General features: G+C 39.3%; 2 protein-coding genes across 9 annotated transcripts in view; both read left to right on the forward strand.

Moving 5' to 3' along the window:
• The window catches only part of LOC136831295 (retinol dehydrogenase 13-like), a 19176-nt gene extending 11271 nt beyond the window's left edge, over positions 1–7905 (forward strand). For all 5 annotated transcript variants that reach the window (XM_067091420.1, XM_067091416.1, XM_067091419.1 and 2 more), the window contains exons 6-10: positions 1004–1092; positions 3042–3150; positions 5252–5364; positions 5955–6044; positions 7491–7905. In XM_067091420.1, coding sequence (XP_066947521.1) covers positions 1004–1092; positions 3042–3150; positions 5252–5364; positions 5955–6044; positions 7491–7598 — 509 coding nt within the window. In that variant the 3' untranslated portion in view covers positions 7599–7905. The remainder of the gene's footprint in view (positions 1–1003; positions 1093–3041; positions 3151–5251; positions 5365–5954; positions 6045–7490) is intronic.
• Positions 7906–18394: 10489 nt separating this feature from the next.
• LOC136831296 (uncharacterized) lies at positions 18395–121559 on the forward strand. Of its 4 annotated transcripts, none has more exons than XM_067091424.1 (8): positions 18395–18433; positions 18838–18938; positions 19119–19220; positions 107531–107628; positions 108093–108175; positions 112790–112922; positions 116600–118027; positions 119588–121559. In XM_067091424.1, the coding sequence occupies exons 4-8, from the start codon at positions 107532–107534 to the stop codon at positions 119701–119703; spliced, it is 1857 nt and encodes a 618-aa protein (XP_066947525.1). In that variant the 5' UTR covers positions 18395–18433; positions 18838–18938; positions 19119–19220; position 107531; the 3' UTR covers positions 119704–121559. The 4 variants fall into 4 exon arrangements, with proteins under 4 accessions (XP_066947525.1, XP_066947524.1, XP_066947523.1 ...); XM_067091422.1 differs by lacking the exon at positions 18395–18433 and adding an exon at positions 79059–79148 and having other exon boundaries at positions 18811–18938; XM_067091423.1 differs by lacking the exon at positions 18395–18433 and having other exon boundaries at positions 18775–18938.
• Positions 121560–143764: the final 22205 nt, after the last annotated feature.

Here is a 143764-nt window from a genome sequence, read left to right on the forward strand (position 1 = left end):
AGAGGATCCAGAAAAATTTCATGGGGCACCAATTTTCATATTATACATATATATGGATGTGTGTGCATGTATACATATACACATATACATATGTACACATACATATATAATTGTTATACTTTTTACTAAAAATTTTATTATTTATATAATAGATTTTTCTTTTTCCTCGTTTTTATATTTCTCATTTATGTTATCATCATCAAACTCTTCAGTTTTATTAATTTGTCATTATTTTTCATGGGGGACACACGTCCCCAGCTTCCCCCCCCCCCCCGTGAATCCACTAGTGATACAAAGACTACTTAAAATAATTCTTTATAAGGATTCTCTTTAATGCTGTACTTTTTTTCATGATCACTTTTCATAATCCCTCCAGTTTCTAGTAACCCCAAAAGGTTAAGGTGAAATTACGAAGCTAATTTTTCAGAGAATATTAACAAGTAATTTCTGATTTACTTTTTACAGCCCCAACTCCTTTTACTTTTCCTGTTACTTAGGTAGTGCAATGTTACTGGCTTTGACATTCCTTCTGCTTTACTTCTTCTCCTTCCAGTGACGTGACTCCTTTCAGTTTTATGTAAAAGAAACCTACTGTGCAGGTTTTGTCTGTCCGTCCGCACTTTATTCTGTCCGCCCTCAGATCTTAAAAACTACTGAGGCTAGAGGGCTGTAAATTGGTATGTTGATCACCCACCCTCCAATCATCAAACGTACCAAATTGCAGCCCTCTAGCCTCAGTAGTTTTTTATTTTATTTAAGGTTAAAGTTAGCCATAACAGTGCTTCTGGCAACGATATAGGATAGGCCACCACAGGGCCGTCGTTAAGGTTTCATGGGCCGGGGCTCATACAGCATTATACCGAAACCACCGAAAGATAGATCTCTTTTCGGTGTCCTTGATTGTACGCTGTAGCGGCTGTACAGAAAACTCGATTACGCCGAAGAAACTTCGGCTCATTTTTTACCTGTTTACATTTATTCTTTATTTCTTCGTCTTCTTCAGGTCTCATAAAGAAGAGCAGACCCAGTCGCATAGTCGTAGTGGCTTCTACTGCACTAACTACTAACTTGAGGATAGACATGAGGGTTGACGTAAGTGAAAGTTCATCAGTTCTCCTAAAATATTATTGTAGACCTTTTTTGCCAAAATTAAGGCTTCTAGTGTGTGTGGTGTCCAATGCTCCTTGCTCTGTCTGTCCATGGATGAGTGAAATGCTGGTATATGACCCTCTAGGTCATGTGTTTGGGCCAAAATCATACAAGGGCGATCAGTACAGTCTCCACTAGGAATGATGTGGTTAAGAATAAGGGGAAGAAGAGTGAAAAGACATTGAAATTCAAAAGGGTGATAAAACAAGGGAAAGAGACATGAGAACACAGTCGCTGGGAAAAGTTCGTTTCAAAGCATATTGCACTTTATAATTCACTTTGGTAATCTCGATTTTTCCTCTCTTATTCAAACTCGTTTGAAGAGCAGACAGAGACTGGGCAAAAGCGAAAGCCACGAACAACATATTTTAAATTGAATATAGAAATTAGGCTAAAGGCCAAGCACTGGGACCTATAAGATCATTCAGCGCTGAAAAGGAAATTGACAGTAAAAGATTTTAAAGGTGTAACAGGAGGAAAACCTCAAAGCAGTTCCACTATGAATCATTAGGATTGGGTGAAAAGTAAGATGGAAGAAAGAGAATATGAACGGAGGAGGTACAGTAAAAGGAACGAAATGGGTTGCAGCTAGGGGCAAAAGACACGCTGCAAAGAACCTTAAGTGATGCCTACAGTGCACCTCACGAGGTGCACTGACGGCACTACCCCCCTACGGGGTTAAGGAAACGAAGCCATGGAGCAACGAATCGAAAAGGCATCAGCTACCAGGTCCTCCCTTAGGATGTGGTGCAAATAGAACCTCGAAAGCTCAAGCCAAGATGCTGTGCATTACTGCCCTAAAACATTTCACCTTGTATTTTAATCATTTATATGTATTCTTATCTAATTATTTGTTAATTTATCTTTTTTTTTCTTTTCCAATGACTGATCTCTTCTTTCTGCATTTCATATTACCTTCTGTTACTTGTTTTAAATGAACACCATATTCTCTGGAAGCTTAAATTTCATGTCAATGTCCCTAGTGGGCTCGTTCAATTTGAATAAGGTTTTAGCTTCTGAATAATAATAATAATAATAATAATAATAATAATAATAATAATAATAATAATAATAATAATAATAATGATAATAATTATAATAATAATAATATTCTGGTAGGAGACTCTCTTTTAAGGTAGTGTTATCAAAATCATTTGCTGTTTCAGCGGCATTTGGCTTTTAGAGAGTAGAGAAGAATCTACAAGCTAAATGTCTTTGAAACAGCAATTGTTTTTAATAATAATAATAATAATAATAATAATAATAATAATAATAATAATAATAATAATAATAATAATAATCCATAAAAATCTCACAATAGCATGAGTCACTAAAATGGTGAAGAAATCCACAGTGGTGTAAGCGCAAATATATGTATTAGAAATATATACAGAACGAAAGCTTTCGAGAATCGAGTAGGTTCTCGAAAGCTCTCGTTTGTATATATATTTCTAATATACAGTTACATGTAGGCCTACACCACTGTGGATTTCTTCACCAATAATAATAATAATAATAATAATAATAATAATAATAATAATAATAATAATAATAATAATAATAATAATAACGGAGAAACAAATCTACAGTTCTGTATGTATATATATTTAAAGATAAATCTGTACAGATAGCTTTCGGGAACTTGTTCGGTTCCCCTTCTCAAAAGGAGAACCGAACAAGTTCCTGAAAGCTATCTGTACAGATTTATCTTTAAATACATGTACATCTACACAACTGTGGATTTGCTTCTCTATTTTAAGACTCATGCTACTATGAGTATTTTTTTTAATAATAATAATAATAATAATAATAATAATAATAATAATAATAATAATAATAATAATAATAATAGCGAAGAGGACATTCATGAACGTTTGTTTTTCGTTTTTTAGAATCTGAACTTCGAGAAAGGAGGCTTCTGGTCCTTCAAATCCTACGCCCAGTCCAAGTCGTGCAACGTTCTCTTCACACGTCGACTGGCCGACCTGACCAGAGGCGAAGGTAAGAATAAATGGATTCTCTTTTCGTTTCTTTGGATGAAATACGAGTAAACGATGAGATTTGGCGGTAAGATTGAACCCGCAACCGGAATACCTTCAGCTTCTGATATTCCGGAGGTGGGTAAGAATCTCGCCCGGAAGCAAATTCCTGAGATGTATACTAGTATTGCACCAGCCCCGGTTTTTTTGCCATGCCCCTAGGTTAGGTTAGTTTAGGTTGGGTTAGGGTGAATAGGAATTCAAATTAATTTGGGTGTGGGAAACATAATCAAATTATTTTCAAGAAAATTCTATGGTTGGTTTTTAAGATATGGCGTCCCGCTTTTTTTCCAGGGAGAGGTCTCGGTACTCGGTTACATCTCGGGAAAATCTCGCCCGGAAGTCAGACTTTCATCATTTCGTTCTCCATTTGTGTTTTGGGGTTCGTAGTGACAAGAGTATCCAGAATTTAAAGAATCGAGGTCAAGATTGTATTGTTAAGGGGTCCTGCTTCTTCTCTCAATTTAAAAACACCAAGATAATCCAATTATTCTAAGGGTAATTTCCGCTACATATTGAGTAAATTTTTCACAACCACTGAAAGATGTATAATTATCACATCGAAACGTTAATTCATTTATTTTCCTTCCGGCAGGTGAAACGCTAATTCATTCATTTTCCTTCCAGCAGCTGAAATGCTAATTCATTCATTTTCCTTCCGGCAGGTGAAACGCTAATTCATTCATTTTCCTTCTGGCAGGTGAAACGTTAATTCATTCATTTTCCTTCTGGCAGGTGAAACATTAATTCATTCATTTTCCTTCCGGCAGGTGAAAAGCTAATTCAGTCATTTTCCTTCCGGCTGGTGAAACCCTAATTTATTAATTTTCCTTCCGGCAGGTGAAACGTTAATGCATTCATTTTCCTTCGGGCAGGTGAAACGTTAATTTATTCACTTTCCTTCCAGCAAGTGAAACGCTAATTCATTTATTTTCCTTCCTGCAAATGAAACACTAATTCATTCATTTTCCTTCCAGCAAGTGAAATGCTAATTCGTTCATTTTCCTTCCAGCAAGTGAAATGCTAATTCATTCATTTTCCTTCCAGCAAGTGAAACATTAATTCATTCATTTTCCTTCCAACAAGTGAAACGCTAATTCATTCATTCTCTTTCCGGCAGGTGAAGTGCTAACTCATTCATTTTCCTTCCAGCAAGTGAAACGCTAATTCATTCATATTCCTTCTAGCAAGTGAAACACTAATTCATTCATTTTCCTTCGGGCAGGTGAAACGTTAATTCATTCATTTTTCTTTCTGCAAGTGAAATGTTAATTCATTCATTCTCCTTCCAGCAAGTGAAATGCTAATTCATTCATTCTCCTTCCGGCAGGTGAAGCGCTAATTCATTCATTTTCCTTCCAGCAAGTGAAATGCTAATTCATTCATTTTCCTTCTAGCAAGTGAAACGTTAATTCATTCATTTTCCTTCCAGCAAGTGAAACATTAATTCATTCATTTTCCTTCAGCAAGTGAAACACTCATTCATTCATACTTCTTCCGGCAGGTGAAGCGCTAATTCATTCATTTTCCTTCCAGCAAGTGAAACGCTAATTCATTCATTTTCCTTCCACAAGTGAAATGCTAATTTATTCATTTTCCTTCCAGAAAGTGAAATGCTAATTCATTCATTTCCCTTCAGCCAGGTGAAATGTTATTTCATTCATTTTTCTTCCAGCAAGTGAAACGTTAATTCATTCATTTTCCTTCAGGCAGGTGAAACGTTAATTCATTCATTTTCCTTCCAGCAAGTGGAGCACTAATTCATTCATTTTCCTTCCAGCAAGTGGAACACTCATTCATTCATTCTCCTTCCGTCAGGTGAAATGTTAATTCATTCATTTTCCTTCCAGCAGGTGAAACGTTAATTCATTAATTTTCCCTCCAGCAGGTAATACGTTAACTCATTCATTTTCCTTCCAGCAGGTTAAACGTTAATTCTTTCATTCTCCTTCCGGCAGGTGAAACGTTAATTCATCCATTTTCCTTCCGTCAGGTGAAACGTTAATTCATTCACTTTCCTTCCGGCAGGTGAAACGTTAATTCATTCATTCTCCTTCCGGCAGGTGTCGTCGTGAATTCTCTTGATCCGGGATTAGTGCACACCGAAATCTTTGACAAGTCTGGAGGGCTAATGGTTGGGAAGGTCGTCAGGCTGGGTGTTCCTTTCGCGGGAAGAGTAAGTCCAGTGTTTTGTTTCGTCTGCTGACCTCAAGTTTTCTCACCTCACATTTTCTGATCTCACATTTTCTGATCTCACATTTTCTGACCTCATTTCCTGACCTCACGTTTTCTGACCTCTTCAAGGGAAGGTACGAACTTCACAGCTCCATTCCTGGGTCTGCCTCCTTCACTTGGTGGTGCGTGGTCCACTGTAGGCAGTAGCCTACTAAAGGTCCCTTGCTGCTGTGCCCACTTTCGTTTAGCCTTTTACTGTACCTCCATTCCCACTTCTTTTCTTCATTCTTGTTTTTCTCCCAGTTCCACCGTCTAGATCCTTATACTCGTACTTTATCTCTACGTTTTGGAACATTTTGTACATCACAGTTTTTATATATTTTGTATTAGGGGAATTCTCATGTTTAAGTGAGACACTTACTTTTTCAATTGATCTCTTTATTTTGCTGTCCAACCACTCCAACTCCTTTTCGCTGCCTTAAACACTGAATAGCCGCAAGTATCCCCCAGTGCTTGGCTTGACAGCCTGAAATTCATAACCTAATCACTCCAAAGTCTCCAATTCATTTGATCAACATTTCTCCCAAACAGACTGAGGTCCAAGGGGCGCAGACTGTGGTATACGTGGCTGCTTCCGAGGAAGGTGGGAGCACCACTGGAAAGTACTTCGAAGAGTGTAAGGTTCGTTACAATCTAAAACTAGTAAAAGATGTGCCGAAGTTTCTTCGTCGCAATCGGGTTTTCTGTACAGCCACTAAAGAGTACAGTATAATCAAGGCCACCGAAAATAGATCTGTCTTGTGGTTGTCTCGGTATAACGCTGTATGAGCCGCGCCCCATGAAACTTTAATCACGGGCCGATGGCGGCTTATCCTATATCGTTGCCAGAAGCACGGTTATGGCCAGCTTTAACCTTAAATGAAGTAAAAACTACTGAGGCTAGTGGGCTGCAATTTGGTATGTTTGATGATTGGAGGGTGGATGATCAACATACCAATTTGCAGCTCTCTAGCCTCAGTGGTTTTAAAGATCTGAGGGCGGGCAGAAAAAAGTGCTGACAAAATAAAGTGCGGATGGACAGACAAAAACAGAGCAATAGTTTTCTTTTACAGGAAACCAAAACGAAACGTATTAGCGTAAGAAATGAACGGACAAGGAAACATACATTTTCAAATATGGCTACCTCCCGGGGACATGATTAGACTTCTAGATTTAGTATCATCACTGTGAAAACAAAACAGACACGAAACACGCGAGTGTGATATTATTTCCTGACGCGACATACCTCCGGACGAGTTTTCAAACTGTTTTAGCAGAAAGCTGCGCTGCTTTCCTTGCACTCTAAGGAGAAGTAAGCGATCCTGATGGGAAAAAAGGCGCCTTACAGTTCGATTTTGACTGAGTGCATAATTATCAAGACAAATTCTCATTATTTACCAAATAATCATCGCAGGTAGAGAGGAGATACTTTTCTTTGTAAGAGTCAGTTAGAAGCTAAATACAACCCTTAATAAAAATCTCATTCTTATGGATGGTCTTAATGATAGTCTACTGACCTAAAACAAATTCCATTCTTGATGATAATATACGGACCTAACACAGATCTGTTTGAATGATAGTATTCGGACCTAAAACATAAATTATATTTTGTTGAGATATGTCTCGCAATTGAAAGTTGGTTCGTTAGATTTCTCTGAAAAGTAAAGCAAATGAAATGAATGGATAAGGAAACAAAATGTTGGCTAATTAGTAGTTAGGTAAAGGAAATGTCTGCAGTAAAAGATGAAGTGAATTATGTCATATCATCTCCGAGCTCTTGGAAAGGTTGCACGCGATGACATATTAGGGAAAGCTCAATTGTCATGACACATTCAAATGATAATTATGTCGTGTTCACTAAAAGATACACATTCAGTTGATGGACCGTCTTTTTCGTTTTTAATCTTTCCGATAAGCATATAATTCTGAATTTTGTGACGAGGAAAACACGACTATCAAAGAGCGAGAAACATGACGAAAGTCTTGAAGTGATGAGAAATGATAGTAAAACGGCCAGAAGAGCGTCACATTTCTTGACATGTACACCATTATTATTCGTCTACAGGCATTCCTTATATTTATTTCCAGATATCTTCTACGGCAGACGGCCTTCTCAACGACGAAGAGTTGGCAAAGCAAGTTTGGGAAGCCAGTGAGAGACTGGTGGGCCTACAACCAAATGAGAAGCACTACTAATCGCCAAAATGGTAAGCCTACGGACAGAGGGGAAGCACGACTAAAACATCAAAGTCTGGATTTTGAAAGTCAATACTGTCAGGTTTTGTGATCACTGGAAAGAGATTTTAAGGCTTTCATGTAATATAAAGAGTGATTATTTGTTATAAAACTGCCTGTTTTACATATTGTTAAAGGGTTTTATACTCGAGAGATATATATAGAATATGTGAGACATATTCAGTTATTTCGCTGTGACGATAAAGTCATTATAAGAGTGCCTGATCTTTTGTGGTTCATAGATTGAAAATAAACTTTACCAGATACAGTTTATTATTATTATTATTATTATTATTATTATTATTATTATTATTATTATTATTGGAAAGACATCCAATCCCTAAATCCCAAAAAGCTATCACAGAGAGTAGGAGAAGCCGTCAATGACGAGGCAATCGCAAGAATGTGGGGCGATCATTTCAGCACTATCCTGAATTGCATAAACGATCAAGACTCCCGAAGGGATGTAGATAATCTCCTTACTGATAACATTCAGTTTCATATCGCTGATCGTATTACTTTCACTTTGTTCACTTTGTTTGGTTTTATGTAGAGCCCTCCACAGGGATAATTCCCTCTCTGGCGGGCCCTTGTACGTTCTCAAAATAAGGTGCTTCTTATATTTTGTAATTGTTTTTCAGTGTTTTCTCGTCAGTATCGTAGCTCCTGCAAAATAGGAGTCTTTAGTTCCTTTTTAAATTTGCCGCCTTCTTGTATGCTCTTCATTTCAGGCGGTATTTTGTTGTATAGTCTTGGTGCGCAGTGTACAAATGCTCTCTCGCCTGACTTACAATTTGTTCTAGGTTCAAATAGCCTATATGCTTTACTTGCATGCCTAATTACAATATTCATTTCGGGCCTAAAGAAGCTTAAGCAGTTTCTCAGATATGTTGGTTCATCATATTTTAGTGCTTTAAGGACTGTAAGTAGTACTTTATATTCTATTCTAGCTTTTACTGGGAGCCAAGGTAGCTCAATTAGTGCTGGGGTTATTCTGTCAGGGGAACGTAGTTCTTTTATTAACCTGGCGGCTCTATTTTGTACTCCTTGTAATTTTCTTAGTAGGTAGTTAAGGAGACCATAGTATATAACGTTGCAGTAGTCAAGCCTGGAAAGTATTTGGTTGCAATTTGCTGTTTTCAGAGTATCTTCGTTTAGGTATTTTCTAATAAATGCAATGTTTCTAATATGATAATTACAGGTTTTTGTAATGTGCAATATATGGTTCTTCATCAACATTTTATTATCAATAAGTACTCCTAAGTTCCTCACTGCTGCTACAATATTTATTGCTGACGAACCAATAGTTATTCTTTTGAAGTGTTCATATTTTCGTAGTGCATCGTCAGATCCAAATAGCATACAATCAGTTTTGTGCTCATTAAGTTTCAATTTCTTCGCCGACATCCATCTTTTGATGTCTTTCATAATTGCATCAATTTTCTAATTGTGTCTTCTACCGTTTCAACAAGAAAACAGAACTGGGTATCATCAGCATACAGTTTATGCTTAACCTTGTGCTTATTTAGAATTCTACATAATTCAGTTGTGTAAATGCTAAATAGCAGTGGACCCAGAACGCTGCCTTGGATTGGGGCACTCCTTTTGTTAGGCCTTTCTTTTCTGATTTCACATTTGATGTGACCACTGTAACCTTCCTGTTTTCTAAGTAGCTTTTGTACCATTTGTGTACGTTATCTTCGATGCATACTGCTCTCAGGTCTTCACGTAATTCACTGTGAAACCATTTGGCATTTTCTTTAACTATTATTTGCCTTGTTACTTCTGGACATTTATCATTGTAGCGTGACGCCAATATACTTTTGCTATAGAGTGTAAAACAGCTTACACTTACTCGGTCACCTGTCCAGGTATTCCTCAAATTACACCTGCACTCCTGGCTTGTTTCTCTTGTTTTCTTTATGCTCTCAACAATAAATTCATCAGCTTTAAAGTTGGTTTTGTTTCTGTAAGTGATAGTTTTTTTTTTTCAGTGTACAACCTTTCCAGATATTCATACTAAATATAACTAGCTTATGTATAGGAGATATCACGCATTCAGGCTCAACTTGTATGTCACTCACAATCTCGCTGTTTTTGTTTTGTATCACTAGGTCAGTGGTATGGTTCAACAATGATGTCGGTTTTTTCACAACATTTACGAGGTCGTGGCTTTCAAGCAACTATAAATTCTTTGACATATTTGTCATCGTTATAATCCAGATGTAGCCTGAAGTCACCACAAACTAGTATATTTTTGTTATCAGCTAGCAAGTCGAAGAAGTCACTAAATTCATCTAGGGATGATCTCTTACTTGTGCTTGGTGGTTTATAAACTGTTATGATTTGTATGTGTTTGTTTGTGTGTAATTTTGGTGTTGATGTATTCAAATGTACTGAACACATTTTGGTTCAGTATAGATACTTTGTACACTTTTTTGACAAAGATTCACACTCCACCACCTTTTTTTCTCGGTACATGGTAAAAGTTGTGAGACCCTGGCGTCATTTCGTTTATTTTAGAATAACCACTTACATTATTGCTTAGCCAAATCTCCGTTAGCATGCATATAACTAGATTGTGATCATTTATAAGATTTCTAATAGTGTTAGTTTTATTTCGTATGGACTTTATGTTTATTAAATTGCATAGAAGATTATTAGTCAAAGCCATGATCCGTATTATTTTTCACCTTTGACACATATTCTTTATATACTGTGTACTTATTGCCATCATATGTTTATGTTTAGTATCATTATGGCCTTTCTTTACACAATTTTTACACTTGAAGATGCTGCTAGCACATTCATTTGATTTGTGATTTTCACCACATCTAGGGCAAGCTTGGTCATTTCTGCAATTTTTTGTGCTATGACCAAGTTCCTGACATTTATAGCAGTGACAGGCACGTAATAGTCGTGTACTTTGCAACGGCTATACAGTGTAAACAATTTGTCACCTCTATCATAGATAGCCTTTCGCATTTGTGGTGTGCATTTGATGATATAGTGTTTATATTTGTCATCTTTGGCTGTCATTTCCTTTACAATTTTTAGGTCGTCATTTTCAGAAATGGGGTTACCTATCCATGGATTTTTCTTTGCAATGTTATCGACAATGTCATCTTCATCCTTCGGGACATAGACTACTTTTATTTTTGGTTTTTAAGTTTACCCTTCTCATTTACTGATATATTATTGATATTCTGAATCTCCATTTTTGCCTTTTCTAAGTTTTTCCTGTCTGGAAATCTTACAAATAAGTGTCCATCTCTTGTTGTTTTAACCTGTTCAACTGGCGCCGTTGTTTTACCCATAATTTGTCTCTTTTCATTTGCTGTTGTGCTCTCTTCGTTTGTAGATTTGATCAGAAGCACTTTTTTAGTGATTCAGCATAAGTTTTATCCATGTTTGCCATGGTCTTTACATCTTTATCAACACTGTCAATTTTGTTTTGGATTTCATCTGTGTTGATCATAACGTCACTAGTTTTCTGAGCCGAATCCTTAATCAACTTTGTTAATAACTCTGTGTTTTCTGTTATTTCTTCAAGTTCATCTTCAATGACTGTTTTTGTGTGTTCTTTGTTCAGGCCTCTTGCAATTATTACAGATGCACAACATGTTACCACTACGAAGTATGGGTGTGTATCTGACCTCTATGCCCGAGCATTCATAATGAAACCATGTGTCACACATTTCATAGCAAGTTCCTTCATCATCAACTTCTCCAGAGCAATGACCGCAGGTTGCTGACTCTCTCGATTTAGGTTGACTCATCCTTCTCCAGTATTTTCTTTAGAGTTCCATCTTTACGTGCTGCTTGGATAATTATGTGATAGTTTGATCTTCCCTTTACTTGATTTAATTTCTACAGTATTCATTTTCTCTTTTTCCTTCCTCTTCTTCGTATTCACTTTGAACATCGCGCAAATCGGGCACTTTTACACAGAGCACTTCACAGACAAGGCCTACCCGCACGATCGCCACTATTACCAACATCAGCGATGCCATAAACAACCTACCTAATAATAAATCGTCCGGCTGCGATGGTCTACCTGCTGAAGCTTTCAAATTCTGCATCCGATAATTTACATTTTACTTACTGCTCTGTTCAATGCATGCATAATTCACCAGTTTCTCCCAGTCTCCCTACTCTTAGTTCACCTAATACCATTAATAAAAAACAAGGTAAAGGATTCAGCTGACCCTGGCAATTATCGCCCGATTGCAATTACTACAGTTGCATCGAAGATACTTGAGTCCGTTCTTCTAGTGAGACTTCTCCCCTTTCTACACACTACTGACAACCAGTTCGGCTTGAAAGCAAACACTCAACCGCCACCTGCATCTACACCCTGAAGGAATTGCTGAACTATTAACCATCATCAACCTCTCCTGTTTTCCTATGTTTTGTAGATGTGAGAAAAGCTCTTCCTGAAGCTGCACAAATGAGGCACACCTCTATATCTCCTGTAATTGGCATTTTATGCTGTTGGTTCTCCACACAGCAATTCTGTCTATCTTACACCTTCGGCTGCCTAAACGGGCTCCGGCAAGGGGGGGATTCTCTCTCCATACCTGTTTAACACGTACACAGATACCCTGAATGTCAAACTGAACTCACTCCCAATCGGATGCACTATCAACGAAACAACAATAAACAACCTCTGTTGCGCCGACGATATGGTTCTGATTTCCTCATCAGTGCAAGGTCTCCAGCGACTCATCGACGATTGCCGCCAAGATGCAGAGGAATTTGATATCCTATACAACGAAACCAAGACCCAGTGTATGTCGCTGCTCCCGAGATCGCTTTAGCAGATTGCAGAAACACAAATTTTCCTCTGAAATCATCGCCTGGAATTCGTGCATGTATTTCCGTATTTGGGACACATTATCAAGGACGACCTAAAAGATACGGCAGACATAGAACAGAGGCATCGTAAACTATGTGCAACTAGTAACATGATTGCAAGGAGGTTTACCTTCTGTCACCGAGACACGAAATTGCTGCTCTTCCGCTCGTACTGCTACGGAATATATGGGTGTTCCCTTTGGACGAACTATACCCGAGAGACCATGAGACGTATCACTGTTGTTCACCATGACATTCTGAGACACCCCACAAGCACTCCTCGCTGTCACTCCGCCGAGCACATGTTCATAGAAAACCGCCTGGATGATTTAAAAATCATTTTTAGCTGAACAATGTCCAGTCTGATCACCCGACTGAGAAACAACAGCAGTTCGCTCATACAAAGCATCCTAAGCAGTGAGGCAAGATCTAAATTATGGGAAAGATGGGATGAAGAGGCGTCTGCTCTTTGAACGACTTATTCTCTACTTTTGCGATTATGAAGTGCCATCTCCAGATTCTGTCATTATTATTATTATTATTATTATTATTATTATTATTATTATTATTATTATTATTATTATTATTATTGTTGTTGTATTTGTTGTATTTACGTTTCTTGTTATTATTAGTATTTTCCTTTTTTATTATTACTGTGATTAATATCACTGAGGAGTTTTGCTATTTTCAATTTTCGTATTTAGCCTTCTGGACCTGACGTCTGTAACCAACTAAGGTCCCTAGCTTTAAATTAATAGTCTGCAATCTGTATATTTAATTATTATCTTAGATATTTTTGTTACTATTATTCTCCATATAAGTACTGTCATTACCCTTATTATGAAATATATTTTTTCTACTTCTTCAGCAACTGTGTGGATACTGCCGATGATTATTCTTATGTTATCTTATGTATCTAGATTGTATGTATTGTATTTGTATATTACATGTATATGGCCCTGAGCTGAAATACAGGGTATTATTATTATTATTATTATTATTATTATTATTATTATTATTATTATTATTATTATTATTATTATTATTAGGAAGAAGTAAGAGGAAGTAAAGGGATCTTTTGAACATTTCTCTTGTTAAAACTATTGTACTATTGTACAATGGTATCTGTCATGGCTGAGGCATCTGTAGCTTGACCTACCTTAAGCCAAGGACATAGCAGCTTAGCAATCTCGAAGTCATAAACAATATGTTGGTAAAGCAGGAGTAACTAGGGTTCAGGAGTATTGATTGTTTCCCTAGCTATCAGCTTACCTGCAGAATAGTGGCTTACCACCTCCACTAACTGCTTGATGTCACAGGGGTCTACTGTAACATTCCACAGGAATGCTGATTCTTATATTGGTGTTACCCTGCACAGGGGTTCAGGCCACAGGTGGTGAGATCCATACTAGTTGCCACTGTCATCCTTAGGTGCAGATGGCTGACAAGCCCCTGAGGTAATGCCCCAGGGAGCAGCATTATATCCCCTAGGGGGTTGTTGGTAGTCCGTGCAGTATAGTAGTATGACCAGACCAGCCAAGCCTGGGCACAAGCTGAACAATACCAGGTGGGGAGTTTATACTTTCAACACTTGCATCTTGGCACACCCAATCCCTATGTTCCTCATTTATACGTGATTTAAATGATGATTTTCCGTGACATTTGAAATAATTGACTTGCATCTGACCTTTATTTTTTCATCATGATATATTTTCCAGCACCTGTAGTTTTGGTTACTGACTTTTCTCCATAATTTTTTTAGTCTTCAGTGCTTCAATTTTTAAAAAACTATACGAGAATTGAATAATCTTCCACCATCTTTGTACACCTTCAGAATAATCGAATAAGAGAAGTCTTCTTGTTTTACTCTAAGTACTTTCAGCAATGAACCTGCAGAAGGTAAAGCAGAACTTACCCCAATGCGAAATGATATAGCCTAAACCTTCCCTTAATGAGCTGATGAAGATCTGGCTCCTCTATGTACCTACTAGTCCTATGCAGTTCATTTCGAAGTATGTGACAGCGATTAAAATGGGAAAACTCCCATTACAAACTATGTTACAAAATGAATGTACATAATGGCAGATAAATAATAAAAGTTAATTATATGCTAGACAAGGTCTGCCTGGAATGTCAATTGTGAAGGGTCAACTCAATGTTTCAGACCCCATGAATACCAACTCCTTTTAAAACAGCATTCTAGGCAAGAGACCTTTTGATTATAGCGTTTTCCAACATCAGGTTAATTCACACTTAACGAAAGGCTTAATTAGTTATTGATCAAAATACAATGACTACTTTGGATATTATGCAAAAAACAAAATCCTACGAATTTTACCTGGCAGTTCCATAGTATTTTCATGTTCAGTGTTTTATTGCATTAACGTCTGTCAAATTTTCCAGTGTTCATTACTATTAACAATAGACAAAAGCTCAAATGACTCCAGAATTCACAGCGTTGTATTGTTAAACTGCCACGGATTAAAGTTCTCCCTTAATAGTGTCAGCTACATACGGACCTTCAAATCACAACAGAGGTACAGGATTCGGACGATTCAGTCACATCATCCCAGCCAGAGGACTGCTGCTTATTCCATTTACCTTCGATCGCTCAGTAATAAGGGGGGTCAGGTTGTAGGATGCAACAACAGTAATGAAGGTGAATTAACATGGTATATACCCTTTGACAAATATGATGGATACTGAGGGCGTGCATATGGTATTGAGATGCTGTGGGAGTCTTTTATTAATAATGGTCTTTATACCTCTGGTCTATCAGGCAACGAATGGCAGAAAGGGCACCTTCACGAGGAACAACAGCTGTTTATTTACCATCGGGAACCAGTTGATATCCTGTTTAGAGCATTTTACATGAAAGACCTTTACCTGCCTCACTTTCACAGACTGATTTTGTGAACAAATCAGAGGCATAGGATGAATAACTGCGTAAAATATACACAGTACGTCAAGCTTAATATTCAGAACGAAATCTGAATTAAAGCTTGAATAGAACTGGGTTTACAACAGTGTTCCTGACCCTGTGTAAATTTATTAATCTATTCCTATCATAAGGCTCATACATTTATAGAAGAACTATATATAAAATCTTCAGTAAGGTCAATGTTTACGGCAAAAATGATTTATGCATATTTTACTAAACTTAAGTATTTTTTGCTATCGTGTCGAACTTTGACTTATCGACAGATTAGTGGCTCTTTTCTTCTTAAGGACTATCCAACCAAATAAAGACCTTGTGAGAGGTGCTAAAGAAAGAGCAGGAAGACAAGCACTGCTAGTTTATTGATGTTGTTTGTTTTAGATTTAGCTGGCCTTGTGCCAGCGCGGGCTCTTGCTCCTAGGTGGGGGGCACGTGCCTGGGCGCCGACCTTAGGGAGGCGCCAAAATGAGCCTGGGGAACAATTTATGGCTTACAGGAGCTGTGAGAAAAAAAAAGTATTTTGTATCACTATCATATATATATATATATATATATATATATATATATATATATATATATTCAAAGAGTTGCTAGTATTTGTATTCTTCACACACACACAAAGCATTTGTGTGTGTATTTGTATATATATAATAATATATTTATATATATATATATATATATATATATATATATATATATATATATATATATATATATATATATATATACGTATATACTGGCATAATATACTGTGCGAAAACAGAAAATATTAGCATATTGAAATAACTGAAATGAGAGAGAGAGAGAGAGAATGATGGTCCAGTCAGCTGTTGCACCGGATTCTTACCTTTCATTTCCTTGCATTACTTTTCTTTTGGAATCTTATATTATAAAAAATAGACCGCATTCAAAAGAGACTTCAAGACCATCAAGTAAACTTCCACAATGCTGCCAAAGACTTAAAGGCACTTGAAATGTATTTCAATGAAAACAGAGAAGCAATCTGCAATGAGTCGCGTAGTGCAGCATTAGAACTATATGAGAATTACGATGTTATGGTAGAGCTGAGGACCAGAATAAAGAAAAGGATACCAGGAGAAGCAGCTACTGATGCAGGCCTCAATGCAAAACAAGAGATCATGCGTCTAATGAAAGGTACAATAGATAGACTGCTTACTGAAACGAAACAACGTAGCACAAGACTTGAAGATCTAGACAAGTTTGGGTTTCTGCTAGATGCAGAAAAAATTCTTAAAGGTAAAAGTTCAGGATTACTGGATGACGAGAGAATATAGGAACACTGTTTACATATTGGCGAATTCTACAGTAGTGATTTGGATGGTAATGAACTTTATGAGGAAATCTTAGACTGCAGAATGCTGTTGGCAAGTAGAACGGATGTTCAGATTTCCACTCCAGAGAAGCTCATCCAATTCATTAACAATATGGTGATGAAAATGTTCAGATTTCTTATGCCCACAGTAGCGACTGCCAGCTGGATGCGTTCAGTAAACTGAAATTGATTATGGCTTATCTCAGAGCCTCATTGGGACAGGATTGACTTAACGCCCTGGCATTTCTTAGTACTGGCATCAGTTTGATGATGTTATTGGCAATTTTGCTTCAGCAAAGTCTCGCAGAGTCCAAATATAATTGCCATCAACTTTTATTTTTTGTAATCTCTTTACAATCAATGTTGCATTTTAAATGTTAAATCTAAGCAGTCTCAGAAGCTGACAAATTAGTTTTCATTTTTTTTATTCAGTTTTAATGAAAGTTCTTTGATTGGTAAGGGCTATTAGAGAAATACCAGTCAAATCATTAACTAACAAGTTTGCAACACTACTGTAAAGCTTGAGTGCATTTAAAAATTTGATCTAATACTGTTTTTGTCAATGCTAATTTCCACAGTTTTTCAGTTCAGAACTTCAGGATTATGTATTGCTTTTTGAGTGTTTTTTTTTTTTTAAATACATCCTTATTTCTTTTTTTTTGTGCAGAATAGTGTCGGTAAAACATTTGTATCTTCCCTCAATAATGTTGGTAACACTAAACTCCAGGATTATACCTTCTGGTAATAAATAATGTTAACTTGTACTAGTAAACTCAATATACCTTCTGGCAGTAAATAATGATAGCTTGTTCTTCATGTTGTCAACTGAATCATTGTGGTACAGATCCAGAATCCTTAAGATTTATTCCATGACAAAGGGCGCCATTTTCTGTGCTTGCCCTGGGCGCCAGTAGCCATAGTTACGCCTCTGCTGTGGTCACCCAAATTGTAGGATATTAAGGTAGGATCCACTATCTTCGAAAGTACTCATTTGTTAACAAAACTTACCAGAAACGTTCAAAGTACACAGTAAAACAGGAAAATATTTTCAAGTCCAAAATGCAAAAATGGTTAAAAATAAGATAATATCTTTTGTACTTTAAACCATTATTACATTTTGGACTTGGAAATATTATTTCCCTATGTTTAATGTGCTTTAATGTGTGCTTTGAACGTTTCTAACTTTCATTTCATTAGCAGATGAGTAAAGTACTTTTAAGAGACAGTTGACCCCACACTTACTGTATATCCCAACAATTTGGGGGACCACATTGGGAAAGTGGATTTTTGGATGGGGGGAAAGCACATGTGAAATACAATATTGTTAAGCTCATTGATAGTTCTTTAAGCTACTACTCAAGGTCAGACTTTTTGTGTTGTGGTCTTAAGTCTCCCGATGAAAAACGAGTATCATTTTGAGGATGAACTTTGGCATAGAATTGATCAATACTGTACAATCAAAATTACCCACGGACCAAAGGCACAGCTGGACCGCAAACTGATGCCAAATTATTCAAGGAATGCCTAGTTTCCAAAATCCTACATAACTTATGAAACTTAAAACACAATAACCAATCACGTTTCTGCATTTTACCACAGACCCACGGTTCCAAGAGAAGTTCCTTATCCACAATGCACTTGGGCAGCCAATACCAATAGAGAGCTCCAGTCAGTGACAGTGTTATTATTATTATTATTATTATTATTATTATTATTATTATTATTATTATTATTATTATTATTATTCAGAAGATGAAGATGATAAAGTACTTAGAAAATATCCAAGTCATTAACATCCACTAAATAAAAAGGATGATCGTAGGCTATCCTTCTCAAATTTACCGTTACCAAAATTTCTTCTGATGAATTGTCAATGACTTGGATTTTTTCTAAGTACTTTATCATCTTCATCATCTGAATAATAATAATAATAATAATAATAATAATAATAATAATAATAATAATAATAATAATAATAATAATAATAATAATTAATAATACTGTCACAGACTGGAGCTCTCTATTGGTATTGGCTGCCCAAGTGAAAACGTGATTGGTTATTGTGTTTTAAGTTTCATAAGTTATGTTGGATTTTGGAAACTAGGCATTCCTTGAATAATTTGGCGTCAGTTTGCGGTTCAGCTGTGCCTTTGGTCCGTGGATGATCTCGATTGTACGTTATTGATCAGTTCTATGCCAAAGTTCATCCTCAAAATAATAGGCTACTCGTTTTTCATCGGAAACATGTTTTACCCCTTTCTGGGGTCCCAAATGCAATTCTTTCAGAAATTAGAGTGAATAACACGTTACACCACCTTTCACCATGGAAGTTAATTTTGTTAATGAACCACAGGTTAACAGTCCACAATCATAATCCAGCGGCTTTCAGTATCGAAGGAATATCCTGACCAGTGTGAAGATGTCTGTTCTACCAATAGTCCCGATTTTGATGAAGGTAAGTTTATGGATTTTTTTTCCATCTAATAACATGCACTGTGGCAAGGACCTGGTCCCCTAGGCTAGGTTAGGTATGGTTGGTTAGGTATCACTGTTATTAATAGTCATTTGTAGCGCCTAGGTTAGGTTAGGTGAGTGTCTAGGAGATGAGGCCCACCTTGGCTAGGTAAGGACATGGCACCCCTGTGGTCTAGGTAAGGACCTGGCATTCTGGGTTAGGTTAGGTTGGGGGAATTCATGGGGAAGAACATCTCCTCCCCCCAGCAAATTAAGGCTGCAGATCCATAGGTTAAGTTAAATTGATCTCTGTGTTTTCCTAGTTTTGTGTTTTTCCCCACCGGAAAACCCCACTTTCCCATTTTGGCCCTCGAATTGTATGATAAGGGTGGGGTCCACTAGCTATATAACTACTGTTAATGAAATGAATGCCAGAAGTGTTCAAAGCAAACTGTAAGATAGAAAAATGACATTTTCATGTCCAGAATGCAGCAATGGTTTGAGGTAAAATTTTACCTTAAAGATTTTACCTGATATCATGCATACTTCAATAAGGGCCTAATGCCGTAGGTTAGGTTAGGTGAGGTTATAGGCCTGATTTAAGGATCCCCAGTCAGCATTGTAGATGTACTGTAATGGGCACATTGAAACACCACCGTATCAAGCACCTTGTGTATAAGGCAATACATTTACTAGAATATTTGGTTGAACTAAGTAGTAGCTCCGTGGCGGCGACGGCCTTCTAACCTGACTTTTTCTACAGTTTTTTGGTTGCTAATTATGGATTTACCTTTAAATTTTGTCGCACGAATGTAATTAACCTGTAATTAACCCCTAAAGTTCATCCAACAAGGTAGGGGACCCGATGGAATGCGGGGTTATGGGTGTGGTATACCTCCGGGACAGTGTTATTTGGGTATGTAACGGCTCACCCGCTTGTTACTACCCTACAGTTTAGGGGACCCCTAGGGAAAGTGGGTTTATGGGTGGGGTAGATGATGAGGCTTGAGAAACCGGCCAAAATTTACTTTTTATGGCACCGCAGACATGAGAAACCATTAAATAAACAGAGAACAAAAAAGAATATTAAATGAGCCGACACAAAGGCAACCCCTCCCATTACTACTGTTCCCCCAAACATTTATTGGGGAGCCATTGGTTCATCCCTCACTCCCTTACTGAGGAAACTTGGAGATTGGGGGCTAACCCCCCCCAACACTTATCTAACAGATAACGTTGCGCTGTTAGCCCCCCTTTTGAGGAAAACCCCTTGAACGTTACCACTCAAAGTTGCTAACACGCCTCTTACTTTGGGGGGGCTGTGTCTGGTTTCTGGGGTTCACATACATGTCCTGCACATGACAGGGCATGGGTACGTCTGTTTTGAATGGTTCATATCCTGTCCGGCAAGTGCAATAACTTGTTAATGTGTTTTCCCTACGCATGAAACTAACACACCCTGCATGCAGTCCTCCCAAACTATAAGTTAACGCAGCAAAGAAGAAAACACATACATTTTTTAGTTTATTCTTGTAAGTTTCAACGTTCTTGGTTGCACTTACTCGCACTTGTTGCAACACAGGTAACCCCCCGTACCAGTACTGAACGTGGCGCAGGGAGATTGGAGATTATATCCCCCTGAAGCTACTACTAAACACGGCGAAATGCACTTACCCCACCAGCCCAGTACTAAACTCGGCGAAACACTTTTCCTACACACAGTTTTCACACGGCAGTATCGTTTCTTTACTTCCTTCTCATAACCAGCGGGATTCCATTTCCCTGAACCCGTTACTAAACACGGCAGAATGCATTTAACCCGCCAACCCAGTACTAAACTCGGCGAAAGTGTATCTGTACCCCAAAAAAACACTTTGCCTACACACATTTTTCACACGGCAGTATCGTTTCTCTACTTCCTACTCATAACCAGCTGGATTCCGTTTCCCTGAACCCATTACTAAACACGGCAAAATGCATTTAACCCACCAACCCAGTACTAAACACGGCGAAAGCGTATCTGTACCCCAAAAAACACATTTTGCCCAGCCACATTTTTCTCACCCAATTTTGGTTTTTTTGCTCTACTGTACTGTCATAACCAACATGAAGCTTTTTCAACAAAACCATCCTGTTACTGCCACATAAGTTTCCCCCTTACCCCCCAAGGCCCTCATGCAAACCCTTCCCCCCAACACCCAATTGCATCAAAACCCCACATCCCACCCCCCCCCCCTTTGACCCACCACAACCCTTATCTGCTACCCAGGCCTACCCCATAAAACATACACAATTTGCACTTTCTTGTTCAGTACAGTGACTGAATCCCTTCCGTCCACATTGCGTTCGTCTGAGCCGTTAACTCGGCACACTCTTCTAGTGTCTTGCGCTAACTGCTATCTCAATTACCACAACATTTCTGCATATTAGGCAATTATGAACGCTTAATCAGGCTTTGCCAAGATCACGGCCTGCTAAAAACACAGTGCTTTTGTCTGCACTGCAACACCAGGTTCCATGCATTTTTGAAAGCAGCAGCTGATCTCTACCCTCCCGGTCCCTAAGGTAAGGCCAGTTAGTTCTGTTGGTGTCAACTTTTTTTTTTTCTGCAAATTATTTTTCCTGCCTGGTTGCTCCTTCCAGCCAGCACTAAGTGCCTTCCTGCTCTTGTTTTTGCCTTGGAAACTGGTTTTTTCTCCACTTTTATGGCTAATGGTAAAGTTGGTGAGGTTTGTTTTTTGTCGGCCATACTGTTTGTCCCCATTCCCGTTACCGGGCAGTGTTACCTCTCTCCCCCAACCCCCAGTGTTACGCTTCTACCAGCATTCGTTCCCAGCGCGTTTCCCGCTTGTGCAACCTACCTCCCACCCCCTTCTTGCACCGCTTCTAACTTACCCCTGCTTTTGGGGCACGTGAGGAAATTTCTCCCTCCCTGCCGTGTTACCCCCCACCCTTTAAGCCGCTTCCTCTGTTTTGCATATGGCTCCCTCTCGTTTTCCCCTCCAGCCAGCGCCCCCGTAACATAAACATGTCTGCTCCACTTCCCTGTTTTCCCCCACCCAGAACCCCGGATTCCCACAGTCCCCCTTTACTGTTGAGTAGAGTTATGGGGCAAATGACACTTGGCCGCCAACAAAAAAACTCGCCTCTGTTATCAGAAGCCGTAAAAGTGGAGAAAAAACCAGTTTCCAAGGTAAAAACAGGCGCAGAGATAATACTTAGAATTACTGAATATTTCCCCATAAGATCAACAGTTGAAGAGGAATGTTGAAAAACAAGACTAAAGTTCCTGCTATAGGATGCTGGATAAGAGTAGAGTCATATTAGGGGTCAAGATCACACCCATGAAGATAAACTCCTGCAGGAACTTGGCCTGCAAGCCTAGAGGATGAGGAGGAGCATTGTACATCATGAGTAGGGCCTCCAGAGGCAGTTACTTCTGCATTAGGTATTTCTTGACCCTAGGTCCAACCACTTCATTCAAATTTTTGCAGTGGCACTACCATTGCTTGTTTAGGTGACAGGGTCCCGCCCACTTTTGGGACTGACAGGGACAACTCAGCAGAGAGGATCAATTAGTTTTCTGCCGGCTCCCAATTAACATCGCTAGTCTTGTACAGTCGCTGCATCATTTTTGGATTTTGTCCTGTATTTCTGGTGAAGTATACCCTCCCACTTTTTTGTGGTGGCTTTTTCTATCTTAGTAATATTGTTAGTTAACTTAGTCAATTATGTCTGACTCTAGCTCCTCAAGCATTTGTTATTGTATTGAGGGGTGTAAAACTACACTTATGAAGGTGACTTATGATTTGCACACTAAGTGTGTCAAGTGTAGGGGCAGAAATGTAGTGGAGAGCTTACTTGTCTAGAATGTCAGGATTGGGAAGGTAGTAAATGGAAGTCCTTGAAGTCTCGTCTGGACAAATTAGACTGAGATAGGAAAAGGAAGGTGGCCCTTAGAGCCGAAAGTAGAACTAGTCAGGAGATTCCTTCTTTACCTAATGTGCTAGAAGATAGCTCTGTTTCTTCTCCTTTGATTCATGCTATGTCTCCCATCCTTATCCCTCCTACACCTTTACCCCAGACTCCTTTACCAGGTTCCCGTGCTTCCGTCCCAACACTGTTGCCAGTCTTGAAGCAAAATTTGATAAAAAAATTTGAATTCTTGTTCAATACTGTTATGGAATTAGGTTCCTCCTTCAGGGATTTTGTGTTGAAATTGGCGCTGAGTGTCAGTATTGCTCCTAGTGATGGTGTTGTGAGTGTTGAGGGGGTGGCTGCCTGTCCCACTGATGCTCCTAGACGAAGGTCACTGTCTCGCTCCCCTGCACTGGGGAGAAGACATACCAGATGTCCGAGGGAGGTCAGTGGGGTTTGCCCATGGTCAGTCACCCCCTCCATGGAGCCTGTTGCACGGTCCCAGGCTACATCAGAGTACCATTGGAAAGGTGTCTTGTTCAGTGCTTCTCATCTGTTGCTGGATTCGGAAGACACTTTGCTGGACGCTAGGCGTCAGCGGCGTCAGTCTTCTGTCTCTCAGCCTTTGAAGAGGCACTCCGATGTGGCAGACAGCTCCCCTCCTGTCAAGAGATATAAAGAGGCTAGTGTTAGTCCTTACCCCTCCTGCAGTTTCACCATTCCTCATGCTTCCGCTTCTTTTGCTCATCATCAGTCTTCTTGGGATAGTCCGGAACCTTTTTTGAGTCACGAGTGCCCTATTTTGGTCTCAAAGCAACTTGATTCTTTGAGTAAGCCCCCTTCACCGCCTGCTAGGCGCTCTCTCAGCTCGGAGCACCCCTCTCCTTTGACTCGCTTGGCACCTGCTTCACCTCTTCAATCTTCTGCACCCGACCGCTCGGCGCCAACATTTGGGCGCTTGGCACCTCTTCCCTCTTCATCAGCTCAGAAAGGTACTGCCTTAGCCCCGATTCATTTCCAAGAACAAGGACACCTCCTTATTCCCAGTCTCTTCTGATGAAGACAAACCAGAACAAGATACTGCTCCTTCGTCTGCTTATTTGTCATTGCTGAGATTCTTTCTGAAGAATTTTCCTGACTTCTTCAAGCCTGCTGCTCCTGAATCCCCAGCCTTGACATTCCTTATGAGAAAACGGAGTATGATGGCGTTTGCCTCCCCAAGCTAGTGCTTTCCTCTTCCTCGAAGAAAGTTCTTCAAGAAGTGGATGAGTGGCTGGCCATGAAGAGGGACCAAGGTAAAGCAACCTTTGCCTTCCCTCCTTCCAATCTTCTCAAGAAAAAGTATCGATTCTAAGCCACTGGGGAAGCTCCCGCCTTGGGAGTGTCTGCCTCCTCCCAGGGGGATTTCTCCAGTTTGGTTAAAGCCACACGTTCTGCATTCTCTACAGCCAAGATTTCCTTCTCATCAGCTGAACTGGACCATCTGGTAAAGAACCTATTCAAGGTATTAGAAATTTTTAGCTTCCTTGATTGGACGGTGGGGGCTTTAGGTAGAAAAATCGAGGATTATCCAGTCTTGGCTGAAGATTTCTCTTCTGACTGGTTTGGAGTATTGTCTTGCACAGGCAAGGCAGTCAGGAATGGCTCTTACGAGCTCGCCTCCCTGTTTTTGATGGAAATCTTGAAGAAGCGAGAGCTGTGGTGCTCCTTTGCCACTAAAGGAGTCACTGCAATACAGAAGTCAGCCCTCTTGTTCTCTCCATTAGACAGATCCCATCTCTTCCCCCAAGACACTGTTAAGGAGATCCTATCTCACCCTCAGAAAAAATCTACAACTGATGATCTGGCTCAATCTTCCAAGCGGCCTAAGGATGCTCCCGCAACAACCAAGTCCTTCTCTCCTCTACAGCAGCCCTTTCAAGGAGGAAAGTCTAGATCTCAACCTAGACCTCGGACCAATCTGCTCCCCCCCGTCTAGATGGATCAAGAAGTCTTCATTTAAACCAGCTGCTAAGAAATGAGAACTCAGTCCTTCTCGTCCCTGGTCAGAGCCAGGCTACACCTCTTTTGGGAGGAATGGAGCCACAGAAAGGCAGAACCTTGGGTAGTCCAAGTGTTGAGGGAAGCACATTCCATCCCTTTCCAAGAGAAACCTCCCTTATCCAAGTCGCTGATCAACTTGGCTGCCTACTTGGCTCACTCCGAGAAGCTTGCCCCCCTTTCCCAAAAAGTAGAGTCCCTTCTTTGCAAAGGGCCAATAGAGGAGGTTTTGAATCTCAACTTGGAGGGATTTTACAACTGTCTCTTTGTGGTCCCCACGTCATCAGGGAGCTGGAGACTAGTTCAGCGCCTTGAATTTCAGGGCAAAGTTCTCCAGTTTTGAGCCTTGTGCTTCGGCCTGTCCACCACCCCACAAGTGTTCATTCGAACCCTCGCTACTCTTGGGAAATGGCTTCACCTTCTCAATGCCAACATTGTCTCTATCTCGATGATTGGCTGCTCCGCTCTCCTTCAGAGGAGAAGTGCGCGGAGGACTTAAACAAGACTCTTCGCCTGACGCAGGAGTTGGGCATTTTGGTCAACTTTCACAAGTTGCAATTAGTTTTGACACAGAAGATAGCGTATTTAGGGATGATTCTGAACTCTCAGACTTTTCAGGTTTTTCTCTTTCCCAAATGGAGCAACTCCTGTTTGTAGACTGTCTGTGAGTTCCTAGACCTCAGGACTTGCTCAGCACTTCAGTTAATGAGTCTGCTGGGGACCTTGGCCTCAGTAGAACCGTTCGTAAAGCTGAGCAGACTTCACATGAGGCCTCTTCAGTTATATCTAAAAGCATGCTGGAGCAGGAAAACCCAACCAGACTCCTTCAGAGATCAAGACAGACCTTCAGTGGTGGTTGTCTGCATAAAGACTTCGGGAAGGGGAGTCTCTTTTACCGTTGCACCCCAGCCTAGAATTTTATTCCGACGCTTCAGATCTAGGCTGGGGAGCCCTTGAAGGGAGTCGGAAGATTTCAGGGATGTAGTGTGTAGATCAGAGAGCTCTCCACATCAGTGTGAAGGAACTAAAGGCCATTCATCTGGGTCTCCAGGCCTTCTCTCTTCTAGTTTCCGGCAAAGTAGTGGCGGTTTACATGGACAACACCACGGCGCTGTCGTATGTCTGCAGACAAGGGGGCACCCACCCCTTCACTCTCTACGAGATGGCAAAAGACCTTCCTCTCTGAGCAGAGCAGTACCAGGTGAAGATTATTGCTTGCTTCATGCAGGGGAAAAATGAACGTCCTCGCAGACAAATTGGGTCACTGCAATCAGGTTTTGCCAACGGAGTGGACTCTGGACTCCCTTGTATGAGATGGGACTCCCTTGTATGCGATATCTCTGGAAACTTTGGGGCAAACCAGCTGTGGACCTCTTCGCAACATCGAGAAATCATCGTCTGCCTCTCTTTTGCTCCTCAGCCCTGGACCCTCTCGCATGGGCGACAGAGGCCATGCTGTTGGACTGGACGTGCCTGGATGTCTATGCCTTCCCACCATTTGGATTGATCAGGGAGGTGATCGACAGGTTCTCCTCCCACCAGAACGTCTCAATGACCCTGATTGCTCAGTTCTGGTCCAGGAAGGAATGGTTTCTGGATATGCTATATCTGTTAGTGAACTTCCCAGGACAGTCGCTGCTCAAACAGCCCCAAGTATCCACCTTGATTTTAATTGGTCTGTTAATGAAGATTTAAATGGAAATGACCACTACCCGATCCATTTGAAATATGCTCTAAATGCTCCATCTGAAGTTTTACCTAAGTGGAAGGTAGAGGACGCAGACTGGGATAAATTCAGTAAGGGTGTCAATCTAGACAGGGAGTTTGAGTCCTTTCATTCTCATCTAGATGCCTATGATTACTTTATTGAATCTACTTTGAAGAGTGCTGAAGGCTCGATTCCAAAAACAAAAGGCAAACTTTGTAGCCCTGCAGTTCCCTGTGGAATAAGACATGTGGTATTCTGAGGAAAGTGACTAGGAAGTGCTACAGGCGTTACAAAACTAGTGGCTCCCCTCAGTCTAAATTAATCTACAAACGTGCTTTTGCCAAGCAGCAGCGCTTTTATAAGAAAGCCAAAAGAGAATGTTGGCTTTACTATATCAATGGAATAAACTCCAAGACCCCACTAAGAGTGGTGTGGTGCAAAATAAGGAAATTGAGTGTAAAATTTGTTGCGTCACCATTACCCTCATTAAAAATAAATGACGCTCTAATCACAGAGCCCACTGAAGTTGAAAATGAGCTAGGAAAACACTTTTCCAAAGTTTCCAGCCCTAACAGTTATTCTCCAGAATTTCAAAGAATTAGGAATTCTGGAATGACTGAAATTTGATTTGGGAAAATCTGAACCATACAACTACAAATTTTCCCTAAGAGAATTTCGTGAGGTGCTCTCCTCAAGTGAATCCACAGCTCCAGGTGAGGATACAACCATATATGAAATGCTGAAACGCCTCCCAGATGATGCCAAAAAATATTTACTCAAGATTATAAACAAAATATGGGAAACAGGAATTTTACCCAAGGACTGGAAAACATCCATAATTGTTCCTATTAAAAAGCCTAATAAAGATGCTTCCTTAGCCACCAGCTATAGACCAATAACTCTTACCAGCTGTGTGCGTAAGCTGACGGAGAAAATTATAAATACTAGACTAGTTCGGCACCTGGAAACCAAAGGATTATTATTGCCATTTCAATTTGGTTTCAGGAAAAACCGTTTCACCCTTGATCCCTTGCTGAGACTGACCAACCAAATCCAGCAAGGATTCGCCAAACAATGTCAGACCACCGTCATATTTTTTGACTTAGAAAAAGCATATGACACTACCTGGAGAATTGGCATCATGAAACAATTGCACAAGATGGGCATATGTGGAAGAATGATCAGGTTTATATATTCCTTTTTAACAGACAGATTTTTTAAGGTAAGAGTGGGAAACTCCCTCTCCCAACCTTTTATGCAGGAGGAAGGAGTTACGCTTCCTCCCCAAGGAAGCGTTTTAAATGTAACACTCTTTTCAGTGGCAATAAATAGTGTGGTTGAAAAAATCTTTCCCCCTGTTAAATGCTCGCTTTTTGCCGATGACCTTGCAATATACTGCACAGGATGTGATTCCTTGTCTGTAGGTAAACATTTGAAAAGGTCTATTAATGCTATTACTTAGTGGGCTGATGAGAATGGTTTTAAAGTCTCCTCTTCCTAAATAGTTGCAGTAAGATTTACCAGGTGCCGGTGTGTGGAAGAGGTTCCCACACTTAGTCTAAAAGGGTCTATCCTTCCTTATGAAAATGAAGTAAAATTTCTGGGGATGACTATAGACCATAAATTAACATGGGCCAGCCACATAAATGCCTTAAAGATTAATGTTAAACAGTCTTTGAATATTTTGAAGGTTGTTTCTGGATTTAGTTGGGGGGCTGATAAGAAACCCCTTCTGAGGCTATATGACTCTCTGTGTCGAGCTAAGCTAGACTATGGGTGTCACATTTATTCCTCAGCTTGTAAAACCAAGCTAAAGGAACTAGATGTTGTACACAACATGGGGTTGAGAATATGCTCAGGGGCTTTTAGAACTTTGCCTGTTGAAAGCATATACGCTGATACAGATCGTTTTCCCCTTGATCTAAGAAGGCAAGAGCTAAGGTTGCGATACGTGGCTAGAATAAAAAGTGCTCCCAAAAATCCCTCCTTTCAAGTACTAAAGGAAACAGACTCGAAGTTTTTCTTGTACAAGAGCTTCTAACCATTCCAAATTCGACTGAATGAGGATGTTAAGAATAATCATCTTAAATCCCAGAAAGTCCTGGAAGTAGAATATCCTGTAAATCCTCCATGGCTTATTCCAGAAGCATTAGTATGTAAGAAATTGTTTAACAAAAAGGACTGCACTGAGGAAGAGATTAGGGGAAAATTCGTAGAGCACGACATTACCCATGCTAATTATACAAAGAACTATGCAGATGGATCAAAGTCAGATAGTGGTGTTGGTTACGCTGTTATCCTTGGTGATACAGTGTACACAGCTAAATTATCTGACTATGCATCAGCATTTACTGCCGAATTAACAGCCAGTCTCTACCCTAGATTTAGCTTTTCAAAGTACTGACACTAATTTTGTCATATACTCAGCTTCTAAAAGAACTTTAGAAGCCATTAAAAAAATAATAGCTTTCATCCATTAATTCAGAAAGTTCAGGAGAGGCTTTTTCGTATCTGTTGTCGGCGTAAATCAGTCTCTTTCTGTTAGGTCCCTTCTCACGTGGGGATTCGTGGAAACGAGATGGCAGACAGGGAAGCGAAAGCTGCTACTACTTTATCAGAAACCTCTTTCAGAAAAGTGCCTCATACAGACCTAAAAGGTCCTAGTAGATCTTATGTTTTAAGTAAATGGCAACAAAGGTGTACTTCTCCTCTTCTTGCCAATAATAAAAAATATAGAAAGATTAGAGATAATATACTGCCATGGTCTTCGTCATTCCAGCTTGACAGAAGAACAGAGGTCATTTTAACCAGATTAAGGATTGGGCACACTCATTTAAACCATCAGTTTATTTTAGAAGGAAGCAGCCCTCCAGAGTGTGCTTACTGTGACGAGACACTAACAGTGGAGCACATTCTGGTGGTCTGCCCCAGATATTTTAAGAGATATTTCCAGGGTAAATCCTTCTCTGATATTTTGGGAGATGAAGCAGATATTTCTGCTATCATCTCTTTTTTTAAAGTGTATAAAAATTTTAATGATATTTAATTTTTTTACTAATATATTTATTACATCACAAAATTTTAATGACATTAAATTTTTCATTAGGCATATATCACATCATTCATTAAACTTCATATCTTTATTTATTGGTCACATCGTTTCTTTAATTCGTAAAGTCATTTACCTCAACATAATTTATTTTCTCTTCATTAGGGCGCTGAATGGCCTTCTTGGTCCCAGTGCCTGGGCTTTTGCCCTAAATATCATACATCCATCCATCCATGTAAGGTTTTATCTTCACAGAACAAAGAGGATTCGTGGTCCTTCAAATGCCTTATGGTGTTCTGTTAAGAATCCTTCTCGGCCACTTTCAAAGAATGCCCTGGCATTCGTCCTTAGAGACCTCATCTCGGAAGTGCATTCTTCTGTTGAAGATGAGTTTTTTCCATTGTGTAAAGTGAGAGCTCATGAAATTAGGGCTGTAGCCACTTCGTTGGCATTCAAGCATAATATGTCTGTCTCCTCGATATTGCAAGCGACTTTTTGGAAATGTAAGTCAGTCTTTGCAACTCATTATTTGAAGGAAATTGAAACAGTTTATGATAATTGCAGCACTTTGGGTCTGTTTTCGGTGGCTGGTGTGGTGTTGGGGGAAGAAGCATAGGAAGCACTCCTTCCTTCCTTTCTTCGCCTTGATTTGAGGTGGTTGAGTTTTTAAGGGAGCCTGGGGGTACAGTGTACGAGATTGCCCTCCAGTCCTTTGTAGTTGGGCAGTGGTTTTTAACTTTTTATGGTATTAGGTGACGTTTATTTCATTGTCGTTTTTTCTGTACTGTGCCCTGGGCAGGGGCAACATTATTACCTTTGTCAGCAACTGGAATCATCCTTGCTACAAGGTACCCGCTAATATAAATTTAGTAGGCAAGCCTCGGCTATACCGCCGTGCCACTATATGATAAGGCAGTGATTCTTAAACTAGGGGGGCGCCCCCCTAAGGGAGTGCCAGAAGCTTACGGGGGTGGGGGGCGCAAGCAGGGTTGCCAGATGGTGCCTATTTTTTTTTATTTGTGATATTAATTGCAAAATTGCCAAAAACATTATCACTGCTTCCATCTGTTTTCTAATTATTACCTCAAAACTTGCCAAAAATTCAAAATATAAGTCAATTTTCATTTCAGGTCTTATTTATGAATTGAAATACAGAACAGCGCATACTTATAAAAAACTTAACACCAATAAAACAAAAATCTATCATTCATCCATATATTCATATAAGCAAATAGGCAACATATTGTTTACAGTTTATAGTTGGCAAAAATTTCAGGGGTTGGGGGCCGTGGGATCTATACACAATGCAGAGGGCAAAAAAGTTTAAGAACCACTGTGATAAGGAGAGCGCCAGTAGAGGCAGTACCTTCCTGCAGCGGCTCCCTTATCAGGTAAGGAAACAACAGGCATTTTTTTAATGCTAGCAATCCTTTCTATTCTCATATTCATTACCCTTATTAATGTTTTGGGGTAGATTTGTTTACGCATCCCACCTCCTGTCAATGTGGGAATCAGCAATGTAATTACTTGGTAAGTTACTTATATAAAAATGACATTTTTATAATAAAATAAAGTTTTATATATACTTACCAAGTAATTACATGATTGGAGCCCTCCCGCCTCCCCTCACATGAACATTATGGCACAAACAAATTGAATACTTTTGCTAGTTGTTCCTCTCTTACCTAGCCAAACAAAATAGCGCAACCGGCGAATTTCAAAATTTTTAGCTGCTGGTTAATAGAAACTATAGCAATGTAATTACTTGGTAAGTATATATAAAACTTTATTTTATTTTAAAAATGTCATTTTTATATAACTTACCAAGTAATTGCATAGCTACGAGTATAAGTTTCTAATTAACTCACCAGCAGCTAGAATTTTGAAATTCGTGTAGCATTACTTTGGTTTAGGCTAGGCGACTGACCCCGTCCACTTTCGGGGTAAGAGAGGAACCAGCTCAGCAGATGAGATCAATATGTTTCTGCCGGCTGATGACTGTGGTTACATTGATTAGCAGCAGCGGTTTTTTGGAATTTTGCTTCTCAGTTGATCTTATTTGGGATCATTTGGGGATGTATTCTCACTTTTGGTATCCTTTTCGGCACAATTAGATAGTGTCGTGTTATTTCAGACAGAATTACCGATTTTGACTTTTTTTTTTGCTGAACTTGGACTAATTTAGGCTTTTTTGACTCGTGACGTGTCGGCTATGTCCGATTCTGGCTCTCAGAGTTTTAGGTATTGCAGCAAAGGCTGCAATACCTGTCTAATTAAAGCCTGTTGTGACCCGCATACACTCAGCACAACTTGTAGGGGTCAAATATGTTCTCATGACTTGACTTGTGAAGAATGTGTCTCGTGGGATGTTAAAATGAAGACTTTGAATAGCCGTTTGAACAGGTTAGACAGAGACAAAAAGAGGAAGGCAGCTGTTAGAGCTAGTAGTAAGAAAACTTTAGCTAGTCAGATATCTGCTAAGTCCTTTAATGATGACATATCTGATTCTGTGCTGTTTTGCCACCTGATCCCATTTCTCAGTCTGTACCAACCACTCCCCCCTCGATTTGAGACCACCTTAATGTGGTGAGGGGGCTCTTGAACCCCAGAAATCTGTTCCCGGGTTTTTGAGTCCAAGAGTCCCATGCGCCATTATATATTTCTATGAATAAATTTTTGTGGAATTTTCTCCTTTTGCTAAAATTTATTGGACCTGATAAATAGGAAAAGATATCATAACGAGAATTGGGTTTTTATCCGAAGCTAAATAGTGGGAACTGTGGTAGGACCATCAACTGTTCAATAATGTTCGGACGTGAGCGATATTAGGCGGAACTATTCTTTAGGGCTGGACCATGGATTCCAGAGGGGGGTGGGGTCTGGTTCTGGGGATAGGACTCTCGGCATTCTATCCAGTTTGCCCATAACATGATTGGAGTGGGGATGATAGTATAGTCATAATACTGCACGTATAGGGCGCCTTTCTTCTAAAATCACTAGCTCTTCACTTTGTTCACTTTGTTCACTTTGGTTTTATGTACGGCCCTCCACAGGGATGATTCCCCCTCTGGCGGGCCCTTGTACGTCTTCAGAAAAGGTGCTTATATTTTATATTTGTCTTTTAGTGTTTCTCGTCAGTATCGTAGCTCCTGCAGAATAGGAGAGTCTTTAGTTCTTTTTTAAATTTGCTTTCTTCTTGTATGATCTTCAGTTCAGGCGGTATTTTGTTGTATAGTCTTTGTGCGCAGTGTACAAATGCTCTCTCGCCTGACTTACAACTTGTTCTAGGTTCAAATAGCCTATATGCTTCGCCTGCATGTGTGATTACAATATTCATTTCAGGTCTATAGAAGCTTAAGCAGTTTCTCAGATATGTTGGTTCACCATGTTTTATGCTTTAAAGACTGTAAGAAGAATTTTATATTCTCTTCTAGCTTTTACTGGGAGCCAATGTAACTCAATTAGTGCTGGGGTTGTTCTGTCAGGGAAACGTAGTTCTTTTATTAACCTGGCGGCTCTATTTTGTACTCCTTGCAATTTTCTTAGTAGGTAGTTAGGGAGACCATAGTGTATAACGTTGCAGTAGTCAAGCCTCGAAAGTATTTGGTTGCAAATTGCTGTTTTCAGAGTATCTTTGCTTAGGTATTTTCTAATAAATGCAATGTTTCGAATATGATAGTTACAGGTTTTTGTAATATGCAATATATGGTTCTTCATCGACAATTTATTATCAATAAATACTCCTAAGTTCCTCACTGCTGCTACATTAATTATTGTTGACGAACCAATAGCCTAGTTATTCTTTTGAAGTGTTCATATTTTCGTAGTGCATTGTCAGATCCAAATAGCATACACTCAGTTTGTGTTCATTAAGTTTCAATTTCTTCGCCGACATCCATTTTTTGTTATCTTTCATTATTGAGTTGTTTCAAATGTTTCCACGTTTGTTTGTGAACTTCCGTTTCTGTAAGTTTTGATAAGTACTATAGGTTCGATATTGGTCTATAGAAGCTTAGATTTTCTTTATCGCCTTTTCTTTTATAGGCCGGCTTTATACAAGCAAGCTTTTCACTATTTGGGAAGGATGTCTGTGCTAAGCACACTCATTTTGACAAAATAAAAATATAGCTCCCGGGACTGATCAAAGTTTTTGCCTCTTTTAATTCACATAAATGGGAAACGGGTCATTTTCACAGTAGGTGTTTTTGACAGCTTCTTTCAATTTTTTCTTCAAAGTAGTTCACGATGTTATCGGCCAGGTTTTTGTAGCCACTGGTTACATCAGGTAGAACTTTTTCTTTCTCGAGTCGGAATATTCCGGCTAAATTGTCATGGATTTTTTGGGGATTTTTTTCTACACTAAACATTTTATTGCAGTATATTTTCTTGGTATTCATAATCAAGTTGTTCTACTGATTTCTGGCTGTTTTATACAGTGACCACTTTTCACTATTTCTTGATTCTTTCGATCTTTTCCATAGATCGTCCATTTTTCTTTTCTTTTTCTTAGCTTCTCGAAATTCACTGTTAAACCATTTGGCATTTTCTTTAACTATTATTTGCCTTGTTACTTCTGGACATTTATCGTTGTCTCTTGACGCCAATATACTTTTGCTATAGAATGTAAAACAGGTTACACATACTTGGTCGCCTGTCAAGGTATTCCTCAAATTATACCTGCGCTCCTGGCTTGTTTCACTTATTTTCTTTATGCTCTCACCAATAAATTCACCAGCTTTAAGGTTGGTTTTGTTTCTGTAAGTGATAGTTTTTTTTCAGTGCATGGCCTTTCCAGATATTTATACTAAATGTAACAAGTTTATGTACTGGAGATATCACGCATTCAGGCTCAACTTGTATGTCACAATCTCGTTTTTGTTTTGTATCACTAGGTCAGTGGTATGGTTCAATAGTGATGTCGGTTTTTTCACAGCATTTACGAGGTCGTGGCTTTCAAGTAACTCTATCAATTCTTTGACATATTTGTCATCGTTATCATCCAGATGTAGGTTGAAGTCATCACAAATCTGCTAGCACACTCATTTGATTTGTGATTTTCACCACTTCTAGGGCAAACTTGGTCATTTTTACAATGTGTTGCGCTATGACCAAATTCCTGTCATTTATAGCATTAATAATGCATGTAACAGCGTATACTTTGTAACGGCTGTACAGTGCAAACAATTTGTCACCTGTATCATAGATGGCTTTTCATATTTGTGGTGTGCATTTGATGATATAGCCTGGTGCTTATATTTGTCATCTTTGGCTTTCATTTCCTTTACAATTTTCTGATCGTCATTTTCAGAAATGATATTACCTGTCCATGGATTTTTCTTTACAATGTTATTGACAATTTCATCTTCATCCTTCGGAACATAATACTTTTATTTTTAGTTCAAGTTTACCCTTATTTACTGATATATTGCTGATTTCCTGAATCTCCTGTTTTGCCTTTTCTAAAGTTTTTCCTGTCTGGAAATCTTACAAATAAGAGTCCATCTCTTGTTGTTTTAACCTGCTCAACTGGCGCCGTTATTTTACTCATAATTTGTCTCTTTTCATTTGCTGCTGTGCTCTCTTCGTTTGTAGATTTGATCAGAAGCACTTTTTTTGTCTTTAGTGATTCAGCATAAGTTTTGTCCATGTTTATCATGATCTTTACATCTTTATCAACATTGTCAATTTTGTTTTGAATTTCATTTATGTTTATCATTATGTCACTAGTTTTCTGAGCCGAATCCTAAATCAACTTGGTAATATCTGTTTACTTTTATTTCTTCTAGTTCATCTTCAATGAGTTGTTTGTGTGTTCTTTGTTCAGGCCTCTTGCAATTATTACAGATGTACAGTATGTTGCCACTCCGAAGTATGTATTAGGGTCAGCCACTGCCGCAGTGTGGGGCCCGTGGTGAGGGGTTGGGGTTGGGGGAACCTGGCTGACGGTCGCGGGAGCACAAGGCGGTGGAGAACCGAAACCAAGTAACTTAAATTTTAAAATGTGTAATGTCGTCCCAGTAGGCTTTCACACATCTCCAGTTTATGGTATCAAAAGAAACCATTCCGTTAAGCAAGTCACGATTTCCCGTCATCGAAAAAACGACCAGTAACCCAAAACAAAACGTAGAGTGAATCTGATTGGTTTTCACTGGTAAAAATAAAAATAATAATAGTGCTGTGTTTGTTTTCGTGTGTTGTAGACGATAGTGAAGGTTGAAAATACAGGTGCTTCATTACGCTACACTTCGACTTTTGTTGGTATTGCGAAACACCAGCGTGAAGCGTTTATGTTAAGTGTTTGTGTGAATGATTACAATAAAAATCACATTAAACTGATGGAAGCCATATAAAACAAAACTGGTAATGAATCAAATCGATCATGCGATTCATTTTGACATTTACAAGAGGATTTTATTGCGATCAAATAAATTTAGACAGGTTAATTTGCCCCTTGGGCTGACATTTGTATAGCCAGTAATGTCAAGTTAATCAATCGATTGCAAATTCCTGTTCTTAATTGAAGACTCCCGTTGAAAAAGAGATTAGTGTGCGTCGTGCTGTTAATGCTTTTACGAGGTCACGACGGATGGTGGCCGTGAGGTGAGCTTGGGTCATTATGCTGATGAGCTCCTCAACATTATTTCCGTTGTTTATGTCCCAACTGTTTTCTTGGTTATTTGTAACTTAGAAACGGAAGCTAACTCTTCTGAAAGATTACTGAAAGATTAGAGAGAGAGAGAGAGAGAGAGAGAGAGAGAGATGGTTTACTGCCTTATTTTTTGTTCTTTTCTTTTTATCATTATAAATGTTTGGATTTTTATATATTCTTGTATTTTCTCTTTTTCTCGTATGGGACTTTATTTTTTGGAAGATTACTTGGCATATTAATTTGTCTGTTTGTTCGTTGCACATGAATGCATGCATGGATCATAGCAAGACTTCACTGAATATTGGTTTTGTATCAGGTTTGGGGGTAGGTAAGTCAGCTTGTTAGTACCTTGGTGACCTCTACGATGAGCACTCAATTGCAGTGACATTAGTGATAAAAGTATTGGTTGCATTGGTGTTGCTGGTTATTGATTTTATATATGAAGGCTGATGGGGTGGGCAAGTAAAAGTTGAGCAACATCAGGCCTGGCCTATACCTGGAGTAGTGTAACTTTAAGAGAACACTGGGTTATATCAGCACTGGGATAATTGACCCCGTACGCATATTGGTTTCGCCAGTTCATGGACAAGTGATGAAAGAGCAATTTGGGGTCATAAATCTTAGTAACAGCCTCAGCACAGTAGGAAGCCATAGTAATGATCCAGTCAATGGTGACTATGAAAGCGAAACATTTTCTTGTACTTTGGACGCCCACACACACACAAAAGTGAAACCAAAATTCCTTACAAATTACGCTTCTAATCATTTTCAGCGTGGGCGTCGCAAGCTGTAAAGCACTTTATGTTGGCCTTCGGCCTCATGACTAGTAGTGTGCACAGGCCCGCTACGACTTCTCGGAAGGTCTGGTGTTTATATAAGACGGACGTTATTAACTGTGCGCCAAATTTGCATAATTTATCTGAGCTTGGGAATTGGCATCAGCACTTATTTTATAGGTTCCAAATATTACTATAGTGCAATATCAAGATTATATATATATATATATATATATATATATATATATATATATATATATATATATATATATATATATATGTATATATATATATATTATTTATTTTTTTAGGTTGTTACTCTGACTGACTTACTTTATTCCTGGCTTAGGGATCTTCTTCTAGGATCCAGTTGCTGGACAGGGAAATTACCATAAAAATTATATGTTCTGACTTCAATTGCTAGGTCAGGTAATAACTGATAAAGAAAACCAGTTGGCTGAGGGACGTACTTCAACAAGGGAATGTTGCAGATAAACACTTACGTTACTTTAAATGGAATATATTTACATTAAAACACTTAAATCAGAAGAATGGGGAATGATAGGTAGATAAAACGAAGTTCTGCCGTGTGATCAGTTGCTCAAACACTGGAGTTCTAGGGTTATCCTCTTGAAAGGGACACTGTGGATTTGTTTGCAGTGGCAAGGAGCGCAAGACAAAACAGTTCTTTCCACAGCTGACAACACCATCTGCAATTGAGAATGCAAGCGGTTACATAGGGAAATATCGCGATTTTGGACGAATCGAGTGTTGCACATATGGCTCCAAGGTAACTCGATTCGGGTGCAAGATGCTTACGTTAAAATTACACACTGAAATAACCAAGTCAGGTCTTATGAGAAATCGCACTTAGGAAAAGAAAATGAAATTCAGCAAAAGATCAAAAGATACTTGACTGTCGAAAGAACCTCGAATCAGGACTTTACCTTAGAAGGAGTGATGCAGGGGCCTTGTTGAAATTCATCAGAATTGGAGGGATGAGTTTAATGGGAATGCACAGGTAAGTTATGGGGGGGGCGCGGGGCGGGCGGCAAGATGGCCACGTGGGCTCGGCTCAAGACAGAGCAAGCAAGGGGCAATGTGTATTGGATATGCTGCCGAGAGGGGTCTAGGGTTTCTGATAACGAGGCTGTTGGCACTCTGCTTTTTATAACCTCATTGGCTTATTTTTCCTTTCATCTCAGATGGTGTTAGGAGAACTGGCATCTGCCCTCAGGGTTCAAGATGGTGACTCGTTCACATGTGTCATGACCTCTGTTTTCTGTGTCAAGGCCTTGTGTGAGCCTTCCAATCTCGGTGACCTCTGGCAACCCCATGTTTGCCAGTTGCTCTGGGAGACTTAGCTTTTCTCCTGGAATCCATCCCAGAGCTGGTTCGTCCATGAGGCAGGGTTCTCGTCTCCATTCACCTTCACTCGAAAGGAGGTTTATCAAGCAGTCACTAGGTCTAGGAAAGATTAGGATAGTGTATCAAAGGGAAGCATGGCGAGCATTTATGAAGGGGCTGATTTACTTATGCCCTTCCTCAGTTAGTTATCAGTATAAACAATACTAAGTTTTACTTTATAAGACAGTTTGGAGGGTGAGTTGGCTTCTTAAGTGGTTTCCCACGTTATAACTCCCCCATAAAGTTGACAATTGCACCTTGGATTGGGTGGAAATGTCAAAACTAAGTTAACTCAACTGAACAGTCTAATCTTTTTCTATACTTCCCTTTTGTGGTAATATTACATTCTAGAAAATTCATCAATTCTGCAAGTTCATCAGATACAAAGTACATTTCACTGAACTTTAAGCTTTACATTAATGTAGATACATTACGCTGCAAGTAAGTTTCTTATACCTCTCATGTTTTTACTTTAAAGCAGCATTATAGCAAATTCAAAGTTAAGGTAATGTGTGAACTCATAGATGAATCTAGGTAACAACATGGAAAATAATAATTGAATTAATGTGGCATTAAAACCTAAGGTTAGTCATGCACTTAATTAATAAGGTTACTTGGACAGTTCAAAGTCATGCTATTAGTGTGCCTTGAGGAGGCATTCTAATGAAAGATTCGTGGGCTTATGTTAGGTGATGCCATGATACTTTTACACGGTGGCATTGTCTCAGACATGGCACTGACGACAACGGGTGCCTTGGGGCACATAGCTAAGTACATGATATACAACTAGGTGCATAATTGCACATATTTTGTGAGTTGGAGACTCAAGATTTACAGTACAAGGGAAATAAATGACAGATCACAGGTAAGTAATGGGTGTTAAAGGAAGTTATGATCAATGTACCAGAATTATATTCCTTGGCTTATGTAAAATGGCTAGGTTCGTTCTTCAGCCCCAAAGGGTATCAAATGGCAGTCAGAGGGCGCACCTCCTCTGGCAGGAGCATCTGCCAATGTTGATGGTAATGGCACTGTGCCAGGGGTGGCACTCATGTGGTCAGGCCTAGTGGCTCTGTTATATTCACTTTAAAAATGTACCATCCCTTTCTAGGCATAAAAAGGAAGGCAAAGGACTTAGAGTATCAAAGAGTCTGGCAATTGCACTCTGCATTGGCAGAATGGGAAGCAAAGTAAAAGTGAGGAGCCATTATAAAGCTTTTTGTACAAAGGGATTCATGAATGGGCAATGTTACCAAGAAAATATTAAATATTAAATTCAGGAAATATTACAAGAAAAAATTAAATCACAAAGTTATGAGGAAAATAAACAGTGGAAGGAACCTGACATCCACTTCTGGATAGAGGTGTCAAAGTTCTTCATAAGATAAATTTGAGGCACTGTGCCAGAGGGCACTAGTGCAAGGAGAGCTCAATGGCTCTCTTTTGGGGTAACTGGAATCTTTTTGCCCATGATCCTCCCTCCGTGGACCTCTTTTAGGTCGATGGTTGGACTTGGTAGGGGGGACTCATGGAACCGAGTCCAAGGAAGACTTTGAAGTGCCACCTGTACCAGCATCTTTAATAGACAAAGCAGGGACATTCATTTCAAGCTGTACTACTAGTCGTCACAGTTCCTTGAGTTCATTGGCCAGTTGAGACTGGCAGAATCCTTACTCATAGTCGTGTCTGCAGGAGACTGGGAAAGAGAGGAGGAGGTCGTGGTGGGCGTGAGAGGCTTGCAGGTCACCATGACCAGCTCAGGCATGGGTTGCGAGGCTGCACCTTTGGGTGAGCTTCCGCTGTGGTCAGAGGAATCAGGACGGGACCCAAGCACTGTGGATTGGCTCCCACACCGGCACTGGTAGTGGTGCCAAGCCACAGGGCAAGAGGCAATCCGGACTGGGATTCCTCAGAGGAAGATCTGTGGCATGCTCTGTCACTGGCACAAGGGCAGGCCCAGGCACAGGAATTAAATTGTTAATTTCTTTGACGTCCGCGATGGGTGGAATGTGACAATGTCCAGGACACTCAGGTGGCACTGATAGAATTTGCGTCAAGTTTGGGATCTCCAGAAGGGAGATGCATGGTGTGCCTTGGCACTGGCACTGGGGCAGGGCCTGTCACGGGAATGAGATGTGTTAAAGGCTCGTAGTTTGAGTTGGATGGAACTTGGCACTCCTCAGGGCATGCAAGTGGCACTGGCAGTGGATTTAAGGCAAGATCGGGATCTCCAGAAGGGAAATCTGTGGTGTGCCCAGGCACTGGCATTAGGGCACGGCCTGGCACAGGAATTGGACTTGTCAGGGGCTCGACGGTTGAGATGTTCGGAGCCTTGCACTGCTCAGGGCATGCAACTGGCACTGGCAGTGGGTTTAAAGCAGGTCTTTGAGGACTCTCATTGCTCAGTTTAGTTTTGGAGGGGTTAGGACCCCTGGAGCTTTGTAAATTGGGAGGGGACTGGGAGTCCTGTCCCAGGAGGAGGTCATAGCCTCCAGGAAGGTAAGCAGCTACTGCAGGAGTGCAGATTTTAGATATGTGAGGTCTTGTGACCCTTAATTTGATGGTGGGGAGAATCATCTTCATCTGATTGATACCCTCCATTGTGATAAGTTTATGTCTGTCAGTGGTGGCCCCACAGTGACCTTATCTTCCCTTGTGAGTGAGATTTGCGCACCAGTGTTATCGAATGCTGTGATCTGGCAGGCAGGGTAGCTACCTTGGGGAGGTGCCACAGATATGGGACCTTTGGCTGGAGGGCCTGAGGTTTTAGGATTTGTAACTGCCAAAGTAGTGGTGGGTGATTTTGTTTCACTAGGGCATTTTGCCCATAGGGCGGAGAGCCCCTGAACCTTAGATGCGGTGCAATAATATTTGCAGTGATCTTTGCTTTGCACTGTCCTAGTGGAGTTAGCAGGCCCTTTGTTGTTCACCCCAGAGCCAGATGTGGCTCTGTTTGGAGTGGTCTCATTTGGGGACCTAACGGGCACTGTTCAATGGAGTGCCCTGATCTTATACAATAGTCGCACATGGGCTTCTTTTGAGGGTGCCCATTCTTGGACAGAGGCTGACCGGAGGTAGGAGAAGAGGGCCAAACCTCACACCCCTAGGAAATGGCTGCAAGATGATGAGTGTCCCAGTGATCTGCCAAACAGCGGCACTCATTTAGTGTCAGAGGGCTCTTATCACAGAGATAGGTGGCGAGGGCTGGGGGCCGTGTAGTGTAGGAGGTCCTTGAGCTGGAAAGTTTCTGTTATTTCTTTGGCAGAGGTGGCATTGCAGGAATCTAACCTCTTCTAGAGAGCTCGGGACTTATGGCATGCCCAGTTGGCCCATGTTTGACCCGCCCCCTTCGGGTGTCCTCTCCAGCGTTTTCTCCATCTTTCGGGGGTAAGCTCATAGGCCTTAATTATAGCCTTTCAGACCTCTGCAAGGCTTCCATGGTCTAGTAATGGGACAGAGCAGAAAGCAACAAGGCCCTTTCCCTCCAGGCATTTTGGCAGGAGCATAGAGATCTCTGCTGGCTGGGGCTTGAAGTTCCTGAAGACCTCTTCCACTTAGTTGAGCCAGGCCTCAGGCTCTGGGTCATTCCATTTGGGCATCATAGAGCTGGCGGTCGTGATAGAGGCCTGGGGAGGTGTGGTTGCAGGGTTGTGGACCCCTTGGGCGGCCATGGTGAGCACATGGGCGCAATCTTTCTCCTCCTTATCTACTCTTTCCTTCCTCTCTCGCCCCTCCCTAGCTAGCTTTCTTGCCTGTCTCGTTCCTCCTTGTCTTCTCTTTCCTTTTTCTCACTTTCTTCCTTGGCTTTTCTGCCTTTACTTTCTCTTGCCTCCCTGGCCTCTGTCCTTTCTCTCTCTTTCGTTTCTGGCTTCTCTTTCCTCCGTGTCCTTTCACTCGTTCTCCCTTCATTCTTCAACGGCCCAATCTAGCAACTTTTGTCCCTTGAGCCCCAGGGATATCCCAGCAGCAGCAAGGGTTTGGATTTCATCTGTAAAGGAAGCCATGTTGCTGAGGTGTTGAGAGAAGTTTTATTACAGAAAGAGGGCCATATTATCCTGAATGAACATAATTAGCAGGTTCGAAGGACGGTCTTTATCCAAGTTGTTCGGAGGACTTGCTCTTAAATGAACGTATCTAGTAGCTCAATGAGCTTGGTTTTTTTTGGGTGAACGTAATTAATAGGGTGTTCAAAGAGCATGCTCTTAGATGAACGTATCTAGTAGCTCGAAGAGCGTGGGGAGTTCTTAGGTGAACGTAATTAATAGATTGTTCAAAGAGCATGCTCTTAGATGAACGTGTCTAGTAGCTTGAAGAGCATGATGGGTTCTCAGGTGAGTGTAATTAATAGATTGTTTGAAGAACATGCTCCCAGCATGCCACGTAGCCTATTAATTTTCCTAACATATTCACAGTCACAAGTTTTATTCACACTTAAGATAAGCTAAAAATAGTAACACTAGGCAGATAAAACGAAGTTCTGCCGTGTGATCAGTTGCTCAAACACTGGTGTTCTAGGGTTATCCTCCTGAAAGGGACACTGTAGATTTGTTTGCAGTGGCAAGGAGCACAAGACAAAACAGTTGTTTCCATAGTTGACAACACCGTCTGCAATTGAGAATGCAAGCGGTTACATAGGGAAATATCGCGATTTTGGGCGAATCAAGTGTTTCACATAAGGTGCCAAGATAATTCGATTCTGGTGCGAGATGCTTACGTTAAAATTGCACACTGAAATAACTTAAGTCAGGTCTTATGAAAAATCACACTTAGGAAAAGAAAATGAAATTCAGCAAAAGCTCAAAAGATACTTGACTGTTGAAAGAACCTCAATCAGGACTTTACCTTAGAGGGAGTGATGTAGGGTCTCATCGAAATTCATCAGAATTGGAGGGATGAGTTTAATGGGGATGCACAGTTAAGTTACTGGGGGGCAGCCACAAGATGGCCACATGGGGGGTCAGCTCAAGACAGAGCAAGCAAGGGGCAATGTGTGTTGGATATGCTCCAAGAGGGGTCTAGGGTTTCTGAGAACGAGGCTGTTGGCGCCCTGCTTTTTATAACCTCAGTGGCTTATTTTTTCTCTCCTCTCAGATGGCGTTAAGAGCGCTGGCATCTGCCCTCAGGGTTCAAGAAGGTGAACCGGTCACATGTGTCGTGACCTCCGTTTTCTGTGACAAGGCCTCGTTTAAGCCTTCCAATCTCGGTGACCTCTGACAACCCCATGTTCGCCAGTTGCTAGTGGGAATCGATCCCAAAACTGGTTCCGTCCATGAGGCAGGGTTCTCATCCCCCCCCCTCAATGTGGGACCACCTTGACGTGGTGAGGGGGCTCTTGAACCCCAGGAATTTGTTCCTAGGTTTGAGTCCAAGAGTCTCATATGTGATTATATATTTGCTTGGATTAATTTTTGTGGAATTTTCCACTTTTGCTAAAATTTATTGGCCCTGTTAAATAGGAAAAGATATCATTGCTGGGATTGGGTTTATATCCGAAGCTAAATAGTGGGAACTGTGGTAGGACCATCAACTTCCTGATAATGTTTGGCCTGAGAGTTATCAGATTGATAGCTCAAAGGCGGAACTATTCTTTAGGGCTGACCACAGATTCAGGGGGTTTGGTTCTGGGGATAGGACTCTTGGCATTCTGTCCGGTTTGCCCATAACATGATTAGGGTGGAGAGGATTGTATTCTTGTAATACTATCAGTCCTAGCAAGTGGGTTTGGCTCACACTTAGGCCACTTTAATCATGTTGTGTCATCCCCTGAGGGGTAGGGTAGGGGGCGGACGTTTGGGAGTCAGATGATATCTTTTTAAGGTTTTCATGTTTATTTATTCATTTTTTTATACTTAAATCTTTATGTCTAGTAGTTTTAAAGATCCAAGTACCCCTGGGCCCTTTGATGGTAGTGACTTGGCACAGTTGACAACCGCTGGAACCTCCTCTGACAACCTTTCTCTGGAAAAATCAAATAAAAATCCTAATGTAATTACACTGGAACCCTATGCTCCAGTACAAAGCAAACCAAAAAAAAAGCAAATATCTTGACCCAACCTTGACTCGCTTCGACTTCCTCATTGGAAATGGAAGTTGGTCAAGATTCCTGAGCTCAGAAACAGAGAAGAAAATATCAGCATTGAAGTTAGAAAACTTCCTGTTGAATCGACATTCAACTACTGAAATATCATTCAGACAAATAACAGATCAGATGTGGTTAATAGAAACCACAACAAAAAATCAATCAGAAAATTTCTTAACTATAAAAATTATTAATAATATAAAAGTACATATAAAAAACATGGCAATATGAACAGTGTACAGGGTACCATAGTACTCCCTGATAACGATGAAGAACCAATAGAAAAGAATATATTGCTGGATTCCCTTAAAAAATAAGGTACAACAATGTACAAGATTGCGAAATATACAACATAGCCAGTAGACGGAGTAATGGAAAAACACTGAGAAAAGCAAAGATAAAATTTGAAGGCCATGAATTACCCTTAAAAATTAAAACCATGGTCCAAAGCAGAGAACTGAGACCGTATGTTCCAAAACCACTACAGTGCCAAAACTGTAGTATGTATGGACAGACAAGGAAAAATTGCCGTAATAAATCTATATGTGCGTATTGTGGATCTGACAAACATACCACACATTGGAGGTGTGGTGAACCGAAATGCGTGAACTGTGGACAGAACCACCATGAAAGATCTAAGGAGTGTATGTATTATATATACAATACAGAATTAAAATTACTTCAGGAAAGAACGGGAATGCCTATAAAATAAGCCAAATTGGAATTAAAAGTTAGAGGAATGCATGATCCCTTTAGGAAACGAAAGTTTTCTACTATAATAAGATCAAACAATGAAACAAAATGGAAATAGGTAAGAGTAACAAAACTCTGACACAAATCCCAAGAAAAATAACTACTTTGCAAGAAGAAACTAATATAGCAAAAAACCAAGAAACGTATACAAATATTTGTTCAAATTCATTTGAAATATTAAGAGAAATGGAAGCACAAGTAGATAATACAAGTACCACAGAAATATTAGAAGACAGTTATGATGAATTAGAAGCTAAAGAAAAAAAGAGGCCTTTAGAGAGAACCCCACCCAAGACCAACAAAAAACCGACTATTATTAGAGATACATTAATTAAACTAAAGTCAGAAGGCCCGAAGAAAGAACATAAACCGAAAAAATTATAATATACCTTTTCTCCTGAAATAATAATAAAACCAATGAAACAGATACCCAGAACATCACAGAAACAGTAGAGGGACAAGCCATTGACAAGTTGATTATGTGATTGGAGAAGAGATTACTCCATCACCATTAATTGGCGCATCAAGAGTAAACGGAAAAACGACACATGAAAACACGTGGCTGTAATGAATGTTTCATTGAACTGTGCAACAAAAACAAAAGCATAACAAAAGATAGTTTAACGAACACTATACGAAATTTTATAGGATACAGCAGTAAAGAAAACACTAGTTTAGACACTCACGAAAAGGGCTGTATGTGCATTGACACATAATATCTTGTAAAGAAAAACAAATAAATGTCGTAAATAAAATTTTAGAAAAAATGCAAACTGATGATCCATAAAAAGAAAATAACACTTGAACACAGTAATGTAATATTTTCTTTAATTATATTGTACAATGGAATGTAAATGGTCTACAGACCAGATTACATTTGGGAGAAATACAATGATTACCAAGGGAATATGAACCAATGATATTATGTTTACAACATGTCAACAAAACAATATCTACAATAGGTAAATATACCTTAGTATCTACATCTAGAGACGAAGAAGGAAATTTTAGGTACTGCTATATATGTACATAACAAAATATGTTATGACAAGAGTACCTTGAAACTTTACTGACTTGGAAATATCAAGTATTAAAATACGAATAAAAAACGATAATTGTGTAAGTTATAATTTATACAACCAACCTAATAAAAATTACGACATTGATAAAATTAAAGGTTTACTTAACAATACCAAGTAACTTACAGTAATAGTAGGTGATTTTAATGTTCACAGTCCGATGGGAATGTAATTGTACAAACTCAAATAGAGCAGGAAGTAAAATAGAGTTCATGGATTCAAACTACATGTGCTGTATAAATGATGACGAAATTAGTACATATTTTTTTTCAAAAACACATGGAACATTTTCCCCAGTAGACTAACTCTATGTACAACAAGTATAGTTGACAGATTAGATTAGAATATAGTTGATGACTTACACACCAGTGACCATTTCCCATTATTAATTTCCTTATTACAAAATAATCCTGCAAAACATGTTCCTCACTATAACATTTATAAAGCAGATTAGGAGCAATATGAAATGCACACTAGAAATATCCCACCATCTGACTATTTAAAAAGCCATAATGAAACTAATAAATTTCTTGTTGATTTTATTAAAAATGCTGCTGATAAAGCAATGCCAAAGTCAAAACCCCATCCAACAAAACACAAAGTTCGATGGTGCTCCGATAAGCTAACAGAATTAGTAAATATAAAACACTCAATAGGGAGAGGATTAGATAATTTGAACAGAAAGTTTAGTAAAATAAATAAAACCTTACCATATTAGAAGGAACTTTACAATAAATGACTGTATTATTACTAGAAATTGATACATTAAAACCTCTGTACAACAAAATATCTGCAAAATTCAAAAAGGAATTAATTCAAGGAAGAATCGTTTCATGGAGGAAATACGTTTCAGATCTAATACAAAAAATATGGGAAAAATGCAGTCAGATAAATGGTACCCATTTTAAACCACCTAGACATGCCATGTTAAAAGATGGGAAAAGAATACTTGATCCAAAAGAATTAAGTAATGTATTAGGAGAAAACTTAGCAAATGTAAGTAGTGACAAAAATTTAGATGAATGCTTTCGCACAAAGAAAAATAATGTAGAATTGATAACAATAAATTTCAAAACAATTGAAGATATATATTATAATAGAAAACTTAATTGGAAGAGTTGGAATATGCTCTCTCGAACAGCAATAAATCTGCTCCTGGAGGTGACAATATTTGTTTTGAGATGATCTGCCACTTAGCACCTTTGGCAAAGTCATACTTATTGCAGTTTTATAATCATTCATGGCTTAGAAATTTATTTCCAGAAGAATGGCATAAAGCTATAATAATTCTTATCCCCAAACCTGGAAAGGATCCCAATAATGTAAATAATTACAGACCAATTTCTTTAATAAGCTGCTTGTGCAATTTGTTAGAGAAAATGGTAAATGCTTGACTAACATGACACATTTGAGAAAATAAAATTTTGACTCCCACTCAGTTCGGGTCAAAATGTAACAGATCTACATTAGGTTCTCTCTCTAACTTAGAAGGCCATATAGCCTACATGGAGGTTTTGAACAAAAACAAATTACTGTAGCTGTCTTTTTTGACATTGAAAAAGCATACGATACTACATGGAGGTATGCTATATTAAAATCTTTACAAAACAACAACATCCATGGACATTTACCTAGGTTTATCAAAACTTTTTTTGACAAATCGCAGTTTTCAGGTGAGAATTTATGATGCTCTGTCCAGAACATTTCCACTTGAAAATGGTGTTCCACGAGGAAGCGTCCTTAGTGGCACACTGTTTACTTAAGCAATTAATGATATCGGTAATAATCTACCTATTGGAATTAAAAGTAACCTGTATATGGATGATTTTGCCATATAATATTCAGCATCTTGAATAAAACATGCAGAACGAATCGTCAATAAAATCATAGTGAAAATAGATGAATGGGCCTCATCTGTAGGCTTTAAATTTTCCAATAATAAAACTCAAGCAATCATGTTTTATAAAAATAAAAATGGAAAAAAATAGATTTAAAAATCAGAAACTTTAGTATACCAATTGGCCAAACAGCAAAATTTTTGGGATTAGTATTCAATACTCACTTGAACTGGAAAGTCCACATAAGATACATAAATCAGAATGTAAAAGAGCATTAAATTTAATTAAAAAAAAACTATCGAACACTATTTGGGGAGCCAATAGACATACCCTTACTGTTCTGTATAAAGCAACAGTGCTGTCAATCATTGATTATGGAAGCAAAGTATATGGCTCAGCATCGGACGCAGCGCTGAAAATGTTAGACCCTGTTCACAATGAAGGCCTTAGAATATGCTCATGGGCTTTTAAATCATCACCAAAATCATCTTTACAAGTTGAATGTGGTGAACTACCTCTCTCTCTCCATAGAGAGCTAGTAACAATGAAAAGAGCTCGAAGAATTCAGACGAGTGGTTCTCCAACAAAAAAATTATTTGAATTGAGAGATGTATTTATAAATAACCATCCTCCGTCTTTCCCAATTAGAGTTAGAAGATTGTTTGAGTTGCTGAATATAAATATTCAATTACCTAATAGTAAAATCACCTCCTCCTTGGACAATGAATAAAATGAGAATTTGTGCACACCTGAAGTATTTATCAAAAATTTACTCATATACACCATGAACACCATAGACAACATATAATAGAGTATATAAGCCGAAAAGGTCCACATTACGCAATACAGATGGACCTAAATCAGAGCACGGAATGGGATATGCTGCAGTGTCCCAAGACAAAACTTATAAGTTCTCTCTACCTAGTAATGCGTCTGTATTCACAGCAGAATTGTGTGCAATTGCATCAGCTATAAAAATAATTAAAGAAACATCATCCAATAATTCTGTGATTTTTAGTGGCTCGAGAAGCGCTATAGAAGCTATTCAGAGTTGCAAATCAAAAAATAATATTGTACAACAAATTAAATTATTTCTCCATAAGTTATATGTATTTCTACATTTTCCCATTATAATGGGAAAATGTAGAAAGATGTGGATTCCTGCCCATGTAGGGATCAAAGGAAATGAAGAGGCAGTAAAGCAGCCAAAGAAGCACCCCACATGACAAGATCAAATGTGAATATCCCTGTTACTGATTATGTAACACACACAAAGGTGGTTATCATAAATAAATGGCAATATATATGGAATTAAGAACTTGAAAATGATAAACTAAAACAAATAAAATGTTAAAAAATGGAGTTCATCATATCAGAGAGAGAGAGGCATGCCCAAGTAATTCTAACACGTCCCAGAATAGGCCATACTCGTCTGATACACGGACACTTAATGAGCAGCTCACGTGGCCCGGCTCCCGAGTGCTCGGAGTACAAGATGATAATAACGTTCAGACATGTTTTATGTGTGTGTCCAAAGTATGACCAACAGTGACTGTCAACTTTTGGAAATAAATCAGTGAAGGAAATTTTGTCAATCTTTTACATTTTCAGTCGTTCCGATTTTGATGTTCATGAGGAACTGTGATTTATTTAATTAATAAAATATAAAAATAAGTAAGTAATATAAGCACGAAAACCCTTACAGCATTTGTCAAATTTAAAAAAAACAAAATTTTAAAACATTACTTAACTTATTCTGAATTTTGATAAACCTTTTTAGTATGTATGTATGGAAGCATGAGTAAATGTATTTATTGTGTGTGTGTGTGTTCCAGTATGAGAGCATGTGCCTATGCACAGTTTTTCATTTCATTTTAATTCGTTTATCATCATACTGGATGACCTATTCGACCTCACCTGATTTTCAGCTTTCATAGGGTCTAGCCTGAAGGATTAGAACAAAATACCAGGTCTAGACCTCAGGCCAAGCACTGGGACCCAATAGGTCATTCAGTATGATGATGAATGAATTAAAATGAAATAAAAAAAACTGCACATAGGCACATGCTCTCATACTGGAACACACTTACACGATAAATACATTTACTCATGCTTCCTTACATACACACTAAAGAGGTATATCAAAATTCAGAATAAGTTAAGTAATGTTTTAAAATTTTGTTTCTTTTAAATTCGACAAATGCTATAAAGGTTTTCGTGCTTTTATTATTTACTTATTTTTATATTTTATTGATTAAATCACAGTTCCTCATGAACATCAAAATTGGAATGACTGAAAATGTAAAAGATTCTGACAGAATTTCCTTCATTGATTTATTTCCAAAAGTTGACATTTGCTGTTGGTCATACTTTGGACACTCACAGGTCTGGTTAAACTACTTTAATAATAATAAAAAATGATTCTCATCTCCATTCACCTTCACCTGAAAGGTGGTTTTCCAAGTAGTCACTAGGTCTAGGAAAGATTAATAGAATGTATCAAAGGGAAGCGTGGAGAGCATTTATGAAAGGGCTGATTTACTCACGCCATTCCTCACTAAGTTCTCAGTATGAACAATACTAAGTTTTACTTTATGAGACAGTTTGGAGGTTGAGTTGGCTTCTAAGTGGTTTCCCATATTACAATATATATATATATATATATATATATATATATATATATATATATATATATATATATATATATATATATATATATATAAACAAACCATTTCCTCTAGAAGGGTTGGATCCAGAGAAGATTATCACAGTACGCACTGCCACAGTCATAATTTAACTTCTGAATTATGGATAAACCCCCTTTGTAGAAAACTACCACAGTAATCGCTTCATACGTCAAAGGGAAAGCTTATCAGCGTGTCATGCCCTTTACACACATTGTATCATTCCTAAATATTAACACCCTTCCTTTCAAATACCTCTTTCACCCCATCTATCTACAAATTTCGAGGTCTTACTGGCTGCCTTCCTGCTAAGAGTTCAGAATTATAAGCTCTTGTCATCACCCTCCATGTATTAAACCATCCTAAAGCATTCTAATCCATACATTTACCTAAAGGGATTTTTACCACTTCTACATTTCCTCACTATTTCAATCTTTCTTGTGCCTCATATACTAAACTTCCATAGAGGAGAGTTGGCTCAAAAATTCCTTCATACATTCCCACCGTGGCTCTCATAGACAATTCGAGTATTTTCCAAAACTTTGTGCACAACCTGTGATCCTTTATTTTGTGACTCGCCTCCTCTTCCATCCTGTGATCATCCATTATTTACTTCCAGATACTTGTAGGAAACCATTGCCTCCATTGTCCCACCATCACTATTAACTTTCATTGCTCCATCATTTACCTTCATAGCCTTACTGTTGCTCAATGCTGCTCTCAACTTTCTCTTTCCCGCAAACACTTTCACTGTCTCCATAGTAACAGTGCTTCCCATGTTTCTGTGACTCAGCTTATCCTTGCCTTGATGGTATCCGGCGCCATGCGGTGTTTAGTTTAAAACAGAGATTGGGAAATCAGATCATGTTTTGATACGATTGTTAAAAAGCAGTGATGCGTCTTTATTATTTACACATTGCATGATGAATGGCACAGAATATTCTACTAATATGTAAAACTGTTTCCTTGTTTTTTATGTTCTGTATCTGGAATCATATGTGCAGTTGTTTATTATGTTGTTGGAGGATAATATAGTTTTTATTGAGCCTGTTTACGCTTGTTTTTTAGGTCTAGTTGTATGATTTTTTTTTTTTAGGATTTTACTGTTGACTGGTAAGATACACAGAGAGTTGCATTCCCACTTCGGATTTTATAGTTGTATTTGTTTCCAATTTGTTTGCTTAATAATAAATAAAAATTGTAGCCTCCTGCCCCACTTTCTTTTGTAAAATATTGTATATGAATTCATATTCGAAATAAAGTATTATTATTATTATTATTATTATTATTATTATTATTATTATTATTATTATTATTATTATTATTATTATTGTTGTTGTTGTTATTCAGTGCACCAAGTTTCGCAAATATCAACGATTCCACACTCCATTCAGGACTCTTCTTATCCCACAACTTTGCACCTACTTCTCTGTCCTTTTTATGGTTTCTTTCATCACCCCGTTCTTGAAGATATTGAGCCCTTTGAACACGTAAAACACCCGTTTATCAGACCTGTTTTTATACTATGCCAGTCACTACCCCGTGTACATTTTCTAAAGCACACTGCACTGCCATCATAAAGACTTTTAATGACTCTCAACAACTTTTCTTCAGTGGTATCCATTCATAACACTGTCCTCATTTCCTCTCAGTTGTTTCTTTTATAACCTTTTTTCTGTGTTCATGTATGCCATTTACAGGGTTTTCCTTTATTTTCATAAGTAACACTTGATCTATGCTCCATCTTCTTTATCTAAATCCGCACCACTCTTTCCCTAAAGGGAGTGGCCTAAAAAAAAACAAACAATGCTGAATTATGGATGAACCCCCTTCAGCAGGAAATAGTATTAGAGGTTGATCATTAGTGCAATGAACCTCTCCATACACTTTGTGCCATTCACTTACCTTGTATGCACTCCTCTGTCTCCTCTCCTGAAAATGAATTAAAGGCCCTTCTTTTCCAATACATGTATCTTTTTCTCCATTGACATAGTGTTGTCAGTACACCTCTCGTGGTGCATTGTAGTCATTCCTAAAGGTTGCCTACGGCTTCCCTTCGGCCTCTAGCTTTACCGACTTTTTAGCCTTTTACTTGACCACTGTTCCCCTTCCTTTCTTTCATATAGCTGTCCAACCTCTCAAGACTTTCTTTTCACTGTTTTGAGCACTGAATGGCCGAAGCTTATCCCAGCGTTTGACTTAATAGCCAAATTTTCATAAATATAATCCTGTTGCCTCTAGGTCTTACTTTTATTTTATACAGTTTTTTTAAAACTGTCGTCTTCCATTCTTTCCACAAGACCAAACCATCCAACGGAGCTAAACTTTTGTACACTATGTATATTCAGCTTTCTTACCTGTTCAAATCTTACAGCACATATACTACACTAAGATCTCGTCTTAAAAACTTCAGCATTTTTATATTTATCTTTATTTTTATTTTTATTTGCATTCAGCATCCATACTTAACTCCCATAAAGGACTTCTTCCAATCACCTGTTTGATTCGAATTAGCAGCTTCCACTCTGCAACCATCTAGAGCCATGTTAGCTTTCAATACTTTATCTCCATTTACCCACGTAATCTTCTCTTCTCTTGCATTTACTCTCTTGAGTTTCTGGTCTTGCAAACAATTCTAATTTTTCTATTCTGATTTCTGTAGTTTATTTTAGCTATCCCCAATCAGACTGAATCAAACATCAACCATTCCAAACTCCTTTCACATTTCCTTTTCTTATCTCACAACTTTGCTGTTCCATCTGATTATCTTTTCTCTTATTTTTAGCTTCTCTCCATCAGTAAAGATATTAACCAGCCATTGAAACAGAATACACCCATGTCTCAGATCCACTTCTACACCAACCCAGACACTCTCTCGTCTATTTATCCTAACAAAGTTACCTTCCAATATTAAAACTTTTAGTTGCTTTCAACAACTTACCAGCCACTATGGCTTTTTAGTCTTCTGTAAAAGAAAACTATTGAGATGGCTATTTGTTTGTCCGTCCGCACTTTTTTTTCTGCACTCAGATCTTTAAAACTACTGAGGCTAGAGGGCTGCAAATTGGTATGTTGATCATCCACCCTTCAATCATCAAACATAGCAAATTGCAGGCCTGTAGCCTCAGCAGTTTTTATTTTATTTAAGGTTAAAGTTAGCCATGATCGTGCATCTGGCACCATTATAGGTACCAACAACACAGGCCACCACTACCTGGCTGTGGCTGAAATTTCCCCATGGCTGAGAGTTTCATGATCCGTGGCCAAATTGCATATGGCAGCTGGAGCTGACAGAAAACTGGATTGGGGATAATTTTGTGCATTTTGAACTGATATTATAAGATATAGCATTAAAACATTGAAATGTTTTGGGAAATAAAGAAGAAATTCTTCCCAGGTGGGATTTGAACCTACTTTGTTAGAAGATGAAGGGTAGAGCTTTTAACAGTTATATTACAAATAAATGCACTTCTATAGATATATACATATACATATACATATACACACACACATATATATATATATATATATATATTATATATTATATATATTATATATATATATATATATATATATATATATATTCTCATATAATTATTCCATTTGTCCCTTCAGCCCATTAGCTAGGAAATCAAATTTAATGGCGGCTGGAGGAGACGGCTGAACTTATGTAGGTCAATCATTTTGGGGAAAACATACTGACCTCCATCATATATGTTTGTTTGGGGTCAGAAAGACGTTAGGGACAAAAGACCAGTTAGGATCATGTGGGCTGCTAGTAACCTTAAAAGACTTAGCTATAAGAACGGCACAGATTGCTGATTGCATTTCAGATTAGCCAGTGTCCTGTGCCCAACCCAAAAAATCGAATGAGACGCCCTGCAACCTAGCCGATCCCATGCACAGAAGAAATAAGGTATGTCTGGAAGTAGCAGTCTAATGCCAGTTCTGTCTTTTCTCATGAATTTCTATCCATTTTCAATATTTCTAACTTTTCATTCTCATAAACAAAGCCCCCTTTGTTCAGTCAGCCTTAGCAAACCCATTTGCCCCTCATGACTTGTCCCAAGCTCAAATTAAATTAAGTTCAGTAATAACAATCAGAGCATTCCCACCATAGTGTTACCATGTGCCAGTTAAATCTAATTGATCAATTCCTCCATCGTGCATATGTAATTTCATGTGAGAGAAAGTCATTGGACTTGAATGGTAACCTGGAATTCTCTTCCAGAATCCTCTTCTGGTTATGCAGTACCGGGGCACTAGACAGTTCCCCACCTTAGTGAACCAGTTGCATTAACAACCAAAAATCGTTTAACCAGTCTGCAGTAAAGTCAGTAGAGTGTCGAACTATTTTAGGGCGGTAGCCTTTTCAGATTCAATGATTTGCTACCCAGTGTCTACCTTTTATTGCACCTTGCATGCCCTTGCTTGCTACTCAGTCAGCCCATTCATATTAATTTCCTGATTGCTTTATTTGTAAGTAAATTCAGTTTAAAGCATTTACTGATTATAATTTACCAAGGCAACCTCCCATTATCTGTTTACTTAGATGTGATATCAAGGGAAGTCAGTTTATTCATTACATTTATCGCTTACATTCTGAGCGCTTTGTGTTGGCCTTCAAGGCAGTTAATTAAAAAATCCATTTTCATTCTTCAAACCATCTTCAGAATGTAACATTGGCGATCTTGCCAACGATCTTAGTCGACTAGTAACACTAGCTTCACTATTAATAGACTAGGAAGGAAATGAACCGAGGAATGATATAATTCGTAAATAATTTAATTCCTTTATTCACAAAGGCAAAAATACAAGGGTGACAGAACCGAAGCTAAAGATAACAAGGTAAGGGTTATTATTATTATTGTTGTAAAATTAAGGATACGTTAGGAACAGATAGGGAAGAAGTGTTTTAAAAAAGAAGTGATTATAGTGGGGCAGATAAGAGTAATTTTTTAGAAGAATTGTGCAAATGATGATACAAACATCAAATTTGGCACAATTGTTCCCCAAGGGATACCAATCAAATCTGCCTGAGTGGCCAATTGAAAATCCAAAATGGCGGCCATTTTTCAAGATGGCCGTCAAAATAGCCACTCGAAGTTGATGTTTTGCTTAGAAATATTTGTAGTTGTCCGAATTGAATGATCTAAGTGTGGATTCCTGTGTTTTTAAGCCTGCTGATGTATATTTTCTAGTTTATAACATGGTTAAGGCACTGTATTAAAGGAGTGATTGTCAGGCACTACCAAGGCACATTGGTGACATCACTGCTGTGAAACTCAGCATGGGGTTCAGTGTCAGCTAAGTAGGAAATTTATGTTGGCATCATACTGCAACAACCTACTAGTATCCCAAATGCTGCCTAATCAACCCCAAATCAGTTAGGCAGTCGCACCTGAATAGACAGGACGTGCCAGCGTGGGAGAGCCGAACCAAGGATAACAGGGTTTTAGTTATCTGGATGGTGTACAGATCGCATGGGACTTATGACACTGGATGGATGATTGGACTAGGTGTATGGCACACTGCAAGAACCTAGTTGTATCCCATACAGGAAAGCGCCTATTGTATATTACAGGACATAAGAGGCCTATTATACTATTCCATGTATAGGGTGGTAAAAGGATAAACCCTCGACCCTGAACGTCATCGTAATCATGGATGTGAACTCTACTGGATGATCATGGAAAACAGACTGGACCAAGTGTTACCTATGTCAGGAGGTTAAGAAAGAAGATCTAAAAATCTCCCAGGCCAATCCTGCCAGAAGAGGATGATGGATATACGAACCTGGCAAAGAATATTTCTCTGTTTCACTCACTCAATGTTTGCTACCATTCAAGCTAGACCCTGCAAGACTTGATGAAAGTTCTGGGATAGTGGAAATGTTGAGAAAAAATAAGGCACCATATCATGAGAGTTGCAGGCTTCTGTTCAACAACACAAAATTACACCGAGCTGAAAAAAGAGCAAGTCATGTAGGTACTAGTGATGAGGGTAGTAGAAGTAAGATTCCACAAAGCTCCAGGAAACTAAAACAAAAGAATGCTCCTTCTGCGAAACTGAAGGAGGGGAGCTTAGAGAAGCAATGACAATGCAAGTGAATAGGAGAATAAATGAATGTGCCAAAACACTCAGTGATACAAAACTTCTCGCCAAACTTAACTGCAGGAGATGTTGTTGCCCAAGAAGTGAAATATCACCCTGGCTGTTTGGTGGCATTGTATAACCGAGAACGGGCATACCTAAAGGTGCGGGAGCAAGAAAAAGCACAGGAACACTGGAAGGATGCATATCCAGTTGCTTTCTCTGAACTAGTCACCTACATCTGCAAGATGAAAAATGCCAGTGAGAGGCCACCGATATTCAAGCTTGCTGATTTGACCAAGCTTTACAAGCAGAGGCTGGAACAGCTTGGTGTTGACTCGCCTGATGTTCTACTCAACTCAAGGATCAGCTGCTTTTGCACATTCCACAGCTGCAAGCTAATCGCCAAGGACGAGAAGTTCTGTTGGCTGTTGAAACTGATGTAGGTTCAATCCTATCAGAAGCATTCCATTATGGTGAAGCAATCCATCTAGCAAAAGCCACTGGGATAATAAGACAAGACATGCTCCGTCGGAAGTCGAATTTCAGCAGCTATTTTCATGACAAAGACTTAGAACAGGCTGTGCCACCACCACTGTTTCAGTTTGTATGCATGATCGAACATAGTGCAGACATCAAGTCCCAACTCCATCATGGAGCATCGAAATCAGACTTTGCTATGTCACAACTTCTACAGTACAACTGCTTCACCAAATACAAGGAAGGAACGGATGTCCACAGGCATTCCAAGGACCGGGAGCCTCATTTTGCAGTCTACATGGGCCTGTATGTGTTTGCCAAGACGAGGAAGAGACAGATTATTGAAATGCTCCATGAGAATGGGCTCAGCATATCATATGACCGAGTCATAGAAATCTCAGCACAGTTAGAAGCAGTTGTTGCACAGGTAGTTTCTGCAATTGGACTTGAGAAAGCTAGGGGGATCCCCTACTTTCATGCATTCACTGGATGTGACGTGTCTGCCTTCCGTGGGAAAGCGAAGAAATCTGCATGGCAGACTTGGAATGTATTTGATGATATTAATGAAACATTCATCAGTCTCAGCCATCACCCAACATTGATTCGTGATCTTGACATGCAGAGACTGGAAAGATTTGTTGTCCTCATGTACGACAGATCTAGCGCAGCCACTGGTGTGGACGAAGCAAGACTAGATCTGTTTGCCCGCAAGCAGAGGCCGTACAACTCAATTCCACCAACACAGGCAGCCCTCAGAGAAGATGCAAAGCGTGCAGCTTACCAGGCTGGGATCATCTGGGGCTAGGCATCCCACTGTAATCCACACATGAACAGTCCAGCTGAATGGGGGTGGACACAGAAAGGAGAAGCATGGCAGATACACTGGACAGCACCACCACCGATTGCAGCAAGCTGCCAAGAACTGACAAAGTGCTCCTGTAAGAAGGTTTGCAAAGGAAGATGCAAGTGCTCTCAGGCAGAGCTTCCCTGCACATCACTCTGCAGCTGCATATGTGAACAGTAGCAGATTGAGAAACAGCAACACAGTATGCATAACTTTGAAAATGTACTAGCTGGGACAAAACTTATGTAAAGAAAGACAAACATCTTGGTGGTCATCTTGAGAAATATGTCTCAGAGTGCTTTTTAACCAGGAAAAGTTCAGGAGGCTTCAAAACATAGGAATCCACACTTAGATCATGCAAATCAGACAACTACAAATATTTCTAAGCAAAAATATCTATCAGGTGGTTATTTTGGGAGCCATCTTGAAAATGGCCGCCATCTTGGATTTTCAATTGGCCAATTGGGCAGATTTGATTAGTATACCTTGAAGGACACTTGTGCCAAATCTGATGCTTGCATCATCATTTGCACGATTTTTCTTTTATCTGCCCCACTATTAGCAGCAAATCTCTTAAAATATCATATAGGATAAAGGCGAGAGCGCAAATGTTCTTAAGTTAGCGATGCAGAATAACTGCCCGCGAAATTTCGTATCATAAGAAGAATAGCAGCTGTGTTGTGATGCCAGAAGACTGATCGTTAAGAATTAGGAAGTGCTTTGCCAGGGATTTATTGCAGGTGTTAGCCTTGAACAGTTAGCTAAGAGTGTTGTTCGAAAACAGTTACAGCAGAGGAAGTGTGCAGTTCTTGTGTTAGCGAAGTGTAGTTCGAAAATTCGTTTGTTAAAATATGTGTGACGACCTCTAGCAGTTCGGCGCTGTACCAGCTCGGTGCATGTGCCTTCCCAGCGTCTCACTCCCACAATTCAAAGACCATCATATCCAGTTCAAATTTACATTTAATGTTTCAAGTAAAGTAAAGGCATTAGTGATGTTTCAAGTTAAATAATTCGATTCTGCATATCAGCACAGTCAGAAAAGTTGAGTGTTCTTTTTCTTAAATTTTAAATCATCCTTTGTTATGTCACTCGATAGACGACACCAGTAGACATCAGCTGTTTCTCTCCTGCGCACCCAGTCCCATTTCTCATCATTCACTCGCCGAACGAAATTCAATTTCTTTTCACCCCCTAACACAAAACATAACGAAATACCTTGATAGTAATTTGAAAACCCTTTCCACCATATAACTTGTCATGACGGGAGCTAGCAATTAAATTACGTAAATACCAAAATTATATTTTTAGAAAAAAACGTAACTTAGCATAATTTTCATAATGTAATTTATCATAAGAAGAAATTAGAGTAAATTAAATCACACAACGAATACGTTCCCATACAAATACGCTCTCAGAGAGAGAGAGAGAGAGAGAGAGAGAGAGACTGAGAGACCTCTAATATTCTTCCATTATAGCAAGGAGAATACTAAAATTGAATAAATGAGTATTGGAAAATGAACCCACTAATTAATAAAGCCAAGTACAATATTTTTTTCTTTTCATTTTTTACACCAGACTTTGATCTTTTAAGATCCCCCTTCAATTCTTCCTTTTACTCATTCGCACATAGTGCGCGAATTTACATATGCGCCTGTGTTCATTGAATTGTCTCCCATATCTATTTTCACATTAAGTGCTTCAGCCAGCAGAGTGAATGCTTGTGCGTTTCACAAAACATACATACAACCATTTAATAACAGTTATCAACTGTCGTGCACGAGTGGGTTCCCATTATCCAAGACTTGCTTATACCTCAAGCACCAAATCACATATTAAGTACAAACCCCAAAACCTTCCTTTTCTCATGTCAGGAAGAAGGCTTCCTTTCCTCATGTCAGGGAGCTGCCACTAGTTCTTAGGGCTAGCCACCCACGAGTGCAAACCCAAGGGTTTCCCCTTCCACAGTGCCACTAATCTGTGGCACTGCTAACAACTTGAAGTTACTGAAGCACTTACCTTTCCACTTTCTCTTTTACTCCTTACTCACAATCTGCCTCGGACAGAGTGCCATTTCCTTCAGTGAGTTTGGTTGCACTGCCTTTTAGTGTTGTTCCCCGGAACACACTGGCACCCCAGTGCCACCAAGACATAGTACTCACACATAAGCTGCTGCACCTGTACCTGAGATACAGAGTGCCATTGACAGTGTATCCGCCCATAAGGACCTTTGCTCCTTCAGGATCACTTCCCCTTTACAAGCGTATCTGCCCATAAGGATCATTATTCCTTCAGGATCGCTCCATCAGTGTGACCTTCACACAGCACACTCTACCACAGTGCCACCTTATTGAAAAGGTGCCACCCCACTGAAGTGCCACTGAATTACGGGACACTTCCCCACTGTCACAGACCATTTCCCCAAGTACGTCCAATCAACCCAATTAGATGCCCTTACCTACCAGAAACATGGTGGAAGACAATTACAGAGCCCTCATGGATCTGGGGAGGGAGGCAGGTCTCACAGGACCAGAACTCACCAAGTGGGCCAAGGAACAGCTGGATGACTTGGCCAAGAGATAGAAGGAAGAAAGACTGGAATGGCGGAATTATGAAGCCGAACAGAGGAGGTATGAAGAAGAAAGAGAGGAACGGAGAAGACATCAAGAATAAACTCTCAAAGAAAGGGAGCTCCAGCTGGAGAAGGCATAGAAGGAAAGTGTTGAAGCTATGGCAATCCAACAAGCCTCCAACCCCACACCTACTGCACATAATGCTCCTCTCTCAAGCATTAATTCCCTAGTCCCCAAGTGGACTGAGGAAGAGCTGAAAGCATGGTTGGAGGAGATACAGGCGCTCTTTGAGAATTACAATGCCACCGAGACAGAGAGGGCCTTAGTGCTTACTAAGCACATGGAAGGAAAAGCTAAGGCAGCCCTCCGCTCACTGGAGAAGAGTCAAAGAAGCGACATGCTTGAAGTTTGTAGGGTCATCACAAAAGCATACAAAATAACCCCAGAGAAATGGAGACAACTGTTCTTAGGTCTTGCCAAGGAAGTCGGCTGGTCCTGGACGGAATGGGCCTGTCACAAAGACCCAGTCTGGTACCCGCTGGTTCGACTCCCTGTTTTGCAACACCTTCGAAGACTTATTCAATTGGACTATGCTGGAGGATCTTTTCAATGTGTGTTTGGGCCCCTTGCTGTGTATCTCAGTGATAAGCAGCCCACCACACTTATGGAAGCCTGCTGTATGGCTGACTCATGGGAAACTTACAACCAGTCCCACAGCACATCTCACTGCTGCATAGTGCCACCTGGGTACCTCTCAGGCTCAACTTCCCCAAAGAATGGACTGCCTAGCAAGCCTACTTGCACCCACTGTAAGAAGTTTGGGCACACTAAATCTGATTGCTGCTACAAGTTGGGCAACAATAGGCAGCCTACTACCAACAACCAAAACTCCTTTCCCTCTACGTCCACTCAGTCTTCTCCACTGACAGTCACCATAGGGAAATCAGCTCATTCAAAGGGACCCTGCTGAGACTGTGGAACTCCTGGGCACTATACTGCCGGATATCCTGGTTGCCCAAAGCATATCTCCTCTAGCAAGCATGTCAACCTGATTAGTGCCATGACCTCCTCGGCTGTGCTGCCAAATATGTCTCACCCTGAGCGGGCATGGACTCAGTCCGTTTAAGTGGCACCATTGGATGGCTCTAGCTTACCAGTGAACCTGCTGGCTATGGTAGACACTGGCTCAGATATTAGCCTGATTGACTGGGCGCAGGTGCCAGCCAGTGCCACTGTTGATGAAAAGACCAGGTGGAGGATGACTTGGATAAAGGAGCAAATCAAGACCATTCCCACAGTTGAACTTCAGGTAACCACCCCTTGGGGCACGCAACCTCACCGCCTTGGCGTGGTGAATAAAATCAGGCATGGAGTGGATTTCCTGTTGGGATGAGACCTCCTCTGGGGATGTCCTTCCCCAATGCCACTCTGTTGCCTAGCTAACTCCACCAGGGAGCCTTTAACGCCAAACCCACCTGACTGGGGCACCGCCACTGTGACAGGCGCGCCACCATCGGCCCTACCTTCCACTCACCAAGATACTTGATGGAAGGAGCACTCTTCGTGCAACTCCAGGCCAAGTCCCCGATCCTCACAAAAGGACAGCCACCCAAAGCTTCCTCCCTCATCATGAAGGGAAATCGCCAGGTACCGCTGCAAGACCTGTAATGTAACAGGGCATTCAGCAAATTGGGCGAGGTGCCCTAGCAAGCAAAATGCAGCAGACAGCACACCCAGAACCATTTCAAGAGGGTCTGCCCTCCACCTAAGACAGGAATCTCTGTCTCACACTACTTCAGGTACATCGAGTGGTTTTGCGCCCCCAGGTCCCTCGTCAGCCACGCCTGACTCCAATTCTCTGCCAGTGCCACTTGACAGCCCTGACCAGTGCCAGGCTCCATCTACCTCGGATGTAGCACCTCCACTAACCTTAATCTCTGTGTCTGGCCCCAAGTTAGTGCCAGTGCCGGATCCAAATCATGTCATTGATCCTCCTACGGGAGATCCTCCAACCCTCACTGAACTGATCATCTCCAGTTGTGAGCCTCCAACCCCTGATGTTTCTTCTTCTCAATCATTTTCATCTGCTGAGGATGAACCTTCTGTGGTTGACCAGGAACTGTCCAGCTGGGATGCAGACGCTGGGTGTAGCCTTATGACGATTGCCGCAGCAGCCGAAGTAGGGAGCCTGCCTGTAGCTACTAGGGCTACCTTTGATCCTGCTCCTGACAGCACTTCTGGCCTTTCCCCAGAGTTAGTGCCCGCATCACCTCCTAGCAGTGGCATAGCCAGACCTTGGAGGGACCAGAAGAAGAATGGGCGGAAGAGATACAACCCCCTTAGTTTGCCCTAGGCTTCCTGGGTGATGTTTCTCTGACGGTCTGGGATAATAGGTCGAGTGCACGCTGCACTCTCTCGGTCACGGGCATAGAGTAAGTTTGCATGAGTTTATCCTTCAAGGCCGTGCATGTGACCTTGTCCAGCTGCGCATCGAGCCAGGGGGAGATTCTGTTGAGCACCTCTTCTGGGAGCGCCGTCATGGTGACGTCGGATTTGATAGCATCGTCTGAGATCACGCGCCCACGCCAATTTTTCCTGCGGCGCAGGAACCAAGATGCTGTGTTCTGCCGCAAAAACGGAGGAAGTTTGATCACGTCTGTCTTTGTTGGCAAGAGGGGGCATACAGATCGATGCTCGCAGGTTCACATTGAAGTTCAGCTTCCGACATCTTTACTACTCATGCACCAAAACGCGGGAAAAATGCGCGTATTGAGTCCGTTAATGGTGCTGATTGTTCAAGTTGTCGAACGAAGTGCCAAAACGTGCCCTTTTTGGGTAAGCCGTATTTAGTCTGTTAATGGCCCGGTTTCCACCAGGGAGGAAGCTATCAGAGACCTAAACTTTGATGCCGTAATTAGTCTGCTAAAGGCTCTCTGATGGTAGGCTGCGGCCATTTTTAGTCGGTTAATGGCTGGGCCAAAACCGTGCTACCTGTCACTCCGGGGTCACCAGTGTAAGGTTCAAGAAATGTCGGAAGTGAAAGATGGATTCTTTATTATTCTTGACAGGTGGTTATGATGCGGAAAGCGGATGGAAAGGTAGCGGGCGACCTGAGGCCCCCTGCTGCGTCCATACAGAAATTGTGTTTGTTAACAGACATAAGAAGACATATATAATGCGTTACAGAACATGTAAAAGGCAGATATATATATCGGTGGAAAGGCCATACAGTGATGCATACAATGAGACATATAAAGAATCTGAAATAATAACAAGTAACATATATGACGTGATTAATGTACGTATGAAGAAAGAAACACAAGAATGGAGAGACGATTTGATGCCCTTACACCCCCCAAAAAATCCTAAGTAACAGAACTTTATTCTGAAACTCTGATATTGCGTCAGACGACTACTACACATCATAACATTCTTACATAATAACACACGGGCCTAACCTTACTATGAAATTGGCCCATGCCACGACTCCCAAAGTCATGTGAATGCAAGACTTCAGCTTAAAAACAAAAGAAAGATACCCGATCTTGAAATGGGAAAGAGAAAAAACAAAGAAATTCATATATCTATAAAACTCTGTGGTATTTTGCACTTAATTTTAACTAAGTATTGCAACACATAAGAGCAAAAACTGAACTCGGACAATTAAAGATTTGTATAACTCTGCGGACCAACGTCCTCCCCAGTTAAAAACAACCACAAGTTGCACCCATTTAAAACCCATAAAAAACAAAGTGAGAGAGAAAAAAGAAAGAGAAAAAGAGAGAGAGAGAGAGAAAAAATTATCATAACCACAGTACAACCCAGGAATTAACCCATAAGATTCCCATTAACCCGTCTTTTTAATTTTAGATATGTGTCAACCAAGACACATGTGTTCTCATCTAGAACAACAAATCTATTCCCTTTCTTTACTTCTACAACAAGAAAAGGACCTTCAAATTTAGGACCTAGCCTATAGTTCAACTGACTCCTGACATTTATTTTCACAAAAACCCCATCTCCCATGGCAACTTCAACTCTACCATGTCTTGCGTTTTCTTTTCAAGATTCCGAGCATATCTCTCTTTAGCCGTGGAAACAAGCACTTTGATGGAAAAGGGAACAAATTGAACGCACCCCGCGCTGGGTAGCCAAACAGAGCCTCACTGGGAGACATTCCAGTGGTATTGTAAAGTCACCACATCGGCGCCAGGATAGTGTTTCGGCGGCGCCATTAATTAAGTCTCCGCTGAGCTTGTTTTCTTTGGTGACTTCCCATTTTCTTCAAGCTCAATTAGTCACGCCTAAAACGTGCCAGGTCACGCATTTTAATCATTTTTACTTTATGGTATTTATACGAATGTCACACATTGTGTATCACATGTTTCTTCATTCACAGGCATCAAGACTGTATCCATATTGTAGCTCTGTATGTTTTGTATTGTAATTTGTACTCGTTCACTGCATATTATTGTTTATTGTTTCGACCTCAGGTCACAGTCAATTCCATTGTCTCTCACGGCCCGGCGTCAGTCGGCCGCAATATAAGCTGCCTGGATCTGTAATAAAGTAGCAGTAACTTTTACCTGCTCGTTTCTTTGACACCTTACAGTGGTGACCCCGGAGTATCCGGGCCATTAGCGGACTCACACGCGACTCAGTCTTGGCTCCAGGATTTCTCCAAAACGCTCTTAGCGGCCTAAACACGGCGCTGTAACCAGCGTTTGAGCGTGCTGACTCTGAACGGCGTACCCCACCAGCGTCACTAGCGGAACCACACGGCGCACGAAAGTGCGTACTGACGCGATACCCCACTCCAGTAAGGGGTCATAGGAGCGAGCATGGACGCGGATATCCCCTCCTTCATGCAGTTAAACGCGGACCCCGCGGACTCCGAGGTTTACCTACCTCCCATCACAGCCGCGCCCGCCCCGCGCCGGAGGCCCTCCCGCAACTCCACACCAGCGCCCGAACACCGATGGCGGGCAACACAATCGCGGGCCGCCCTCACCGTAAAGCTGCCGCCCGTTTAGCAGGGAACCCATCGATGTGGCTGCGCGGGGTGGAGAGCCACTTCAGAATCGCGGACCTCACGGACGAAATCCTACAGGCCGACACAGTGCTCAACGCCCTTCCGGAGGACGTGTACAGAAAACTCATCTCGCGAGTACCCGGAAACACACACCTCACATACAGCACCACAAAAAGTTCCTCCTCGAAGCTTGCTCCCTGCCCATCGCCGAGCGGGCCGCCCGTGCTATCGACCTTGCCAATAATCCACGCCACGACCTCAATCCAAGAGACGCTAGGGCATGGTCGTCAGATCTCCTGTCAATACCAGACTTGGGTGGCACAAACAAGCGGCAGGAGATAAGCTTCATACGGGAAATCTACCTTCGCCAACTCCTCCCGGAGGTAAGCAACCAGATCGCTCACCCCTACACCATGCCTGTCGAGGACCTCAGAGAGGCGGCACAACACCTCACAGACTCCGTCAAGGCTTCAGCGGCTAAAACCGGCCACACAGCCGGTCAGCTCCGTCCAGCCTGAAGAGGGCGTGGAGCAGCCCGTCAACGCCATCGCCAACAGACGTCCACCGAACCACAGCAGACGGAGGTCCCCGGGCTTCTGTCGCTACCACAAGTGGTTCGGAAAGGACGCCCGAAACTGCCTGCCGCCCTGCTCGTTCAACCGTTCAAAAACGCGGGGTGGCGGCAGCCAGCAGGACAGGCCGCCATGGCAGCCGAAGAAACCCAGGGCCTCAAAAAACAATAGGTTTTTACGTCCGCGACACCGTCTCCGGCAGGATGATGCTGGTCGACACAGGAGCCTTTAAGTCGGTCTTCCCTAGCATCCAGAGAGGACCGCAACCAGACACCAGACCGGCCGCTTTCTGACGGCCGCCAACGGAACCCCCATCCTCTCCTACGGCACCAGGCTCCTGTCGATCTCCATCCTTGGCCAGAGTTACTCCTGGGACTTCATCGTCGCGGACGTAGGAACCCCACTCCTGGGGCCGATTTTCTGGCGCACTTCGGCCTGCTAGTTGACGTGGGGCGCAGCGCCTCCTCGATACCGACTCCTGCCGGTCTCTCCTGTTAACATCGGGACCCAGACCCACCATCAGCGCCGCCGCCCCCACCAGTATGCACACCTACTGTCGGAGTTCCCTGAGGTATTTAAGCCCGAAGCCGCTAAGTCCCGGGGCCCCAGCCAAGCACGGCATATACCACCATATAGTGACTAAAGGGCCCCGACACATGCGAGTTCCGCAGGCTTCCCCTCAGCGCCTTCAGGAGGCGAAAAAAGCATTCGGAGATGGAACAGATGGGCATCTGCAGGAAAGCCTCCAGTCCATGGGCCTCCCCCTCACATGGTGCAGAAACCGGACGGCTCCTGGAGACCCTGCGGCGACTACAGGCGGCTCAACATTGCAACAGAGCCCGACCACTACCCTCTACCCAACATGCAAGACCTCACGGCCTCCTTTCACGGGGCCAAAATATTCACTAAATTGGACCTTCTTAAATCTTATTTCCAGGTACCTGTTGCGCCAGAGGACATACCAAAGACAGCCATCATCACGCCCTTCGGGTCCTATGTGTTCGCCTTCTCCACCTTCGGGCTGAGGAACGCCGGGCCACCTTCCAGCGGCTCATGGACAGCATCCTGGGGACCTAAAATTCTGCGTCTGCTACATCGACGACATTCTCATATTTTCCAGGTCTCACAGCGAACACCAGAGACACATCAAAGCAGTCCTCCAGCGCCTCCAAGAAAACGGCCTGTCGTCCGTTTCGACAAGTGTACCTTCGGCGTCCCAGAAAGCAGAATTCCTGGGTCACGAGGTGTCTCCGACAGGCGTCCGCCCTCTTACATCGAAAAGTGGCAGCCGTAGCCAAGTTCCCGACACCCACCTCCATCAAGGCCGTCCAGGAGTTCCTTGGGATGGTAAACTTCTACAGGCGGTTCATCACCGGGATCGCGACACCACGGCCCCCTGACGGAAGTCCTAAAAGGTCAACCGAAGTCCCTGTCTTGGGGACCCAGCCAGCAGCAGGCCTTTTCCTGACGAAGGCCGCCCTCACCAAGGCAACCGCCTTGGCACACCAGATCCCAAGGCTCCTCCAGCTGACGACAGACGCCAGTAACGTTGCCTGCGGTGCTGTTCTGAGCAAATCATCAACGGCGCCCCAGCCCGCCGCCTTCTTCAGCAAGAAGTTCAGTCCCGCAGAGACCCGCTACAGCACCTTCGACAGGGAACTCTGCGCGATGTACGCGCAGTTCGGCACTTCAAGTTCCTCCTGGAGGGGACGCCCTTCACAATCTTCACAGACCACCAGCCACTGGTTCACGCCTTCACGAAGCAGGGGGCGCATGGTCTTCCAGACAGCAGCGCCACCTCTCAGCCATAGCCGAATTTACCTGTTCCGTCAGGTACCTCCCGGCAAGAAAAATCCGTAGCAGACGCCCTCTCCAGAGTCGAGTTGAACGCGGTGCAGCTTGGTGTAGATTACCAGGACCTTGCCAGAGAACAGGCCGCTGACCCAGAAACCCCAGCATACCGCACCGCCATCACATCCCTCAAGTGGCGGGACGTGCCCCTCGCCCGGAGGCCCCAGCCTGCTCTGTGACATCAGCACAGGCCAGCCCCACCCTTTGGTTCCAGCCTCACGCCGCGCCAGGTATTCGACATCATTCACGGCCTCACCACCCCTCCGGCAGGACCACGGCCAAACTGCTTTCAAAAAGTTCGTCTGGCACGGGTGCAAAAGGACGCCACAGCCTGGGCAAAACAGTGCCTGCAGTGCCAGACCAGTAAAGTGGTCGTCTGCACGCAGTCGGGGTAGGCGAGTTCCCACAGCCAGGGCGCGCCGCCATATATCATCCACATCGACGTCGTCGGGCCCCTTCCCCATCAGGCGGATCCAGATACCTCCTGGCGGTGGTAGACCGTTCGACGAGGTGGCCCAAGCCACACCCATGCAAGAAGCCACCGCCAGCGCGTGCGCTGAGGCCCTGCTCTCCAGTTGGGTTAGCCGCACAAGCGCCCCGGACCACATCACAACCAACAGGGGCCCGCTTTCCTCTCCGAGTTGTGGTCTGCCCTGGCTCAACTGCTGGGAACCACGCACCACACCACCACAGCGTACAACCCAGCGGCCAACGGCCTGGTTGAACAGTTCCACAGGTCCTTAAAGTCATCCCTCATGGCCCGCTGCACCGCCGAGGACTGGAAACATCAGCTGCCGTGGGTCCTCCTCGGGTTGAGGACCGCCCCAGAGCCGACGGCACCCCATCCGCAGCTGAACAAACCTGGGGAACCCCTCGTGGTGCCGGGAGAGCTCGTGACGGATGAACGCCACTCCCCATCACTGCAGAGGCTCCGCGACGTGGCGGCAAGTTCGCCCCTTGCAGGCGCTCATACATCGACAAAGCAACCACCTTCATGCCGCCACAGCTGTCATCCGCCACCCACGTCTTCGTCAGAGTCGACGCCGTCCGTCCACCACTAACTAAGCCCTACAGGGGACCCTTCTGCATGCTGGAGCGGAACAGCAAGGCGTTCCAGCTGGCACTCCCAGGCAAGAACGACTGGGTTTCCATAGACCAGCTAAAGCCCGCCTTCCTGTCGGAGAGTCCCGGCAGCGACGCAGCACCCCTTCCGCCCAAACGCACTCCAGCTCGCCCTCACCCCGCAGGCGCGGCCTTCCCCCCAAGGAACCGCCCAAACAGCAGCCTCACAGGCGGGAGGCCCCTCAGTTATCTTCAAGAGCCGCGGCACCCTTCAGCGTCCCGGCAGATACAGGGGATTAATCAGACGCGTCCCTCGTCTTGGGGAGTATTTTTGTAAAGTCACCACATCGGCACCAGGATAGTGTTTGTCAACGCCATTAATTAAGTCTCCGCTGAGCTTGTTTTCTTTGGTGACTTCCCATTTTCTTCAAGCTCAATTAGTCACGCCTAAAACGTGCCAGGTCACGCATTTTAATCATTTTTACTTTATGGTATTTATACGAATGTCACACATTGTGTATCATGTTTCTTCATTCACAGGCATCAAGACTGTATCCATATTGTAGCTCTGTATGTTTTGTATTGTAATTTGTACTCGTTCACTGCATATTATTGTTTATTGTTTCGACCTCAGGTCACAGTCAATTCCATTGTCTCTCACGGCCCGGCGTCAGTCGGCCGCAATATAAGCTGCCTGGATCTGTAATAAAGTAGCAGTAACTTTTACCTGCTCGTTTCTTTGACACCTTACAGTATCACTAACCATAATATTAATGCTATGCTGGAACTGTGGAATATATCGATCCCAATTCACATCATTTCCCCCGGGTCATTCAAAGAGCTTCAATGACCTTCCTATTTGCCTGTTCACACAGCCATTAGCTTCTGGTCTATAGGGAATAATAGTGACCTTCCGAAAGCCCATTATTTCTGCAAGACACTGTAATGTCTTGTTCACAAATTCCCTCCCATGATCTGTAATCAGAACCTCAGGAACTCCATAACGACAAATATGCCCATTAAAGAATGCGATTGCCACCTCTTCCACTGTTTTATGCTCCAACGGAAAAATCTCTACAAACCTAGTTAATTCATCAACAACCAACAACAGGTGCCTATGGCCATAAATAGAGTCACAGAAATTGCTCAAGAGGTCCATATGGACCATTGAGAATGGCCGACTCGGAACAGGAAGTGAACCCAATTTACAAGGAACGACCCTTGATGGCTCACATGCATTACAAACTGAACAGCTTCTCACAAAGTCTTCCACTGATGTGAGCATATTCTTCCAAAAGGATTGTCCCCGTATATTCTGATACGTTTTCTCAATCCCCAGATGCTGACTGCCAGACCTACAGTGAACAATATCCAGCACTGTAGGTACTAAAGTCCTAGGAACAATTATTTGCATCGTATCACCCTTATCCTCACTATTCCTCAGTCTGTATATAATTTTCCTAACTAACAAATTACCCTCTAATTCAAGCCCTACAAAAGGCAGCTTATAACCCTTCCTAACTAATTCCCCTCTAAGAAACGCTTTTGCATCTGCCAAAATCTCATCTTCATCTTGCTTAACTTCTACTAAACTAACATCCCAGTCTATGCAATCTCCAGATGCATAACAGACATGAGTACCATCTGCATCAGAAAAACTTCTACTAAGGGGGTCTGCTACAACATTATGTCTACCCTCTGTATATACCTAAGCTCAGCATTAAAATCCCTGATTGTCAGATACCACCGAGCTCTTTTTTGGGGAAAGATCCGGCTTATTAAAAGATCCAACAATGGTTTATGATCCATCAGAACCTCTACTGATTGCCCAACAGCAACATTTTTGAAATGTACTAAGTTAGACACTACGGCAAAGGCCTCTTTGTCTACTACCAACCTTAACTGTTCATTACTACCCCGTGTCTTAAACTTCCTAATTAGGAAACTTCAACACTGGGGGATTCACTAAGGCATCCTTAATCTTTGGAAAAGCTACTTGCTGGCCATCTCCCCATACAAACTGCAGATCATCCCTCAGGACATCTGTCAAGGGAAATGCTAGAACAGAAAAACCCTTCACAAATCTACAGAAAAATCCAGCCATGCCTAAGAATGACTGAATCTGTTTCTTATTCTTGGGAGTAGCAAAATCTACAATTGCCCTAACTTTATCGTCATTCACTCTAACACCCTCTTTAGAAATGACATGACCCAAATATACTATCTGCCTCTTCAGAAAATTACACTTGGCTAACTTTATCTTCAACCCCACTAACCTAAGCCTCCTAAAAACCTCCCTAAGAACTTGTAAATGTCCTACCGAATCAGTGTCAACTAAAATATCGTCCATATACAAATAAATGGACTTCCCCAACAAGCCATGCAAAACAGTATTCATTAGCCTAGTAAATGTTATCGGACTGCCTGGCAAACCAAACGGTATCTGAGTAAACTCACAATGCTCCTTCCGCAAAGAGAAAGCCTTGTACTCTCGACTCTCCTCGCTAAGCGGTCCTTGCAAATACCCTTGCATCAGATCAGTTGAGAATAAATATTCTTGCCCCCAATCTCAACAAATAAATCTGGCAAACACACCACAAGGTAGTGATCAGGAATGGTTTTCTCGTTCAACTTCCTAAAGTCCACACAAACTCGAACTGAACCATCCTTCTTAGGCACTGCCAACAATGGGAAATTAAAAGGCGAGGAACTGGGCCTAACAATGCCTTCCTCCTCCAACTTATTAACCTCTTGCTCTACCTGTTCTCTAATCTTAAAAGGAATCCTATATGAAGGAACAAAAATAGGCTTAGTTTAGTCCTCCAACTGAACCTTGTGTTCTAACACATTTGTTAAACCTAACTTATCCCCTTTGAGTGCAGCTATGTCTGCAAACTCGACCAGAACATCTTCCACACCGCCAGCATATTCTTTATAAGCAGCTTTGGCTAAATGATCCCTAAAAACCTGCCTCCTAGCCTGTAAATCTTCTTCTGAAAAACTACAAAAATCCCCGACAATACCCACTGAATTATCTTCGTTGACCCAGTCAACAAAGTCGATTGCATACATACCCTTCTGATACTTGCGAACTGAATCATTACAGTTTAGCAATTCCACCCAAGTATCCCCTGAACTTGATACCTTGTTTATAGAACCCGTACACACTACCCCCCTTCAGCTTCTCGCTACATTCATCCACACACATTTTTCTGGATTTATGCACTCCTTTCACTCGAACTTTCACCATAGCAACCATACTAGAACCAAGAACCACATCATCCATCAAAACCCCCTTATAACACTTCTTACCCACCGACACATGTTCAGCATCCACCCACAGATCCTCATGTACATCCAGTCCATCATCATCATCCACCACACTCACATCCAACCCCTCATAAGGCACAAACACACCAAGTACTCCCACAGTTATACCACATACCCCTGTATGAACTGAGATTTTCCAAAGCAGCCCCAGTCGTATAACCAAAAGTGATTCTATAAAAGTTCTACCCCAAGAGACAAATCTACATCTACATATCCGAAAACTCGTAACCTATTTGCTTGAACGTCACAAGTAGGTCTCAAAGACGATCAGAAAACATCAATCTGAACAACTCATAATTCATCAAATTAATAGAGATGCCTGTATTAATAAAAACCCTTACATCTATGCCATGTACAAATCCATTTACAACTGGCTTCGACCCTGAGGGTTCCCCCAGAAGTCCTATATCCCAAGAAACACCCATCCAGTTTTCCCTTGCAACTGATCGGTCTTTAGATCCCCTCGAAAAATCCACGTGAGGACCTTTCTTATCTGAGCTACCAAAATTCCGAAATGCAGGCCTACCATTATACTGTCTCCGAGACGGACAGGACCGCCAAGGATGACCATAACTCTTACAACTGGCACAATATTTAACACAGCAAAATCTCTTAATATGTCCCTGCATATTACAGTTAAAGCAACAAACCCATGGGGTCCGAGAATCCAAGGCAACCACTGACCTATGGCTATTCCGAATTTTAACAAAACCCTTCAAACTGTGGACTGAATCTCTGCCCCCTACACAACCATATGCAGACCTAAGGAATCTCTGATCACTATTTCCTCTCCTCGTTTCTGCAGCTTTCTTCTTCGTAAATATATCCGTTAACTGATTCTTGGCTGGTCACAAAAGCAAAAATTTCCCAAGTCCTGCAAAAGGACACCCTTTACAGAAAAATACAAGAAAAAACAATTTCCCCTGAAAGAATTCCCATACAGTAAGAAACCCAGAATGTTAATTCCCTTCACTCTAACAATTAATCCCCAAAACTCAAAAGAAAGTACTAATCAAACCCATAATTAAATCCAAAGTTAATTAAACCCACAATTAAATGCAAAATTAACAAAACCCATAACTAAATCCAAAGTCCCATGGGGAAAAAAAGATGGGCGGGCTGAGCGCACAGCTGATCTGCAAAGTGGGTCAAGATCAACTTAGCGTCTTCAAGGGCAACTGCAAAAAAAAAACACTCTGTCATCACCTGAGTAAAGAAAATGGGAGTCTACCCTCACATGTAGAAAACGGGACTCGAGCAGACGGACGAGAGAAAGAGTGAGGAAAAGAATTCATTCGCCTCCCTCCAGTGCAATACCTCACTCCCCGTATCACCCATCCAAGGCCTGCTGAAGCCCACAGAAAAAATGCAGAGCGCCAAAACCCCGAAGAGACACTCTCGCTTCTCCTGTCGCCAAGGCAAAAAACTGCTGAGCAAACCTAAAACAACAGCTTCCCTCTTTACACACACGCACGTATGCACCCAAATAACACATGCACGTGTGTAATTACAAAAATAAGAAAAAAACTGTAAAAAAAATCTAGGAAATGGGCACACACTTGCTTAAGAACAGAACAAATGTAAAATAAAATTATTACGCCAATTTCAAAGTCCCCAGAGATAATATAATAAAATACTCCCTCTATTAAACCCTAAACACCGATGCGAACTGCCTACTGCTATATATAATAAAAAACAAAAGGTATAAGGCACGCCCAAAATTCAAGTGCGCCCAACTAATGACGTCACTGGCACATCACTCAGGAGATGACGTCACTGCAGCCACCGCCAAAAATTATTTGCAATGCAATGAAAAGCAATCCAATCTGACATTAAAAATAACAGTAGAAAAATTATAACACTTACATATGCCTCTGCTTGACAGCAAACGAGAATCCTCTCACCAGTGAAAGAGAGAGAGAAAAAAACGCTTGTTTTCGCGTGTTTTACCACACACAAGCGGTCAAGATACTGCAATTACTCACACTACACACACTGTATATGCCTAAACACTCCCCAGTATGAACTAATGCCCATAAATCAATATTAGTATATTAAAATCTTGCCAACTTGAACTGCTGAACCATCAAAATCCTATTCTGAGATGCCAATACCATACCAGTATTAATAAGATAGGTCTCTTCGGAAGCGTAACCCTAACTACCTATTTATCCATATATGTCTAATACTGCTGCTACCACTGTTAAATGGCCCTGTCCCCAGGTCAAATAGGGCCATCTTTTATTGTTGTATCTGTTTTAAGAACAGAATCAATTATCTTGCTTTCCTAAGATGTCTCTGGTAGCAGTGGCTCATCCTGGGTCAACAGATTCCTTCTCCCTCGTCGACTTTTCTCACTAAACCTATCTTTACACAAAAGCCTACTGGAATTAAATACTGAGAAACAAAACTAGACTTTATTTGCAGATTTAACGAAAGTGATTCAGCAAAAGTTACGATCATGAAATGGAAAACATTACTAGAGGAAATGCTGATTCACAAACATTCAGGTCAGTGATTCTAAACCAGCTAATACTAGTGACTAACACCCTGGTCACCAAACAAAGTAATAAGGTCATAATTATTCTAGACCACAATAAATGTTATATAGTATGTAGAGAGTAAACACCACTTCTGAAATATTCATCCTCTCAGGACGAACCCAGAATTGCTGTTGAAAGAAACTTATCATATTGTCATGATGCAAGAATCGTTCCAGGTCCTTTCAAACTCTAACAACAATGTTTCAACACCAGCAATTGAAATATGGGAAATGAATATAAAAAGAAACTCTCACATCACTACAACCATTTATTCACAACCTTATTTATAAAGAAAACGAAATGTTGTTTCTCCTTTGCTCTCACTCAACATAACGCTAAAGAAGATAAATCTAAGCAGTTATAGATAGGGGGAACAGGTTGCAAGGTAGAGCAATCTTAATACTTGAATGGTGGCATGATGACCTCGGGCTTAAAGACGTCACAGAAGGGCGGCTGGGAACTCAGCAGAGATGTTGCTGGTGCGATGACCTTGGGCTTGAAGACGTCATAGAAGGGTGGCTGGGAACTCAGCAGAGATGTTGCTGGTGCGATGACCTCAAGCTTGAAGACATCACAAAAAGGGATGTCTAAGATGGGGCAACAAATGCTGTTTCACCAAGAATCCGGAGATTGTGCAAATAGAGGGCAGGAAGGGCTGAAGACTTGTCGTCGCTACAGGCAGGAAGGGCTGACTACTTCACGTTGTCACAGGCAGGAAGGGCTTACTGCTTCATGCTGTCACAGGTAGGAAGGGCTTACTGCTTCACGTTGTCACAGGCAGGAAGGGCTTACTGCTTCACATTGTCACAGGCAGGAAGGCCTTACTGCTTCACGTTATCACAGGCAGGAAGGGCTTACTGCTTCACGTTGTCACAGGCGGGAAGGGCTTAGCAACTCCTCCTCTACACAAGCAGGAAGGGCTGACTACTTTGTCTTTGTCACTGGTATGTAGGCTCGCTGCTTCACCTCGTCTCGAACATGGAGGGCTAGGGACTTCTCATCACAAGCAGGAAGGGCTGGCTGCTTCTCGTTGTCTTGGGCAGGACAAGATTTTATGGAGAAGAGTAAGGGGCGTCTGAAGGGGATACTCCTGTCAGAACCTAGCTTTGTCCGACCTCTGAGTACCGTCTCTGTCTCTGTCTGTCTATATCTCTGTCTTGGGAAGTCTCTTCTGGAAGCTTATATATAGCTGTATAGGTGGAGCTAATGATGACAATCGTTATTCCCATATAAGGAGTTTTTTTATTTTCTACACAATGATTGGTTCCCAATAACTGCCCACTTCCTGTCATGCCATAGACGATTCTGATGCAGTGTGGACCAAATACTTGTCCACGGTGTGTTGACAACAGGAACTGACTGGTGAGCAGACAGAGGAAGCAGTCAAGTCTACGGAAAGAGACATTTCTTTTTCAATATATTTCATCATTATTGCATCTATTCATGACACATATATTAAAACCTGATATGGTGTTACAAAACATTAATATTCAAAACAGAAAAATGCACAGTGGAGAATAGAACAGGACAGTGCATGAGGGAGACACTGAGGATTTTCACTGCAGCACTACTAGGTCTTTCCACCAAATGCCTGGAAAAGATATAAGTGTTCATGAGTTATGGTACTCACTTTCTATGGCGACAAATAAAAGATTTTCCAGTGGCGATCTTCCAACACTTCACCACTAACCAAAACAGACCCAGTCTCAAAATGAAGACCCCTGCAAGAGTCTATCCCCCTGATAATATACCATTCGTGAGTGCAACACACACAGGGACTCACTTAATCCACTTCTTCCAGAAATGTGACAACACCGGTTCAATGTTCGATCATGCTGTCTCCATGGACTTGAATCATAATCAGATAGCTCTGTATCCAACCATGTAAACCTCCAACGTCGACACAAATGCACCTGCAGCGGAAGTATCGCTGACAGGCCAGCACATAGTTCGTCCAAAGTCTTCCAAGACATATATATATACATATATATATATATATATATATATATATATATATATATATATATATATATATATATATATATATATATATATATATATATATATTATATATATATATATATAATATATATTATATATATATATATATATATATATATATATATATATATATATATATATATATATATATATATATTCCCAAGGTATAATAAGTTGGATATTAAACGATATTTGTGGCTAAATATTTGTGAATATAAAAATTTCACAGGGTATGGAACAGAAATTCGTAGTTAGTCATGTTACAAACTTACAAATCAGCTACCACGGCGGTGGTGAGTTGATATCGATTTTAAATACAAAACTTCAATTTGTCAGGCATATGTATAGCAGAGTCAGCATCAGCTTATGCCCCTCTTGATGGCTCAGTGGTCAAAATTACTGTACATTGTGGTTTCTAAACCAGGCAGCAGTTCAGAATCTATCTGGTGACAAAGCACTTAAGAGTTATAATTCCCTTGTTTGTAAGTTATTCCCGAGGTAAAATGAACTGGAATTAGGCGATATTTGTGGCATAATATTATTTTGTGAACATAAAGAATGTTACAGTGTATGGGACAAAAATTATATATATATATATATATATATATATATATATATATATATATATATATATATATATATATATATATATATATATATGGTTATTATCACTTTTGTACGTGATTCATTTATCACACATGACCACAGGTGAATAATAAGAAACGGGGTGTAGGACCTACACCCCGTTTCTTATTTTTCACCTAATGATTATGTGTGATATATATATAATATATATATATAATGTGTGTATATTTATGTGATTATAATCACTTTTGTACGTGATTCATTTATCACACATTACCATAGGTGAAAAATAAAAGACAGGGGTAGGTCCTGACCGGTTTCGACTTTATTTCCAAGCCACTGACGAAGGGCTGATACAGAGTATAAGAGGTTACAAAAATATATACTGTACTGCAGAAACAGTACTGACGAACATACACAACCGTTTGAGACTACAGACCCACCCACAGGCCGGTGTCAGGGTAGGAGTGGCCTTCAAAACTCATTTGGCTACAAATCACAATATACTCTAAGGGGACAATACACCTGACAGGTGTCAGGGAGGCAGGGTTGGAAAACTCATTAACACTCCTGTCCCCCGTACTGTTTGCAAATATGATAATCTTATTTCCATACTTCTCTACTGCCTACCTTAAAATTTAAACAGTTTACACATTTCTTTTGATATTAAAGGATAGAGTTTATACATCCCTTGACTGATATTCATATTATGGTTGTAACTTTCTTTCATAAAGCTAGATTCAATGATGTTCCCTTCCAGTGCGTCATTTGAATACACAATCCTTTTTGCCCCTTCCCAGTTGATAGCATGATTGTTCTCACTAACATGTACAAAATTACCACTGTTCCCCTGTGCATATCTCATATTTTTTATGCTGTTCTATTCTCTTTTCCAGTGCTTTACCCGTTTGGCCAATATAAAAGTTGTCACAAAACTTACAGGGAATTTTATATACACACCCTTTAGTATTGTCGGAGAGTTTTTGGTAAGTACAGGTTTCATTGTTTTATTGTTCTTAAATGCAACATTAACACCAAAATTCTTTAGAAGATGGGGGATATCTTTCATATTGTTATTATAAGGCAGTACAAGCCAATTTTTTTGAGTTGTAAGGTTCTTTTTGGTTTTGATACAAAATCTTTTTTGCCGCTTCAAATGCATTCTTTAATACAGTCAGCATATTTCAATTTCTTGCGTGTATTCCTAATCTTATCTATTTCCTCATCAGCATATTCAGGGCTACATACACGTAATACTCTTATAAACATAGATGAAGACACTAATTTCTTAACCTTATTCCTTTGTCCGGAATAGAAATGCACACAGGAAGAAATATTAGGTTTTCTATACTCACTGTATTTAAACCCATTACTATTTCTTCGTATGAGGACATCCAAAAAGGGTAAGCACCCATCATTTCCATCATTTTCCATTTCTATAGTGAATTTAATTGATGGTACTATTGATTTAACTTGGCAAAATAGTTATTTACATCTTCGTTTCCTGGCCATACACACAAATTATGTCGTCAACATACATAAACCACGTTACATTGCGTGGAATTATGTTGTTTAATTTTTTTTTTTTTTTTTTTAAAAAAATTCCATATATAAGTTACTTAACCCTGCGGATAGAGGGTTTCCCATTGCCAGACCAAAATTTTGTGAGGAAATTTACATTCTTTCACACATAATTTAATCAGTTCAATTAAAGTGCTTTTAGAAAATGGGACATCCAGTTGTGTGTTCTCTAATAATTCCGATGAAAACTCCACCAGATCATCAATTGGCATCTTTGTGAATAGTGATACTACATCAAAACTCACAAGCCTGGATTCACTATTAATTTGTACACTATTTAGTTTATTTATCAGGTCCACATTATTCTTGATATTGGCATTTGAGATAGTACCTACCAGTGGGTACTTCGCTAGATTGTAAGATGCAGAACCAACTGAGCTGATAATTGGCCTGGCAGGAAAGTTTTTGTGGGTTTTTATTGTACTATACATATACGGTAGTGATGGAGAGGTCACACACAACTTCTTTATAAGGCTTTCGTTAGCTTTTAGCAAGATTTTCACTTTACTATTGAAACCACTGTTCACATTGTCTAACGGGTTCTTATTTAATTCTTTATATTGGCTATCATCACCCAAAAGACTATCCATTTTTTCTATATATTCACTTTTATTTAAAATTACAAGAACGCCTGATTTGTCTGCTTATGTCATGTGTACATTTTATCTCTTTTCATTGATAGCAACCATGAATCTTTTGGGAACGTTTATGGTGTCTGATTTTTTCATACTTCCATAAATCACTCTCTTAACTATGTTCACTTCTTCACTTGTTAAATCACAATATTTTTCCAAACTGCGCAGTCCTTTAGTAATTTCCACACTGTTCCTTCCGCCAGTTGATAAAGCAAAATTTAAACCGTAGCCTGAGGCACTAGTTACATTTATATCCAGATGTTTGATAAGTTGACACATTCATGATTGGGGTTGTTGGTCCAAGGGCTTCTTTCAATCAGCAGTTTCATTTTATTGTCGTGTTTACGTTTAAGTTTCCGATACGGACACTTGACTCCTCATCTTCACATAACAATATTCACGTAGGGAATCTCTCCAATCTGGTGATATTCAGTCTTGAAAAAGTCTTCTTTTTCTCGTGAGATCTTCAAAATTATTTTTGGTTTTCAATATATTGATGATATGTATTTCACCGAACAGTTGTCTTCTAATTATATATATATATATATATATATATATATATATTTATATATATATATATATATATATATATATATATATGTATGTGTATATATATATATATATATATATATATATATATATATATATCTATATATATATATATATATATATCATGAAAAGTTATAGACTCTAAATGAATGATTTCATTACTTACCTCTTTTTTGTATAAAATCTGACTGCTGTTGAATCAGGAAATCCTAAAAACAGGGAAAAAAGGGTGAATTTATCTGAGCTAAGGGCTCTACTCACAAGGTATTTGTAAGTAAATACGTTAGGGTAAGTTTAAAATTACGTGTATTTACATGAACTATCAGAAGATGAAAGGGACTAATCAGGCAGACAAGGCCTGAGAGGTTAATTATAACGGAAAACTTGAAGGTATATCCGTCGGTGTGACGATGCTTATACAGGGCACAGTCAAGAGAGATTTCCGCGGCTAATAACCCTTCTGTAAACGGAGAGACCGAATTAAAAGCCAGTAAGGACGCAGTAAAATATGCATAGGACAAGGTGAGCACAGAGGGTGCCAAAGAGGCCTTGAACACACGATTTTATGCAATAATTTAAACAAATCCGTATACGTAACACTGCCCTAACAAGGCGAGGTTGATATGGGAATACTAGCACTTAGAAATGGAAATCGGAAGTTTAGTACTAGAATTAAAACAGTTTGACTGACTGGAAGAACCTTTGCAACAGTTCACTTTACCTTGTAGAAGAGGTGGTTTCAACGAGGGTAGTGGTGGTGGAGGAAGGGCTAAGGGCTTCACTGGTAAGAATACTAAGGGTCCCTACGAGACAGGACCACGTGGTAGGACATGGCTCTCTGAATGAGGTGGGAATGGAAGGGGGAGATGTGTCTTGCTCTCATCCAGCAATGTCTCTCTCGTTTGTTCCTTCTGTGAGGCCCTTATATGACTATGGCCAGGGATTAGGACGTCACCCACAGGCAGTTGGGGCTGGTGTTGTTTCCCTATGTGCGGGCATCATTTATGACTCAAGGTGCAGGTGTATTTTCTCTTAACCTGCGTCGCCGGCTCTATTCTGCCTCCGGCCAGACTTAGTCTCTTCACAACCTCGTGTCTGTGTAAATAAAAGTTTCCTGCAGCGTCACATGTTCGAGAAGAGAAAGTTGAAAGGGATATACAGAGTGCGATTGACAGATTAAGGGTGGGCCAATATTCCTTTTGCCCTTCTTTGTCAGGCAGTGCCAAAATGCACTGTTGCATTTTCCAGCTGTAAATTAAGCATGTGGTGGCTGGGATGCTTGGGAAGATATAACAGCTCCCCGCCCAAGTTGACATCTCGCACCTTCAGTCGGGTGCGAATGTCTACCAAACCAAGGGTTCAGCAGACAAATGCTTTATATTACTCTAATTTTCTCGTTAACGGCACTCATGTATATTTAATAACCTAAATCTCTCTACATCATATGAGATAACTGAAAATTTACTTGATAAAGAATTCAGATATTTTATGTTAATCGCAGAGTAAGGGCAAATGAACGTTTTAACCTTAGATTACTGTTACTTTAAAGCAGGAACATTTACAGCTATAAGAAAGTTATTGTAAAAATTAAACTACACTAACCTTAATTGACCTCCTTAAGGTAAATCTCAAAAGAAATATGAGTAAATTATCATAGGTATTAAAATGTGATAAATCATAAGTTACTGTTATTTTGAAACAGGAACAGTTATGAATATAAGAAAGTTACTGTAAATATTAAACACAATAACTGTAAGTGATTTTCTCAATGTAAGTCTTAAAATAATCATGCACTTAACTTTTAATAGTTGTTATAGTTAAAGACATGCAGTTAGTTTGTCTTGATGAGGCATTACAATGAGGTATACATGGTCTTTGTTAGATGTATCCATGTTACTTAAGTTGACGGCACAGTGCCAGACGTGGCACTGAGGTCAATGGTGCTTACGATCACAAAGCTAAGTTCAGTGAAGGACAGACAAATATGTAGAGTACACGGTCTTTCAATTCACGGACTCGGGTCTTAAATTACAAGGGAATAACAAAAAGGCAAATTATATTGTTAAAGGTAAATGATGATTAATATGCCGAAATTATACTATTTAGCCTATGAAAATGGCTTAGGTTTGTTCTTTTGCCCAAGGGGCTTCAAAAGGAAGTCATAGGCCTTACAAAATTGTGATGTCTGTCACTTGCACTCTGCATTGGCAGTGTGGGAACAAGATAAACTATAAGCCTTTGTGAGGTGTAAAATAATATGACTAAATGAACAAAATAATGAAAGGAAAAATGTTAAAGGAAGAGAATAAATTACAGAGTTATAAGAAAAATAAATCGGTGAGTAAATCTGACACCCTCTTCTGGATAGAGGTACCAAGGTCCCCGTAGGATAAAAGGGTGGCACTGTGCCAAATTTGCACTGGTGCCAGGAGAGCTTAGCAGCTTTCTTTAAGCTACCTGACGTTACCTACACCCGGGATTTCTGCTGCAGATCTCTTTAGGTTGATGGTTCCCCTTGGTAGGTGAATTGGTCAAACCAAGTTTGAGGAGGACATTGGAGTGCCTCCTGTGTCGGCTTCTTTGGCGGCCAAAGCAGGGGCATTCATTTCAGGCTCTACCCCAAGTCACCACAGTTCCGTGAGTTCATCAGCCATTTGAGACACAGCAGAATCCTTACCCATGGTCATGTCTGCGGGGAACCGGGAAAGAGAGGAAGATGTGGTGGTGGGCATGATGGGCTCCCAGGTTACCATGACCTGCTCAGGCACGGGTTGCAAGGCCGCACCTACGGTTGAGCTTCCGCTGTGGTCGGAAGAATCCATCTCTTACCGGCAATGGTAGAAGAGCCAAGCCAGGAGAAGAGAGGGGATCCTGATTGGGATCTCTTGAATGGAGATCGGGACCGTGCTCTGGCGCTGGCACTAAGGCAGGGTCAGGTACTATTATTTGATTTGGAATTTGCGCGTCGTTCAGGACAGACGGAGCTTGGCACTGCTCACTGCACGCAAGTGGCATTGGCAGAGATTGTGAATTGAGTTTGGGATCTCCTGGAGGGAGACCTATTTGGGGCCCTGGCACTGGCACTGGCGCAGGGCTGGGCACCTGAATGGGATCTGGAATCGATCTTGATGGAGGGGCCACAGCACATCGTACTTAGGTGGCACTGGCAGGGGAATGAATGCAGGCATTTGAGGCTTACTTGTGCCTAATGAATGGTTTGGGGATTTGGACCCCTGGATTGCTGTAACTTTCGTGGGAACTGGAAGTCCTGTCCCAGGAGGATGTCATAACCTCCAGGAATATAGCTTGCTACTGCAAGGTTGCAGATTTTAGATCTATGAGGTTTTGTGACTCTCAAGTGAACAGTGGGGAGTATCATTTTAAATTGATTGGTATCCTCAATTGTGATGAGTTTACGTCGGTTAATGGTAGCTCCATAGTGAACTTTGTCTTTCCTTGTGAGGGAAATTTGAGCAACAAAGTCATCAAATGCCTTGACCTGGCATGTGGGGTAGCTACCTCAAGGAGGTAAGTAAAAGTAAGTATACCTTAGTTTTACCAGACCACTGAGCTGATTAACAGCTCTCCTAGGGCTGGCCCGAAGGATTAGACTTAGGAGGTGCCACATATATGGGACCTCAGGTGGAGGGCCAAAGGACTTTGGATTTGTAACTGCCAAGGCGATGTTAGGAGTACATGATTTATTATTAGGGCATTTTGCCCATGTGGGAGAGTGGCCATAAACTTTGCAAGCCGTGCAATAGCTCTGGATGTAATCTCTTCGTGGCACTGCCCCTGAGGAGGGTGCAGGCTTGGCTTGTTAGTTGGTAGATTCCCGGGAGAGGGTTTGAAAGGCGCTGTGGGTGGCACCTGTGGCTTGTTTTGGCACTGCTCGGTGGAATGCCCGGCTTTCTTGCAGAACCCACACACAAAGGGCTTCTGTGAGTGCCCATTCTTGGGTGGAGGGGTGCCGGAGGTGAAAGAAAGGGGGCATATTTTACGTCCCAATGAGCTTGCATGGGCATGATGGGTGTCCCATGTCTCGGCGAGGCGACAGCACTTCGCTAGAGTTGTGGGCGCTTTTTCGCATACATGGGTTGCTAGGACAGAGGGGGTGTAATATAAAAAGTTTTCAATCTTGAACCACTCAAAGATGTCCTCGGTGGTGGAGACTCCCAGGGATTCTAGTCATTTAGAGAGGGTCCTATCTGATTGATACACCCAGTCAGACCAGGTCTGTCCTGCTTATTTTATCTGGCCTCTCCAGCACCATCTCCAGCGTTCGGGGGTGATCTCATATGCCTTTGTGATCACCTGGCGCACTTCCACCCATTTTCCTTGATCCGCCTCAGGGAAGGCATTGAAAGCAATTAGACCCTTTCCTCCGAGGAATTTTCCCAAGAGTAGGGAGACTGTGGCGGGAGTGAGTGGGTAGGCGCTAGTGACCCTTTCTGCCCTATCAAGCCACACCTTGGGCTCAGCCTCAGTCCACTTGGCCATAAAGTGAGGGTGGATGCGCCAGGGGCTGGAGAGGAGCTGGCAGTGCCAATTTGGGCCATCTGTAGCTCATGGGACCGCTGCTTTTCCTCCCTTTCGAGCCTATCCTTTCTTTCTTGTTTTCCCTTGCAAATCTATCCAGCCTATGTTGCTCTTCCTTCTCCTTTTTTTCTTGTTCTTCCTTCTTCTCCTTTCTTTCTTGTTCTTCTCTTGCAAGTCTATCCAGCCTGTCTTGCTCTTCCTTCTTCTCCTTTCTTTCTTGCTCTTCCTTTTTCTCTTTCTTTCTTGTTCTTCCTTCTTCGCCTTTCTTTCGGCCTCTCTCTCTCCACCTTAGCATCATCTATTCTCTCTTGGACCCACTCCCTTAGGGCTAGTATTGACAGTCCCATGTCCTTTCCAGGGGACATATAGAACTTGAAGTCCTCATTTTGCTGGATTTGGGATGTCATTGACATCTTGAGATAACACTTACATGGGTGTGTGACTCCTTTAGAAAATCAATATGTCTGAAAAGACTCAAATTTCAGGGTGTCTGAAAAGACCCAAGTTTGTTCGTGATGAACTGGTTTCAATATGTCTGAATAAGACTTAGTTTGTTCTTGATGAACGAATTTTAATATGTATCAAAAACGTAAATTGTATTCTATTTCACACACGGACTCGGCCATCTATTGCTTGAACGTTGGGGTTTTTTGGTTCGCCTCGTAGGACGCGATTTGTTCGCAGGGAACTGATTTTTTATTTTTGTCTCATAGGATGTGGTTTCGGATTCACGCATGGACTTGGCCAGCTATCGCATGAATCTTAAGGCTTGGTTCGGGGAGCGTTTGCCCGTTCCTGAGAATTTTCTTGTGATAAAAGAATTTTCCTTTTAGGGGAGTCCTGATACGGGTTAGGTTTGGGAACTCAGTGAGCGTCATGACAGTCTTAGAATAAAACCCCAACAAAATGAAATAAATAAAAAAATAAGAAAAAGAAAGGACATAGAGTAAACCTTAAAAAAAAAATAATGCTTGGAGAGACACTGGGATACTGGCTCAGAGCGGGGGGTAAGGTTTACGTACTGATGCAAATTGGTGGTTTAGAAACTAGCCATTTTTAGAAGGACACTTCTATTTATTTTTATAGAAGTGGTAACCACTTGGGTTTGCGCAGTAACTGACAGCTCAAGGTTGTCTGGTACGCACCTGGGCAACGAAGTACAATGTCACAATAACCAGCATGGGGATTTTTCCGAGACTAACCCCGCTTATACAAACATATTATCATGCTTATGGTTTATTTAGAGGAACCCAAAGATAACGTTTCTCTTAGGCTTACCCAAAATTACCCTGGGAACAACGTGAAGGACACATGGTCACAGCGAACTTTAAACAAGACGAAAGATAACCACAAATATATATATAAAAAAAGGTTCCTTATGCTTATGAATGAAATGGCGGGTGGCTATTGAATGGAAACACTGAAATTAAACAGAATTTATCATGTATGGTGTTGTATGGAGGAATGTGTACAAATGAAAATATGAAGAGCGTTTATTTTCTCACATGGCCAGAACAAATTTTATGCTTTCTGAGATTTTACTCTGCAATGAGGAATGATGCGTTTGCCTAACGGATTCCTAATCTCTACAAGAGAGAGAGAGAGAGAGAGAGAGAGAGAGAGAGAGAGAGAGAGAGAGAGAGAGAGAGAGAGAGAGAGAGAGAATTCCAGCAATATGGAAATTTGCTGATTGACCCATGTGGGATCTAAAATGTGTCTAGCTATTCCAAGAAGACAAATTGTCTGGATAACACAAGGATGACAGACACGCACTATATCCTTTTTTTTAATGCTTTGTAATTTCCTAGCTTGCATATGTGAAAAAACATGCAAGCCCTCATGCAGGGGCTATCAAAGCTTATGGAACGGTTACTAACTCTCTCTTCTCGATGACTGGATTGTATGCATGTGCCTAACGTTTCACTATTTCTATTTTCAGTCACAATTTCACTTCCTATCCTAACATAAAATAAAAATACTCACTGTTTGGAACTCCTTGACTGTGCACATGTGGAATTTACACAAAAGGTTCGTTTCTTTGTCTTGCACCCAGCCTAGCTTTGCTACTCATTGATAACTGCATGTTGCGAGGGGACAAGGATTCAATTTGCAACGTGCAGATTGTGAGATCTAAAGCAAAAAGGTTGCCATTTTTATGATTTAACATGGGAAATGCTTATCATGAGCCAGATATAGACTAAATGAATGATTTCGTTACTTACCTCTTTTTTTGTATAAAATCTGACTGCTGTTGATTCAGGAAATTGTAAAAAACAAGGAAAAAGGGGGAATTTATAAGAGCTGAGGGCTCTACTCACAAGGTATTTTTAAGTAAACACGTTAGGGTAAGTTTAAAATTACGTGTATTTTCATGAAGTGAACTATCAGAAGATGAAACCCTCTGTAAACGGAGAGATTCACGAATTAAAAGCCAGTAAGGACGCAGTAAAATATGCATAGGAAAAGGCGAGCACAGAGGGTGCCAAAGAGGCCTTGAACACACGACTTTATGTAATTATTTAAACACAGCCACTTACGTAACACTGCCCTAACAAGGAAAGTTGATATGGAGATACTGGCACTTAGAAATGGAAATAGGAAGTTTAGTATGAGAATTAAAACAGTGTGACGAACTGGAAGAACCTTTGCAACAGATCACTTTACCTTGTAGAAGAGGTGGCTTCAGCGAGGGTAATGGCGGCAGAGGAAGGGGTAAGGGTTCACTGGTAAGAATACTAAAGGTCCCTACAAGATAGGACCACATGGTAGGACATGGCTGTCTGAAGGAGGTGGGAATGGAAGGGGGAGATGTGACTCACTCTTGTCCAGCAGTGTCTCTCTCGCTTGTTCCTTCAGTGAGGCCTTTATATGACTTTGGTCAGGGATTAGGAGGTCACCCACAGGTATATGGGGCAGGTGTTGTTTCCCTATGCGCAGGCATCATGTATGACTCAAGGTGCAGGTGTACTTTCTCTTTATCCGTGTTGCTGGCTCTATACTGCCTCCGGTCAGACTTAAGTCTTCACAACTTCGTGTCTGTGTAAACAAAAGTTTCCTGCAGTGTCACATGTTCGGGAAGAGAAAGTTGGAAGGGACGTAATGAGTGTGATTAACAGATTAAGGGTGTGGGCCCATATTCCTTTCGCCCTTCCTTGTCAGGCAGTGCCAAAATGCACTGTTGTATTTTCCAGCTTTAAATTAAGCATATGGTGGCTGGGATGCCTGGGAAGATTTAACAATATATATATATATATATATATATATATATATATATATATATATATAGATAGATAGATAGATAGATAGATAGATAGATAGATAGATAGATAGATAGATAGATAGATTGTGGCAAGTTTGTTTTTAAACTATTTTCATTTATAAAATATCTCACATGATGTTTTGCATTATGTCATACTGGTTTGGCCTTATGAAATTGAATTTAACTTTTGACAGGTTTTATTGCTTATTTTTATTGAATGAAGTTGTATGTTGGCAAACGAAAGTTTATGTATACCCAACATTAATTTTTGTTACACAGAAATTCTAGAATATCTTCAGTCTTTATCTTCTCATCAGCATAAATTGCTCTTCTACCACGAGTAGTGATGCTTGCTAGAGTATAGTAGTATAGTAGTAGTATCATCCTCAGCATTGTATAAATAATGACGTCTGTGATGATAGTTTCAAAATATGCATATATTTTTTCTATAGTAACCTTGATGATGTATATACTGTTTAATCTAAACTATTGTAGGCTATATGAAACTACTTAATTTTAAGATGAGTCTCTCGAGGGCTTTATCAGTAACGACTGTGATTTGCATAATATAGTGTATATGAATATTTGATTTTTATAAACTGAACACCCATTGTATGAAATAGAGTTAAGAAGCTTATTTATCCGCTTATTGAACAATTTAAAGTCTATCTCTCTCTCTCTCTCTCTCTCTCTCTCTCTCTCTCTCTCTCTCTCTCTCTCTCTCTCTCTCTCTCTCTCTCTAAGTGGTCCATATACAATCTTTATATACATGATAAGCCGTACGATGTGTTTTCACGTCATCAGCATTGATCGCTCTACCCTCTGCCGCGCCTCGGCCCAAGGTCGTTCTCAAACAAATGATCAGGAAAGTGACATTGCCTGATAATTATGTTATTGACGCCCTTCACCATTCACTGAGGACCGCCCGTTCCTTTTGCTTGATTGCCTGTTTGGTGGGGGTAATCGCCCTAACAAAGTGCATGATTAGTGTGCTTAAATTATGGTTACTGCTTTATTGTTTTGTTGTTGTTATGAGTGAGGCTTTTCGTGTCTGGAAAGACTGGATGTTCAGGCCAATTTATGTCACTGTGTGTATATATATATATATATATATATATATATATATATATATATATATATATATATATATATATATATATGTGTGTGTGTGTGTGTGTGTGTGTGTGTGTGTGTGTACGTTCCAGCATAATTCTGAAACGTGTTGACCAATTTCAACCAAACTCGGTATACATATGACTTACTATCTAGAAAAGAATACTGTGGGGGTAAGACATCTATGGCACGAAACGGGTGGGGGGTTGTGTGTGAAGGGGGTGACATGTAAAAATAACCAAAAACGGCAGATATTACTATCTAATCCATAGTTTTCAAGGTTGCCAAGATGAATAGTGACAGTCCTGATGCCCTTAAGTCCAAGTTCAGCCCCAATAGGAAAAAGAGGGAGTGAGAAAGGGTGAAAAATAAAATGTCAAAAATAACAAATACTAGTGTCTAATCCATAGATTTTGAGGTTGCTGAGATGAATAATGACACTCCCAGTGCTCTTTAATTCCAAGTTCAGCCCCAATAGGAAGGAGGGGGGTCAGGGTGATGAGAAGGGTTGAAAAATAAAATGTCAAAAACAACAGATATTAGTGCCTAATCCATAATTTTTGAGGTTGCTAAGATGAATAGTGGCATATCCGATGCCCTTAAGTCCAAGTTCAGCCCCGATAGGACGGGGTAGGGGATGAGAAGGGGTGAAAAATCAAATGTCAAAAATGACAGATATTGGTATCTAATCCATAGTTTTCGAGGTCACTGAGATGATTAGTGACACTCCCAATGTCCTTTAGGTCCAAGTTGAGCCCCAATAGGAGGGCGAGGGGTGTGAGAGAAAAGGCTAAAAATAAAATGCCAAAAATGACATAGTGTCTAATCCATAGGTTTTGAGGTCGCTAAGATGAATAGTGACAGTCCCGATGCCCTTTAAGTCCAAGTTCAGCTCCGATCTTCCACAAATACCCAGTCCCATTTCGCAAAGTTCTCATTTAAATAGGTCAAGTTTTTCCCACTCTACTGACGTCCGGATGATCTGAGGTGACACTGTCATGCAAAGTTCTTCCTATTTTCCCAGGGGTGGTGCAAAGGACTTGTACAAGACACCTCAATCTCCCCTTCATAATTTTTTAATTTACAAATGGGACTTCCGCTATTCCCCTATGGTATCATTTCTATCTCTGTCTTGCCATCTGATTCCTACTGTTTTCCTTAAAGCTCTCTTTTCTGATCAGCAAAATCTTCCAGATATAGTCAAATCAGCATATCAATGATTCCTGTTTGTATGGGAAGACAGATCATAATAATGTATAATCTTAATTTTGTATGTATATCAGTCTGTTTCAGTCTGATTCAGCTTGCTCCTTGTTTAATTCCCCTTTTCTTTTTTAGTATATTCCTACTCAAAAGAACCTGTGTTTGATATCAGTTTTTATATATTTGAAAGACTCATTCTCATTAATCCTTTCTCTATCTATTATTATTTCATCCCTTGATGCATAGGCTACTCTGTCCTCATTATTTCAGTGTTTCCTTATATAAATCTCAAGTCCCATCTCTCTGGTATATGATGCATTCTATTAAACAAAATTTGTAAGTCTTGGAGCGTTTTTCATATTAAAACAGCACCATCTGCATATTTTAACTCTTTCAAATTTCTGTTGTTAATGTAAACCTATCTCCAACAGTTTTTTTTATGTAAAATCCGTGAGAAAGACAGAGAAGATGACAAAACCTTCTCGCGCAGTATTCCAGTTTTACTGCAAATTCACTCTACAAAACACCATCAACCTTAACTTTGCATATGCTTCGTTCATGAATAATTTCAGTTAGGTTTACATAATTAGCGGGAATATCGCAGCGACTTAAGACCGTCCATAATGTTAGACCGTGGACCTGTCAAATGCCTTCTCTTGATCAACAAAAAGCATCCGAAGGGGATTTTTAAATTCCATACACTGCTGCGCAATGTGTCTTAACACAAATATTTGATCTGCGCAACTCCTGACACTTCTAAAACCAGTTTGTTCATCTCTAGGAATTTCGTCAGTTTCTTTCTCCAGCCCATCGAATATTTCCATCATGACCCATATAATCCAGTGCGCACGTTTCTCCGGTACCTTTGCGGTGACTGCCAGCCTCTGTCGCCAGGCTCCGTGTCCTCTTACCATATTCTGCTTAACATTGTAGCTGGTATAAAAGGTGTCATTTAAGTTTCAGGTAAACTCATCTCTGCAGTTGCCGTATCATAGTCTGGTGCTTTCCATCTCATAAGTTTTTTAGTTTTCTTTAAAAGAAAACTATTGAGATGGCTATTTGTCTGCCCGTCCGCATTTTTACTGTCCACCCTCAGATCTTAAAAACTACTGAGACCAGAGGGCTGCAAATTGGTACGTTGATCATCCATCCTCCAATCACCAAACGTACCAAATTGCAGCCCTGTAGCCTCAGTAGTTTTTATTTTATTTAAGGTTAAAGTTAGCCGTGATCGTACTTCTGGCACCGCTATAGGCACCAACAACACATGCCACCACCTGGCCGTGGCTGAAAATTTCATGGGCCGCGGCTGAGAGTTTCATACAGCATTATACAATATACAAAAAACTTGACTGTTGCTCGAAGAAGCTTGGAGCGTTTTTTTATTTTTACTGAGTCTACTTCAAAAACCGTGAATTCTTTCATGAGCACATTCAGTCTTCATCAGATTCTGGTTTATGAATAAAAGTATCCCTCTTTTATCTCTTATTGATGACTTCGCTAAAATGTTTCCCGCAGCGTTGTCTTTCTTTTACCGTGTTATGAGTGATTCATCCCTCCTCCTGACAGGTTTTTCGTATTTTTCATTTCTCCCATGAATATTTCATTAATAATTCTTTTGGCTCTTCATTCACTAATGTCACTCTCCGAATACATGGCTTTTCAATATCACAGAAACTCCGTCATCTTTTTTGAAGGTTGCTCTGAGATTTAGCTTCAGTATGGCCGGGAAAGGCTGTAATTACTGCTGACATGGTTTCATTTCTTAGCTCCTAATATCAACGTGTTCTTCTTCTTTCTCGATTAATGGCCGTGTGATGTACTCGACTTCTTTGACTATCAGCTTACGATGTCCAGGTTTGTGTATGGGGTTCTTGCGTTGGGTAAGAATACATTCAATTTCGGGGCTATTTACAGCACAGGGTCTATCAACATTTGCACTCTTTGTTACCGGCAACAATTTGCATATCTCATTTTGGTATTTCATCCGTAACATTCTGCATTTATATATATATATATATATATATATATATATATATACATACAGTATATATATATATATATATATATATATATATATATATATATATATATATATATATATATATATATATATACATATATATATATATATATATATATAACCACTTCGAGAAAAAATGAAATAAGGTGAAAAAAATGAAATAAACCGATCAGGATTAAAACCCTTTTCATATATATATATATATATATATATATATATATATATATATACATATATATATATATATATATATATATATATATATATATATATATATATATATATATATATATATATATATATATATATATATATATATATAATATTACTAGTATTCAAAAGCAGAAGGTAAAATAACATGGGAAGATAATTTTACTTTCTTTTTTATTTTTCTGTTTTTGTACCTGTGCAAACAATATGGCAACGCTTTGTAATCTCCGTCAGCTGTACCTTTCTTTTGTTGCCCTGTAATGCTTCCTGCTGTGTATTCCGTGATGATATCATACTGTTGAATGTTAACCTTAAGTTCATAGAAATGACTTCACGAGCTTTCAGACTGTAAGACGATTACACATTTTCTTCGTTGTACACGTGGCAGACACGATCATCCGTCTTCCATCCATCTTGCTGTCCAACCCCTCCAACTCCCCCTTTTGACTGTCCGATGCTTGGCTTTACAGCCGAATGTTAATAAGTCACCATCACGAAGATCAGTCTGGATGGCAGTCCATCACACCATGTACTTGTAAAAGACAACGGTCTTTTCTTATTTCTGTGCTCCCTAATCCTTTAACCTGACGGTTTCTGAGAGGCGGGATTTCCATTATTATAAAACTGTAGTCTATGAAATTATTTTTGTTGGTGTTGCCTTCAGACTCGAGCGTTACTCGGGAAAATATTTGTCTCGGCCTCTCTTTTAAAAGCAAAATCCCTATAAGTGTAGGAGCCTTATTATCTTATACTCTGCTTTTTTCGGACATTTTGACCATTGTCAGTGCTGCAGCTGCTAAGCTTTGTTGCAAGATTCTCAAAGAAAAATTACAAGGCAGGGCTGTAACCTCACCATCAACCCTCCTCTGAGTGCTAAAGGTCGGTATGAAAATACAAACTCTCATTTGCGGAGCTGCATTCTTACTGTGGAGTCAGAGATCGCAAATGATGAGGTCTAGTAATGTTTAGTGATATCCGACACTTTTTGCTTTTGAGGCATTGAGCTAATTTTTATTGCTGCTGGGACTCATTGGCGATACAGGGATGGATTAGAAATTAACTGAATGAGAGAAGAATTACTTTTGTTGCAGGAGATACTCTTAGGAGTTAACTAAAAGCCTTGTTGTAGAAAAATGAAGAGATATAGATTGAAAATTATTGGCGTTGCAAAATTGGTATGAGAAATAAACAGATGGCTATATATCTATTTATCTGTACACACACATAATACACACACACACACATATATATATATATATATATATATATATATATATATATATATATAAAACACACTTTACAGCAGGGAGGATGAAGCCCTGGGTTTAAATCCTGACTGGTTTTGGCTAGATATCCAAAGCCATTTTCAGACCAGTATTTCATTGTCCTGTGGTCAAATAAGACATATGAATCACGTGTCAGTGTGATTATAATCACATATATACATACATGTATATATTTACATATATATATTTATAATGTATGTATATATATGCATTTTATATATATATATATATATATATATATATATATATATATATATATAATATATATATATATATATATATATATATATATATATATATATATATTTATATATATATATATATATATATATATATATATTTATATAGATAGATACTTTGTTGCTAGATATAGAATAAAGATTAACTGAACAGAGATAGATAAACAGACGTTTACTTCGAGAGACACAGAACGGGTATCGATCATGACCTCCATGTTCCCACTAGCGCGAAAAGAAAGGCTATAAAAAGTGATGTCTGCACCAAGGTCAGTGTCAGAAGGAGAGAGTCTTCGGAGGTGAGAAGGCATGACCAGGTGAGCTCAAGCACCGGGAATATCTCGTAGTACTATACTTTTGGTGCTGCCGAGTTCCGTACACACGCATATCTATATCTGTATATCTATTTATTTGTATATATGTATATTATGTATATATATATGTATATATATATATATATATATATATATATATATATATATATATATATATATATATATATATATATATATAATATAGATGCTGACGTTCGACGTTCGTGGGCTTTCGGCAAACCGAAAATTTTAACTGACCTTTGTACCGGCGCCTCTGAAATCGGTCACTCACCGTCTTCTTTTTGAGAAATTTTATGGAGGGTACCAATGCATTTACTCTAATTACAAATCTGTTTATATTATTCTCTAAAGGCCATGCAACGGAAAATCTCATCTACATTACGTACCCAAACTTCACCTATGGTAATATGTCAGCCGCAAACATACACATATGCATACACATATATACATAAATATATAAATATATACATATATATACAGTATATATATGTATATATTTATATATATGTGTGTGTATGCATATGTGTATGTTTATGGCTGACATATTACCATAGGTGAAATATAAGTACGTAATGTAGATGAGATTTTCCGTTGCACGCCCTTTAGAGAATAATATAAACAGCTTTGTGATTGGAGTAAATGCATTGGTACCCTCCATGAAATTTCCTCCAAAAAAAAGAAAACGGTGAATGACCGATTTTAGAGGCACCGGTACAAAGGCCAGTTCAAATTTTTGGTTTGCCGGAAGCACACGAACGTCAGCTCCACTTTTATTCCTGTTGAACTAAGATGGCTGTTTCAGTTCAGCGTTTCTAGGCTTGTTAGCCATTCTCAGAATCATCAAACTAGTTGTATGTATATTCTGTTAAAATGTAATTATGGTTACGTGTGTCCCATAGGGGGACAGTGTCATCACCGTAGGCATTACTTAAAGTTCTTAGCAACGTCCCTTCGGCCTATAGCGGCGATCCCTTTCATTCCTTTTACTGTACCTTCATTCATATTATCTTTATGCCACCTAACAATTGTCTCATAGTGCAACTGCGAGGTCTTCCTGTTACAACTTTAAAACATTCTTTATTCTCAATTTCGCTGTCAGCGCTGAATGACCTCATAGGTCCCAGGGCGTGGCCTTTGTCCTAAATTTTATATTTCAGTTCAGTATTTACGTGGGACAGAGTGGAGAAATGTTGCATGCCCCATTAAGACAACACAACAGGTTGAAAGACCAGGTAACGTGGCAAATGCATTTTTACATATCGGTAGCAATAAAGCAATAATGGTATTAAATGAGTAGAATAAAACGAAATTACATATTTTAGAGATCTGGTAAAAGAAAATTAATAGTTATGTATTATGAAAAATAATGATTCATTATTAATATCAGCTCGAATCTATATAAAGTAAAGAAAAGATTGATAAGGGGTATTTTAAAACAGACGTGTTATTGAGTGCTGCCGTTATCTGACAAGTGTTTTATGTTAATCTTGACACCAAATCTTCGCGTGACTTCTGATTTCCTCAGCGGTTGTTCTTTAACCCTGATGAGGTGCTGAAATATATGAAAGAGCTTTGTTTTGTGTCATTGTTTATCATTTCTGGCTCAAGAATATCACGCTTATTCCAGTTATTTGATGTGATACACACATATATGTATATATATACAGTGTATATATATATATATATATATATATATATATATATATATATATATATATATATATATATATATATATATATACACACGTATATTAAACGTACTTTGTCATACACTCGAGCAACTTTTTGTATTTACGATTATTATAAAATCAGGAATAAGTCTGGCAACGTATTAATGACAGCCACGTTGGTAGTCTTATATTAGAACAAGATAACGATAATTACCTGGCCACGAAGAAAGGTACAGTAATAATCTATTCCCGCTCATACGTACTTATATAAGTCGAACTCTAATACAATTACTGTACTATAGCTGGAAAAGACCCACCTTCACTATCCCTCATGTGGTGCACTGTAGGCATTACTTAAGGTTCTTTGCAGCGTCCCTTCGGCCCCTAGCTGCAACCCTTCTTATTAATTTTACTGTACCTCCTTTCATATTCTCTTCCACCTTACTTTCCACCCTCTCCTAACGATTCGTAGTGCAACTGCGAGGTTTTCCTCCTGTTACTCCTTTCGGACCTTTTACTGTTAATTTCGGTTTCAGCGCTTGGCCTTTGACCTAAATTCTATATTCAGTTCAATTCAATTCCAACTTCACTAATATAGTCAAGTATTTGTTCATTTATTTTGGTTTTTTGGCAAAAATATATATTATTATGTTGAATCAAGAGATAAAAGTACGTACGAGCGGGAACTGACTTATACTTTACTTCGTCGCCAAGTAATTACCGTTACCCCGTTCTAATACCTGGACGCAGTGAGTGACAAGTGTTTCCAAAATGGCAAAAAGTGACCAGAAGATTGTACATAAATATTTCAGCCTTAAAACGTAACAAACGAATAGAGACTTGAAAGTTTTTTCTGGTATTAGGTTTAAATTGATAGCCGGAATATGGCGATTGATGATTTTCTATAATTCTTCATCAAAATACTTTTTATGTTTTAGTGGAAGTCTGGTAAAAAAAAAAAAAGGGCAGTTTTGGAACAGTAGGTGCAGCGAATTTTGGAATGAAAACTGTTTAAAAATTTGATAACGTGAATAAACAACAGCTTGGATGAGAAGCAATTGTCAAAAAATGCTTTTGAACATACACTATCTTCATGGAAAATAAATCAAGTAATAAATAAATATACGGGGTTAAACTATCGAATTCTGAATTCCCTGACGGACGAGACCATGTATAAAAATGGCAACATAAAAATAAAATATGATGATTCTGAGATATTGGGGAAAGCCTCACTCGACCAACTTCTGACAATTCTTCGATCATTATTTATTAAGCAGATTGGTCCCCAAGTGCTCTGCCGCGCCTCCATACTTGTCGTGAGTGTTTCTGGAACCCCACGGTTTCTGACTGTCACACCTTGATACATCGGTGTGCCTTCTTGTCTGCTATTTCAGTGTTTATTTATTAATTTTAATCTTCCTATGAAAATGTGTATTTTTAATTTCATTTTATCTGATTTATTTTAATGTTGGTAAATTTTTTGTTCTTTTAGCTTTAACAATGGGACAATTGCTGTCCAGAAACGTCCGCTGTTGCAATAAAGACATCTGATTTCCACATGTCAGTTCTTCTCCTACTTCTTATACACACACACACATATATATATATATATATATATATATATATATATATAGAAATCACACACACAATCACAACAAATAAATTTCTGACTCACGTCGGGATCAACCCTTCACTCAGAAGGGATAATTCGTATGAAATGTTGTCTATTGGGTCATTGCTGAGTCGGGATTGGGAAAACTATGCAAGCAGTTATAATATGCAGTTGCTCTCAGGTTCCAACTTCTTTTAGACTTGTGTGGCCCAGTGGGTAACGCCCTTGCTTTCCACCTGAGACCTGGGTTCGATCCCGATGAGTCAGAAATTTATTTCTGTTCCACACGTGATTGTGTGTTGATGATTTCTATATTCACTCAGAAGGGATAATTCATAAATGTTGTCTATTGGGTCATTGCTGAGTCAGGAAGTTGGGAAAACTCGCTGGTATGCAAGCAGTTAAGGTAAGTGGGTGCAGTTGTCACACTAGATAAATATTTAAAATGTAATTCAACTATTTATATTATATATATATATAAAATATATATTAAGATATATGATCCCACTAGATTCTCATTAATTAATAAATATTTAAATTTTAATTCAACTATTTAGTTATAAAAAATTAAGATATATGATCCCCTCACATATGAAAGCACTCTCCAGTATAAAGTCAATTCTGTACTACACCAGAGTTGTAAGTAGACGTCTAGTAGGTCTGCCCCCGCATTTTCCATCTCCCATCATTTTCTTGCTTCGTTCCATCTCAGGTTGGAGTAGTATCAGGTTCCGGCTGTTTCATTGAAAATGAAACAGTATTTGGCGAAAATCAGATTTTTTTTTTTTTACACCCGAGTGGTAGGGGACTCTAAAACATTTTTATCATTCGTCAGATCACCTTTTCGCATATTTACTCCATGGAAACGTGTCATCCTCGAGGTTTGGAACTTTATATTCTTCCGTTTTCCAGTTTTTATACTTCTACTCAGGGGCAAGACCCACTGTCTTCCTCTCTCTTCTTTATTTATCGGGACTGGGCAAGACAAGGGCATTAGTTACCAGTCCAGAGCGCCTTTGCATTAGGAAGAAATGATCTACGTAATAGTGTTACTCATTGTCGTCATAGGAGAAATCTGCTGTTGACTTGGTTTTGTGAGATCCATGCTGACAAGCCATGTACTGGGGCCATTCAGCGCATATAGTTAAAAGGGAGTCAGAGTGGTTGGACGGTAAAATAGGGATCCAGAAAATAAAGGAGATGAAGTATAAGGATCTAAAGGTGGAAATGGGACGAAACCCTATAGCTGCACCAAGATTTAGTATGAAAGGTTGGAGAGCGACGTTGTAGAAAGGAGGTGGGGATGCAGGTAAACAGCTAAAAATTGGGAGTAGCTAGAGGCCGAAGGGAAGTTACAAACTTTTTGGTAATGCGTACAGTACGCCACGTGAGGTGAATGACTGGTGGTACTCGGGGAGTGGCTTTTGCCTTTCCTAAAACGCAGCGAATCTAGAGGAGAAAATTCAGAAATGATGCGAATCTATGTCATTCACATGAGGTCTTTATTTCTATTATTGGCGCAGTTGGCTTTGTGAATGTTTCAGGAGAGGCTGTAGGACTGCTTCGAAGCAGCTTGTCTCCTCTCCTTCATTTGAATGGCACTGATCATCTTGTTTGATGTTTTATGCTTTTCTTGTTGACTTATTTGTCTTTGATATTGTTTTTACTCGTATGTGCCTTTCATAATATTTCTCCTTGTTCTTTTTCTCCTACTGTACTTACAGACGTTTCATTTTTGGAAAGTTAGCTTAAGAAGGTTTGGCCTCATAGGCTTGCATCGTAATATGTATAAAATGCAAGTGTATCCATACATTTGTTTTCAGTGTATAACACATGGTTTGCGAATATGAATTTCACACTTAACAAGTAGTTACGTAGCAACAGTGTGTACTATGTAATGACATCATCGTCTACAAGTTACAGTAATTTTTGTTGGACAGGTATACTTATAATTAAATAAAATGCTTCGGACCATTAGAGTAGCCTGATGGCGTTTAACGAGCACTTTAATTCTCAAAACAATTGTAGTTTTGCTGACTGGGTAATAGTGTTATCAAATTCGCATTGCATTCGTCTATGGTGTTAACCCGGTATGAATCCACCTTTGCCAAAGTCCAGACTGCTGAAAAAATGGTGCTACTTTGGCTTGTTATCTGCGGTGATTTGTTGAATACTTGTAATGTTTTTAATCATATTAAAGTATAAAGTTTTTCGTTCTTTGCATTGCACACTTACGGGTATCGTATTGGTTCTTATGATTAAAGTGAAGAGTGAGTACCCAGAACCACAAATGGTTGTTCCTTTTGTTAGAGGGTTCTATGGGATGGCCTGTCGGGAGGAACATTTTCAGTGTGATTGAAGCGTTAGTGGTTAAGCAGATGTCTGAGCACCTATTTTCATTTAATTACCTGGGACATACAGAGGTTGAATAATAATAATAATATTAATATTATTATTATATTATTATTATTATTATTATTATTATTATTATTATTATTATTATTATTATTATTATTATTATTATTATTAGAACGTTCTGGTCTTAACCATCTTTCCACATCTTAGTTACATTTCAATTCATGCAGAAGTTTAATATATTGACTTCATGTATTCATTTATGATTCAAAATTTACTGTTGACGCATCTCAACAAATATTGTTAAAACTGTTATCACTATATATATATATATATATATATATATATATATATATATATATATATATATATATATATATATATATATATATATGTGTGTGTGTTACATACATAATACTTATATTTGATCCCCCAGGGATATATAAACACGGCAAAGCAGTAGTTCCTATTTATGAGTATATATTGCTACAGTATATAATGAAGAATTAGTGTGTTTCTGTGATAGAAATTCATTTCTTGTTAATGTGGTCTGGAGATCCCGTTGCAAAACCAGTGGTTCTTAGCCACATTTGATCCCCAGGGGATAGGAGAGCTGTTAAACACAGGCTGAAACAGTGACTTTTTTTTAACGATGAAGCACTGTTTACCTGCCGTTTTTAGTTTTAGCACTAGCCTGGAGGTCAAATGTATTTTGCCATGTTTAGTACTAGCTCCTGGGAGACCAAATGTCCTTAAGTGCATTTCACTATCTGCCTGAAATTTCAGGCAGTTTGTGAAATGCCTGGTTTCACTATCTTCCTGTAACATATATACACATACTGTATATGTTACAGCAAGACTGTGAAACCAGGGACATCACGAAATCCCTGAAATATTCAGGGAAATCACCAATTCACTTAGGGAAATAGTACTAAACAGCAAAACACATTTGATTCACTTACTAAAGATGGGACATTTGATTCCCAAGGGGCTGGTACTAAACAAAGACTAGATCCCCGAGGGGGCTACTAAAAACAGCAAAACACATTTGATCCCAGGGAGCTATCCCCGAGGGCTGGTACTAAGAGCACATTTGCCCCGAAAACACATTTTGATCCCAGAGGGGTACTAAACACAGTACTAAACTGGTACTAGCAGAACACATTTGATCCCTGAGGGGCTGGTAGTAAACACAGCGAAACAGTGTAGATGAATCACTGTTTCGCCGTGTTTAGTACTAGCCCCTCGGGGATCAAATGTTCCTAAGTGAATTGGTGATTTCACGAATTCCCTGGTTTCACAGTCTTACTGTAACACACACACATATAATATATATACATATATATATCTATACATGGGAAATCAGCATGCTTATTGTGAGTGCCCTGCATAGTTATATGAAGGGACTAAGCGAATGTGCAATTTTTACTAGGAAATGAACCACAATGTTCTTGATATTATTACAGAGAAGATGGATGTGGTATCAAACGCATTTATGAAAATCAGATGATTCGCTAGGGCAGAATGCGACTTAGGAATGAAAAATAGTGTTATGCGATGAAAACAACTAGGATAACTCTGCCACTCGACATAAGGCTTGTAATGCTGGTGTTCTTTTTTCCTCCTAAACACGCTGGTAATGGATGAATATTGCAGTACTAGACCATTTTCTCTCTCTCTCTCTCTCTCTCTCTCTCTCTCTCTCTCTCTCTCAAAACTTACTCAGGCATAGTAAAGTCATCTCTATCAATTTTATCTCTCTCTCTCTCTCTCTCTCTCTCTCTCTCTCTCTCTCTCTCTCTCTAGTATTTACGACAGTAGTAGAGCAATAGATATACCTACTTAGATTTCCAAAAGGCCTTTGACAAAACTCCACACAAGAAACTAATGGCAAATGTTAGAGCTTTAGGAATTGTAGGAGAAATAGCAGACTGGATCGAAGACTGGCTAACTAACAGAAAACAGAGTCGCAATAAACTGTGAAGAATCATAATGGGCATATGTGACAAGCGGAGTTCCTCAGGGTTCTGTCTTGGCCCACTCTTGTTTTTGATTTACATTAATGACACTGATGTAGGCTTAACTAGCAGGATAGCCAGATTTGCAGATGACACCAAACTAGATGTAAATGCAGCAGACCCAGATACAGTGGAAAGTTTAAGAAATGATCCCAGGCAAATAGGAGAGTGGTCAAAAAGATGGCAAATGCCTTTTAACTTGGATAAGTGTAAAGTGTTACAAATAGGAACAAACAACCGTCATGCCAACTACATGCTGCTTGGGAATGACATAAATAACGTAGAACAAGACGAGGACCTTGGAGTCATTATTACCAAGGATTTAAAATTCATAAAACAGTGCATAAAAGCTGAAAAGAGGGCACAGAAGCTAGTGGGATACATAAAGAGGCAGTTCAAATACAGAAACAAGGAAGCGGTGCTGCAGATCTACACATCCATAGTTAGACCTTATCTTAAATATGCAGTACAGTTTTGGTCACCAACACTAAGAAAGGACATAAATATATTAGAAGGGGTGCAAGCAAGAGCCACAAAGTTAATTCCATCCGTCAGGCAAATAGGTTACCAAAGACGACTAGAGAGCCTGAGCTTGTATGGCTTAGAAGCACGACGATTACTAGGACAACTAATAGAAACGTTCAAAGTACTGAAAGGCACAACAAAAGTAGACAGTAACCTCTTCACATTAAGCGAAAACCAGACAAGAAATAATGGATGGAAACTAGAACTGAAGAGATACAACGCATTGTGGGAACTTCTTCACATACAAGATATGTGGCACATGGAATAAATTGCCACAAGAAATTGTAAACAGCAACAGTGTGGAAGAGTTTAAAAGAAAGCTAGACAAAATCATTAGAACACTGTGGATGAACAGTAAAACCTGCTCCAAGAGATAACTGAGCACATGATGTCACCTCGGATGGACTAGTAAGTCTTTGCGACGTTCTAATCCTTATAACTCTCTCTCTCTCTCTCTCACCTTACTCAGACATAGTAAATTTATGTCTCTTTCAATTGCAGTTCTCTCTCTCTCTCTCAATATGGTAGACTCAGCAATCTCTTCTCAATTCCTGCCTTACCGATGAATGTTGTGCGTCGGGAATAACCTATATTTACGGACGAAGTAGTCGTCAATTAACTTCAAAATATACATTTCAGGGTGATTGTTTATGGTTGGTCGTTGTCGTCCTGCAAGAACATTAGATCCCTCTGAATAATGATAGTCTTGGGCTCGGCAAATTACTGGATGGTTAAGTGCTTTGGTATCAATAACGATTATGGCGATGCGCGTTCTAATACGGGACGCTTATTATTCCATTTCGAAATGCATGTCATACTCTTTCTCTGCCATATACAATGGGTCTGCTATAATATAGCTAAGCACCACTCAACGTGCTGTGGATTCCATCATTTTGATAACTATGCAAATACCCAGATGATGCAGGAAAATCATGAATAATGTAGATATATATATATATATATATATATATATATATATATATATATATATATATATATTTATATTATATATATATATATAATTTTGATCACATGTGTATGTATATATATTCATTAAACTACAAATGTCGTTTAATATCAATTCACGCTGCGGGAATATCCCGAAGGAATTTTAAGTGGTAAATGGAATGGTACTGAAGTGTCGAGTGTTCGAGACACTTCAGTACCATTCCATGTACCATTTAAAAATTCCCCTTCGGTGATAATTCCCGTCGGGGATATTCAGAAGTAGCGTGAATAGGATAGTAAAAGACATGTATAACTAATGATTTTATATATATAAATCACGGTGTGATAAAAATTTCATATATATATATACACTATATATATTATCTATATATATTATATATAATTATATATATAATATATATATATATATATACTGTATATAATATATTATATATACTGTATATAATATATTTTATATATATATATATATATATATATATATATATATATATATATACTGTATATAATATATTATATATTATATATATATATATATATATATATATATATATATATATATATATATATATATATATATATACTGTATATATATATATATATAATATTAAATATATATATAATATATATATACAGTATATATTTATAATTTTATATATATATATATATATATATATATATATATATATATATATATATATATATATATATATATATATATATATATAAATTTCAAACGTACCAGAGCTATCATGGTGGAGGTGGGTTAATGCTGAAGTTAATACGATTTCCACTCTCGACGGGTAAATAAGCACGCAGATTCAGCATTAACTATACCTCTTGGTGGTTCAATGGTTTGACCGCTTCAATGGAGTTGCTGGAAGTTACGATGTCGAGGGATCGAACCCGGCTGCACCGAGCCATTTATCATTAAAAAAAGAAATACCCTTTCAATGATAATTCCCCATCGGGGATATTCCCGAAGTAGAGTGAATTGGATATTAAGCGACATTTGTAGCTTCATGAATGTATATGAATCATGGTGTGATAAAAATTTCACAATAAGAGCTGCGTGTTCCAAATGTACCAATGAGCTATCATGGTGGAGGTGGGTTAATTCTAAAACCAAGTACGATTTTCCCACTCTCACTGGCAAATAAGTACGGCAGATTTGGCATTAACTTATACCTCCCATGGAGGCTCTATGGTTTGACCATCGAATGGAGTCGCTGTGAGATACCGTGTCGAGGGATCGAGACCCTGCAGTACCGATTCATTTATCATTTAAAAATAAAAGATTCCCTCAGGATGACAATTCCCATCGATATTCCCAAGTAGTGTGAATTGATATTAAGGACATTTGTAGCTTCATGAATGTATATGAATCACGGTGATAAAAATTTCACAATAAGAGCTGCGTGTTCCAAATGTACCAATGAGCTATCATGATGGAGGTGGGTTAATTCCGAAGCCGAGTACGATTTCCCCACTCTCGGCGGGTAAATAAGTACGGCAGATTCGGCATTAACTCATACCTCTCTTGGTGGCTCAATGGTTAGACCGCCGAAGGTTAAAAATTAAATTGATGTCTGTGGATTAGAATAAGCGATATATTCTTATGCATTGCGTAAGTAAGGGATGCTCTTCAAGTGGATGATTACATGTTTGAACTAATTCTGAAATCTAGGAATGCATGATGAAAATGACTAGTAATTAAACTGTGTTGAAACAGAGTTGTAGTTCATTGTTGCATTGGAGTTGACTGATGAAAAGTGTTAAGTAGGCCTATAGAATGTGGTCAAGTCTTCATCTAAAGTTCCTTTCTCTGAATGGAGCAACAGAGTTGTTCTCCATTAAGGTAACCTTCTGATGCTGTGAAAATCTTTTATTTAAGATGCTTTATTTTGCTCTTGGCGTAAAATTATAGCTGTGGGAGAATGTATTGCTAGAATGAAGATGTACCTGAGGTACTGGCCTGTCCTGACGAAAGTGTAAAGAGATTTGTGAATCATAATAGAATTCCATTCTCTGTGCAGCGCAAGCTAATTTGAGTTCTGGTCATTCAACAGGGAAATGAAGTAAATGTAATTCAAGCCATTTCTCACATGTGAGTGTATTGACATTAGTTCTAGAAATTAACTAATTTTTTGTCTTTGTGGATAATTGCAAAATTTATGTGCATAGCATTTTTACCATGAGTTGGTAATTTTTGTCATTGTTTATCTGATTTATTCATTCTTCATTGTAGGCATTTATTTTTATTTCTTGCTTGTTATTTTTGTGAGTGAATCATTTAACCGTGTTGATATTGAAATAAGATTGTAAAATGTGAAAACCCATTGGTGTCATTACAAGTCCTTGGTTGGTCTCCGAGTATTTAGTTGCTCCTAGAGTTATTAAACTTACTGAAAGACAGAAAATAGTGATAGTAAATATGCTGCATTTTTGCTACTCCCGATCTTGGGGTAGAATAGAGTATAACCTGGAGTCTGAATGGATAAAAATGCTCAATCTTCGAGGATTACGAGAAAGGTCTTTCAGTGGGAGATAGACAGTGAGAGAATAGATGTTCATAGGTTTTGTTGTGTCCAGGCAAATATTATGGAGCCCATAACAAACGTATTAAATTGCTTATTGAATCAATTGATTTATTCTCAGCTAACACAATAGTTGGGGGAGGTGCTGCCTTGAGGACTTGTAAAGAGGCTAAGTGTGTAAAAGTAATAAGGACACTCTTCACCTGATCAAGTAGCATGCCAGGTCAACAGTCTATCACATGATATATATATATATATATATATATATATATATATATACACACATACATACATACATGTTGTTACACACACACACACACACATATATATATATATATATATATAATATATATACATATACACACATACATACATACATACATACATATATATATATATGTGTGTGTGTGTGTATAATATGTGTGTGGTTAAAGCAGACCTCACATAGCCCAGACCCAGTAGATGCAAGGAAAAGAGACCGACAAGGCTAAGAGGTTCCCATAGAAGAGAGTGATACTCCCACCACATGAGGAATAATTCATTGATGTCTTGGCCCCATTGTCATGAAGCGTGCATTTACCATGGAGGATTGCATTTTTTATAATGAGTGTATATTGCATTTCCATTACATGTTGCTCTGTTTGGTTGCATTCTTCACTCTTTTCATCATCGCAAAGTAATGATCCAGTATTATTTTTTATTTTTCTTCTCTGAAGAATGCACCTTAACCAGGCAGTATCTTCTGGGGGGAGATATCTCCTCCTCTTCCTCTTCACGTCGCCACTAATGGTTTCTTCAACGGCTGACTCGGATTGTAAGTTTATACCCTTCTGTATTTCTTTAGGGAGACATTTATTGAAGTTCTGATTGGTAGAAACTTGCACTTCTTGAAAAGGCTTTTCAAAATCCTAACAGTTTCAATGTTTCAGTGGACGTCACACGCAAGATATGATTTGTAATTTCAATTCATTGTTAATCAGTCCCTCAATGCTCAGAACAGTGAGAGAGATGAAACAAGTTGTTTGATAGAATCTGACAGCCTCCAATTCGTAAACAAAGCAAGACAAAAACACGTTTTTAGAAATGTTTCATAAAACTCCTTCCTTTAAACTTAGCTACCAAAGGTACACATACTCATGTTCGAAAACCCCCCTTTTATTCAAACGATTAAGATGGCATTGTGAAAATGGAATGTTTAAATGAAGGCTAGAAAACAGTTAATATAAACTGAAGTCAGATAAATGCACCAAATGAAGAATTATTGGAATTTTTTTAAAGGGATCTATGCTGATGTGAATATTACCAACCCTGTCAAGGTCTTCGATCTCTACCCAGAGGACAAAGTCAACTCATCGGACATAGTGAGTATTGAAGAAATCATTTCCTTTTCTAGGATGAAATTGGCCTTGGAGCTCCTAGTTTGCTCTCGCTTTTTCCGGATAACAGAAATTATTATATTAGATAGTGTCAAACATTTGACAGACTGAAAAGTTACTTGAAGGGATCAAATTTGACAAGAATTTGAGTGATAGGAGCAGAGACAATGAAACCAGTCAGAGGTGAATTTGAGGACAATCTAAAGAAAGGAAGAAAGCTCATCTGAGTTTAGATTTGTCAAATTGAGTCAGCTAGAGATTACTTACTGTGAGATCAGTTTGATGTTTGTTCATATAAGGATACAAATGCTTTTCTGGCGCAGCAGAGACTGATTGAAACTTGGAAACAAAGTTTTGAATATGGCAGTTTCTTTTGTATGGGGTATGTTTAGCATCTGTTTCTAGTCAACCAAGGCCGGGTGAATTGTTTGCACTCTCTTTATGGTTGTTTTTAGTATTTTTGTGCTTGAATGGCTTTTGTGTCGGGGCCTTCCTACACCTTGCATTTGTGGTGTTTTTTAAACCTTATGGTACCTGAGAACTACATCTCTAGGGTGTTACCAGAAGCCACCACATCCTACCATTTGCCATGGTCCCCACTAGTAGGAGTGCTGAGGTGGACAATCTGATCTGCAGCTCAGATTATTATTACATATTATGAGAATAGTTTTACCAGACCACTGAGCTGATTATCAGCTCTCACAGGGCTGATCCGTAGGATTTCTTTTTATTTATATATATTTTTATATATTTTGTCCATTAAATTACAGTTTTTCAATAACTTTATGAATGGATTAATTTCACATGTTGAAATTTCTGATTGATGTGGCGCAGAGAACTCCTAACATCAGGAAGGTCAGCCAAACTGGTGACCCTCCAATGACTCAGTAAAGGAAGTACTACTTCCTGGAGGTATGTGGGTCAACGAAAAACCTTGGGTTGGAGCAGCTGTGTGTGTGTGAGATAGGATCTGCAGCCATTGCATCCTTCCAAGCAAGTCAGTGGATGGACTTGAGTCTGAATACCGTGACAAACTTCACCATGTTGGGGTGAATTCAGAGAGGAGATGGCAAAGTTCAGGAAGGATGCTAGTACACGAGGGGGGGGGGATTCTAACCTTTCTCTCCCACCAGACTGCTGACCTGTGGGCCAAGCTGGTTTTGAAAAATGGAGTAAGGAATCTTTTTGCCCGGTAGGTATCCAATGACAGCAGTTTATCCCTGTAGAACTTAGTAGTCAGAGGGATTTCCCTACTTTTTACAAAGAATAAGGTTGAGGCACAAGTGTAAAAAGTTGGACAAACATGCATAACTCCTTGAGTACCATGCAGTGTCTTTTAAGATGCTTTCGGGAACCACAAAAGGCACAGCTGCCAACATTTTGTGGGCAGCTATGCCATCGACATCAGGGTTTGGAAGAGGACAGTCCTTCATTAGAGCTAGATGAGGCCCTTAGCTGCCATCTTCCTCTAGAAGGGATCAAGTTTCATCCTGGCACACTCATCCCTCTTTAGAGAACTAGTAGAAAAGGATGGAAGGTTCAAAGTTGCAGCAATAAGGTGCAGAGTGTTGGGTTGTTCAGGTCCTTTGGGAAGGATACAGGCTCCCTTTCAATGGGTAATCCCCCCTCCCCACCATCTCATAGGCCCATTTTTTTCACTTTATTCTCCCAGGACTCAATGAAATCATCTTCCCTCATCATGGAAGTGTAGGAAATGTTGGAGAAACATGCCCTTGAGGTTGTAGATGACTGTTCTCTAGGTTTCCTCAGTTGAAAAAAAAAGTAACAGTTTTACACACCAAATACTATTTAGGATGGAAACCCCACATTCTGTGTTAGCTTCCAGAAGAGAGGTACTTCGTCTTTTGTGTGATTAGGTCAGACTTCTCCCAATTTCATTATGATACCAAATTGCAGCAGCATGCTAGATGAGTGTTTGGACTTCCAGGTTCCTATTCATCCAGACTCATAAAAATGCCTTCACTTTGTCTTCAGAGGAGTAATATACTTACTCAAGGCATTGTGCTTTGGTCTGGGATACACCTGTTGTAGTACCTCAGTGACTGCTGATAATGTGGCTTCAGAGCAGAAAATAATCAGGGACAGAGATCATCTAGCATTTTGCTACAATTTGGGACCATAATAAATTAGGAGAAGTCTGACGTAATCTTCATACAACAGATGAAGTACCTAGGTATGGTGTTACACAGGTTATCAGCTAGGGCTTAACCAGCAAATGCTAATATTGCCAGGGTCAAGGAGATATTGTCAAGATTCCTGGCCTACTGTACTGTATTGGGAATGACCAGCTCAGTGTGGGAAAATTTACCTGAGGCACAAGTTGTCTTTAAAAAAAATTCACATGTTTACCCTAACTTGTACTCGGTGTCATAGTGCTTTAAGAAGGAATGGCCATACACAACCAATCCCCCCTGACACTCTGGATCGTTTAGAAAGAGGAGGTAAAAGTGTATCTTGTTTGATGACTGGATGACAGGAACCTCCAGAGATGCTGCTGTTCTCAGTCATGTTGGAGGCAGGGAAAGCAGAGCAGCTGAATGGTTTCTTGATCTTGGCTGTGTGGAACAAGGAGGACATTCACCTGCAGTTCAACATACTCAAGATGGTGGTGAGGAGGGGGCTACTTGCAATGCAAGCATTTTAAGAGGAATTGATGTGACACTTAGTGGTCATTATGACCAGCAACACTTCAACAAACATACCTCAACAAGCAGGGAGGAGTGATATCTCTATTGATGTATGTATTGGCAAGATAAGTGCACAAGTGGGTGGTCCATCACATCATGGAGCTGTAGGTAAAGTACATCTTGTGCCACCGGGATGTGACCAAACCAACTCAGCCATCAAGGTCAAATAGTGGGGATGGAGAGGTCCTTTTAACCATGCGCAGCAAAAAGGTTATTCAAAGTTTGGGAGACCCCAGACATAATCACTTTGATACATGGCTAAATAGAATACTGCCTATGTTCAGTTTGCTGGCAAAGGATCCCTGGGCAGTGATGGAGGATGCCTTCCAGTATCCATGGGACAAGCCTGGTATTTATGCTTTCCTCCTGTTCTCCTTAAACCAGAGAGTGATTATCTTAAAGATGATCACGCCCAGTCTCAGGATGACCCTGGTGGCCCTGAAGTGGCCTCAAGCTGAATGGTACCCTGACCTGCATTTGCTGGTGGTGGCGAGACCTATGAGAAACTGCTTCCACTGCCCACATGACTGAGTCAGCTGTGCAGGTACTCACTTCATGGGTGGAGATTATCTGCCATCTCCTGTGAGAGGATTTTCTCAAAGAGATGTAGAGCAGATGTTTGGATCAGTCAAAAAGTATACAGGTCTTTGCTGCTTGATGTCTTACCAGGAGTATATCTCTAGTTAGAACCATTATTGAGCAGATAATAGTCCCTTGTCTACTTCAGCAATGATAGACCTGCCAGTCTCTGCAATAAGGGTTACTGTTCTGCCCATGTCGTGGTTTGATCTGAGGGGTGAGAATCTTTCAACTTTACCAGAGATCACCATGCTTTCAAGGAGGTGAAGCCCTGTAATGGGATGTCACACTAGTCATGCAAAGCCTGTCTTAGCCTCTGTTGAAGCCACTGGGGAAAGCCTTGGACAGGGACGTGATATTGAAGACCATGTTTCTGCTGGCACTGGCATCAGCAAAGTGAGTAAGAGATTTATATGGTCACTCTTACACAATGCATCACTTTGAGGGCTTGCATTCTCTCTTGTTTCCTTTTGTACTGGAATTTGTGGCAAAGGCACTGAACCAGCCAGTTTCCAATGAAGGATACGAGTTGTTCTTGGTCCCCTCCCTTTGAAACTTTGTGGATAATGATGAAAGCAAGATGCCTTGTATCCAGAGTGAGCCCTACATTATAATATTGAGGGCACAACAACTCATACCAGAGTGCTCTTTTTTGTGAGTATGGGCAGAAAGAGATATCAAAGAGTATGATCTCATTCTGGTTTCAGGTAGCTATCAGACTGGCTTACATGTCAGAGGGTTTGGACACAGAATGTACACCCAAGGTGAGAACTTAATGAGGTAAGGGACATTGCCCCTTCCATGGCATTCAGGAAGAACTTTTTGGTGCAACAGATACTAGGGGCAGATGTGTGGCACTGCCAGACTACCTGTGTGTCTTTCTAGTTATGGGATGTCATCCTCCACAAGTCCTTGGAAACCTTTTTTACAGATTCTGTGGTGGTGGCAGCTCAACACGTACCTACCAAGCTCCTGTTGGAGAGAATAGCTGGCCACATAAGATGCAGGTGAGTTACTTAATAGAACTTCCTGTCTGTGACCTGAGAGTAGTTGGTAATTATACCCAAGTCCTTATTGTATGATCCCTCCTCTACCCCCTTACATACCCTACTGCCGAAGAGAAACTGATGCTACATGTAATTTGTACGTGGGTATTTACTCAACTCTATACATGGGAGTTTTCAAAATTTGAAACCTTGTTTCCAAACTTCAGCTGGTCCCAGCTATGCTAGAAGTATATAAAGACTTGGGTATGTTATTTATAAAAATGGTAATTATCTTAAAAATATGCCATTTTTTGTTTACATTTCAGATTAAGCTGTTTTTCAATGAGTCATCAGTACTTCTCCCTTGCACCATCTGCTTCTGGATGTGTCCAGCATATTTCAATACCACTTCAGTACCTTTCACTCTTGTCAGTCCAAGCCTCGTTTTTTATCTTGGCTGTAAGTTTTCCCAGATCATTGCATTTATAAGTGTCCTATTATTTGATGTTATCAAATTTGGCATGTACTACAAAGCATTTGCAAATAGTTTGTTCATGATAAGAATTTTTTTATGCAAAATTGTTCTGATATATATGCCTCTCTCACTGATGGTGGGATGTCGATTTTATTAGCCAGTGTCCATGAGGAAAGCATTTTCTTGAGATATATCCCATTTTGTTGGCGACAAGCCAACAAGTTTAGAATTCATGAAAATTATTTATCTTCAAAAGCAGTTACATATAACATAAAAGACTCCAGTTATTCACTAAAATAATAAATCACTGCTTAGTAAAAGGGGTGCCCCTGATGGACAAAATGAGAGCCAAAAAATCAGCCTCAAAGATTAAAGATAGATGATTAGGATCTGGGCATCTGCACTGTAGTATCTGTAGAGTTGTCTTTCCTGTGGTAATTTGTCACTGGTTGTTCATTAGAGATGTAGTTTGTTTAAAGACAACCTCATATAAGTCTAGCTATCCTTTGGATTTCTTAAAAGTAAATGTTGTAGGCATAACATACTCTTTCTTACTAAGAGCACATTTAAGCAGGGCAAGTAGAAAGGCTAGGCAAGTGTACAAGTAGAAAGCCCTCATATTTGGAAATCAAGCGGTCACTACAAATGTTGCTAAGACATAACAGGTGTTTCATACAAGTAGCCTGTCAGGTTGTGCTTTATGTTTGTTTCCCCCTTGTGATGATGGATTTTGTAAACCAGGCCATTAAAAATGTTGCTTGATGAGGTTTAGAAAGAATTGCTTCTGACTTGGCTTGCCAAAAACTTCTGTTAAGTAATAATTCAAATAAGTTGTATCCAGTTACTTGCACAGTTAATTCACATTTCTGCTCATCCTTTATAAAGGAGTTCTTACTTTGTATCTTGGTATCGCACACACTTTTTACAAGAAACAATAATTTGTTTTATGTTTGTTTCCCCCCTTGTGATGATAGATTTTGTAAACCAGGCCATTAAAAATGTTCCCCAATTACTTGATAAGGTTTAGAAATAATTGCTTCAGACTTGGCTTGCCAAAAACTTTTGTTAAGTAATATTCCAAATAAGTTGTATCCAGTTACTTGCACAGTTAATTCACATTTCAGTTCATCCTTTATAAAGGAGTTCTTACTTTATCTCTTGGTATCGCACACTCTTCTTGCTTCATGCAGTGATTTATCTTTGCACACAAAAGTTACTGTTAAAGTTATAAATCCTAGCATTAAATTTTGAATGTGTTTTGCCCTTTTATTCTTTTTATACAAAGAAACTAAAGACAAGTAGGCTCCCAAGAGGTAACCATAATATATTGTTCCTTCGTAGCTCTCCAGGTAGCTCAGAGTTCTTGAAATCATAGATGTTAGGATCAACAAGTAGATTTTCAGCTGAGTTCCAGGTGGGAGATAGGGTATGTGAACTGGTTGGTCTGGTTTAGGGTAGAGTTTCACGGGCTCCCCAGATGAGACACATCTTAATGACCATTGTTCATTGAACTTGTGCTTAAAACTTCCACTTATTAGAAGTATTGTTTTCTCTTTTCTCCAGTGTGGTAATTATGATTTAGAACATTTCCACGACATATCAAGTTTGGCCATCTTCCACAACCTGTCTTCCAACAGGGAGCTTGAGACTGAACCCTAAGAACTGATGCTTACAACTTGATTTGCAGAACATGAGCAACCACATTATGTCCAAATGCCATATTGACATACCTCAGTACAAGAAGTCTTTTGTCCCTTTCAATGTTTAACTTTTTAAGTTTAAAAGATGATGCAGTGTTACTTTGACGTGGATTACGAGCAACAAGTCAGACTGTCCTAATTTTTTAATTCATCATTTCTCTATTTCTGCTCTCTATATATGAAAGAAAATTATGCTTCATAAAATCCAGCAACAATGGGAAACTTGTATTCTTGAATAGTAATGCTGTGAAAAGCATTTATAATTTTGTTGAACTATCTCGGTTATTATCATTCATACTTTGTTATTGTTTTCTTCATATTGTTCTTTTCCCATATGAACAATTTTTTTCTGTCTGTGGAAGCTTTCTTCAGATGTTGGTGACCCTTTATATTGCTCTTTTTGATCAGTCATAAGAATCGAAAGTAATTTGTTTGATCAGTGATTCACTCATACCTCATCTCATTCCTCTTCCTTACATGAATTCTGACATCCTTACTGTGGTGTATTATATCAACAGATAAAGTTAAGTAAGATCATCTGTCACATAAAAGTGTTCCAGGGGAGCCTTTCATTCGTCTGGAGAAAACAGAGATAAGATAGCTTACAATATAAATATTGCAAGGTATCTTATCTGTTTTCTCCAGTTTTTCTAGTGGTACTATAAAATAGTATCCCTATACTAATTATATTAATCTTTTTAATCAAATACTTTCAACTTGAGAGACGAATGAAAGGTTCCCCTGGAACACTTTTATGTAACAGATGATCTTACTTAACTTCGTCTGTCGATATAATACACCACAGTAAGGATGTCAGAATCCATCATTCAGTCTGCTTCTGATGATAGAGGACTAACCATAGTGAATACAAAAGAACTGATGTGGAATGTGTTAAGATGTAGATTTTGTTTTTTTAACCAACAGTACTTGTATCAGTGTAGACTCTGCTCCCATGAGACATTATTTTTAAACATCCCGATAATTAGAGTGACTTCCCACACAATTTTTGTGCGAGGCTGCCTATAGAGACAGGCATAGAGAATTTTACAAGCTCATACTATGAAATTTGTTCAGTTCATGACCAGGAATCCTATTTTCAGGTGATCAGGGCTTTGCTTTCCATCTTGAGATTGGTCTTTTAGAATGTACTGGCAAACAGTTATGGGATACGAAAATTGTACCACTACCTGTTCTCAGTGCATCGTAAAGTTATTTCATGAAGAGGCATAACTAATGTCTACCATCCTATTTTCTGAGGGGAAAGGGATGATGATGTATTTTATTTCATCTAACCATCTTGAGATGTAGTTCTGGGTTTTCTGTAATGGTGATAAGCCCATAATGTTGAAGGGTAGGGAGAGCTGGTTTTCTTGAATAAATGCCCTTATTAGTATGAGAAAATGTCGAAAATAAGGTCCTTTGATATAACTTCATCATGTTTACTTAGAACTTCAAATATTTCTCAAATACTTTGGAGACATAGAGTAGGTATGTTGGTTGACTGTGATCACCGTTGTCCTAGGGGAATTGATAAGTTTGTTTGGACATAATGATAAAGATTGAACATATAGTAAAATATTTTATAAAATAGGCAAATTACGCCTTTTGGGTATTGTCTGGGTTCTACAACTATCTGCATCCTGTACTTACAGATATCCCTTACAAAAGTCAACTTGATTATAAGAATATTCTTAGGAATTCCAATTCTTGTTCTTATTTGGACCTAGCTCCTTCAGTGGGTCCATTTAATAGTTTATTTGTTATTTTACATATATTGATGGAATTTTTTCATTCAGTTTTAATGACATATAACTTACTGTTAGTTATAAGTTGTAATAGGTGAAATCGTTGTTTACCTCTAATTTGATGTTTCATATCATGATGTTCATAAAACTGTGAGATAACAGTATTAACTGTAAACTTTATAATAGCCCGTTTTCCAAAAATCTTTCTACTTACAGTAATAGAGGGGAAGATAAAAGTTGGGATTAATGACACGTGTCACATCCTTTCCAAGAATCTAGACGCCCATAAATGGCACCATCTATGCACAGTCATCGGCAACAAGTCGTTTTCTTTGTACGTGAACAACGAAACACATGAGGTTGACTTTGCTAGCATGAATTCATGCAGAAGATTACCTTACAGGATGGATTCCGTATTTGTTCAGTTAGGGTATGAAGAGCCATATTCATTTACTGGAAAAATTAGTAACATGCAGGTATTTCCAAGACAGCTGACCGGCTTAGATATCAAAGACATGAGTCAATGCAAAGGAGACAGAGGAGGTTCAAGTTTGAACTTCACTGAGGAACCATTAGGTGAAAACAGTGCTGAAACTGATTTAAGACAGATGTGTAAGCAACCACCACGAGAGTTTCTGGCATTGTTTGATGGACTTAACAGACAGGCCGAGGCTAGTAGCTTCTGCGGAATATTAGGAGGTCGACTTGTTAACCAACGTGATGATTATAGACTGCTCACACACGAGATCACATATAATAAAGATGTAAAGGATGAATTATTCATGTTTTGGACAAATGATTCTATTGATGACGTCGATGGCTATGTTATAAGTGCACAGCGATCTAAGCATCTTCAGGCTCTGAAGTACACAAAGACTTCAACGCTTCCTGTCATTGGGTGTATGGTTGGTTTTGGCGAGCCAATAATGTTAAAAAGTGACGATGTTGAAGAATTATATTCTTTTCCCTTTAAAGGGAGACTTGTATTTCAGTCGAAAAATGGACTCATCATCTATAAGGATAAATGTCCAAAGAAAGAAGAGGAAATCTGCTTGATAGCAAAGGCCAAAAGCATTTTATTTCTATCTTCAGAGTTGGGCATGAACAAACAGCCTGTAGGAAGAAGAACGTGGGTTTGCCCATATTCAGGTCGCAATTGCACCAAGACCTTAACTTATTGCAACAAAGAACAGTTTACTTGCAATGATGGTCAATGTATTGATCTTTATGAGAAATGCGATGGTCAGCCTAACTGCCAAGATGAATCAGATGAAGGTGATATTTGTTATCTTACTAAAAAATCTTCATCTTACTTGCCAGATATGTGTCCAGAAAATAATCCCGAAGTTGATGTGCAAGTAAGAATAGATTCAGTACAAGAGATTGCTATGGTGAACAATGCTCTGAGTGTAATTCTTTCTGTTAACACTACATGGAAAGATTCTAGAATAACTTTCATGAACCTAAATGAAACAGCTGAGCTATCCCCAGAAGAAGCAAATTGTTTATGGTATCCTGCAGTTAATTTTGTAAATGCTCGGTATGAAGATAACCTTGTTATGCGTTCGAACAAAGATTTCGTTCTCCAGTACAATGTGCAAATTGTGGGCATTGGACAAGAAAAAGTTCGAGATGGTTTTGAAGGTAAGAGTTTTGTTTTATTTTCCACTTTCTGTCTTCAAAATGTTTGTCACCTTCAAAAATGTTTATTTGTAAAAAGAAGTGAAATAAAACAACTTTCAAAAGTAGTAGTATTAGTAAAAGAGAGAAGTGATAGACCAGTGTCTGCACATTGATGTTTCTAAGCATTAATTTTTACGTGGATGGTATTTTTATTTATAGGAAAAGAATAGCATTTGGTGTAATTTAACTGCCAGTTAAGGTCTGTGCATGATGAAATTAAATTTTGCATTTGTAGATTTTATTTTGAAGTTCATGTAGGCATTCGTAGTTGCTTTTTGAAAAGTGGATATATATGGTGCATTATGTAGATTTGAAGAGAAGTAATCATTGGAAAAGATGTGTAATTCCATTTTTCATGTAGGTTTATTTTACTAGTTACTTTTGAGGAAAGGATTTGTTGAATCATAGAGATGTGATGGAGGTTGAATGGCTACAGTATTTAAGTGTCTGAGTGGGGTTTGCTAGTTTTATCTACATTTTCATCTTTGCATTACATTCGGTGCAGTGGTCAGGGAAAATACTAAGAACAAAGTGATACCATGAAGTGGGTAGTATTTTTGTTTAGACGATACTGACAGTTGTGAATTACTTCCTGGAGGTCGTCAAAGGTACAGAGACGGGGAGGATCTGATATGACACCACCACAGGTTGGCATGACTGAAGAGGAGTAGTTACTGTAGAACTAAGAAAAATAGAAGTCTATAATTCTATGTATTTTGACGTTTGAGATAGTAGAGGGGGTTCTTTGATGCAGAGGCAGTACACTGGAAGACTTATAGAAGTCAGTCCTCAAAAGATATTTTTTTATCAGAGGTTACAGGTGAATTTTCAGCAAATTAGTTGATTCACATTGCAGTTTCACAGTCTGTATGAGGCCAGTTTTGACCACGTATAAGTCAAGTGTTTCTTTCTTAAAGGAATGTGATGATAGAATGATAAAATTTTGACAGTGCTTTCTAAGGGGTTAAAAATGAGTGAGTACAAGTGAATAAGGAATTTCATCATGCAAAGAATTGATGCTTAATGTCATACAATAATAACAAAACAGAAGTTTATAATTAACAACAATTGGTCCCATTATTAATAGTAAAGGTAATTAGTATTAATACCCAACCACAACCTTAAAACTTACGCATTGTCAAAGACACATCCTCAAGTGATTTTATAGCTTAATTACCTTGATACAAACTCTTCCATGTTGCTTTCTCTGTTAGTTCAGAGGTTAGAATACTGTATTCTGTGTAGCTAATGCACAAGTAATCAATTAAAAATAACGATTTCACCTAGAAGTATTTGCCACAGAAATTAAATAACACCTGAAGCAACAAAAGAAATTGTGAATTTGCTTTTCATTTTGTTTATCGTTATTGACCTTAATTTGCATGGATATGAATATAATGTTTCCTCCAGTTCTTTGTAGATATAGTGTTTTACGCTAGACTGGATAAAACTGGTTGAAACCGCGTCTTTCTTATCCATACCTCAGAGTATTTCTAATATTCCTGTCTTTCTTCCTGACAGTTCGAGAATATAATGGTTCTTCTGTAAACATCATTAGAAGTGTCCAGTACCTTTTCACCTTCATTGTGATTACAATTACACTTATTATCCATTTGATACTCAAGAGTGTCGTATGATAATGCAACTAGTGAACACTCCTGGATGTTCACTAAGGTTGAATGATAAGTCAGTAACCGTAGAAAGCCTAGGCAGCAAACTTTCAATGTACAAAACCAGCAAAGCTCATTACTGTACTGGAAAAGCACGCGATGGAGGGGACTTGGTTGTGGTGCATCTTTTGCTGGAAAGGAGCTATGGTTCACAACTTCTGACAATATTTATTCCGTGCATCATCCTTTGCTTCTTGTCAATGATCACCCTCACGCATTTTCAGCTCTCCAGCTTCGCAGACCGGATGTCGGTTACACTTCAACTGTTGCTTGTTTTGGCATCTCTCTTCTCTCAGGTGTCCTCTACGCTGCCCGAATCACCCGAGCCAAAGTTGGTGGACATGTTCTTTTCTTATTGCATCGTTAAGGTGAGCTTTGTCTTTGTCATCCATTGCCTCGTTGAAAGGTATTACGATGTTGACGAAAGACAGTCAAAAGATCCTGTTGCCGATGCGGATCCCATCATAGACATCTACAAGAAAATCGCATGGCTTACTCAAGAACAAGAGTTGTCCACCAAAGAGGAAAAGAAATCTAAGATAAACATACCAAGGCTCATCAATCGCATTGGTATTATTCTCAATATAATTGCTGATGCGTGTGTTACACTTATCTTTGCTTATCTGGCTGAGTCAGATCGCAGGGAGAAAGAACATCGTATTAAGAAACTCACGATGAGTTTAGACACTGAAAGTTTCCCGTAGTGATAGTTTGACCAAACAGAGCAGTAGTTCATGAAGTGTGCACCTCGGCATATCACAGAATGTTCGCAATTTTGTTTCAGTCTTGAATTTAACACGCTGATGCACGGTCAAAATGGTACGAGGTAATTTCTGATGGACACTGCTTGAATTCAAGGTTTGAGAATCTGTGATGAACTATAAGCATTCCCATACTACTGTGGATTATGATTGTTCAAAAAGAAAAAGGTGATAAATATATAACATTTTTGTGAATTTTAATTATATGGCTCATTCACTGTTTCAGCCTAACCCATCTGCATGAACACAGATGCAACTGATAAATATTTTCTAACACTGTGTGGAATGATAAAAGTCCCCTCACATTTAGGGTGCTGTTAGCTGGAAAAGTTTTGGAACAGCTGGCATACTAAAGGATTAGCTAGTTTTGTTTGTGTTGCAGAGCTAAATGTAAGTTAGTCTTTGTGCATTTTTGCATCTTGCAGTTGTCACCAGAAAGATATTAGGATGCATAAAAAAACTGGCGCCTTCATCATGCAGCCTATATTAAGTTACCCTCTGGAAGATTGTGTGCCATGTGATCTTGAAGAAAAATGGTGTTGGTTATAAACGCAGAATATTTCATGGTCTGTTTTCTGAAAGTCTGTATCTTTCATTCATGATTTTGCGCCATTTACAGTTCTTAAGGAAACTACAAGATATTCAAATGCCAGAATTTTGTAACCCTGGTGGCGGTATCTTATAAAGGAAAATTTTTAGAATAGTAATATGCGTCTTTCGTGCTTGTGCGTAATTGGATGTATATGCTAATAATCACAATCACAAGTCTGTGTTCAAGATGAATAAACATCGTCACCACAGATAATGAGCTTGTGCTGTAAATAGTATACTGTACTGTGCTCAGATTGTAGATGCGCATGACATGTATTGAGGGCAGATGGAAAAAGTCACTCCAATAAGGTTTAGGATCCAATTTTCTCGTGTGTGTGTAGTTCTGTTTTGTGCTCTTCAACTGAGTAAATATTTATCGAATTCATTATGTATTATCAAATTGTTTCACTGTATCGCACGCTACCAATCCTTTTCGGAAATAATGTGAAACTTAATAAATGTTCACCTCGCTTGAAATTCTGTTTGTCCTTTACATACCTTTTCACCTCCGCAAAGGATGTTATGCTTTGGTTGGGAATGTTTTATTATTATTATTTTTTTGTGGTTGTTGTTGCCTGTGTGTTAGCGGATTGCATAAAAAAGTTGTGTTGACTTTTACACAAAGTCTGTTTTGGGAAACTTGGAAAAACAACTTTTAGAGAGATCGTGTCCTTTAGGGGGATGGGTTACTCAGTCTCTAAACGCCCTGTGTGTGTGTGTGTGTGTGTGGAGGGGGCGGGGTCCGGTGTGTTTGTATCCTGAAAATAGAAAAGGACTGTCTTCTGATTAATAGGCATAATATATTTGGTGCAGTGTATTTATGTATATTTTTTTTTTATAATTTATCTTCTTCCACTATCGAATTTTATAACAGGTCGATACATTTCTTAAAGGTGTCAGTTATTTTGTGAAAGCAAACCAAGTGCCACTAAACAACTACACCTCAATTCCTGCGGTTTGCCCCTAAACATTTCACCCATTCCTCTTAACCAACTACAAATGCAACTCATTAATGGCAACGTCTGTGACAATTGATTCTGTAATGCCAGGCTATTTTTCACAAAACCCAGTCAGGCCAGATTACAGAATAATTGGGCTGTATCCTCAAATGTGTATAACAGGTATGATTAAAAGAGTGTACGAACTGATAGCAGAAAATAATTGTTTGTAATACCGTTCATCCTTTTTGATAATTAAATTTGAGTATATGTGGGACTGGGACGTACAAGAAAAGTGCATTATATGTTATTCATTTTACTAGTTGACTATACTTAAAGGCTGTTATATTTGATGTCTTTGCTTTTGTGTCAAAAGATTTCTCAGTCCCCTTTCTGGAGTAATAAATCTTTACATTAGGATACAGATTATTTGGTAAATGAAATGGTCATTGAGATCTTCATGCTTTATGTCTTTGGGTTCTAAGGAAAGATCTGAAATAAACCTTACTGTTTCATTTGGTTCTGCTTACAGAAGATTACATTTCTCTGAATGGTTTATTTGCTGTCATGCTGGGAAGTAGATTTTGATACCTCATTTCGGCAATTATTCCTTCCAACGAACAGACACCTGTAGTACTGAAAAAAATATATTCTCTATACCACCAGCTCTGTCTTAGAAATCCAGCGTCCTCGTTAGAAAAAACACAGTGCTCTAAAACATATAAAAATGATTATAATTTTACACCAATCAGACCCATAAGCAAACAGAAAACCTGAATTGTGAAAAGGACATGCTGTGTCATCAATATCATCAACCGGACATCGGTCGAGCATTATTTTCCATAACCTCGGTAAGAATGTTGGATTCTCCTTCTGACAATCATTTGTTCTCTCCTCGATTAATCAGAGAATCTTTTCAGGGTGTTTCATTACGCTGTGGGCCATCCATACTACCACAGCCTTGATTGAGTTCCCTAGGTGGAGGGTATCCTCGGGCACACTTTGGTTTTCTATATTCACTAGCTTGGATTTGTTTATTTATTCATTTTTTGTACCGTATTTGCTGTTAATGATATGTGTTTAGTTATACTTTTTTAATGATTGTGCATATCCATGTCCATTGTTTATTATATATATATATATATATATATATATATATATATATATATATATATATATATATATATATATATATATGTGTGTGTGTGTGTGTGTGTGTATATATGTGTATATTATATATATATATATATATATATATATATATATATATATATATATATATATATATATACCACAGGTGAAAAAATAAGAGACGGGGTGTAGGTCCTGACCGGTTTTCGACTTTATTTCAAGCCATTGACGGAGGACTGATACGTAGTATTGGAAGTCACAAATATATATATATATATATATATATATATATATATATATATATATATATATATATATATATACTACAGAAACAGTACTGACGAACATACACAACCGTTTGATACTACAGATCCACCCACAGGCGCGTGTCAAGGTAGGATTGGCCTTCAAAACTCATTTGGCTGCAAATCACAATATACTCTCAGTGGACAATACTGATAAATGTACCGACCATAGGAGACTACAGACCCACACCTGACAGGTGTCAAGGAGGTGGGGTTGGAAAACTCATTAGCACTGCTACCTCTGTACTGTGTTTACAAATATGATAATCTTATTTCCATACATCTCTATTGCCTGCCTTAAAATTTAAACAATTTACAAATTTCTTTTGATATTAAAGGATCAAGTTTATACGTCCCTTGACTGATATTCATATTATGGCTGTAACTTTCTTTTATAAAGCTAGATTTTCAATGATATTCCTTTCCAGTGCATTATTAGAATATACAATCCTTTTTGCCCCTTCCCTATTGATAGCATGATTGTTCTCACTAACATGTACAAAAATACCACTGTTCCCCTGTGCATATCTCACATTTTTTATGCTGTTCTATTCTCTTTTCCAGTGCTTTACCCGTTTGGCCAATATAAATGTTGTCATGAGACTTACATGGAATTTTAATACACACCCTTTAGTATTGTCGGGAGAGTTCTTGATAAATACAGGTTTCATTGTTTTATTGTTCTTAAATGCAATATTAACACCAAAATTCTTGAGAAGATGGGGGATATCTTTCATATTATTATTATTATTATAAGGCAGTACAAGCAAATTTTTTGTTTTAAGGTTCTTTTTGGTTTTGATACATAGTCTGTTTTGCCGCCTCTAATGCATTGTTTAATACACTGTCAGGATATTTCAATTTCTTGCGTGGATTCCTAATCATATCTATTTCCTCATCAGTATATTCAGGGCTACATACACGTAATGCTCCTAAAAACACAGATAAAAACACTGATTTCTTAACCTTATTGCTTTGTCCAGACAAAGCAGTAAGGTTTAAGACATCAGTGTTTTCATCTGTGTTTTTAAGGAAATAGATAAGATTAGGAATACAGGCAAGAAAGTGAAATAGCCTGACAGTGTATTAAACAATGCACTAGAAGCTGTAAAAAAGACTTTGTATCAAAACCAAAAAGAACCTACAACACAAAAAATTTGCTTGTACTGCCTTATAATAATAATAATATGAAAGATATCCCCCATCTTCTTAAGAATTTTGGCGCTAATATCGCATTTAAGAACAGTAAAACAATGAAACCTGTACTTATCAAGAATTCTCCCGACAATACTAAAGGGTGTTTACATAAAATTCCATGTAAGTCTTATGACAACTTTTGTATTGGCCAAACGGGTAAAACACTGGAAAAGAGAATGGAACAGCACAAAAAATGTGTGAGGTATGCACAGGGGAACATGGTATTTTTGTGCATACTAGTTAGAACAATCATGCTATCAACTGGGAAGGAGCAAAACGATTGTATATTTTTATAATGCACTGGAAGGGAATATCATTGAATCTAGCTTTATAAAAGAAAGTTACAGCCATAATATGAATATTAGTCAAGGGATGTATAAACTTGATCCTTTAATATCAAAAGAAATTTGTAAATTGTTGAAATTTTAAGGTAGGCAATAGAGATGTATGGAAATACGTTTATCATATTTGTAAACACAGTACAGGGACAGCAGTGCTAATGAGTTTTCCAACCCCACCTCCTTGACACCTGTCAGGTGTGGGTCTGTAGTCTCCTATGGTCGGTACATTTATCTGTATTGTCCACTGAGAGTATATTGTGATTTGTAGCCAAATGAGTTTTGAAGACCAATCCTACATTGACACCCGCCTGAGGGTGAATCTGTAGTCTCAAACGGTTGCGTATGTTTGTCAGTACTGTTTCTGTAGTATATATATATTTGTGACTTCTAATACTGTGTATCAGTCCTCCGTCAATGGCTTGGAAATAAAGTCGAAACCGGTCAGGACCTACACCCCATCTCTTATTTTTTCACCTGTGGTAATGTGTGATAAATGAATCACATAAAAAAGTTACTATAATCATATATATATATATATATATATATATATATATATATATATATATATATATATATATGTATATATATATATATGTGTGTGTGTGTATGTTTGTGTATATATGTTTATATATATATATATATATATATATATATATATATATATATATATATATATGTATGTATACTGTATATATAAACACACAAATACACACACACACACACACACACATATATATATATATATATATATATATATACACATATATACTGTGTATGTAGAAGATTAGAGATCGAGACTAAATTTAACCATTATTAAAACTCTAATTTTTAAATGCGTACTAAGGTATACAAGTGGTAAGAAGGTAGCAAAGGTAAAGTTGTCAAGACTTTCAAGAATTCATGCAGACATGGTCTGACGATCAGATTGCGTGTTAAGACCTGTATGAATGCATGCCTTCGCTGCCCGATACTGTCACTGCAGCTTTTTGCATACAGATAGGATAGCGACAGACCTCTGTATGGGATAAAGAATTGGTGCATGGAATTACTCTTCCATCCCACAGGTAATAAAGCAGCAAGCAGCAGATCGCTTGCAGTACATGGCCTAATGCGTCTCCAATATCCCTCTGGTAATCAACTAGATTTACATTTATTATCAAAAGAAAAGACACAATGTTATATTGATATAATGTATTTCATAAAGCATAAATAACTTTGTGGGTCGAACTATTCTGTGACTTTCATACAGATAAGACAGGTATCTATCTTCACATGTTGTGTCAAATCCAGAGTATGGACACTATATATCCAGGACCAGTTTTCTCGGTGTCAAGGATTTGTGGATAGGAAATTTTAAAAAATTATTCACAGGACATTTCTTTGTGAAACCCCCATGGCATGGGTACTTTTAGTGTCATCAAACCAGGGCCCAAAGATGACAAGAAAAGGTGGTAACAAGACATTTAGTAATGGCCATCTTAGTATGGCTATCCTTGCTGGAATGTGTACCATACCAATAGAAAGTGAATAAGAGGATACCATCTGTATTGTTCAAAAGGGACACTGCTTTAGATACCTTTCTTCCCATAAGGAGCAGTTATTGCACTGAATGATCTTGGGGGTTTTGTGCCTCTGTTGTGGAACATCCGTATGTCACCCCATTGTACAATAGTAACATTGCTTCTTTACCTCAGTATTTGACATTTTTAACTTTTTTTTTTTAAGTTTATACTTGTTCTGTTCCTTTCTCTGCCTGCTGCTTTCACCTATATTTTACTAAATTTCTCTTGACCTTATTTTGAACTTTCACATATGGGCATTCTTTTGTTTGGAATCTTGACTAATAAATTAATAACATTTTGGCTTGTTCCCAGTAAATCTGTGATATGAATAGTTATGATAATAGTACAGTAGTGATAGTGAACAAACTGTTGTGTGTATGGTAAGCAGTGAGCTGTGTAAGATTTGTTGGCAAGGAGGGAACTGAAGGGTAAACAAAACCTATAATACGCCAATGAGTCTCAGCAGAGCTGTTTTTTAGGGAAAATGCTTTGAATGACAAGGCATTTCCTACTGTCAGAAATTAAGAGAAACGACTGAGGATGATATGATTATGATGGAGCACCTGAAGAAATATGGAGCATCAAAGAATGTAAATTTTTACAAAAACTTTGCAGCTTTTTGAACGTAGAGGTGTTTAGGTACAATGTTAAAATCTGTATGGTTATCACTTGGTTGAAAAGTAGATTAGATTCAATAGAACTCATGATGATCTGGGGATTTTATGAACATTATGTCAGAGGAAGTTCAGCTATTCCAAGTAGTACATGCCCAACTCCCAGATTTCTTAGATAAGAAAAACACAGATCAGAAGCATAGTCAGACCAAGAAAGGACATTAATATGGTCTATGAAGAAGGTAAGATACCCAAAAGTAAATATTCACAGGGGTAGCACTTCAGTTAGTTATAACCACAATCTAATAGCTTTCTAATTTACCACCATAAGATTTAAAAGAACAATGAAAGTTCAACAGTACTACTGGAAAATAAGTGAGATGGTAAAACAGGTTTGCTTTAGCCTTTTGTTTCTGCAAGCCGACATTCAGTATATTCTGTACCTATTGTTTCTTTTACATATTTATTGATTTTGTACATGTAGGGAACACAGCTAATGTTACTAGTCATATTTAGAGAGGAGATCATCAAGTCTTTGTTTTTTTTCAATGTGATCTGAAGCTGCCATATAAGAAAAGATGCAGATGACACAGATATCAACAAAAATCATGATGGTGATGCCCAATCCATTGATGATCCTTGGTACATTGTATCTTGGATTTCTGCTCTTTGAATGGCACGTGATCTTGATGTACATATCTGAAAGTGGATCCATTGCAGTCACTTTGTCCCGCATCTTTTCAACTTGTGCTCTGATGCTCTTCTCGATGGAACAGTGGATGAAGAAGGCAAAGCTCACCCTGATGATGCAGTAGGAGAAGAACATGTCCACCATCTTAGGTTCAGCAGATTCGGGCAGAGTGGAAGACACCTGTGAGAATAGTGAAGCTAGAACAATCAGCAGTGAGAGAGTCACTGTAATCCTGTCAGTGAAGTTGCAAAGCTGAAAGTGAGTCAAGGTAAGCATGGAAAGCAAGCATAGGATGATGCACGGGATGAAGATCGTCAGGACATGTGAACTGAAGTTCCTTGAGAGAAGCAGATGCAAGTAGATGACATCCTCTCCCGTAATCAGGGTGCCGGAGCAATAGTGAGCTTTGCTGACTGTGTACATGGAAACTGTGGTGAGCTCACTCTCAATTGGGTTTCTCTTTGATCTAGATCGTAACACTGGCATACATCCTGGGCTCTTCATTGGCTCAATAACCATGCGGCACTCTTGGGTATCGAAAGGATATAGTGTGTAGTTATATCCACAGTGGAAGGTGTACAGATACTGTACTGAGCGGGTGATTTTAACGTCACTTCCTCTATGTTCTCGAACTGTGGAATAGAGAGAGAAGGATTATTTTGCTGATGTCTCTTGCATTTATCTTTTTATGATGACACTAAAATATAAAACAGTAGCTAATATTTCTATTGGATGCTTCACTGTAAGGATCATGATGAATGGTTGTGGTTAGGAATGTTTTTTTTAAAGTATACCTACTTCTTACATCTTTTCCTGTATTTTTTATATATTACTCATGTTTCCAGGTAATTTTGAGTTCGGTATATAACCTAATGGTTTTACCCAAGGGATTAATAATATTTCTTGAAAAAAAACAAGGTTTTCAAAGCTATGGATGCTTTCAACCCGTATCACTTCAAAAAACAGCTAAAATTATGGGATATCATATTGAGTATCTGATTTGTCTAGTAGACTACAAAATACAACCAACTTTATTGATTTTAGTGTTGAGTATTTTCCAGTAATGGGTTTAAATTTAATTATTAAATTTTCATAAAAAAGAAAATAATGAAATGCACAATTATAAAATTTTCGTTTCTTGACATATGGTAAAAACATGGTGCTTTTAAACAAATATAAACCCAGCCAGCCAGTTTTAGTTTATGAAGATACATTGCCCAACAACCCACCTTCATAACTGTCTTTGAGGGTTTCTTTACCATTGGATCCAGTTTGCAGGTAATACATCAGGACAGACTTAGAATTAGAGTCTAACTGCATGTTGAGATTATCTTCATATCGTGCATTACTAAAGTAAAGTTTGGGATACCACAGGTACTGGGCTTCTTCATAGTACAGTGGTGTAGTCTCGTTGCTAAGATTGATGAATGTCACTCTGGCATCCCTCCAAGTGCTGGTTATTGTGAGTACTACACTCATGTCGTTTCTCTCCATTGACACTTCCTGCACAGAGTCTAACTTCACTGCCAGTTCGACTTCTGGATTTGATTCTGGGCAGATGTTTGTCTGGTATACTGTAGTCTTTTGGATATGTAGACAGATGCTTCCCTCGTCTGATTCATCTGAGCACTCTGGCTGGCCATCACATTTATTATTAAGGTCTATGCATTGTCCATTAGAACAGGTGAATTGTCCGTCACCACACTGTCCCAGTGTAATGTTGAATGTTGAACTGGAGTTAGGGTTTCTCCAAACTTTCCTTCCCAAAGGCACTTTAGAGTTGTCCAGTTCAGTGTACTGGAGGGTATCACCTTTAAGCTTTCCAACCAAGCAGTTCTCATCAGGATTTTCAGGGCACTTATCACTGTAGATAATGTAACCAGATTTTGCTTGGAATATTGATTTTCCTTTGTAAGGGAAAGTATACAGAGTCTCAACGATCTTGCCCTTTTGTAAGACTGGATTTCCAAATGGAATCATGCAGGCCGTAATGTGACAGACAACTGATCGTGTATATTTCAGCTTCTGGGGGCAACCTCCACGGTTTATGTTCAGGACATATCCGTGATCTTCATCTTCTGATAATTCCTGTGTCCAGAACAAGATTGACTTACCCATCACATCAGTATTTGTGGTGATCTGCCGAGTGATAAAGTTAAAATCATCTGATTCATTGATGAGTCTCCCTCGTAACATCTGGCAAAATTCAAAAGCCTCTTGTTGGGTTGTAGGTGCCTTGAACAAAGCCAAAAAATCAGATGGAGGTGGGTTACACAAGTGGCATTTCTCCTTCTGAGTGATTTTAGCTCCTTTTGGCTCTACAGTGAAATTCTTGATGTGGTCTTTGGGTCCGCCAGCACAGTGGTACAATTTTGTCATTTCTGAGAGGGTGAGTTGCCTCGGAAATATTTGCAGGGTGCTGATCATGCCAGTGAATTCAAATCCATTCCTGTTTGACCCTATCAGGGCAGAGACTGAGTCTAAATCAAGTAATGGACGTTTGCACACTTTTCTTATCCTGAGGTCAATTGCATGCTCCTCTCCATTCAAATATATGTGGATGGAAGTGCCGTTTACAGCTGCGCAAATGTGGTGCCAGTGATGCGCATCAAGAGATACAGAGTCAGTGGGGTATGGACAGCTCTGGTTGATGGTGACTTCAATTTGGCCTTCCAGCACTGAATAAAAAGAAAAAAAAATCGTTTCATGGAATCTCATTTAAAATTCTGGTGATATGGGTCAAATTTTAGCTTGCTGACATAGATTTTATGTACATGAGTAAGAGTGAAATAAAGAACAGAACATTAATAGATTTTAATATGCAGTACATTAGAACCTTTCATTTTAATTTTTAACTATCATGCAAAGTTGCTGCAAAACAGTATATAGGCTATATTTATGCAAAGGGACACTGGCCCAACGTGTGATATTTGAATAACGCAGTCAACTGTTTTTAAAACTACAGTGACTTCCCTGTAGTTTTTCTTTACAGTGCTTTAAACAAAGAATCCTTAGAATGTCGTGTGTCAAAGAAATAAGTTTAGCATAGCACTACAGTAATCGTGTCCTGAAAAGGCCGTATTCTTCAAAGAAGTATTTGATAGAAATAAAGCACTTAAGCGTAATTTCAAAGATGTGTTTTGTGACAAAAAAAGTCTGTCCCATTTTCAGAGGTTTTCCTTTCATTGACGGGACTTCAGTTAATGTTGATCTCAAAGAATCAATAATTTGTTCAGTGGATGTACAGTACTTTTGCTCTGTTTTATGGAGGAATCATTTTGCAGAAATTGCCTATATTTAATTCTGAGAAAGATATATTCGAGTGTAATTGTTTCACTTACGTATAATTTCAAAAAAGCTGTTCCTATCTGCGAGCGTGAGAGGGATCTCTGTAGCATTGAAATACGCCGGGTATAGCCAGAAGCACACGGAGAAAGAAAGCGGCATGGACGACTCGTTGAAGGTCAGAAGCACCTGGCAAAAAAAAGTGAAGTATATCTTAGTTTAACCAGACCACTGAGCTGATTAACAGCTCTCCAAGGGCTGACCCGAAGGATTAGATTTATTTTACGTGACTAAGAACCAATTGGTTGCCTAGCAACGGGACCTACAGCTTATTGTGGAATCCGAACCACATTATAGCGAGAGATGAATTTATATCACCAGAAGTAAATTCCTCTTATTCTTCATTGGCCGGTCGGAGATTCGAGCTCGCGGCCAGCAGAGTGCTAGCTGAGAACGAAACCCACTCGCCCAACGAGGAACTACAGCACCTGGCAAAAGACAATACGATAAATAACAACAGATAGTGATAAGAATAAGATTTTTGACATTTAATTAGTGTGTCACAAATGTAGTCTGAGGCCTCTTAATAGCTCCTGCGAGCATTACAAGAGGCGTCTGGTGTAAGACAAATTAATAAATAAGAAACGGATAATGATAAGCATAGAGGGCTTAGATGCTGACCATCAGTGATTGCTTTATATATCGCTGATCGATAGATCAGTGATAACTGAAAAACACGGGGGCTGATCATTGCTTGGATGGGTGACTACCAGCGATTACCAAACAGTAATGGAAGTTAACCAAGATGAGATCAGGTTAGGACTTGCATGGGTGATCAGCAAATAATGGCAGATAAGAATGGAGTAGGATCATCTGTTATAAGTAAAATGCAATCAAGTTTTCTGTAAAGCGTATAATGCTGAATGAAACTCTCAGCCGCAGCACTTGAAACTTTCAGCCACGGCCCGATAGTGGCCTGTTTTGTTGGCACCTAAAGTGGTGCCAGATGTACGATCATGGCTAAATTTAACCTTAAATAAAATAAAAACTACCAAGGCTAGAGGGCTGCAATTTGGTATGTTTGATGATTGGAAGGTGCATGGTCAACATGCCAATTTGCAGCCCTCTAGCCTGAGTAGTTTTTTAAGATCTGAGGGCAGACCGAAAAAGTTTGGACGGACGGTCAAAGCCATCTCAATAGTTTTCTTTTACAGAAAACTAAAGAATCATGTTCAGAAACCTGCACCAGACTTTGTAACTACTGTATGTGATTATCGTTGGGTCACAGTGATGCCCAAGAAGACAACAGTACGTTTTCTTCAGCTTTTCTCCAACTGGGGAGGACTCTGGAGAAAAATCGCAACCATGACTGCCACATTCAAGTTTCAACAGCTGAATTGCGAATCCTGTACAAGCAACTTCCATTACCTCACTTACCTATCCAGATCTCTCATCTGTTGTGTCTTGTCACCCTCCACACAAACACACTGCGCCATTCACCTCTGCCGTACATGCTCTTTTGCTTCCACTCAATATTAATTCCTTTCCTTTCCAGCATCTTTTAGGTCTTCCTCTCATCCTCCATTCTTTTCACATGACCAGACCCTCACAAAGCATTCTCTCACTTTGTTTTCTGGGTCCATTGTGAATAATTGTCTCCCACACCAGACTCCAATGCCTATTGCAAATATCTCTACAGTCACCCTTCCTCCTTTATCTGAAACTTAGTACTGGGCCCAAACAAACAAGATCTAAGTGGCTCAGACACAAACAGCGCCGAGACCAACAGACGGGCAAAAGAGAGAATTTTAATGAAATGGAAACACGAAAAACGGTTTTAAGGTAAATCATGCATTAATTCTTGAAAATAAATTACAATTTTTTTAAGACAATGATTTCAAGAATTGAAATCACAACTAGGTTATGTGATGACTTTAAATAAACTAGTTATGTGTATGTACTTGCTGTAATGTTTTGTTTATCACCGAAGCCAAAACATCTTAATGGAATGGTATATATATATATATATATATATATATATATATATATATATATATATATATATATATATATATATATATATATGTGTGTGTGTGTGTGTGTCAAATGGGTGTGGAGGTATTTGCAACATGAACTCTTGCAATATTCAGCAGTTTTGCAGGTGGAAGATAAGATGTCACCTGTTGCAGCATTGCTAGGTGCATTCTATGCGATTCAGCATTGATCACCTGTTCGGAGAGCGCCCAGATACTGTACAAGTAGAGCAGAGTTTTCCATCCCTGTTCTAGATAGAACTTTCTAGAGGCCTGAGGACCAGTTCTAATCGGATTTCTGGGTGTGTTAAACGGAAATGTGAATCACTCCATGCACTACGAAATCGCTAAGTGAGGAGGGATCTTGTGAAAGATCATTCACTCTTTTGTAATAGAATAGATTGGAAGGATGTGTTGATAGCCTCGGAAGTGGGATTCCCAGTAGCTGAAAGAGTGAGTAGGAACTTAGAAAATTGCTAACCTTTATAAGTATTACATTACAAACCTGATTATGTTGAAGTGATTATTCCTTAACCATTATTTAACATTTATATCATGTATTTCTGTGTGTTAGGAACTGGGTGAACTTTGGTTTTTAATGGAGATGGTTCTGTTTCTTGGAGACGTTTCAAGTAAGGTAAAAACCATAAATAGTCACTGCCTATAGCCCCTTGTGGAAATGGAGCTCAGGGATCGGTGTGACGTTGAAGGTTATTACTAACAGACTCACAGATAATGGGGGTCTGACTTGGTGACTATGTGGGAGGTGGGAATTAATTCCCACACATTATGTGTTCTTGCAATGGATTAGTTTGTTCTTTGGGATGTAGCTTAATTTCATTTACTTGTCTTGTTGTTAGATTTGCATAATAAGCTATTTTTGTAGGATGGGTTTCTTTTGTTTTACATCTGTATTTTAGTAGTTAGGTACAGGGGTCTGACAGAGAGAGAGAGAGAGAGAGAGAGGGAGAATGTTCTCTCATAGGTCGTGGCTACGAGGTTGACCAGTGCCTGCAACTTCGGCAGGTACGTGCAAAACAAAACTGTATGGATTAACCATATGACAGAGGGGTGGCAGCGGTAAAGGCGGTAATTGACTGTCATGAATCCACACGGAAGAGAGAGGTATGAATGGTGATACGCATTTAGAAATAGGAATACAGTAGGGATATACGTAAAAAACAAGGCGTTATCTAGGAGTACCTGGTGGGGTTGGTATTCGTGGTTACAAAGTGATAAATTTGCTTGGTCAAGCATTTAGCCAGAGGCGTGGCTATTGCCGTCATTCAGACAGTCAGTCTTGATCAGTTGGTGTCTTGAGTGAAATGTCAGTTACCGGGCGTCAAATGTTTTACTGCTGTTTCCGACATAAATGTATGTGTTTGTGTTTTTATGTGAAGTGCATTTGTTATTATTTGGAGTCGGCGATTGTTGGGATTCGATGGAAGGGGAGAATGTAAGTTTTTTATTTCCATTATAGTTTCTTTGAATTTTAATTTTTTTTCTCTCTCTCCTCTCTTTCTGTAATTTTGGTTTTTCTCTTATTTGAGTTATTGTAGAGTTATGTGGGATTTGGTGAGTTGTGTAGTTCTTACATGGTGATAAAAGGGGAGTTTGTTTGTTTGGTGATAAGGGGTGCAGTCTTTGTTGCCCGCTCAGCAAATTATTGCACGGAGACAACAAGCAGTGGGGTGTTGGAGGGCAAGTTTTGCTTCTAAGATTCTTATGCTTCTTTCTTCTTTTTTTTCCTCTTGGGGGATGACTGGGGGGGTTAACATTGAGATTTGATTTAACGTAGTGCTCAGCTGTTTGCGAGCAATAGTGCTCAGCTGTTTGCGAGCAATCGTGAGCAGGGATTTGCTCCTGTGGAGTTTGTGAATAATTGCGGTTAATAGGGATATTAGTGTTTTGACGTTTTTTTCTGCATTAGAGAATATTGTGCAAGGTTTTAATATTACATGCGTTTACGGTCGGGGAGAGTTTGTACAGGAGTGTGGAGTATTTCCCATTCACGTAGAGACCAGAAAGGGAAATTGTTGAAAATGGCTGTCTGGGGCACAACGATAAGACTTTGGTTCATAGGGTAACTACTGTCACCTCGGCAATTCAGCCTTTTGTGGGCTTGGTGAATGGAGGTTAGAAAGGAGATTTTTAGGAATCATTTGGGTGAGGCAGACTATAAAGAATACAAAGAGGCTTAGGTGAGGTGTTAGCTGAATATTCAGATGTTATTGCTTTGAAGGGAGATAGATTGGGGTTGACTGTTGTATTGGGGCATCAGGTGCATTTAGAGAGGGGGACGAAGCCTATCTATGTCCTGTCGTAAAGCATACCTTTCAAGATTAGGGAGCAGGTTGAGCAAGAGGTTAACAAGAGGGAGGAGGAAGGTATAATTAGACCTAGCTAATCACCATTTAGTTTTCCGTTGTTGGCGGCACCTAAGGAGGATGGTTCAGTCCGTGTATGTATGGATGTTAGAAAATTAAATGAGAAGACCATTCCAGACAGGTATCTGGTGGCGTGTGTGCCAGATTTGTTTGTTGAGACTGGAGGTAGGAATATTTATTCGTCATTTGACCTCATGCAAGGGTTTTAGCAAATGCCGTTGAATGAAGAGAGTAGAAATTTTATGGCATTCTCGATCCCAAAAGGACAATATGAATTTACAAGAATGCCTTTTAGTTTGTTAAGTAGTCCCATTACATTTATGAGGATAGTGAATACAGTCTTGCACGGGATACTGAGGAAAAATGTGCTTGTTTATGTGGATGACATATTAATTGCTACGGATTCTATAGAGAAACATTTAGAAGTGCTTAGGGAAATCCTCAGGAGGCTTAGAATGGCAGGTCTGAAGGGTAAACTAGCCAAGTGCGATTTTTTGAAGAAACATATTGTGTATTTAGGACGTCATTTCAAAAGAAGGTGTATAAGTGAATGACACAAAGTCAGAGTGATTGTGGATTTTCTTACCCCTAGGGGTAAGAAAAATGTTCGTTTGTTCATGGGAATGGCGGGGTTTTTCCGTAAGTTTGTGAAGGGATTTTCTACCTTGTTAGCTCCTTTTCATGGGGTGAGACTCAGCAGGCAGCCTTTCAGAAAGTTAAAGAAACTTTGATGAATCCTCCAGTTTTGAAGTTCCCTAATTTTTCTTTACCGTTCACGTTAGTGACGGATGCCAGTCAAGAGTGGGTAGGTGCTTGTTTAATGCAGAAATTCGAGGGTAAATTCCATCCAATAGCTTCTTATAGCAGAAAGTTCAAGACACGGGTAGTAATGAAAGGTTAATGGTGACGGTGGATAAGGAAGCATTTGCAGTAGTGTCTAGTTTGGTGCATTTTAAGATTTTACAAATTAGTAATAAGGTTGAAGTTCTTACAGATAATAAGCCATTGTTGGATCTTTTTAAGGAGCCTGATCTGTGTCCTAAGAGGGCTAAGTGATTTTTGACAGTTTTGATGCTAAGCTTAGGTACATTGAGGATAAACATGACATGGTGGTGGATGCTCTTAGAAGGAATTTTGTGGACGCAGAGGATGAGCATGTGCGTACTGTGACTGGCAAGTGTGTGGATTGGGATATTAGTTTGGTGGAGAACAAGATGAGGATGGGGTTTTAGCGGACGCAAAGGCATTTCTTAGAAGTGAATTAGTGAGAAAGGGTTATAGATTGCCTTATTAGGGTTTGGAATTAGAGGATAATTTGTTGGTGAGGAGAATAAAATATAAGTTGAGGCGTAGTGAGGACAAGGGGGATACAACACAGATTATGGTACCAAAGGAGTTGATTCCAGTGGTTTTGGAGGTTATACATGGTAAATTTGGTAGTCCAAATTTGGGGACTGAGAAGACGTATCAGAAAGTGCATGATAAATTTTTCTGGAAAAATATGTTTTCTTCAGTGGAGACATTTGTGTAGGGATGCTCAGTGTGTAATTCGTGTAAACCGGCGAGGGTTACATTGTGTAAACTGGGGTCTTTTCCTATCCATAGTAGGCCGTTTCAGAGGGTTCATATGGATCTGTTCACGAACTTTTGTGAGTCAGGGTATACAGTAGTCATAAGCGTTTGTTGGTGGTCGTTGATGAATTAATGAGGTTCGTGGAGACTTTTCTGTTAAAAAAAAAGACGGCGGATGAGGTTGCAGTGACATTTTTCCATGGGTATATTTGTAGATATGGGGTCCCGGAGATACTTATTACCGATAATGGGAAAGAATTTGTGAATAGAATGTTAGAGTGTCTTGCGGAAGTTATGGGGATACAGAAAGTAAATATTCTTCCACATAGGCCAGAGGCTAATGGGATGTGTGAACGAGCCAATAGGAAATTGCTCAGGGCTCTTAGAATTACAGTGAGTGGAAATTAGATTAATTGGGATAGATATTTGGATGTGGTAAGACGTAGCATAGATACAATGGTTAGTGCCACCATTGGTATGTCACCTGTGGAGGCATTGTTTGGTTATCCAGTTCGGGGTGCATTTGATTTATTGTCAATCCCTTCACGTTGTGATGATACGGTTAAGTCATCAGTTGCTACAACTAAGGAGAGACATGCACGTCTTAGTAGTAATTTGGATTCAAAGACTCGTGAAATGGTTGCGAGAAGCAATGTGAAATCGGATGGCATTAGAGTTGCAGTTGGGGATAAGTTGTTTTTGAAGATAAATGTCAGAAATTACCTGAATTGCAAGTTGGGTCCCATGTCTGAAAGACCGTTTCGGGTTATAGAAGAGAAAAGGGGAAATAGTTTCATAGGTTTGAATGAAGACATTGGTATGATAAAATTAACACATATATCAAAGATTAAAAGAACAACTTGATGTTTGGTGGGGCTTGCTTTTTTTTTTTTTTGTGGGTGTTTGTTTTGGTTTTTTGGGGCTAACAGGTTTTGAAATGTGGGGTGGGTTGACTGTGGAGTTTTTCAGTCTTTCTTTGCTTTCTTTTTGTGGAGTTAAGCATTTGTTTATGGGTTTTTAATCTTGTATCATTTATATCTTTCGTGTGGTTGAACCAGGAGCTGGAAAAGGGGGGCCGGTTGCTTTAGCTATAGGGTTGACCTAGATTTGAAAATAACTAGTTTACAGTTCATACGATGGTTTTGAATATTCAGAAAGAGACCGAATCGTTGCTAACAGAGATCATATCCCAAGTAAAAACAGTAATAGTGGCGTCGGACGGGTGTATCTCTGATGATGTTTTACCTGTAAGGGTTTTGAATCAACTTTGAAGAATGCAACTTATGACTCGGGGTCCAACATTATTTTCACTGGTAGTGATTTATTTATATAGGTACTATGGGATAATAACAGTATATTTAGCAGACAGGGGGTTAATTGTGGAGTTACCTATGGGTGCCAAGGACCTTTTTTGTAGATATACAGGGTGTTTCGAAATTAGAGGCGCCCCCCCCCCTGCAGCATAAACTAAAATTGATATGGACAAAAAGAAAAGTAATTCAGAACAGGTATTTATTTAAGTTTCTCTCTTGAGTATTTAATATTTTGTGTGGCCTCCATCAGCTTGTACCACAGCCTGCATTCTTGAGGGGTATGATTTCAGCAAATCGCAAAAAAGCTGAGACTCAAACTCCATTTCCCTGAGCAATTTGGTCACCTCTCTTCGCAGGTCGTCAAGGCTTGGTATACCATCATAGTTCACTGTGCGCGCTTCAACACGATCCTTTAAGATACTACCAATGTTTTCACACACATTAAGGTCAGGGGAGCTACCTGGAAATTCACTTGACAAGAAATCAATACCACTGTTTCAAAGCAGCTCCTGTGTCTGAAGAGCCTTGAAACATGGTGCCTTATCATGCAAAAATGTGACTTCTTCAACAGATAACACATTTTCAGGATCTTTGAGGAAAGGAAATACTCCACCAATAAGCACAGTTTCTCTGAAGTATTCACCATTTCATGACTGTCCTTTTTCTTTGATGATCCACATTAACCATTTGGCTGTGAAACAGAGAAAAATTCCCAAACATTCAGGAAATTTCACAACTTGGCGATAGCACACGTCATTGCTGATATCATCCAACTTTGCAGCCCAAATGGTGTCATTTTTATTATTTGGCTTCCTGACTGTGTAAATGAAGAATTCATCTGATGCGGTAACATGGAGAAAGTCAGCTTCATCCCAATCTTTAAGAAATGAACCACAAAACCATGCACGGTCTTCTCTCTGTTGCTGAGTGATGTTGGGCTTGCTGATAACATGAAATGGCTTGATACCAGATTTTTTCAACTCACGATATACAGCACTATAACTTCTCTTCTTTCTCCTTTTTGTTTCTAGTTCAAGCGCCAATTTACGTAAAGACTTTCTTGGTCTACCCACTACCTCAGCTATGATGTCTTTTGACTCCTGAGAAAGGACTTCAGGCCTTCCAAAATTCTCACTCTTTTTGCGATGATAGTCATATGGATTTTTGTTCCAGTTTCTTTTAACAATGGATTCATCTCTGTTAATGTATTCAGCTATCCAGGAACGTGAAATGAAGGATGCGCCTGCATCCCTGGCCTCTCTGAAGGTTATAACCCAAATTCGGTCAATCCATCTGATTTCCTCTGAGTCGTTAGCCATGGCTGTATCTAACTCCGTCACTCAGTCTGAAAATACAAGAAATGTAAAATGAAAAATAGCTAGATAGAAACTTAAAATAATGTACTTGGAAATAGGCTATAGCAGAAAACTTCATAACTTTCCATTTGTTTTGTGGAGGGGGGGTGTCTAATTTCGAAACACCTGGTATACTACAACCTTTTCCTAGTACATATAATAATAGAGTAGCGATGTTAGAGGGGTGTGACTTTCAATTGACACTTGACCTGACTACTACAGAATGGACGTGCCACACAGTTCCAAAGGACCATGGTTATGCTACTGAAGACGACTTCAGTGATTTTCTGTCGAAAATGCAATTGACACAGATTGGCCATGATGTTTCGATATTATCCTGTTGGGGGGATCATAGCTTTGATGAATCGTGCAGGATAGTGTCTACGCAATTTATCATCATTAGCAAGAGGATCTGTAATTCATTGGTGAGGATGTTTATGCAACGTGTGTAATTTCCATGAGGTTGTAGAATTACCCGCTGTACTGAAGATTACAATGTTGCCAGTGTTGAAGTAAGTGGAGGGTATAGTCTATATTGGACTGTTCAGTGACCATAAGTTGGTCTTGCCATGTGTTCTTGGTGCACTGCTGATAATTATTATAATTATGTGTGTTGTCATGGTGTTCCTATGAGGGTGACTGTGCTGCTGCAAAGAGATGCAATCTGCACAAATGCAAATGACGGTCATTCATGAAACTGCACTGTAGTGATTAAGTAAGTGGGATTTGGGGTCGAGGACGACCTATGAGTAGGTGGTCTGAGCCCTGTCAAATGGGTGCAAAGGTATTTGCAGCATATGAACTCATGCAATATTCAGCAGCTTTGCAGGTGGAAGAACTTGGGCGTTTGATAAGAAGGCACCTGTCGCAGCATTGCTAGGCACATTTTGTGTGATTCAGCACTGACCACCTGTTCAGAGAGCGCCCGGATACTGTACACGTGGAGTTTTTCGTCCCTGTTCTAGATATATCTTTCCAGAAGCCTGAGGTCCAGTTCTGGTCGGATTTCAGGGTGTGTTAAACGGAAATGTGAATCAGTTCATGCATTACGAAATCGCAAAGTGAGGAGGGATCTTGTGAAAGATCATTCACTCCTTTGTGAAAGACCAGATTGGAAGGATTTGTTGATCTCCTGGGAAGTGGGATTCCCACTTGCTGAAAGAGTGAGTAGGAACTTAGAAAATTACTAACCTTTATAAGTACTTCATTACAAACCTGATTATGTTGAAGTGATTATTCCTTAACCATTTTTTAACATTTATACCACGCATTTCTGTGTGTTAGGAACCGGGTGAACTTTCGTTTTTAATGGAGATGTTTCAAGCAAGGCAGAAAGCATAAATAGTCACAGCCTTTAGCCCCATGTGGAAATGGAACTGGGGGATCAATGTGACATTGAAAGGGAGATTGTTCTCTTGTAGGTCGTTGCTACGAGGTTGACCAATGCCTGCAACTTCAGCAGGTAAATTCAAAACAAAACTGCATGGATTAACCATACAACATATATAATGTATATATATATATATATATATATATATATATATATATATATATATATATATATATATATGTATGTATGTATATATATATATATATAAATTATGTATGTATACTATATATATAAATTATACTAGTATACATTTATATATATATGTATACTATATATATATATATATATATATATATATATATATATATATATAAATATATATATATTATATACATAAATACATAATACATATATATATACATATATACATATATATATATATATATATATATATATATATATATATATATATTGTGCGCATGTCTAGTTGGGAATATATATATGTAATTTCAAAAACTCACCATAGAGCTGCGGTTGGCATTTCCCTCCGGGTATAGATCGTACACAGGGACGGGATCGATGATTTTCTCTGTGCTGTCATACATCCCTGAAAGCGATAAAAATTACTAGTTTCCTTTATGGCATAAATGCTATTTCTCTGTAATGAGAAAATATCATGTACTGCATCTAATAACGTTTTGACCAGGTGCCATTAGTAAGAGAACTACGAATATATATATATATATATATATATATATATATATATATATATATATATATATATATATATATATATATATATATACTATATATATATATATATATATATATATATATATATATATATATATATATATATATATATATATATATATATATATATATATATATATATATATATATATATATATATATATACTATATATATATATATATATATATATATATATATATATATATATATATATATATATATATATATATATATATATATATATATACATATATATATATATATATATATATATATATATAAAATCGCAGTTAGACTAAGGAAACAGGACAATTTCTACATTTGTCTTATCTTTATTCCGACGTTTCGTAATATTACCTTTATTACATATTCTGGCAATCTGTCAATAAACATGATGAAATTATAAAACAATCTCAAATTTTTTAAAAATCAAAAAGCAGTAAAAAGAATAAAATTTACAATTACAAAAATATATTTAAAAGCTAAGACCGCCGACCAACCTTCAGTTCAGAGAAAGGAAGACTGCATGACACGAGAGAAAACAGGACACACATTAGCTAAGATACAGTTGGATGGAAGAGGTTTGGGTATTCAACTGGGGAACTAGCTGCTTAATGAGCAATGACTCTTGATTGGGTGGTTCGTGAGGGTTTTGCGTTTGCCCTATGATGCAAAAATCGTCTCTCTCAATATGGGTTTTGCAAACTTTTGCATGATTCCTGATGCTCGAAAACTTATTCCGCAAAGAGAATCGATTCTGACTCTCAGTAACTTCTTTATAGATCCCACATATGTCCCAGAGTTACACTTTGGGTAAGTATATTTATTTATATATTACATTAGAGGTCAAGAAGGGACTTAACTGATCTTTTTTTATACTTAAAGAAAGACCCAATGGTTAAGGGATTTATTGACAGATTCCCAGAAGATGTAATGAAGGTGATATTAGGAATGGTAAGACAAATGTAGAAATTGGCCTGTTTCCTTAGTCAACCTGTGATTTGATGTCGTTGGTCTTCAACTATCTACACCTTGGTTGTATTATGTATATATATATATATATATATATATATATATATATATATATATATATATATATATATATATATAAATATATGTATGTATGATGTATGTATGTGTGTGTGTGTTCTAGCATAACTCTGAAACACATTGAGCAATTTCAACCAAATTTGGTATACATATGGCTTACTATCTGGGAAAGAATACTGTGGGGTTAAGATATCACTGGCACCAAAGGGGGTGGGAGCGAGTTGTAAAAATAACCTAAAACAACAGATATTACTGTCTAAACTATAGATTTCGAGGTCACTGAGATGAATAGTGACACTCCTGATGCCTTTAACTCCAAGTTCAGCCCCGATAGGAAGAGGGGGTGGGAAGGGGATGACATGTAAAAATAACTGAAAACAACAGATGTTAGTGTCTAATCCGTAGTTTTTGAGGTTGCTGAGATGATTAGTAATGCTCCTGATGCCTTTTAAGTCGAAGTTCAGCCCTGATAGGAAAGGGGAGTGAGAAAGGGTGGAGAGGGGGTGACATGTAAAAATAACCAAAAACGACAGATATTGGTGTCTAATCCATAATTGTTGAGTTCGCTGAGATGAATAGTGATACTCCCGATGCCCTTTAAGTCCAAGTTCAGCCACAGTAGGAAGGGGTGGGTGGCTGAGGAGTGGGAAGCGGGTGACATGTAAAAATAACCGAAAACGATAGATATTTGTGTCTAATCCATAGTTTTTAAGATCACTGAAATGAATAGTGACACTTCCTATGCCCTTCAAGTCCAAGTTCAGCCCTGATATGAAGAGGGGTTTGAGAAAGGGTGTGAAGGGGGTGACATAAAAATA

This window comes from Macrobrachium rosenbergii, chromosome 48 (assembly GCF_040412425.1).
Source record: "Macrobrachium rosenbergii isolate ZJJX-2024 chromosome 48, ASM4041242v1, whole genome shotgun sequence".
Lineage (NCBI taxonomy): Eukaryota > Metazoa > Arthropoda > Malacostraca > Decapoda > Palaemonidae > Macrobrachium > Macrobrachium rosenbergii.

What these genes read in the sequence shown, in the direction of transcription:
- LOC136831296 (XM_067091424.1), top strand. Translation starts at nt 107,532, where the DNA reads ATGCACCTTAACCAGGCAGTATCTTCTGGGGGGAGATATCTCCTCCTC. An exon ending in TTCAACGGCTGACTCGGATT is followed by an intron (nt 107,629 to 108,092) that starts GTAAGTTTATAC and finishes ATTTTTTTAAAG; the next exon opens with GGATCTATGCTGATGTGAAT. An exon ending in AAGTCAACTCATCGGACATA is followed by an intron (nt 108,176 to 112,789) that starts GTGAGTATTGAA and finishes TTTACATTTCAG; the next exon opens with ATTAAGCTGTTTTTCAATGA.